General features: G+C 34.9%; 7 protein-coding genes and 1 long non-coding RNA gene across 18 annotated transcripts in view; 2 read left to right on the top strand and 6 right to left on the bottom strand.

Moving 5' to 3' along the window:
- Positions 1-29,886: 29,886 nt before the first annotated feature.
- Positions 29,887-44,911, bottom strand: LOC138328039 (heat shock 70 kDa protein 12A-like). 2 transcript variants are annotated; one of them, XM_069274627.1, is made up of 5 exons: positions 43,758-44,911; positions 41,697-42,078; positions 38,613-38,837; positions 36,225-36,348; positions 29,887-35,139 (listed from the first exon to the last, which is right to left on the bottom strand). In XM_069274627.1, the coding sequence occupies exons 2-5, from the start codon at positions 42,039-42,041 to the stop codon at positions 34,034-34,036; spliced, it is 1,800 nt and encodes a 599-aa protein (XP_069130728.1). In that variant the 5' UTR covers positions 42,042-42,078; positions 43,758-44,911; the 3' UTR covers positions 29,887-34,033. The 2 variants fall into 2 exon arrangements, with proteins under 2 accessions (XP_069130728.1, XP_069130726.1); XM_069274625.1 differs by having other exon boundaries at positions 43,764-44,911.
- Positions 44,912-53,443: 8,532 nt separating this feature from the next.
- Positions 53,444-58,716, bottom strand: LOC138328040 (heat shock 70 kDa protein 12B-like). The gene is made up of 6 exons (XM_069274628.1): positions 58,400-58,716; positions 57,237-57,558; positions 56,623-56,841; positions 55,857-56,007; positions 54,585-55,632; positions 53,444-53,639 (listed from the first exon to the last, which is right to left on the bottom strand). Exons 2-6 carry the CDS (start codon positions 57,543-57,545, stop codon positions 53,630-53,632), a joined length of 1,737 nt encoding a protein of 578 aa, XP_069130729.1. The 5' UTR covers positions 57,546-57,558; positions 58,400-58,716; the 3' UTR covers positions 53,444-53,629.
- A 1,186-nt stretch (positions 58,717-59,902) lies between these two features.
- Positions 59,903-77,717, bottom strand: LOC138328038 (heat shock 70 kDa protein 12A-like). 2 transcript variants are annotated; one of them, XM_069274624.1, is made up of 7 exons: positions 77,610-77,696; positions 76,950-77,064; positions 74,101-74,482; positions 73,159-73,377; positions 71,064-71,220; positions 65,148-66,213; positions 59,903-63,884 (listed from the first exon to the last, which is right to left on the bottom strand). In XM_069274624.1, exons 3-7 carry the CDS (start codon positions 74,458-74,460, stop codon positions 63,869-63,871), a joined length of 1,818 nt encoding a protein of 605 aa, XP_069130725.1. In that variant the 5' UTR covers positions 74,461-74,482; positions 76,950-77,064; positions 77,610-77,696; the 3' UTR covers positions 59,903-63,868. The 2 variants fall into 2 exon arrangements, with proteins under 2 accessions (XP_069130725.1, XP_069130724.1); XM_069274623.1 differs by lacking the exon at positions 76,950-77,064 and having other exon boundaries at positions 77,610-77,717.
- Positions 77,718-80,360: 2,643 nt separating this feature from the next.
- On the bottom strand, positions 80,361-86,165 carry LOC138328035 (heat shock 70 kDa protein 12B-like). Of its 2 annotated transcripts, none has more exons than XM_069274621.1 (6): positions 86,025-86,165; positions 84,104-84,404; positions 83,230-83,448; positions 82,702-82,849; positions 81,161-82,211; positions 80,361-80,852 (listed from the first exon to the last, which is right to left on the bottom strand). In XM_069274621.1, the coding sequence occupies exons 2-6, from the start codon at positions 84,398-84,400 to the stop codon at positions 80,837-80,839; spliced, it is 1,731 nt and encodes a 576-aa protein (XP_069130722.1). In that variant the 5' UTR covers positions 84,401-84,404; positions 86,025-86,165; the 3' UTR covers positions 80,361-80,836. The 2 variants fall into 2 exon arrangements, with proteins under 2 accessions (XP_069130722.1, XP_069130721.1); XM_069274620.1 differs by lacking the exon at positions 86,025-86,165 and adding an exon at positions 85,443-85,727.
- A 32-nt stretch (positions 86,166-86,197) lies between these two features.
- Positions 86,198-97,396, bottom strand: LOC138328036 (heat shock 70 kDa protein 12A-like). 2 transcript variants are annotated; one of them, XR_011209153.1, is made up of 7 exons: positions 97,249-97,396; positions 95,230-95,585; positions 94,502-94,726; positions 92,866-93,022; positions 89,767-90,817; positions 87,643-89,286; positions 86,198-86,840 (listed from the first exon to the last, which is right to left on the bottom strand). XR_011209153.1 is itself a non-coding variant. In XM_069274622.1 (6 exons), the coding sequence occupies exons 2-6, from the start codon at positions 95,548-95,550 to the stop codon at positions 89,271-89,273; spliced, it is 1,770 nt and encodes a 589-aa protein (XP_069130723.1). In that variant the 5' UTR covers positions 95,551-95,585; positions 97,249-97,396; the 3' UTR covers positions 86,198-89,270. The 2 variants fall into 2 exon arrangements, 1 of the variants encoding a protein (XP_069130723.1); XM_069274622.1 differs by having other exon boundaries at positions 86,198-89,286.
- Positions 97,397-101,025: 3,629 nt separating this feature from the next.
- LOC138328034 (uncharacterized) lies at positions 101,026-105,394 on the top strand. The gene has a single exon (XM_069274619.1). The coding sequence runs from the start codon at positions 101,100-101,102 to the stop codon at positions 102,600-102,602; it is 1,503 nt and encodes a 500-aa protein (XP_069130720.1). The 5' UTR covers positions 101,026-101,099; the 3' UTR covers positions 102,603-105,394.
- A 3,978-nt stretch (positions 105,395-109,372) lies between these two features.
- On the bottom strand, positions 109,373-128,118 carry LOC138328033 (ceramide phosphoethanolamine synthase-like). Of its 7 annotated transcripts, none has more exons than XM_069274611.1 (5): positions 127,754-128,118; positions 119,865-120,876; positions 112,991-113,113; positions 112,526-112,606; positions 109,373-109,482 (listed from the first exon to the last, which is right to left on the bottom strand). In XM_069274611.1, exons 2-5 carry the CDS (start codon positions 120,681-120,683, stop codon positions 109,450-109,452), a joined length of 1,056 nt encoding a protein of 351 aa, XP_069130712.1. In that variant the 5' UTR covers positions 120,684-120,876; positions 127,754-128,118; the 3' UTR covers positions 109,373-109,449. The 7 variants fall into 7 exon arrangements, with proteins under 7 accessions (XP_069130712.1, XP_069130717.1, XP_069130715.1 ...); XM_069274616.1 differs by lacking the exon at positions 127,754-128,118 and adding an exon at positions 121,320-121,627; XM_069274614.1 differs by lacking the exon at positions 127,754-128,118 and adding an exon at positions 121,199-121,343.
- A 5,983-nt stretch (positions 128,119-134,101) lies between these two features.
- LOC138326904 (uncharacterized) overlaps positions 134,102-136,380 on the top strand; it is a 19,929-nt gene continuing 17,650 nt past the window's right edge. Inside the window, exons 1-2 of the long non-coding RNA XR_011208972.1 lie at positions 134,102-134,174; positions 134,498-134,727. This is a non-coding gene — a long non-coding RNA (uncharacterized lncRNA). The remainder of the gene's footprint in view (positions 134,175-134,497; positions 134,728-136,380) is intronic.

Genomic DNA, 136,380 nt, shown 5'->3' with positions numbered 1-136,380 from the left:
ACAATTTTTATCTTTCTGATATTAAGTTCTAATTTCCATGTTATGCAATATTGTTAAAATTCAGGTAACATTTGTTGTAGTAGACCATCAAATATTTCTGATATCATAACAGTGTTATTGGCAAATAATATGATAAAAAGTTTGGGATACATTCCAATATCATATACCGTAAAAACTTGTATAATTTGCGCAGGTACTTTTTAGGGCTGAAAATGCTTAAAAAATCTACTATCAGTATATTTTGCGCATCACATAATGGGAAAATACAATGTCCAGGGAGTCCCAAAACCGATGTATGAAGGTGACAATTTCAATGCAAAATATTCCCCATAAATGCTTGACAACTTGCACAAAAAGTGTTGTATTTAGAAGATATAACATATGAAAACCGCATTGTGTTTGTTTTCTTTTATTGGCCACCGTAAACGTCTTGCATTGCAAACGACGTCATCAATGTATGTGTGTTGTTACTTCACCGACATGAGGCAAGCTGGAAATTGCATATGTAATAATAGATTTAAAGTCACCTTACTCCGAAACCATTCAACTTATCTCCACGAAACTTTGTGTATATGTTATGCTAGGGTCATAGTTGTACCTTTTGCTGTCCGGAACCTTCTATTTTTGTTTTTTTTATCTGTTACTATGAAAACAAAAATAAAAAAAACTAGAAATTGCCATAGACAATTTGGCGGGCTTTTCACTATATTTAGTTTACAATACCGTCATTGCCAGGTAAGTTAAGAACTAGGTAATGCATGGGTTTTGAAGTTGTAACCAATAAATGACCTTGACTTTCAGCCCTGAATAAAAGTGTTTTAGTGAAGATCTGCATGAAGTTTGATCAGCCGAAGAGAACTCTCTGCAAAAAAATATTATTGGATGAAATCTGTGAAAAGAACTGTTAGTGATTTATAAGCATTTTTAAATTTGGCGGGAATTTAGCAAAGATCAAAGGATTGTTTTTCAAAATGGCATACAGCATTAACCGGAAGTGCTACCGAAAAATAAAAGACACCAAATTCATCAGAATGACATTCTGCATCGATATGTAAAAAGAAATTTCGCAAAATCAAAAAAAATAATAATTCGCGAACGTTGACCCCATAGCGAACTTTTTTGTTTGACCTCTGACCTAATTGCTGTAATTGAATAAAAGTTAGTCTTTTATACGATCTACATAAAACATCAAAAATATTTGCTGTATCTTAAACGGTTTTTGAGTTATGGCTGTTTTAAAACTTTTTAGGTATGACGTCATGGCGGCCATCTTGGATTTTTGACCTACTTAAAAATGTTGCGGTCACCCCTTCAACTCATGCCATACAATATAACAATAAGGCCATTGGCATACCTCTTACCATTTTGAAGATCTTTAGGACACAAAAAAAGTGTAGAAGAATAATAATAACAAGAGGCCCAAAGGGCCTGTATCGCTCACCTGTTTTTTAGGGCTTAAAAGACCTATTGTTTTTGTTCTGTTTTTTATTATTATTATTATTATTATTCTACACTTTTTTTTGCCTATAAGGATGCTACCATTGTATTTTGGGTGCTATCCCATGCTTAGTTTCAGAGAAGAAGTCGTTTAAATGGAAATAGCCAAATTGACCCCTTTTGGCCCCGCCCAATCATTTGTACAATTTTCAGTAAGTAGCCCAAAAGGATGCTACCAGTCAAATTTTGTCGAAATCCGACCAGCGATTATAGAGAAGAAGTCGATTGTTGACGGACGGACGGACGACGGACGCCGGACGCCGGACGCCACGGTATGGCATAAGATCACCTTGGTCCTTCGGACCAGGTGAGCTAAAAACAGAACAAAAACAATAGGTCTTTTCACCACATGGTGAAAAGCCCTGTGGTGAAAAGCCCTAATTATGACTCGAGATATCAAAATATGACCAAAAAAGCTGTAACAAACCAATTGTGCTGAAATTCCCACCGGGAATCGAACCCGGGTCTCCTGCCACATAGTGACAATTGTGATAACCACTTCACCATAGAAATTGCTTTCAACACTACATGGTCTTTCACAGTGTTTGTTCGCTTTTTTTAAATGAAAAGAAAAAATGATGCAAATTTCACATAAAATTACGCAATTTAATTTGCAAAATGACCCCAAAATGAAAATATCATATACAATTACACAATTTAATTCGCAACATGAACCAAGAATTTTATCTTTGAATGATCCTTCATATAATTATGACTCGAGATATCAAAATATGACCAAAAAAGCTGTAACAAACCAATTGTGCTGAAATTCCCACCAGGAATCGAACCCGGGTCTCCTGCCACTTAGTGACAATTGTGATAGCCACTTCACCATAGGAATTGCTATCGACACTACACGATTTATCACAGTGTTTGTTGGGTTTTTTTCAGTGAATACAAATATTTCCCCTCTGCTTTTTCAAGGGCTTGGGACCTTCTAGCAATGTTGCTAGGCAGCATTAAAAATATTTATATCCCCCCTCGTGCCTTGTTGTTCAGCACTTGGTATATGTAAACGGAGATCAGGGATCCCTAAATCTTGGGATTTCTCTGATGGTGTAGCTTCTAGCCTTCATCGTCTCTGTTCATTCTTCAAATGATAATATTGCAGTCCTCACAACCCTGCCTTTCTCGACCTCTTCGTTTTGACGTTTGTAGTACGAGTTGCTGCTTCGCGATGGGCCAGGGCTGGTTGGTGACGGACGAAGTGGTGATGGTAGACGCGACATCGTGGATTCCTGTGGTACAATCGAGACAAACTGCTGAGATGGAGTGGTGCTTTGAGGAACCACTTGGACAGGACTTGGTAGAGGAGGGGATGGCAGTATCTGTATAGGGACGAACTGCTGAGTCGGAATGGCATTTTGAGGAACCACCTGGACAGGACTTTGTTGAGGCGGGATGGCTGTATTGGTATCGGAACAAAATGCTGACCTGGACTAGGCATCTGTAACAGAAGAGGAACAGTCATCGAAGGGGCAGACCCAAAGTATATCTGGTATGGCCCTTGAGGAATCGTGGCAAAGGGAGCCGGAACAGAAGTAACAGAAACCGGCGCAGAGACAACGGTCGTGGTATTTTGATATTTAAAGTTGATTCAAGATCAATAAGTTGAATAACATATTTTCCTGAAATAATTTCTTATTTCTGAAATAACAATTTCAATACTAATAAATCCAGTATAAATCAAAGTGCCGTTTCTTAATCAAATTAATCATTTCTATATTCATATATTAATTACTAAAATTACCAATGTCTCTTCAAAGAAAAAATTAAATAAAAAAATATATCCATATCTTAATGTTTACTTAATTTCAGAATATTTTCGAAAAAAAATAACATTAGAAGTATTACCATTTCCTTTTTAGAAAACCAACATGGCTGCTTACATGTGTATCACTTTGATTTGCCGTTTTTTGACTTATAAATCATGGCCAGATACTTTTGCCAAATAAAAAGTACATAAATTGGTTACTTATAACACTTTTTGTGAAATGAAACATTTCTGCAAGTAATACACTGTGTATTTTTGTTTAAACCCAGCTTGAACAAGTCGAACAACAAGTGCTATGCACTGTTACTAAATATTGGAGTATTACAGAAATAACACAAAACGTTCATTCTCAAAAACATATTATACATGGGAAAGTACCAATTTTAATTTTAGTCACTATCCAGGAATGTCTGCCATCTGATGGTCGTCACTATCTTGATGGTTGTCATTATCCTGATGGTCGTCTGATTGGCTATGAATGCCAACTGAAAGGTATTCATTACAATGATTCCAACATCAATGACTTCTGTTACATCATCTATGACTTTTTCGTGTATTGAATCATTTTGTAACTGAAGAATGTGTCTGATAATTGGACTTAAACTTTTCATCAAACATGTTCATTTCCACAAGTTTCATGTTCCCTCCATTTTCATCAGTACCTTGTTTCTCTGACATTCCTTCATTATCGTAATTTCCATATTTCCTAACCCATTCCTCATCGTTGTAGCAGATCTGGCTTACCTCAGTATGGTATCAAAGGCTTCGTGTTTGTTATTTTTTCTTCCCTCGAGTCTTCATGTCTTCTCCATTGTTACAGGCTACATGCAGATGCTTGTCTTCTCCGCCATCAGATAACCATACCGTCCTTGTGGAGGTAGCCATATCTTTGCCAAACAGTTAATTGAGAGCTATGAGAAGGTCTCCTCACAAGATATAGGTCCAGATAATTTCCTGTAACTTTTGGATATCATTGCAAGACTTATAAAATGTTTTATAAATTCAAGTAATTATATCATAGAATAAACAGATATTTTTTATAAATACGACCAATTTGTGAATGGCACACTCGTCGGTCCAATCGGTCAGAATAGCTTTGAAGGAAGGCGCGGCCCAAGTCCCAAAATATCACGTCTGCCGTGGAAATTTACTGGGAACCTGTGAAATACCACTCATTTCCAAGACCGTCTGTTCTTTATAACATTTTCCAATACCGTTTTGTTCAGAATTACTTTTAATGTGTAAAATCTCAATTTGTCAACTATGAGTGTTTGTTTGCTAGAACTAATTAAACAGAAACTAGCGATGAAAATGTCGACTTTTGCCTGTTTGACCCAAAATTTCTCCCTCAAATGAATTTTCGCAGAGTCAACATCTATCTCAGTCGATAGATCACGCCAGGATTTACTTAACTTTAAAATATCGTTACAAAGAATCTGTCAGTTTCCTTATTAATTAACTTGCGGTTATAAGCGTGTTGGTAGGTAAACGTTGTCGTGTTAACATGATAACTCTGTTATCGCACCTTACGTCTCTCATTTCATACTAGTGGGGCGACACCTGAAGGAGTGTCGCAGATTAAATGAAGAGACTTGCGAAAGGGAGATAACTCTTGGAGCATTTTCATTATGTTAGGAAATCATATCCCAGTTTCAAGAAAAATTAAAGTAAAGGAATGTCACAGATGAAATGAAGGGAAACGAGCTATAATGTACAGGTCCGAGTAAAAAAAAAATTCATTTTATGGAAAATTGAAGAAGATTATTTTATGGAGATTAGCCACTTGACAAAAAACGCGCTACAGACAATCTGTATCGGTCTAAATGTCCAGTGTTTCCAGGTGCGCCACGTGGAGGCCCTCCAATTGCACCCTATGTTTATGTGTGTTTGTTGCATGATTGTACAGGTTAAAATGTGCCAGAATATAAAACGGTATAGTAGTATTTAAGTCAAAAGATACACTAATGAGTGTCGTGTGTAGGGTGATATAAAGGTACTTGACTGACAGAAGCCAGCAAACCTCAATTAAGATCTTTTCCATCAAAACACAAATATTATATCGGAGATAAGCAATTAATATCTACACAGCAGGGGAGGCACTCATGAAATGGCCCTCGGCAGTCAGGGACAAGGATTGGGTACGAACATCAAGTCTAATTTAGCATGTCATCATGTCATTTGGTCATTAACAGGACATATGGTATTGTTATGTCTGTTAGTAAGTAGGAAATAAAGGACAGTTCTTAACAGATAATTCCTTATATATTGAATGGCAAAAAATAAATAGAAAAATCGAATAATTTGAATCCATTATCTTGCAATGTTATTGTTACAGGCTTACAGAAAATGGGCTCCCCCCCCCCTCGTAGTTACAAAGACAAAATATGTTAAAGCGTTTGTGTGGTAGCTGCATGTACTTATATTTAGGTATGTAAAAGTGAGAAGAGTGTTGGTGCAATGTTGCAGCTGTTAGTAGGAGTTGGGGAAAACTGTCTCCATCATTTATAAAAATGAACAAAAACGTGTCACTGCTATTGAGTTCAGTCTGTTGATTTTTTTTCAATCCAACAATAGCAATATTTATTAAGAGACGACAATTTTAATGGAAATGAAAACAATATTCAATTGAAAAGATGAAAAATGAACATATTACGTTAAACTGACACATATTCAACCTGTTATTTTTGGTGTTACAAATGTAGTGTACTGTCTATTGTATGCGTGCAGAAACTGTTAGACATCAGTCTATCTCGTAAATGATATACATGTACATGAATTTTGTAGTAGAGTATGCCTGTATATATTGGCCATATTGCAAAATGACATCAGCAATTAAGCGCATATCAAGATTCAATAAACAATGTATGGTTATGTCAGCCCTCCACTGGTCCAAAACCATTTTTATTTATATACTCATCATATTTTATATTCCAAGTGTTTATTACGTATCCAATCATAACTTTGCGATGGTTATGTCAGCCCTCCACTGGTCCATAACCATTTTTATTTATGTACTCCTCATATGTTATATTCCATGTGTTTATTACGTATCCAATCATAACTTCGCGATGGTTATGTCAGCCCTCCACTGGTCCATAACCATTTTTATTTATGTACTCCTCATATGTTATATTCCATGTGTTTATTACGTATCCAATCATAACTTCGCGATGGTTATGTCAGCCCTCCACTGGTCCATAACCATTTTTATTTATATAATCATCATATGTTATATTCCATGTGTTTATTACGTATCCAATCATAACTTCGCGATGGTTATGTCAGCCCTCCACTGGTCCATAACCATTTTTATTTATGTACTCCTCATATGTTATATTCCAAGTGTTTATTACGTATCCAATCATAACTTCGCGATGGTTATGTCAGCCCTCCACTGGCCCATAACCATTTTTATTTATGTACTCCTCATATGTTATATTCCAAGTGTTTATTACGTATCCAATCATAACTTCGCGATGGTTATGTCAGCCCTCCACTGGTCCATAACCATTTTTATCTACATACTTCGCAGTAGGTCATTCAATTTGTTTCAAGAGCAACTCAATTCATCACCCCATGAAATCGACCAAAGCAAGATTCAATCCTTAAATGCAGTTGGTAGTTTTTCACGACTCCAGTTTACCATTCATGGAGGTTAACCATGAGTCCACATCAAAGTGTGCTTACCATGTTGCCCTTCCTGTCGTCACTCGGGTCTCAGAAACTGAAACATATAGTCTCTAAAAACAGCCACCGTACGTGGTTACCATTTGCGAGAGAAAGAAGTATATAATTAGTGTGATAGCAGTGTATATGATGTGCTTATTTCGAAACGTCAATGAATACGACAATGAGTCATACGACAGTGCGCCAATATGTCATGTGACAGTGAGACAAATTCAATATTTATAACAGTGTCTTTACAATTAATGAGCAGATATTCTGGATATATGTTTGTCACGTTTTTATACTTACCTAAATGCACTTTGTAGTACGTGACGATTTCATTTTACCATTCATGGAGGTGAACCATCCGTCGTCATCTAAGGATGCTTACCATGTTGCCTTTCCTGTCGTCACTCGGGTCTCGGAAAACTAAAACATATGGTACGGCCACCTCCCGTCGTTACCATTTTGAGAGAAAGCAGTATATAATTAGTGTGATAGCAGTATGTATGATGTGCTTATTTCGAGACATCAATCAATACTACAATGCGCCATGCGACAGTGCGACATTATGCCATGCAACAGTCCGACAATGCGCTATGCGACAAACACATTGTCACATGGCGCATTGTCGAGTTGTCGCATGCCAAATTGATAAAAATTCATCATTTAGAATAGTTTGTTTACAAAAACGTAAGTTAAAGTATACTTACCTATATGCAGTTGGTAGTTTTTCACGACTCTTTTTTTACCATTCATGGAGGCGAACCATCCGTCATCATTAAAGGATGTTTACCATGTTGCCCTTCCTGTCGTCACTCGGGGCTCGGAAAACTGAAACATAGTCTCCAACAATGGCCACGACTCGTTGTTACCATTTGCGAGAGAAAGAAGTATATAATTAGCGTGATAGCAGTATATATCACGTGCTTATTTCGAAACGTCAATGAATACGACAATGGTTCATGCAACAGTGCGCCAATATGCCATGCGATTGTGCGACAATATGTCATTTGACAAGTACGACAATGCGCTATGCAACAAACACACTTTCGCATGGCGCATGTCGAGATGTCGCATGACGTATAGTTGCACAAAATGATAAACATTCATTATTTAGAATAATTTCTTTACAATTATGTAAGTTAAAGTATACTTACCTATATGCAGTTGGTTGTTTTTTCACGACTCTTTTTTACCATTCGTGAAGGAGAACCATCCGTCGTCATCCAAGGATGCTTACCATGTTACATTCCTGTCGTCACTCGGGTCTCGGAAAACTGAAACATGGTTTCCAAAAACGGCCACCTCACGTGGTTACCATTTGTGAAAGAAAGAAGTGTATAATTAATGTGAAAGGAGTATATATGATGTTCTTGTTTCGAGACATCAATCAATACGACAATGCGCCATGCGACAGTGCAACAATATGCCATGCAACAGTCCGACAATGCGCTATGCGACAAAAACATTGTCACATGGCGCATTGTCGAGTTATCGCATGGCGTAAAGTCGATAAAATTGATAAACTTTCATTATTTAGAATAGTTTCTTAACAAATACGTAAATCAAAGTATACCTACCTAAATGCAGTTGGTAGTTTTTCACGACTCCAATTTACTATTCATGGAGGTTAACCATGAGTCGACATCTAAGGATGCTTACCATGTTGCCCTTCCTGTCGTCACTCGGGTCTCAGAAAACTGAAACATATAGTCTCTAAAACGGCAACCGTACGTGGTAACTATTTGCGAGAGAAAGAAGTATATTATTAGTGTGATAGTAGTTTATATTGATATGGTCAATGAATACGACAATGGGTCATGCGACAGTGCGTCAATATGCCATGCGATAGTGCAGCAAAATGTCGTGCGACAATACGTCAATGCGCTAAGCAACAAACACACTGTCGCATGGCGCATTGTCGAGTTTTCGCATGACGTATAGTCGCACAAATTGATACAAATTCATTATTTAGAACAGTGTCTTTACAATTAAACTGAGCATGTATTCTGGATATACGTTTGTTAACGTTTTTATACTTACCTAAATGCAGTTTGTAGTTTGTGACGATTCATGGAGGTGAACCATCCGTCGTCTCCAAGAATGCTTACCATGTTGCCATTCCTGTCGTCACTCGGGTCTCGGGAAAACTGAAACATATGGTCTCCAAAAACGGCCACCTCACGTGGTTACCATTTGTGAAAGAAAGAAGTGTATAATTAATGTAATAGCAGTATATATGATGTGCTTATCTCGAGATATCAATCAATTCGACAATGCGCCATGCGACAGTGCAACATTATGCCATGCAACAGTCCGACAATGCGCTATGCGACAAAAACATTGTCACATGGCGCATTGTCGAGTTATCGCATGGCGTAAAGTCGATAAAATTGATAAACATCATTATTTAGAATAGTTTTTCTTAACAAATACGTAAATCAAAGTATACCTACCTAAATGCAGTTGGTAGTTTTTTCATGACTCCAGTTTACCATTCATGGAGGTTAACCATGAGTCGACATCTAAGGATGCTTACCATGTTGCCCTCTCTGTCGTCACTCGGGTCTGAGAAAACTAAAACATATAGTTTCTAAAAACGGCCACCGTACGTGGTTACCATTTGCGAGAGAAAGAAGTATATAATTAGTGTGATAGCAGTGTATATGACGTGCTTATTTCGAAACGTCAATGAATACGACAATGTGTCATGCGACAGTGGGTCATGCAATAGTGCGACAATATGCTATGCGAAAATACGACAATGCGTTATGCAACAAACTGTCGCATGGCGCATTGTCAAGTTGTCGCATGGCGTATAGGTGCACAAATTGATAAACATTCATTATTTAGAATAATTTCTTTACAATTACGTAAGTTAAAGTATACTTACCTAAATGCAGTTGGTAGTTTTTCATGACTCCAGTTTTACCATTCATGGAGGTTAACCATGAGTCGACATCTAAGGATGCTTACCATGTTCCCCTTTCTGTCGTCACTCGGTCTCGGAAAACTGAAACATATAGTCTTCAAAAATGGCCACCCCACGTGGTTACCAATTTGTAGAGAAAGAAGTATATAATTATTGTAATAACAGTATATATGACTTGCTTATTTCGAAAACATCAATGAATACGACAATGAGTCATGCGATAGTGCGAAAATATGTCATGCGGACAGTGAGACAAATTCAATATTTATAACAGTGTCTTTACAATTAATATGAGCAGATAATTCTGGATATATGTTTGTCACGTTTTTTATACTTACCTAAATGCCAGTTTGTAGTTCGTGACGATTTCAGTTTACCATTCATGGAGGTGAACCATCTGTCGTCATCCAAGGATGCTTACCATGTTGCCTTTCCTGTCGTCACTCGGGTCTCAAAAAACTAAAACATATGGTACGGCCACCTCCCGTGGTTACCATTCGCAAGAGGGAAAAGCAGTATATAATTAGTGTGATATAGCAGTATGTATGATGTGCTTATTTCGAGACCATCAATCAATACTTACAATGCGCCATGCGACAAGTGCGACATTATGCCATGCGATAACGATAGTGCGACAATGTGTCATTTGACAAGTACGACAAATGCGCTTTGTCAAACAAACATACTGTCCGCATGCGCATGTCGAGTCTCGAATGACGTATAGTTGCAAAAATGATAAACATTTATTATTTAGAATAATTTCTTTACAATTATATGTAAGTTAAAGTATACTTACCTATATGCAGTTGGTAGTTTTTTTCACGACTCTTTTTTTACCCATTCGTGAAGGAGAACCATCCGTCGTCATCAAGGATGCTTACCATGTTGCCCTCCCTGTCGTCACTCGGGTCTCGGAAAACCCTGTAACATATAGTGTCCAAAACATCGTTGGCCATGTTCGTGGTTACCATTTGCGTGAGAAGCAAAATATTTTTTCAAAACTGAAAACGTGCATTTTCGAAACGTTGCCTAATAAAATGAATTCAATGCAAGAAAACGGTCATATTTGAACGACAGTTACCATTTTATGAGAGCTGAAATATGTCATTTGCGCAGTTAGACAGTGCTTCATTTGAGACAGTCAATCAATATTCAATGTGCAATGTTTATCGTCGTCACAGAAACATTGTCATGGCAGTTACCATTTATATAAATTGTATGAATTCATAATGGGGTGTTTTTATTCGTTTTAAAGTATTCAATGCGTAGATTTTCGGTGACGATTCTACAGTTTTACCATTCATTGGAGGTGAACCATGATACATTTGCCCAAGGATCATTACCATGTTGACCCCTTATCTGTCGTCACTCGGGTCTCGGAAAACTGAAACATAGTCTCGACAACACGGCCACTTTACAGCCATTTGTTACCATTTGCGAGAGAAAGCATATAATTGACTTGTGATAGCAGTATGTATCTATATGACGTGCTTATTTTCGAAATCAATCAATACGACGTGATCTCACAATGCGAAGTGCGACATTTGCCAATGCGACAGTGCGACAATGTCGTCATTTGACAAGTACACAATGCGCTATGCAACAAACACACACTGTCGCATGGCGCATTTGTCGAGTTCTCTAAATGACGTATAGTTGTCAAAAAATGATAAAACATTCTCATTATTTATAATAATTTCTTTACAAATATGTAAGTTAAAGTATACTTACCTATATGCAGTTGGTAGTTTTTCACGACTCTTATCAGTTTCCCATTCATGGAAGGAGGAACCTCCGTCGTCATCAAGGATGCTTTACACATGGTTGCCCTTCCTGTCAGTCACTTCGGGTTACTCGGTAAACGAAAAGATATACGTCTCCGACACAGGGCCCACTTTTTCGTGGGTTACCATTTGCATGAGCAAGACAAATATGATTCAGTGTAAATGGTAATATATATTGTGCACAAGTGCCTTATGTTTTCGAAAACGTCAAGCCAACATGGCTGACTTTACCCTTGCAGTTTTATGTGAAGTCGGAAATTAGATATGTCTATGATATTCTATGGTGATTGATTTAGGCTTTGCTCGCACTGTCGCATTGCACATTATAGCACTGGTCGACATTGGGAAACATTTGAGCCCAAATTAATGAACATGCATTAACCTTGTAGAATACAAGGGTTATTTGTCACAGTAAGATCTATACGTACCCTAACATGCACTATGGCTGTATTTTGTCACGGACTCATCAGTAAACAATTCCTGCAGAGTGAACCATCCGTCGGCATTCCAATGAGTGCATTACCATGTTGACGCCGTCCTGTCGTCAACTCGGGCGTCCTCGGATATGACCATTCTTGGGGAGAGAAAATTGAAGAATTCATCGTCACTCAAGATTTTATTACCATGAGCTAAGACCACCCTATTCTGACGACATTCGGGTCTCGCAAACTGAAACATCATAGTCTCACACCAACAAGGGCCCCTTTTCCGTGGATACCCATTTGCGAGAGAAGATAAATAATATCAGTACTGTAACTGGCATATAAAGAATTGACAGTGCTTATTATCGAAACGTCATTCAAAATGGCTGACTTTCCCGCATGCAGTTGATAAGTCCGAAATTAGATATTACAGATTTCTAAGGTGATTGATTACGCTTTGGTCGCACTGACGCATTGGCGACTAATGCGACAAATAGAAATAAGAGCGTTGCTGCGACAAACACACTGTCGCAATGGCACATTATCGCACTGCCGCATGGCACATTTGCGTACATAATTGAAGAAAATACATTAAACCAGGCGTTATACCGGGTGTTGTCACAGTCAAAGTATACTTACCTAAATGCACTTTGTAGATATTCAACACTCTCAAGTATAGCAATTCTGGAGGTGAAGCAATCCGTCTCCAGTCAAGTATTCTTACCGGTGTTGCCTTCCTGTCCGTCACTAAGTCTCGCGGAAAACCGATCATATATCTCCACAACGCCACGTTTCGTGGTTCCATTTGCATGAGAAGAAATTATGATTATTGTAATCGGCAATATATATATCAAAGTGCTTATCTCTTTAACACATCAATTTCAACCATGGCCGACTTTCCCTTCCTCTTTGATAAGAAGAAACATGTAGATATTTCTGATTTCAAGGTGTATTGAGTTTAGGCTTTGTTCGCACAGTCGCCATATAGCACATTTGCGCCTCACAATGAATGAAATATGCCATTAACCTGGTAGATTACATTCGGGGTGTAGGGTCATTTTCTCCTGGACAGGTAAGCAGGAAGTGATATATACTACATTTATGCAACTGGGCAGTTTTTCAAAGACTATCAAGTTAATTCCATTCATGAGAGGTGAACCATTCGCGTCGTCCATATCCCATGGCATGCTTAAAACATGTATCGCCTCCTTTCCTGAGCGTCTACTACGCGTGGGGGGGGGGATGGCGTGGCATGGAGGGTGGGGGGGGCGTCGACTCACTCAAGGTCTTCGGATAACAACCATGTTGCACTTGGAGGTATGAACTTTTCGGGTATCCAGGTATACCTTCCATGGGGTGCGTGACCACATCCGTCCGTCTATCACTAGACCATTCAAGGACCCATGCTTACCAATGTGCTGGCCCCTTTCTCGTCGTCAATTCGGGGTGTACCGGAAACACTGAGAAAGACCTTGTCCTCTAACAACATCCACGTTTCGTGGTTTACCCATTTTGCGAGAGACGAAAATATAGTATTCTATTGTGAATGGTTAATTATAAATATGAAGTGTTTATCTTACACGTCAATAACAATGGCAACTGTCACTTTCATTAGTAAGTTCGTACACTTAGATATCTTCTGAAATCTTGTGCGATTGATTTTTGCTTTGTCGCACTGTCGCATGGGTGACAATGCCGACATTGTAACAATGAGCCATGCGACAAACACACTGTCGCATGGCACATTATCGCACTGTCGCATGGCACATTTGCGTACAAATTGATGAAAATATATTAACCTGGCAGATATACCGGGTATTGTCACAGTGAGAGTATACTTACCTAAATGCACTTGGTAGTTTTTCAAGACTCTCAGTATACCATTCATGGAGGTGAACCATCCGTCGTCATCCAAGGATGCTTACCATGTTGCCCTTCCTGTCGTCACTCGGGTCTCGGAAAACTGAAAGATATAGTCTCCAACAAGGGCCACGTTTCGTGGTTACCATTTGCGAAAAAAGAAAATATATCATTACTGTAATGGCGATATATATATTTGAAGTGTTTATTTCGAAACGTCATTCAATATGGCTGACTTTCCCTTGCAGTTGATAAGTCGAAAATCAGATATTTCTGATTTCTTTGGGTGATTGATTTAGGCTTTGTCGCATGTCGCATTGAAACAATGAGCAATGCATGCGACAAAACACACTGTCGCATGGTACATTATCGGCAATGCGCATGTCACATTTGCGTACAAATTGAAGAACATACATTAACCTGGCAGATATAATGGGTGTTGTCACAGTGAGAGTATACTTACCTAAATGCACTTGGTAGTTTTTCAAGACTCTCAGTATACCATTCATGGAGGTGAACCATCCGTCGTCATCCAAGGATGCTTACCATGTTGCCCTTCCTGTCGTCACTCGGGTCTCCAGTATACCATTCATGGAATTGAACAATCCATCGTCATCCAAGGATGTTTACCATGTTGCCCTTCCTGTCGTCACTCGGGTCTCGGAAAACTGAAACATATAGTCTCCAACACGGCCACGTTTCGTGGTTACCATTTGCGAGAGAAGAAAATCTATCATTACTGTAAATAGCAATATATACCATGAATGTGCTTATTTTAACACGTCAATCAACATGGCCGACTTTCCCCTTCTATTTGATAAGTCGAAAAAAGTTACTAGATATTTCTGATTTCTATGGTGATTGATTTAGGCTTTGTCGCAATGTCGCATGATGTTGTGACAATGCGACATTTGAACAATGAGCCATGCGACAAACATAATGTCGCATGGCACATTATCGCACTGTCGCATGGCACATTTTAATGTTGTCATATGTTGTCACAGTGTAGTATACTTACCTAAATGCACTTGGTAGTTTTTCACGACTCCAGTATACCATTCATGGAGGTGAACCCTCCGTCGTCATCTAAGGATGATTACCATGTTGCCCTTCCTGTCGTCACTCGAGGTCCACTCACTTATAGGTAGTTTATACCATTCATGGAGGTGAACCATCCGTCGTCATCCAATGATGCTTACCATGTTGCCCTTCCTGTCGATTTACTCGGGTCTCGGGTATATACCATTCATGGAGTTGAACCCTCCGTCGTCATCCAAAGATTGCTTACCATGTTGCCCTTCCTGTCGTCAACTCGGCGTCACTCGTTCATAACAGTTTTTTTTTTCATGATACCAGATTGAACCCTCCGTCGTCCATCCAAGGCTTACCAATGTTGCCCTTACTGTGTCCGTAGGGAGAAATCACCCGGTTACCATTGCGACTCAGAAGAAAATACATAATTATTTAATGGCCAATATATATATCAAATTGCTTAATTTCGAATTGACTACGTCAATCAATATGGTCGACTTTCCCGCAAAACCCAACTGATAAGTCGAAAACTATAATTATTGGATTAAACATTTGATTTAGGCTTTGTTTTTTAACAAAGGAAACCGACTTTAAAAATATTTGCGATTTGTTCGCATACCACAATTGATCTTACGACTTTAACAACAGTTCAGCAGCCAGTGCGAACACACTGTTGTTTTATGGCGACATTATCGCAATGTCGAATAAGGCACATTTGCGCTAAATAGTTAATTGATGAAAATGATATAACCTGGAATTTTACCTGGGTGTATGTCATTAAAAAGTAAAGTATACTATACCTAGAATGCTACTTGGTAGTCTATGACGTTTCACGAAAAAATCATTCATGCTGGTGAACCAGTTGTGCTCATAAACGATTCTTTACAAAAATCTGCCATTTTCAGTGTTTCCATGGTTACAGGAAAAAGTAAAATAAGTGAAAACCTTAAAATAGCAAAAATTATAATAATAATATCAAATGTGCCTATGGAGTTCCGTGCATTATCTCAACCGGTTTTCCAGTTATGCTGCGGAAACGAACCTGGTACAAAATGATACTTTTCAGCAATGTCAATTCCAGCGTTACGGAAAAAGTGCAAAAAATTAAATTAGCAAAACTTTTACTTAAGAAATAATTGATCTATGAAGTTTCATGGAAATGATCTCCTGCTAGGGTTTTAGAGTTGTGCTCCGGAAACGACATCTTTGCAAAAATCTGCCATTTTCAGCAATGTTTCCATGAAGGGGAGAAAAAAGTACAAAAAGTGAAAACCTTAAAATAGCAAAAGGGCACTACTTGAATTATGGATACCAATGTGTGTCATGAAGTTTCGTGGAAATATCTCTTCTGGGTTTTGGTTATGCTCCGGAACGAACCAATTACAAAAATATGCATTAAATTTTTCAGCAATGCTTCCATGGTTAGGGAAAAAATGACCCAAAAAATGAAAATATAACAAAAAAATTTAATTTTTTTAACAAAGTGCACTACCGACCATAAGACCAATAGTGTATGAAGTTTCGTGGAATATCTCTAACTGGTTTTAGAGTTTTATGCTCCGGAAAACACATTCGTACGGACGGACGGACGGAACCCATTTGTATATACCCCGCCAACTTCGTTGGGCGGGGTATAAAAACACTTAATTCTAAATTCACAAAAATTATTATAGTGTAAAGCAAATTAAAAAGTTACAGTGACAATATACTAAAGAATTATAACTGAAAAAAATCATAACGAAATGTTCTTATGAGTTTGCCATTATTATTCTTTCACGCAAAAATTTCTGAAAAAATCTTAATTTTCAGCAATGGTTACAGGAAAAAGTACAAAATATGGTGAACCACAGATTTAAAGATATATAACTATACTAATAGAAATTAGAAGATTCCTAACATATATCTCAATGATGCATGAGAAACGAACCTGGTGAAAAAATATATGGGGTCTTCATGTTTTCAGCAAGTTTTGAGTTTACGGAAAAAGTGGATCTAAGGATAGCATAATAAAATTATGTCTATGAGTTTCATGGAAATATCTCTGCTGGTTTTAGAACCTGCAAAACTGCTCGGAAACGATTCTTAACAATCTGTTTATTTTGGAAAGATACACAAAAATATCAGGTTACAGAAAAATTTTACAAAAAGTGAAAACCTTAAATAGCAAAGGGCACTACTTGAATGACATTAAGACCAATGTGTGTATGAAGTTTCGTGGAAATATTGTGGTGGTTTTTAATATGCTCCGGAACGAACCTGGTACAAAAATAATAATAAGTAATGCAAAAGTTATAACAAATGTATTTGGAATAAGAACTGTGGAACATGAGTAATAAATAATTCTCTACTGGTTTTTAGATATGCTCCGGAAACCATTATACGGACGGACGGACGGACGGAACCCATTTGTATATCCCCGCCAAGATGTGGGGCGGGGTATGGAAAAACTCTGGATAATTGGGACATTAAAGTACAAAAAGTTTACAGTGACAATATACTAACAATTACTAACTAAAAGCATAACGAAATGTTTCTTATGTTTTTTTATATTGAAAACCATGATGACCATGAGATGGAGAATGAAAGCAAATGAAGTGTGGAATATATTGATCTGAAAATATAATAAAGATTATGATTATTTATAAGAAAAAAGAAGGAATGAGCTAACAAAAGTAATGGAAAGATGGATATATACCTTTATATAAATCAAGAAATTTACATGGGGGTGTGTGAAAGTTGAGTAAAAAAGTTGTATGTATAGGGGGAGTATACTGTTTAATATATTATATGTTTTTCTATATAACTGTGTAAAGATGAAATTTTGATTAAATTTGGGAAAAAGGAATAAAAGAAAATAATTAAATAAAAAAAGGGCACTTAAATCTATTTAATAGGGGGAAGGGTAAAATGGTGTTATAAAGGAATTGGGATTGTCTTCCCCTAGAATAATTGTTTTATAGGAAGTGGGGGTATAATACAGGGAATTAATCTCCCTATAATGTATTTTCACACACATAAAAAAAAAAATAAAAAAAACTTAACATTGTACTTGTTATAAAAATCTCTGGGGGTTCAATTTTCTGTAAAATTTAAAAATTTTTTCCTTCAAAACTCACAGGTAATATTAAAAATCCAACACCAAATATAATCAAAAGTACAAAAAGAATGGGCAAGGTGGGCCCTTTTAAAAACTCTGTTTTAAATCAATCGGGGGAAAAAACCTTTTCGGCAACTTTTCACCGTTTAAAACGAGAAAAAAAAAAAATATTCTTTTTTTAATTTGTAATTCTGTACGAGGAAATTTGGCCCGCCCGATGGGGAGTTCCGGGATTGGCTCAGTACAAAAAAATATGGAACCTAAAATCTGAATTAAAGTTTACAAAGGATACAATTAATCTAATCCCAACTATTTGCACGTTTGATTTTAATGGAGAGGAGTCTGAAATACTCTTTCCATGGCAGCGGGGTTCATCGTCTTTTTCTGGGTTTGACCTTGTGAAAAAAAAAATATGGCCTTTGCTTGCACCAAGGGGGGGGGGGGGGGGAATTGTATTGGGACGAAAATACAGTTTTTTAAAAAATATAAAAAAAAACCAGTCAGGAATTATTTTAATGTGTACATAGGTTCAATCTCGCCCAAAGAGCAGCAAACAAAAGCTAAGTGTATATTTCTTTACTGGGACCGTAAATGGCGTTTTTCAATTGATGTAGCTAGGTGGAGTAGAAAAAAATGCTTTTTGATTTGATGTTTACAGGGTGGTATATAAAGGTCCATGGCGAACATGACCTCTTATGGGATGGTTGTCAATATTCTCTTTTGACTAATTGGAAGTGGTTATAAGTATTTTAATCAGTTAATGTCTATTTACCATGTTCCACAGGGACCTGGGGCCACGAAAATGTTTTAAAACCACACAGTATAACATATATATATTTTTTATTTACAGTAATATTTTATTCAAAACCTACAGCTTTGCCTATGTCTAGGAACTTAGAATATCGATAATTTCAGTATGCGTAAAAAAAAAAAAAAAAAAACATCGCCCATACGACGACTTTGTGTTCTGGTATTAACATATGGTATATAAAAGGGAACACCAGTATCATCATAAGGGTTGATATAGATATAAAAGTATATCGGTTTAAAACATTAGCTTTTCGTTCATTATCTACCATAAATAGTATTATTAACATGATATAAAAATTAATGGGGATATTAGAAACTGTATTCACAACCCTTTATTAAATTACGCAGAAGTTTCCAGGGGGAATAAATCTTTTTGGTTGTTTTTTGGCAAAAATTGTCTAATAGTCCATTTACAATTAGCGAAAAAATAATTCCCTTGGTTCTGCGTTTTTAAAAAATTATTGCTTTTTCAAATTTATCTAAATTTTTGCAATGGATAGCTACGTTTAAGTTTTTTATGTAACCTATTTCTCACTCTTATTTCATGTCGTAATTCATAAGGTAAAAAATAACCACGGCTTATCATTAGGTCTTATAATAATATTTTTAGTGGGGGAATACACAAACATGGGGGCATTAGTCCTGAGTATTTTTTTTTTTTTTCAGAAAATTTTTTTTACACATATCATTTTACATGATTGAGCGCCTCTAAATAACAACCATAGGGACCTGGCATATTTTGTATAAGATCGGTAATTAGCATTTTTTTATATCATGGTCACCAGATCGAACGTAAAACAATTATTAGTACATTCAAGGACGTATATCTCACTTATTAAATCCTTGGTACATTTCATATCATAGTGGCAGCGATATCATGATCAGAACATATATCGTGATCTACATACATCGATAACACCGGCAAGCTCTATTTCGCACGCATCGCTGACCACAGCACGCGTACGGGATTCTAGTGACAAAGCGCGGGCGTTTGACCTACAACGTGCAGGTTAGTGTATGACATTGGAAAAAAGGAATATGGACGTATACTATCAACTAAGTATATGTGACGGGTTTCTGGAGAGTCAAATGTTCAAAGTCTTCAACTATTATTACATGCCGATTTTCATCAAGTGCGGTTTTCAAGTGGAGTTTTTCAAATTGTTCCCAAAAGAGGATTTTATACTATCATTGGGTCTGTAACTGTGTAAAGGAGGTATAGGAATTATTATAAGAATATTCTACCCATACCCAACGACTTCACCTGATGGAAATTCTAAGTCAAGACAACGTTTGGCATAAAATATAATAAAATATATTATACGACAACACCTCCAACATAGGAATGTTACACCGGTCTGTATAACTGTCATCAGAAATCACGTTTGTGCTGTCTAAAATGAGATTCGGTGATGCATACTATACGTGGGAAAATTCACCTGCCAATGTTTTTTGGAGGTGAGTTATTTTTATTTCTTAAGCTGCGAATATTTATGTGGAAATATATAGTCAAATATAACATATCAGTGTTTGTGCCTTGACAGGTTTTACATGTATATCCCATACAAATTAATTAGTAAAATATGTAGGACTAGAATAAAGTTTGTATTACTGAAATAACCGTGTATAACCTGAAATAGAAGAGTGTAAAATGAGATCTTGAATGGGCAAATTAAAGGTTTTAAGACCCTGGTTTAATATATCATGTCTAAGCTGTTAGTTGAAAGAAAACCTAAATAATGTCAAAATTTTTCCAAACAATGTATATGTGTATGCCTTTATAAAGTCGAATCCCGGTCAAAACCCAGCGTTCCACTACTACATGCTATAAAACACTAGTAAACATAATAATGACATGGTTGTTTTTGGTGACAGAAAATTATGTACTGAACCCCTGTGGACATGCAAAAAAACTGAAAATTTACATTTTTTTGCATAATTTGCCAAATTTACAAACAAAAAAACACATCAGCCTATACAGAGTCAATAGTATTATATCTAGTAAAGTTAGTACGGATGCATTGACACTTTTTAGTAACCATCCTCGATACTCCCAGGGGTTCCGATCACTTACTATCTCTACTCGTATAGAGATCGTAAGTGATCGGAACCCCTGGAATATCGAGGATGTTTAGTAAACTAAGGTACATGTATGGGTATAATGTATGTTATGCAAATACAAAACCTAAGAAGTGAATACAGTGATATACAATTGTATAGGCATACAAAAACATCACTAGTTTAAACAGGGGGTCTTTAAACCTTAAAATAAGATATTGGAGAAGTTCATGGTTTTCATAAAAAAAATACATGTAATTGTAATTTTGTGCGATAACTCAAAAATGATTGTGATGTGTGGCACATGTAGAAATTTGCATTGTAGAAAAAAAAACTGAGATATGTTCATGGGAGTATGTTCAATGTTTGGTGGCTCACATTATTTATATCAAACAAAGAGAAAAACAATACAAAAAACGTACATGTGGTTTTAGGTTTTTTTTGAGAGGCGAGAGATAAATACCGTTGCCGTTGGTTATAAAAATTCTTGCCAGGTCCCTGTGATTTATGCCAGTATTACTTCACATACGGGAATGTAAGACTTTGTTAATAAGTCTTTTAAAATCTAAACAATACTGTATTGTATATTCATATATATATAATACATATAAATGAAATGTTCAGAACGGGACTTGCCCCTTTTGCCTTTATAAAGTGTTGCAATTCGGGGAAGCTTTTCAAAATTGGGTTGTCAGTTCGCCCGACGGACTTCTCATTGAAAAAAAAACAATGGATTAGGCGGGAATATTCCGACAGGGGGGAACGGTCAGATCGAGTCTTTTGAAGTAATGTGACTAAAATAACACGGTCGCTTTAATGATTGAGCAAATAATATATCTATATCGATACGTGGAACGCATTAAAATACATATTACACATAGCCGTGAAGAAATTACGAAACGTTATTTGTAATTCTACGAAGTTATCCCTGAATTTTATTTTGATCATTCTTATGCATTATACTGATTATTATTCGCTCACATCAGTTAAATTTATTGTTTACACCATTTTCCAAAAATTATAAATGTATAACCCATGCCGGTTTTTAGCTAACAGAAACAGACGGTTGTACATTGATCCGCCTAAAACCTGCCTATATTATTAGGCGTTTTAATTTTTTTTTTTTGGCAATTAATATATATATATTAGAAAAAATATGCCGCTGACGTTAGCGTTAGCGTAGCCAAATCTGGCCTACGATTTCACATTTTTAAAAAGAGGTACCGCGAGGGTGGACTATATATTAAGGGGGGGGTCAAAAAAATTAAAAATTAAAAAAACCCCTAATAATATAGGCAGGTTTTAGCGGGGGACTAGTTAAAACTATCTAATCTCGTTCCAGAGTTTATGAGTTTGACCTTGTATTAGCTATTCTTGTACTATGTTATACTATCTCTCTCTTTTTAATGGCTGTATAGTGATATAAAATAGTCACTAATACAAATTAGCAAATAATGCCTATATTATATCAATAGATCAAAATTAATTTGAGTATTTAAAAAAAAAGAAAAATAGCAAGACTTGGCTTTTACATATTGTATTTTTAGTGTTTTTCTGGCTCATAAATTTTTACCTAAATACTTATCACTAGATAATTTAAAAAAAAACAGGACAAATGTGTTGTTGCTAATTACAATGTAGGCTTCAATCAAACTACTCTAGCTACCTCTATTTTATTTTTATTGGTTTGTTCTCCCTCTGACTGTATCCAAAAACTCAAATTTATTGCCAATTACAAGCTATACATTATTTATGGGTTGTCTCCCTTTTTGATTGTATTCAAAATAGTTGTTTTGTGCTGGTAACAAGCTCCATACTATTTCTAGCTACTCTATTTTTATTTATTTTTTATTTGTCCCCCCTTTGACTGTATCCCAAACTGGCTGTTTGTATATATATAATTTTATATGTAACCACAGGATCTATATTTAGACCAAATATTACTTAATTAATTACACTTTTGTGAAAGTCGGCAACTAAATAACATCTTGTCTATGTTAACATAAATACTCTTTCTTTCAGAGTAATTAACTTATATTAATTGAAACTGCTACTTACTTAAGTTAGCAGTATTATTCTTATTTAAAAATGTATATTTAATCTCTACTTTTTGGTATGAAAATGTGTGTGTTGGAAGTGCTTATTTGTGTTGTTTACCCTATACAATGTTAAATCATTCAAATTATTGCTATGCAAATCAAAAATGGTTTTGTTTGGCCAATCTGAGTCTTTTTCCTTATTGGAGCTACTGGGTGACATCCATCCTAATCCAGGGCCAATAGACTAACACTTTTTCTACTAAGCCCCAAACGGTTCCATAAATGTTATATGTATACATTAATAAAATACTTTTTTCTTTTAATTTTCTATTTGTCAAAACATTTTATTAATACTTTCTTAGTGGTGATGTTCATCCCCAATTTCCTGGTCCAAACCCCCCCTGACGGGGTGAGAGGGACCATTACCTATCTAACTTGTCAGTTATTCCTTCTAATGTGCGAGATCATTTAGAAACAAATCAGATAATTATTGAAAACTGAATTTTCGGAATATGATATAGTCTGCTTCTAACTGAAAAAAACACACTTAAAACAACACTATAACTGATGATAAAGCGCTTGGCACTAAATTCACACCCAGTTATGTTTTCAGGACGAGATAGAGAAAAAAAGATAATGGAGGTGGTTGGTATACTGATTTTTTTACCAAAGAAAACTTAATATCTACCAGACGAAACTGATCTGGAAAACCCCAATATTGAAAAATTTTAGTTATTAGAAGTGCAAAACTCTAATAAAAAAAAAATAAATCTTTTGTGTTGCTGCAATCTATCGTCCCACTAAAAACTCCAAGTTATCTCTAGTATATTTTAACTATTTCTGCAACATTTTGATGATCTTATAGAAAACTTGATTAACTTGAACACTTAAATGTAATCATTACTGGGTGACATCAATTCAAGGGACATGATGAGACTCCCCAAAACACTTCACATGTACACACTATTTTTAAACAAAAATACCAACTAGACAGCCTAATCCAAACACCAACATGCATAACTGACACATCTGCTAAAAAAGTATTTGATATAATTTTTAACAAAAAACAACAATCCTAACATTGTTAGTAACACTGAGGTACTACCCTCCCACTTGTAGTGACCATTGTACTATTCTTTTTAAATCTTGTTTTTCAAAACACTGCGTGAAAAATCTTACAAAAAAAAACTTTTTTTATCAATTTGAAATGTGCCCAACTGGGATTTCATTAATAAACGAATTTACAATCAATAGACTGGAGAGATTACTCTAATTGGCCATTCAAATGATGTTAATGAACATATATGAAAAATATTTCTTCAAAATTCTTAATGATGTTATTGACAAATACAGGGGGTGCGTAGGTGGAAAATAACCAGGGGGGGGCTTAGGGAAATATAGCGTGGGGGGGGGGGGGGGGGGGGGGGGGGGGGGGGGGGGGGGGGGGGGGGGGGGGGGGGGGGGGGGGGCGGGGGCAGGGGGTCTTTTTGGGCCCCCCCCCCCCCATTTTCGCCGAGGTGAAATGTTCTAAAAAAATGCACATTTGAAAGAAAAAAAAAAAAAAAAAAAAATAGGGTCCTCATGCACATTTTTGTACTTAAAATTTTAGAAAAACTTTTCCGTGTTTGCGCGGGAGCTGGCGTTTCCTCAAAAACGTTCAAAGCATCGTAAATGTTTTAATAATGAAAGTTCAATACACACGAAATAAAACCTAGACTAAAAATGTACATCAAGGGATTTATACTATTTAAAAAATGCTTATTAAAAAGATTAATTTGTTTATATTGTCCATTATTACTTTGGAGTTACACAACAATGTGCCCGATGGTTGTGGGAATCCGGTATGTTCAGGAAATCGAGCAGGGTTGCATTAATGATTATGACGAACAAACTTTTCTCCACTATTTATCATTTCTAAAGCAGGTTAAACTTTAAATCGATAAAACAAAATTAAAATTTAACGTGTTAAGAAAGAACGGCTTTAAAATCAGCAATAATACATTGTAAAACATCATCTCAGCCATTCCAAATAATCGTAATATTTTTTCTCGGGGGAGACCACCAGGGGCCCCCCAAACAACCAACAAAACTCTCGCGCCATCCCCTGAAAGCTCGCAGATTTCATCAAAAAAATTTAACATTTCATAAAAAAAAAAAAAACTTCTCTTCCAGCTATTTAAAAATTTTTACTTTAAATTTTTTGTTCCCCGGGGGAGGAAAAAAAAAAACCCCCAGGACCCCCAAAAAAAAACAAAAAACAAAAAAAATTCCTCAGGCCTTCCGTTACTTCAACAAAAATTTCATCAAAAATTTTACCTTCATAAAAAAAACTCAACCTCAAGCCATTCCTAAATCTTAATTTTTTTTCCCCGCGGGGGAGGGGGGACCGCCGAAAACCCCCATAAAAACACAAAAAATTTCACGCGCCCTTCTGGCCCTCACAAAATTCATAACAAAAAAAAATAATACGTTCGTAATTTAAAAATAAAAAAAAAATAAAAAAAATAAAAAAAAAATATAATAAAAAAAAATAAACTTCATCTGTTTGGCCGTTACTAAAAATTGTAATTATTTTTCCCCGGGGGGAGACCACCCGTAAAACCCCCCCACAAAAAAACAACCAAAAAATATTCCCGCCGGCCTTCGGGCGGCTCGGCAAAAATTTTCCTCAAAATTCTACGTTAAAAATCAAAAATCAATTCCTCCAGTCCCGTTCTTTTATCATTTAATTATTTCCCAGGGGCAAATTATCCATTTATTTGGGGGCGTATCATTTAAAAAATAAAAAATTTTTTTTTTTTTTTTTCCTGATTAGCGACTCCCACTGTTTAATAGAAAAAAATGTACAAAGGGATATAATTGTAATTGGATTTATTGAAAAAAATTAAAAGGGTATAATCAATTTTTTAAACCTTCCTGTGGGGTGCGCGGGGGGGCGGGGGGCCCCGAGGGGGGGCGCGGCGGGGGCGGGGCTGTTACGAAATTATTGAGGGAAACCCTTTTTTGCCCCCCCCACCCCCCCCCCATTTACGTTTCATTCAAATCCTTTCCTACGGCAACTGAAAAAATTATGAATTTTGGTTTCCTTGGAAAAACCAAATAGGAAAAAACGGATTAAAAAAAGGTTGTGGCGAGTGTTGGATGTTTTTGAGTTACTTTAAAAATTGTGACAAAAAAAAAAAAAAAAAAAAAAACACCATTTTTCATCTGAGGCCCCATAGTATCTCACAAAACCTTCGTGGTGATGGAGGGGGACCTTTTTTAAGGCAAAGGACAGGAACGCCTCCACTGGGGGGGGGAAGTTACTCTTTTCTGGAATCACAGAGCACAAAAAGTAGAGTGTATTTGCTGGGTAAAAGGGATTTCCACTGATTTGATTTACCTTCTTATTTTTTCCGTTGCCGCAACCAATCGTTTTGCTCCTAAATACAGGGATATAACAAGCTAAACCGGACGCCAACAAGTAAGGAAAATGGTAATAATTTTAAAAAATGTTAAAAATAAACAAAAACAAAAAAATAATAATAAATAATAGTTTTACAAAATTTACAGTCATTTGCCAGGGGTAAAAGTTAAAGAAAAAAAAAAACTTATGTTTTAATATTTGGCATTTGGGGGTTATTTTGGACAAAGCTCTGTATACAAAAATAAAATGGACTTGGACTTTTTCAGCCCTGAATTAAAAAAAAAATGGGTGTTTTGATGTGAAAGATTTTTCTCGCAATGTGAAAAAGGTTTTTGAATTTTTTATCACAGGGGCCGAATGAAAGAACTCATCTCTGCCAAAAAAAAAAAAAAAAAAAAATAATTATTTGGAATTGAAAATCTGTGAAAAAAAAAAACGGGAAAAAAAACTCAGTTAGTTGAGTTATTAAAGATTTTTTAAAAATTTTAAAAAAATATGACGTTTCTTCATAAGCGGCCCATTTGGTTTTTTTTTGATTGAAGGATTAAAAATGCAAAAATTAATATTTCCCAAAAAAAAAAAAAAAACGGTAGGAAAAGGAAAAAAAACATTAGGAGGGGGTTCTTTTTCTTATAGGCAATTTACCAGGGGATCTATAAATTATAAGTCATTTTTCATGTTCGGAAAAAAACCCAAAATAATAATTAAATGTTAAAACACTTTTTGGCGGGAATTTTTAGCGAATGAATCACAAAGGGATTTGTTTTTCAAAAAAAAATTTGGCATTTAAAACCAAGCATTATAAAAAACCTCAGGAAAGTGCTACGGGGACAAAAAATCAAAAAAGGGGGGGGGACACATAATTTCAATCAGGAATGAATTTCTTTTTGGCAATCGGATATGTTAAAAAAAGGAAAAAATAAAATAATTTTTCGCAAAAATCAAAAAAAAAAATTAAAAAAATTCGCGAAAAACTTTGGACCCTACTAGCGGAACTTTTTTTGTTTGGGACCGCTATGGAACCTAAATTTGCTGGTAATTTTGGAAAAATAATAAAAAGTTAGTTCTTTTTTATACGAATCTTACATAAATAATATACATCAAAAAAAATATGTGCTTAATAATAACAGAACAAAAAAAACAATAGGTCTAGAGAAATCACCACATGGTGAAAAGCCCTAATAAAAAAAGGACAAAAACAATAGGTCTTTTCACCACATGGTTGAAAAGCCCTAATAATAAAAAACAGAACAAAAACAATAGGTCTTTTCACCACATGGTGAAAAGCCCTAATAAACAGAACAAAAACAATAGGTACAGGGAGTCCCAAAACCGATGTATGAAGGTGACAATTTCAATGCAAAATATTCCCCATAAATGTCTTGACAACTTGCACAAAAAGTGTTGTATTTAGAAGAAATAACATATGAAAACCGCATTGTGTTTGTTTTCTTTTATTGGCCACCGTAACCTGAAACTGAAATATCTAGCAGATGTCCAAAACATCGGCTGTCTGGTCCGCCGTACTCCGTGCACATGTCAATGTTTTGAGATATTACACATGAATAGTAATCAGGAATATTTGAAAAGAGTAGAATATATTTACATTGGCACAATAAGTAATTAGTGTGTTTGATATCATTAACAATCAACAGCAATCAGCTAGCGGATACGTAGTTTAGCTTGCAACAATCACAGTGTGCATAATTTGTCGAGATTTATAAGACAAAATATTCTTTTCCACCAGATAAGATTCTAAGTCATAAAGGTAGATTGAAAATAGGAAGGGAGATAAAATAACCAGATAAATATTTGTAGCGGGATCAGACTGGGTTGATTATCGGTGATCAGGTAGCTCAGTCGGAAGAGCTACATTTTCTTCTCTCCTGTTACAGAATTGGCACCCAACTAAATAACCAACGGTTGTGGTGTTTGAAAGGGTCTCGTATGTATTCAAAAAAGGAGGGAGGAGTGTAGCGGGACTGGACTGGGTCGATTATCGATGACAAGGTAGAGCACGGTAGAGCACTTAGCTAGTGTTCGGAGAGTCCCGGGATCGAATCCCGGTCTTGCCGCTACATTTTCTCCTCTCCTGTTACATATGGTACCATACTGTGCATGTAGATATTCAAGGTAAATCAACAATGTTCGCTGATCTTGCAGAATTGCCTTACAGTGTTATAATGAATGCAGTAAATGTATGTCTCATTGGTGTGATTGATTTAAAGGCAGTTCATGTGGTGACCGAAAAAAAGGTAAAATTAATACATTGATAGCCAAGGCGGGGAAAACATAAGACGACCTGTGTTATACAAATTAATGTTTAATTGATTTTCATTAAATTGTCTCGAAGGTGATGATTAGTGTGTTATGAACGATAAGCTTAAAATGTTTTTGACAAAAAATATACCAGCTAATGTCATATTGTGTTTTAAATTTAAATTATCTTTTATTTATTCATTTCATTTCATTTCAAGCATGTACATGTCATAGAATATAAACAAATGTCAGGTATATGCTTAAATCATATTACAGTTAAATTCACAATAAGGAATTTGAAGATGATGATAGTAATTTTTTCGGATTGATAATTATTACAATATTAAGCTTCCACAGTTGAAAATTACTTCTTTTTGTTCACACAATTCTTCTCCTAGACTGTTTCCAGTTGAAATGATACATGCATGCTGACATTCTGTAAAACATAAGGAAACAATAAATGTGTTAACAGAGTAATTACTGAAAGGCTAATATCATATAATTAAACATTTTAATCATAAATACCAATACCAGCATAGAGGAAATATTATTGAAGTTTAATTCCCGCTGTTCTTCAGTCCTCCTGTTCTTACATGTAAGAGTTTTGTCCTTCATAATTTGTTTGTAATATAGCAGTTGTTATATAATGTGCACAAAGAAGTATAAATATACACACGTATGCATGGGTACAGTGGTAAATTAATAAGTTATACAGAAAATGATGGTGCTGATCATGAAAAGCGTAAAGTCTATTTTGTTGAGTGAAAAGTTAAAAAAAAAAACTAACATTGTTCACACCCTAAGATGTAATCGCACTAAAAACAGTGATCATGTGGGCTTTTGTGCGATTGCATTTCTAAGACTGTGCCAGGTGGTAGAGATTAGTTCCGTTCGAGTGATCACACAATGCAAGTGAGAGTCGGGAATATGTTTATGTAAGTTTTGATTGCTAATTTCTGATGCTTGTTGGTAAAATATAACTCAGGATAATTGCTAAACAATTAACAATTAATTTCTCTACATTTGTTACAGATTGAAACAGCTTTTTAAGTGCCGTATTACGGAAGAATTATGAAAAAGAAATCGGCATTTTCGTCGATCTAGTAGCCTAGTCCAAAAAATATCACTTCGAGTTATATGAACATTCCATATATGATTTATGTCATTCGGCCAAAAATTTACTTCGTATTACCTAGTTTAATGAATATGCTGTATGTATATGATCAGAACGTCAAGCTCCTGTGGTGAAAATAACTAAAATGTTTTAAAAGTATGGTTTAGTGGTAATCTCTGAACGTACTTTAGTATATGGATATAATCTGATATTTATACATGTGCTTATAAAATTATCGATAATTATGGATGTGGTAAATATTCATACCTTATTAACTGCCGTTAGTTTTAAGATTACGCCACCTTGGACATTTACAAAATGTTCACCGTCTGTCACGTACTATTTTATCAGTAGACCAAATTTGTCCAAAATTTTGTTAGAGTTGTCTTTCTTCCATTGTAGTTCCGGATGAACGCCATGTGCCATAACACAGCCGTGATAAATGCATTTCCATTTCGCCATGAAATGTATTTGCTCCGAGACAAATTTGATTCAAATTACAAAATTCATTAAGGTATCAATTTTGATGTTCGAGGTGAAATATTGATTTCATTTTTTTTCCATTGCGGGATAACTGTCACTAATAGGGAGTAAACGACTGGGGGGAACCAGCTTCGAAGCGAAGCATTTTTGGGACGAAACGTCTTCATTCATTGTAAACACCATTTTGGGAACGAAAAGTCTAGATACTTTGTAAATAATTCAGGTGAAAATTTTCAAACAGAAGATCTTTTGGATAGTGTATATAGTAAGGATATAAAAGCCGTAATATACTATTCCTATTTCAACGTTACAGATACGCTTATATCAGTAACTTTCATATTCAAAATTTGCTATTTAAAATTCCCGGTAAAATCAAAGTTGTTGAATACACTGCCGCTAGGAGCGCTAGTATCTGCGAGCAATTTCTAAGCCAATCATATTGAGGAAATTGACTGTAAGAGAATTTTGCAACCAGGATCACAATGGCGAGGTGATCCTCGCCAAAAAAATCGTATATCGTTAGCATTAGGAAAAGACCCATTGCACCTTCTGAACAACTTTATTAAACAAAACGTTCATTTTCATAACGCAGGTCGTTTTATGTTTCTCGACGTCGTCATAATTATAACGCAACAGTTAACTATTTCTGCGCCAGACGGCAAAACTTGTAACTTCATCTTTGGCCATGTGATGTTATAATTGTTTTAAAGAAACTTTCTTTTTTTTATTTTTTGTTTCGGAAAGGTAGCCTAGTGGCCCTTTCATGAATATCATGAAGTTGACAATCTTTTACATTTAATGCGAAAGCATTTAAATTATTATTCTTCAAAAATGAATTGTCCTAAGAACTATGACAGCTAACTGTGAACAGAACAATGCGTCAAGCTTTCCTATCATTGCATCCTAATAAATAATGCTGTATTGTAGCCTTCTTATCTTTTTGGGAAGCTAATAACTGTAACTTGTAGGACTATAAGACTTAGATAGCAAGATCATTAACAGAGATTATATATGTAAGGTAAAATGGGCTATACATGTATAGTCTGTACTAATCGTGACTTAGTCATACCGTATATCCGATTATTTTTTACTTGAAATTCACCATAGGTAATTGGTCAATTGGAATGGAATATTTTAAGGACGTTGAGAATATTTCTATGCATACAGTTTTTTTTGACGATTGCCAGCATACGCTACGGAAATCCTGAGACGCTGATGAAAGTTTCACATATAAAAGGTATTTCTACATATTAAAGCGTTTTATAATTACCACATTAAAATGGTAATAATTACAAAGATGTGAAAAAAGTTATTGGATGCACACCTTATGTGTTTTGGAACTTAAATCGTGAAATGACACGATCGCATAATTAATGTAAGTATAGTGTCTTTCAAATTATTCCCATCCATAACAAATAATATAGGAAACAGATATCCGGTGGGTTTTTTTTTTTTTTTTTTTTTTTTTTTTTATACATAGTATCACCTATCTAATGCAATACATCCATTTTGTTTGAGGCTTATATCATTGCCACTCATTCAATACAACCTCATGAGTTCCTCAAATGACGGGATATATTAATTGTAAAATGTAATAATATGTTCAAGCATGAGAATACCCTCTCCGATTTTGATTTGAAGGATATGGATATTCTACATGTAAAATCCTCGGCAAACCTCGGGTTTTACTATATTTTGTGGCCCTATCATTCATATCCACATGTGGAAGAGTCGCATATTTATCACATAAACACTAGTGTTATATAACCTGGAGTGTTTTCAATGGATAGAAATTCATTGTGACATCATGACTTAACGTCAGGGTTCGAGGACGTCGTGACATAATTGTATTTTTCAACACATTTTGTCGTTTTTTCGAAATGTGGGTCGTTGTAGTTATGAGATGAAGTATCTTAAATAAGCGTTCATTTTATATTATATTTTATGAGATGCTCGCCATAGCTCGTAAACTAAAAACGTTTCATAGACTCATTTAGGATCTTGTGTTTAAATTGTATTTTAACGACTCATCGTAATCATTTTGGAAGCAAGATTTATTTTACAAAAATAATGAGTATACTCTGTGAATTGTGTGTTGTAAGTGATATTAAACAAATAGCCATGAACAAAATTGACTGTTAAACTGTACACTGGGTTCAATACTTGACAATGCAATTATTGATCTAAGTGTTATGGTTTGAAATGAAAACTCAAATACATGAAGTTTATTATCTCATTCATTTTAGCACATACTATTTCATTGTACATACTTATACAAGTTATCACCTGATATATTTCAAAAAGTGTTGCAAAAATCGTCTATCTAAAAGGGGTTCAAAATAGCAAAACTCTTCATAATTAATATGTTCTTTATTCCATACATTGTATCTTTAATATTGTTTTGTTTTGTGGAATGTACTTTTTAACAAGAGGCCAATGGCCTCGTAGCACGTTGGTCCAGTTAATTAATGTTCAATGATTGGTTTTGACTAATATTCTTGATTATCACTCATATGCACTGTTAAAACTAATAATTAATTAGGACAATTCAAATTACCACTGGTATTTTTTTTATCAATGTTGGTATTAAAACAATCATACAATTCTTTCAAGACAGATGTCTTTTATCAAATGATAATTGATAATCAACAGTTTTATAAAAAAAATGATTTGTGGAGAACAGTTTTTTCTGAGCAGGATTTTAGTGTGAGCGTATGCAGAAGCAGCATCTTCTTAGTGTGAATATTGTTGGGACCAATTCAAATAGCATCAACTTAACTTTAGTATTAGAAAATTTAATAAAATTCAGACATTTAACATTGCTGTTAATTCATATTTATTAGAATATTGTAAAAAATAATTGGGGAAACATTTTCCTGTATGATTGCTTATCGGTATCACACAATAGTCATGTACAACTATGTATAATCAAAGTGTTAAGTTGGCTAGACTTTTAAAAGATACCTGCTGGAGGAGGGCTTAATTAAAAATGTTTGGCTGTACTGGTTATAAGAGGTAAACTGTATTAGCTTCAATACGTTGAAATTAATTACTTATCTTTTATCTCATTTTTGAGTTAAGATAACAATGCACAAGTTATATTGGCTGGGTCTCGGCACAACGGAATGTGTACTACAGGTCAACAAATTGACATTGGCGGCTACAGGCGAGCCTTTCCCAGGGCCTTGATAACAAAATACATTAATTAACTCTCAACCATTGTTTTTCCCTTTAACAGTAAAGGGTATATGTAACACATTTACACACACATATAGTCCTATAAACAGCATCTAGATGAAACTAGGGCACCTAACTTGTGACACTGTCCAGGGAATATAGATTATTCAACCGAGGTAATTATGATGTCATGACACTTTGATTAACATATTTAAGAATAAAAAAATAATGAATATCTCTTATTTGCCTTAATTTTTTCTTAAATTATATTTCTTTTGTATGAAGTGGTACCGTCTGCCATATAATTTCCCATAATGCATTGTGTTTCTCATTAAATATTACTATAGACAAAGAAGGAATGAAATATATTTTAATTCCTCAAAAATACAGTTTATGTCGGCGCAAAGTTGTATCAGTTCCGTCCTTATCTATAACTATATGTCTCTGCAAAGTTTCATTGCTGTTAATGATACAAAACTTGAGATATCCTGTTCACAAGGTGATTTTCAAAACTAGGGGCCATGCTATAAGCTACGATGGAGCTACGCTGCATCGTGCTAAAAACCAATGAAAAACAAATTTTTGAATATGTACATGTATGTATAAAGATGAATCTAGACCTAAAGAATATCAAACTGTGCCCGGTACTCCTCGCCAGTTTTTATATTCTTGGCTTTAACAAACAGCTCCGTTTCTCCAAATACCAAAGTCTCTTCGATTTCGGCTGGTCCAGGCACAGACGGATCTAGTGGCACAACCAAGGTACCAAGTAGTTGACAACCTGGATCATCCACGTACTTTGGATTTACGTCGTCCGAGATGTAGACAGCACACTGGAGACTGGTCTCATTGGATTTCAGTGCTCGGAAAACCTGTGATTCTGAATGCCCTGGAGTTAGCTGTTGGCCTTTTTCGACATATATCAAAAAAACATCTTTGCATCGTGCAACTCCTTCAACCACCACTCTCTTCTCTCTTTTGAAGTAGTCGTTGTAAGTAGGCCAGCTTTGCACACCGTACGTGTGGCGAGCCACCCTACATCCTATTGTTCCAGGATTGTAACCAAAGAGTACAGCACCCTTTAACACAACAAGACCGGGGTCGTCAGGGATAATGATTCTTTTTAGGGTGAATCTGTTTTGTATGTAGTCTTGTACAAGTTTACACTCAGAAAATCCACCAACCATCACAATAGTATCAACATGTTGAAATTTGCTGTTGTAGAAAATGTTCTCCATATGCTTTATAATACCATCGATGGCCGGTTGAAAGAGTTTAGTGAACGCTGCTTCAGAAATCTGTAATTTGTGGCGGGCAAACGATATCTGCTGGGCGTAGGGGCTTTGTTTGACGGCATTGTCCATTCCCTCAATACTTTTATCTGTTTTAACTAAGCTCTCCAGTACGACAGGAACAGAAAATGATTCTTTTTTTTCCTTTTTTGTTTTTGTACCTTCTACACGCTCTTCCTCGTTTGACTTACTGGCTGCGGCAAAGCTACGCTTTTTGCCCTCAAATTGGCGGCAAATATCAATGTAATCTTCCATACTTTCATCTTTCAGTTTATCCAGATTTGTTTTGCCAACAATGTCACAAAGAAAATGTTCAAATGCGTCGTCAACAGATTTCCCTCCATAGGCACCACCTGTTGCTTGATGTAGTTCTTTGAGTTCACTTCTGCCCCCGAGACAATTTCTCTGATGGACGGTGATATCGGCTGTGCCTCCTGCAAAAAGTATTAGAAAAAACATTCAATGCCCCAATACATTTTAAGCATTTGAATTAACTTTCTGTATATAGAATATACTATTAAACTCCCAAATTTTTCGATGGTGGAAAAGGTATAAAATAAGTAAGCTACTATTATTGTTAGAGGAAAAATACCATTTGTCAACGGTGAAAAAAATTTAAAGTTGTATGGTCTATCACTTTCGCTCTTTTTGTCATAGTGAAAACTCCTTAAGTGTAATACACATTTTTCTCCGTCTTTCCGAGGTTTAAACTTTCTACTTTTACAACTTTTTATAAAGTTGCAGCATTGGAAGCATTTTTAATTAAAGATGCTCCAAAAGTTAAAAAATCATTTAAACGTGTACTCGTTTAAAATAGCTCTGAAGTATCCGAACTTTTCCGATCTTTTCCAATCTGTACTGGTATTGCCGATATTGAGCACGTGATGCAACTCGGTTTTCCGGTATTACACGAAAGTTTGAAACATTGCGTTGACTATGGTGGTTCATTCAAAACGTGTAATACGACAATGCGACATTTACCGCTATGTCAATAGTATATTTGTGTTTTCATGGATCTGAACCATCATATATAAACATTCGTATCCACACATTGTATGTTTTATGAGACTTTGTGATGGTGAAATTTACAAGAAATACAACAGTAAATGATCTTTCGAACAAAAACAAGAGGCCCAGAGGGCCTGTATCGCTCACCTGGTTTGTAATGATCAGATATATTGATTCAGAAGTACAGTATGTATATAAAATCTACTTGCACCGTATATCGAAAGGAATTCTCAATGCAAATTGAAATCAAGTGTACCAAATAGAATTTGAAATATCACAGAATAACAAAAGCAATTGATGATTTTTAGTAACAATAACGTAGATCTTTGGATATGAAAATCAGGTTTAAAATATGTTTTGATTGGTTTTGCGGTGCTCTTTTGAGGTATTTAATACGTTTTACAGAGCTCTCCCCTCATCGTATACAATTAAGTTGAATGTCATCATTCTACCCTGACTACAGGGCCAATTGTCATGATTACATTTTGAAATAGCATTTTTATTAGCTTACCTCCCAAATCTACCACCATATATGTGGCTTCCCCTCCATCCTTTCCCATGGGGATATGCTGGCATTGAATTGATGCAGCCTCTGGCTCCAGGGCAATCATGAGTTGTTCTCCTTCTATCCCACCCTGTATTGAAAGTGTAGGCTTTAGAAGTAGTACGATGCATTTATCTTCGTCAACATGGCATAACCTTAATTGAATGTTATAAATCTTGTTAAAACTAGAAATATGTCTGTTAGACATTGAGTGCTCGCCAACTACTTCCTTAATCTACATGTATAAGGCTTCTGCGGTGAGATATTTTGCAGGTACAAAACTGTAACACCTTATTTATAAATAACCCGCAGATATGCATATATATTCACAAGCATATATCATCTTCGGCAACAGGTGTACGTACGCAGCACTATCGCTCATTATCCTTGGGATATGGTTTATGTCCTTGATGTATTGTAATAAATAATTTCCTTAAAATTATGTCATCAGAACTATAAATGTGAAATTACTATGGACTTTGTTAATTGGTTTATTTGTTACATAGAAGTTTATTTGTTATCTAATTGATATTGATACGATAGACTTGTTTCGCTGTTCAAAATAGTCGTCCGCTACGTATACAGCACTGTCCAGTCTCTGTGCACGTGGTGACTTCCTGTGTCATGCTTGAATAACTTTCATGTTACATTAGATCTAGAGTTCTGGCACCCGGACTGATATTGTATGATGTTTTTTTATTCTGTTTCTCTTACGCAAGGCTGTGGCTGTGTGATTTTATAAATATTTATTAGAACCGTAGCAAATATGGTCTATGGTCACTGGGGTTAGTAAGCGATAGCACAACGTATTTGCATACCTAGGACCTAGGATGATGTGAAATTAAATATAATCTGCTGAGTAACACTGTAAATGTCTTTGGCCGGTACTAAAAGTTATCCCTTTCGTCACTTTCTTTTATTGACTACATAAACCTGATTCGCATTGTATTGTTCCGGATGTTTCCAAAGTCGATTGGATGATTAGAATATCGTGACCGATGCAAGAGTTTGTATGATACGCCGCTTGAAGTTTACACAAAATGAAAGTGTTTAGCACTGTTAAATGTCCATTGGTGTCACTTGTTAAAGGTAGGTTTCGCCCAACCAAATAAATATTTTTTGTAAAATCCGAAAAACTGAAGAAAAGATGAATAAACGTATTAAAAATACCCCAATTTAATTTCTTTATGCGTATGAGATTGAATAAATGTGTCTTGGATACAAAATTGAAGGGAATCCTTGATTTATTACGATTGTCAGTCAGACAGAATAGTATGCAAATGAAGCTGCGATAGATTGTGTTGTCGAAGTTTCGCGAATGCGCATTGTAACGCACTAAAAGTAAACAAAATGGCTGAACGAAAGCGTGCTAGGAAAAAAATGTATCTGAATCGGCAACAAAGACGAGGAAATTAGAATGGAATCGGTAGCATCCTATGATATCTCTAGGGAATGAAATTCAGAGATGGCAGGTAGCAATAGAAGAAACAGAAGGCACGTCTCAAGCGGAACTTGCCCGGATTCTGTTGCACGTGGTGAGTTAAATTTCAACACATATGCCAGGGCACATACAGCGACACATTTACTAGATACATATATGTTTGATGTACTAAGCTAGCGAGCGTATGTAAGTAACATAAGTGTTTTAGATGATATGATATGTATAAACAGTCCATCGCACTTTGTTGTTGTTATTTTTTTACTGAACATGCTGTGGCAAGACACTCGATCACTGCTATCTGACTTTTTGTTGCACGCTTCCATTTGTTGATGCGGCCTCGTTTTGGAAAAAAAAATACGTCATGTTCTATGTAAAGCTTGACTTCGCTCTATATTTAGAGGAGTATTTTCCTGGTCAAGCTAGGCAACTGACCACCCATACTGTTCGCTTTATGTATTAAAATGATCTGAAGATTATATCTATGTACAGGATAAATTTCAATTTAGTAGTCTTTATCTTTAATTGGGCGAAACCTACCTTTAATTTACAGAAAAACATCGCTGATAGATATCTCTTATTTTTGAAACGTTGGTGTCACTAAATCACGGCGAAATCTATTAAACGGTATACGTATAAGACAGTGACTTCTGGTATCACGTGCGCAAATGGAATCTGCGCATAGCGAATGTACACAGACTCCACACCCGACAAGGAAAACAATAGGGCGAGAGTACGCTCGCCCTAAAAACTATGTTGTGAATTTAAATTTATGACTGATTGATGTAGGTTGGTTTTGTATAAGTTCAAATGTTGATGAAATCTTGATAAGTATGATGAAAATACATGTAAATTTCAATATCAAATTTATGTAAAAGGATACAGTTTTAACAACAAACGAAATTGAGATTACTTACTAGTCTGGCTGCCTCTCGCATGAACTGCTTGGCTTTATCATCCCAGATCGCTGGTACGGTCAGAACATACTGAATATCTGCTTTCTTAAGCTCCCCGCCGATTTGGTTGTTTATTGTATCAAACAAATCTCCTGTAAGGAACCTAATGGCATGGGCAAACACTTCAATGGCAGGAAGAGATTTCTTTCCAGTAACATCCGATACTAACGTTGTCTTTCGAAGGTTCTGCAAATTAAAAACATATATGAACAGTACTGTCGCTGAAATAGCGAATTCGAAGATAACGTAAGAGTCGGAAATTCTACGAAGGATAGCTTTATATTTATATCACAACAAATGAGTCGGTTCAACTTACATGTACAATAAATTTGGAGACACAAACAGTTTGAAAAATCAGTCAGAATTATTTTTATGTACGTAGTCATCTCACCTTAAGAACACAACAAAGCTAAATGTAAATGTATACCGGGACGAAATGCCGTTTTCAATTAATGTAGCATGGTGTAGAAATGCATTTGATCGGAAGTAGAGTTAGTATAAAGTTGATCTGAACATGGACCCTTATAATTATGGAATGCTGTCAGATCCTCTACTGAACGGAGTTGCTATAAGGATGTGTATTTTAATCAGATCGAGAAGATTGCATTTTTAATACAGGCGTTTTGAAGAAAATCAATCAACGACGGCCATGTAACACATTACTTCGTTTTCTCCGATTAATTTACATAATAATTTGTAAATAGCTTAGATTCCGAGTGTTTTAGTATTGATTAGCTACCAACAAAATCAACTTTACTAGCATCTTTCGGTGCCAAGGTACTGTATTTCAAATCAATGCGGTAGACATGTGCGTTTTATTTCCATAGATATATATTAGCAGTGGCATTCAAAAGTTAATCTCCATAACATGCTTAAAAGAGAATTTCCAACTCTTTGTAGCAAGTACTATATATGTATTTTCAATATTAAGTTATCTTAATCAAATTATAACGCATATCCCGTTCGTAGTTTTAATATTTGTCCTTTTTCTATCAAAGAGGTATTGCCCATATCGGTCCATTTCGACCTAAAGGTGACCGTTTTTTAAAATCCAAAAATAAATACCAAAATATCAAGTTTCTGAATACACATACCTCATGTTTGATATATAAATGATCTTATATTGGAAAAAGCAGTTTGTTAATTACAGGTGATAATTCATTAAATGATGACAAAGAGGTATCATCATGGGATTTATGACTTTTACTTGGGGGTTTCCCGTCTTAAAATCCATTTTTACATACAGCGCAACAGAGGACAAACTTTTACTATAGCTCCTGTCAAGGACGTACAATTTATAAATCCTTTCATGTGTAGTAAAATACAACTTTAATTCTATTCTCAAAAAGTGGTCCTCCTACGCGCTCATGCCGAAAAAAAAATGAAAAAAAACGTGGTTGCTTAAATAGTTTATTTCAATAGCATCAAAAATTAATGCCAGAACGATTCGAAGTATCAAGTCAGTGTAGCTCAGATGATTGAAACTTTCAGAAGGTTCAGAGTTCGAATCACTACCAGGACTAACTGTTATTTTTATCTTGACAAGCAACAAAAATCCTTTTATTTGTCATATCAAACAGATATTTCGAATTGATGTGATATCAAATAAATATCAAAATAGAAAATAATGATGATAAAAAATGATAAAAAAATCTTTAAACTTTAAACCTAATAAACGAAAGACTTTTTCCTACAATGTATCTCGTATGAATTGTATACATTGTGTCACGTCAACCCTGGTACATGTAGGGAAGAAATTTCGCAGCGATTACATGCACTATTGATGAAAAAATTGCCGTCTATTATGCGAACAATGATATGGATTACTAGTAGCAATCTATTTTGGACAAGAGAGACCCATAATATGTCACATGGCATTTCACCTGTGGTGTATTTTTATCTCGAGCAAGAGCTGTGCGCGCCCAGGTCGTGGCAGGCGGAAATGGACCATCGCTGAATCGCTGTGGTCGGATCGGTGTAAGCTAGTTCTAGCTTGTGAAGATCCATCGTGGTCATTTAATTACTGGTTACAGTTTCAACTGTCACTTCACTTCCGGTTGCGCATAGCATTAAAAACACAAACTGTACAGTCTATTTACACAAGTACTGGTAGCATTTATATATTTTGACTTGCATGATTCCATGCCAAACGTAATTTAATTGTCATTCTCCTCAATCTTAAGAACATATTCACAGTTCTCATTCACTATAAAAAAATTGTAGTTTTAGACGGCTTTCAGTCGCCCCTGTAGTTCATATATACAACATTACACATAGTTCGTGTTTGGTTTAGATAATGTCACTTAACACATTAAAAGGGGAGGCAGTAATCCCCAGTTTATTCGTGCTGAATCAATTGTTGCAGAGCTGTGACGGGACAAATTACCCCAGACAGCAGATACAACCAGTTCGTCATATTCAGCGTGGTATCACGTATAGTGGACCATACCTCTTCCTTTTGAAATTCGTTTTCTTTTTACGGATTTTACGGCTATTTAACAATTCATGAAGAGTCATGCTATTAACTCAACCTACTTTACATATTCACTTGATAATAATGATCCATGCTTTGGTAAATACAATGAGTTTTTAATGAACTTGAAAAAGTCATGATCCAAACGAAAAGACATAACATGTACGTCTTATCAATTGAATTTAAAAAGGGCATACTACATGTACTTCCAACGAATACCTATATCAATTAGTAGGCACCGGGATCATGAACCTTAAGAGTTAAGTCTTTGTACAGCTAATAACGCGCTAATAACTTTTGTATACCCACATACTGTATGTGACTGATAGGTCTATACATACAGTGAAACTGCAGCTTTAACGTGCTTTCAAGATATGTGGGATGTCAAACATCAAATGATACTAAATAGCAATACATTGAAATAAGAAACAAAAATATGGAAGAATGCATTTTTCTGCTTCATCCACGCGATCAGACTATACATTGCTGGTCAACTTTTGAGTTCAGTATTACACAACATGCTAAACAAATAAACTAAGCATAGCATGCACTAAAATCATACATGTATTTACCGCATTGTCGTGAAGAACCATCTTAAATCTGTGGAAGTAGTAGTAATCCTTGTACGAGCGGCCTTCGTCGTCTTCTTCCTCACTAACCAGATAAGAATAATCATTTTCAGCTTTGTATCCGAAAGATTGAAATGTTTTATCTGGTTTTAGCAGCAGTGCAGTTGGAGCCTTACTGGACAACAGCTCCCTTCCTCCCGCATTCCACACATTAGTTTTAATTGGAACAGGACCATTATCATTTGTTTTCTTCAAATCTGCTGTAGCAGCAAAGGCATAGCCAGAATACGTAGTTCCAAAATCTACAGCGGCTACGAACAGGTACTTCGATACTCCACCGGTCGCCATCTTTTAGGCAGTTACTGTAGTCCATACAAAAATGATCCTACAAATAGCCATATATCACGTATATTTATTTATAAATATCGAATTAAAGTCATGATCAAATTATTAGAAAAAGTTGTGGTAAAACAAGAACAATTGATACAAACAACTTACTCCATAACAAGTCGATGCATAACATACATGTACATTTCAGTAGCATTGGATATACTCCCGTGTCCCCATAGGGATGCATAATCATTTCTCAGTTAAAAACGTTTCTGTTGTAATAAGTGCAGTAAAAATACAATGCATTCGGAATTCAATATTGTACATGATCATTAATGTAGTACAGTATTTTATTGTTCTTACTGAAAAATGTAACAGGAATATGAATAACCCTAATAAGCAAATACAATGAAAACTGAATGTAGGAAGATTCTTCAATATTGGACACGTGCAAATAGCAACATTATCTATTATTAATATTATTAATAATAATCAATGCTGATGTTTCTTAAAAAAAACAAAAACATTTTTAATTAGTAAAACTTTTTTTTTATTATTTTGAAAGCAAATTAATTTATATCAATTTAACATAGTCATTTTATATTCCAATCCACATATTAAAAGAAATGCTAACTACTTTATCACTCCTGGATGAAGGCATTTTTGTCAGCAACGGATTCATTCACCAAAATAAAAACATCATCAGTTTGTTTTTTTATTACAAGTTACTACTTATAAAACGTTTCATGATATTGCCTGGTTAAGCATATGTTAATCGACTATGAGATATCATCAATACACGGATTGACAAAGACAAACCTGTAAAAATATCTTTAAATCAGTTGATCTTTTTATCATTTTACAGGCATTATACAGTGCATTGATATAGTTACGTTCAATGACAAGTCAAAGCATGTTTTAACCGTGTTAGTGTATGAGCATTGACTATCAGGTATACCGGAAATAGGCTTTAACTGTGTACACACAGTCATTACACACGTGAAACTAATATCGGATGACCGACTTTTATATATAGTTCAAATCTATTTACCAATACTTTAATATTATATCATTAGAGAACAACTTAATATACAGTAGGTCAATGCATATGTATATTTAGAGAGTGTAAATGAATCAGTAGTGTTGGTTCAGGTTCACCGGTTAAGACGATACGTCTATTTTACTTCCTTGATATTTGCTGGTCATCTTAGCATTATCGATATGGTACACAATGTGTTACTCAATCTGTAATACCGTACATATATAAAAGGAACGTGATTTCACGTAGTGGGGTCGCCTATATATGCACAGTTTTGTTATCCTATGCAAACCGCTGCAATATTGATACATATGCATGTATATATTAGTAGATCTAATATGAAATATCACCATACTGCTTCTCAACTAATCTCCTAAATAGACCACCCATCACCCAAGTCTATTTATAACTCCATGAAGACGACTAGAAATAAACAAATATTTTCGACAGTACACCAAAATAGAATTATAATGGGCACTAACTTATTTCGTAAATGCAATAATGTTAATGAAGTTTGTCCTGAACGACAAGGGTATATGAGGAATGTGAAAGCTTAACAATTAATATGGAGTCTAAAGATAGCGATTAGGTACATCAGTGTATTTGAATTGTTCCTAATAATAGAAGCTTGTAGTACAGCACTTTAATGTAGTCATTAGGATAATCAAAGCAATATTCAAAAATAAAGTACATACCCTTACCTGTATCACGACATATTGAAAAGCTAAACCGAAAGTTAAGGCTGCGCATGTCCGATGTTTATAAATTACGGATCGGAATGTGGAACGAAGTTTATGAAACGGACTCAATCGTTTATCATTCTTTTGCATATTATGGGTCGTAATGCACTTACCTTTCACAATGACGACCGATTGGGTATAACTGAATAAAACATCTTTATAAAATGTTATTACATTTTATTTTGTATTGTATGATGATATACAATATAAAGCAAGCTCTGATGTACAAATATCCTTACAGGATCAACTATATACTGTGACTGTCACTCTTATACTAGCTTGGACCATATATATCAATATATATATAGGTTTTCGATTTATCATGTATATGATTAATACTTTTTCATATAGTTAAACAAGTCTACAAAAGGCGTGTTAAACCATGCAATTAAATGAGCACCTCAGCGTAAAGATATAGCCTGTGCAGATATTTGTTATTGTGACCTGTCTGTGAATATCAACAAAAGTTCCTTTGACTTGGGTGGTGGATGACAATATCATAATATTAATTGTCATTTTGACGGATATTCCGCTCACCTTTGCATATTTACTTTTATGTAAAATTGTTTTTATGTCTGATGAAAGATTGTAAAATGATAATTTTGATGTATATGTTTAAAAAAATTAATAAATGCGTCCACTTCTATAAAGAAGTGAGCCAATGATCGCCACTCAATTCACTGTTTGTTTGCTCTATGGTATACCAATCCGAGTATTCGATATGCAAACAGATTTTCACAGCATGGAGAGTGTTTGCGATTGCAACCAGTTTAAACAGAATATAAATGTACAATGTAGGCCTATATCATGATCGAGTGAGGTCGACTTATATTATAATATTTGTCGAATTATACAGACATTTTGTAAGAGGGATAGAACATGATTATTGGGAAAGCAATTTCTATAATTTTGCAGGATGACAAAAAGAAAAGTTTCTTTGATTAAAACCAAATGAATCTAAAGCAGAGAAGATCCACGGAAACGTGTTCAGTATACATGTTCTTGGGAATTATTTTGATATATAATTAAAATTTTCGTTATGAAATTCAAAGTGTGAGGCTAGCTGCACTTGTAATATATCAAATGGATTTTCTGTTTTAATATGCATGTATTATTACGGTAAAACTTGGTTTTACCAGTATTGGGATCGCAATTCCGGAACTAGCTTTTTACCCCCCCCCCCCCCCCCCCCCCCGGCTGGTGTCGTGAAGAATAAACTGAATAACCACACATTTGTGGTATATATGTAGTTGTAATTTGCACCCAGATACAATATAAACTAGTTTAGAATCATTCTGTAAACTTATTCAGCAGCATCAATATCATTTTAAGTGGATTGCGAAGAAAATAAGAAAATATAGTGAATTGCATTTGATTATAAAGAAAATAATATTACCACGCCAATCAATAGATACAAGTGGTGTCGTGGTAAGTCCTGAGCTTTCTATGCTGACGGCCCGGGTTCAACCTTTATCGGAGGCAGATTGTTCTTATTTTTTTTTATTTCATATTTTTATTTGTTGTTAATTCACCATGCTTGAAAATATTCTTTTATTTTGTCTTTATATTTATTTTTGTTTTATTTTATTTTTATTTTCCAAAAGTTTATTCCAAACATAGACATGTACTGTATAGCATATACACTAAATTACGAACATCCCACTATTACGGCCACTTATTTTCATTTCCGATTTTTTTTCTCTTCAGAAATACAATCACACCGCTATTCCGTTTTACGACCGATTTTCATAGTCCCAACGACCACTAAATTAACACTAATTGACCCTTTGATTATGACAACAGGCACATGTGACTTCACACCTCGCTGTGCCTCACCTTCCCGCACGCAGCAACCCGTGAACAACTACCCGCAGGTACATCAGTCAGTCTTTTGTTTCCGTCGACCTAATTATCAGATTATCTACCTGTGCTAGGAGAGTGTTAATCGCCATCATTTGCATACTTGTGACTGGCAGTTGACGTGATCGAAACCACAAGTAATGCAACGTTCTTTCGATAGCCCTGGTGGCGAAATCGAACGATTTAGGCAGTTCTTTCTCATACGTGTAACGCCAATGGAATTAAAATTCTTTAATGTATGAGATATATTGATCTTATTTCAGATATTTATGAAGTACCGTACGTCAATCATCTCATTTCAATAGATGTGTCATCTATTTTGTTGCGGTAAACAATCGGTGTTTTGCATTAGTTAAAAGTACGCTTGACTATTGCACAGTAGTCTTTCAAACACTTTACCGATTGTGATCGTAAGTTATTATTTGACCAATCATTGCACATGGCGGGATAATTAAAATCGATTTACGTAAATATTAATAATAATTTACACAGATCAATACCAATTTTAAAACACATAGATTCTCATTTACCTCAGGTGATACTATGTGATAATTAAACCAGAGACATAGATAATTTAATAACTATCTAAATCTCTGATTAAACTAACGATATGTATTTGAATTATAATTAAAACATAATAGAAAGTAATGTCTAGAAAAAGTATTTTCATTTAGATTGTCAACAATTACTTCAGTGAAATTCAGTTTAAGATTTAAATAAGCACACACCATTAACTTTATTTAATTTAAAAAAAATATGTCTATGCTCTAGAAATAAATGGTATAGTCATTATATGTCCCTAATTTATCAAACTTTAAAAAAATATTTGTAAATTATTGGTTTTGATTAGATACGCATGCATTAAAATATGATATGATTAAGATTCTAATGGCCGACAAAACTAATTGATCAAATATAGTAATTTGCAAATTTATCTTAACCAAAATATATCAAACTGGTTTTTTCCCCACACGTACATGTACATACTCAGCATGCTATGTTATGTTTCTTATGTTTTTTTTATATAAATGTAATGTATATGTCATGTCAAGTTTATGTTGATGTCCCATGTATTTGTAAATGTGTTAAATGCAAAAAATTGAACAAAAAAAATAAAAAAAAAAAATATATATATATATAATATACATTTATATATACATGTATATTGCATTTTTCATAAAATTTCAATTTTGAAACAAAAATACAGTACATATATTATGTACCGGTAAAGCTAGGATACAGAGTTTCTGTTCTTGATCGTCATGATCATAGAAGAAACCTGGTCCACCTCAGAATTAAGACCACCTCGCTATTAAGACCACTTTTACTCAGACCACTGGGTGGTTTTAATAGAGGGGTTTTAATGTAAATACTGTTATACATATTCTCAACACATGTTATATAATGTTTCTGACGTCCCTTGCTCATACACATTTTCATTTACAGCGGTTCGGAGCGGTAGGGAGCGCTGGGTTTTCGAGAAAAATATTTCAAAGATTAAAGGATAGATAACCACCCCATATATACATCTCTTCGTATCTGTAGCAGTGTGCAGCCAAGCGTGAAGGTGTGATACATTGATCATGACCACATCAAAACAATAAGCAGTGATCTAGAGTTGGCTGTTCTATTGTTTAGAGGATTAAGTGTTTTTTATGCAGAGTTTTTTCTTTTCTCTGTTGCACGAAACAAAAAGTTACCCAACATATTCAAAATTTTAACATCTTTACTAGAGAATAATTCTATAAACTTATGCACGCTTGGTCTATGATAAAAATATCTGTTAATGTATTTTTCTCTTAATTCAGAATATGCCGGACAGAGAAGAACAAAATGTACTTCAAATCTTTGCGACGTAATTTTTATCACATAATGAACAAGTCCTTTGATTTCTAGGAATATTATTATAAACTTCCGGATTCGATATTAAGTACTATGACATTGCATACAGGAATCTGGCTTAAAAACTTCTTGAATTTTATGTATTTACAGGCTTTTTTAAATAGATCTGTGTAACAATAAATTATCATATATATATTGTTTATACATATAATCATTTAGGAGAGTACATCAAACGAACTAATATTCATGAAACAAAAACATCATTAATACGTTGGTGGTATATTTGCAAAAATACCATGTATTTTCATTTTAAAAACACATTGATTTTTCCAAACATATCCAAATCCATAACTCACCAAAGCTCGTGCATATTAATGTACTATATACGACCCTATTCTGTCTTCTACAACTTAGACGTTCTTCTCGAGAACACTATTCTATATCGACATAGTGACAATATCCTCTCTTACAGCAATTTAGAATGATCCAATTGTGTTGTTTTCAATGTTTATCAACACAATTAATCTTTCTCTCAACTAACAGCTGTCTTACGTTAGATCTTTGACAATGAATACTCATAACCACGTCTTCGAAAAACACCTATAAGAATGTATTGAAACTGTTTTCTAACCTTATAGTATGATCTAGGTAACAAGGAGGTGAATTTTTATCCAACTTGGGGCGAACAAATACTTTGACCCACCACACACTTCACAACCATATTTAATATCGCATAGCTATAACATATGAATGTACTCAAATATAAGATATTTTTGATTTCTGTGTTATGACTAAAGTGTTTTCTATTTTTTCTCTTATAATTGAAAAAGTAATGCTTTCCCTGACCCTCCATGAGACGTCAACTTAAATGTGTTATCTTGTGTCCCTACCAGCATCACCAAATATTCCTATCTAAGACAATTAAAAAACCAAACTAACCCAGCGCCTAACATAAACTTATCCACTGATTTATCTACTAAGATTTATATCATTAAAATGCATCCATCGTTCTCGCCCTATGCGTATCTATTTCTTACTCTTCATATTCACTAATATACTCGCAATTCTGTTGTTTTATACCTGAGTTTCCTACTCTTTCAAGTGCTCCATTATAACTGTTGAATAGCTCATGTCGAACACGATTGAGACACATATGCACTGCGAGGGTCCAGAAAATATAGCAGCTTCTCAGCGCAAAAAATACGACTGCTCCCCTATATTCATCTGCTGATAACCAATTTAGCCATACCAACGAGATTAACGCCTAAACTGTAAGAGGGTAAACTTTGAAAAAATTCGCGTTCTATATATAATTCTACATATCGCCAAAATTCGTCTTTCAAATAATATAGAATACAGCATGGGAAGACACCAACGATTCCCCTTGTATAAGATAAAAACCGACATGCAAAAACGACCATGGGGCGGATAGTGTTATACAAAGTTATTCGAACGCCAGTAATTGACCGTAACTTCTTATTAATAGAATTGCCATTAACAAAATTTCTACCATTTAAGAATATCAGCCACCTTGCTAAATCACTATATTTCCCAAGCTTACCTATGGCACACTCAACTATCCGCATGTCATCTAAATAACTATCTAAAAGACCCCTTAATTGTTAATCAATGTTAACACGCCCAACAATTATTAGTCGTTTTGATTTTGCGTCACATATGCAGACAGTAAATAATAAACCTTTGCCACGCTATAAGATAGCCTAACACATGGCTACTCAAACACACAAGGCTTTAACAAAACAAAGTTGATGCAACGGTAACAATGTCTTCTAACGGAGCTCATACAACTTTTCACAACACGCATTATTTTGTCAAACAACGACAGCTAACATAATTTAGCCCTCAATGACTAAATTAATGTTATACTCAATAATTGAATTAATTCTTATCTAAATATCTCCCACCTTTTTATGCCCAAGATGAAATTATTGACACATTCCTGGCCATATGGCTCCAAATCTCGGAACTCAACCAATTTCGTATATACTATCAGTCATTTAACATAATTTTAACAAAAATTACTGCCGTTACGAACAACATATTCAATATCTTCATGGAGAGTATTCGTTAAAGCAATACACATTTTATCCGATGCCAGCAGCCTTATTAAATCCCTCAGGGCTAGAAGCGCTTACATTACTTCTGCACTACTACCTTCCATAATCTAAAATACTACATCTGACTGCGTAGCGATACTACAACACTCACAAGGTTAAGTGTCATTTTATAACGAAATCTTATCGTTTGGTTGTTTATGCAAATTAAATGAAAAAATTCGGAGGTGTTTAAAATATAAATGAAATTGTAATACATGTACGTACTATTCTGTACTAGGCAAATGTACTAATATAATTTGTAACACAATGTTTTTTTTTCAGAGTAGATTATCATGTCAAAGTAAAATTGCTGAGTGAATCTGCTATAATATATATTGAAACCACTGAAGCTTATAATTTTCGTTACTGTAAAGGAAATTTTAGAAATATCAACCCATTTCAAATGATTCGACTGAACTAATTAAGTCTTCCCATCTTCTCCTCCCGGTAGGAGTATGTTATTTTTTCATTACATTGTACAGATCAATATGAAATATTTATTGTAAGTAGGAAACAAATTTGACATATTTCAGAGTCAGTCGAATTCAGGTATTCTCTGATAGCAGATAATAAAACCGTGATATTCCACAAAATTAGTACTAATCTGATAGATTTGTATCAATTCATCAAAACAGTAAAAAGTAAGCGTGTCACTATCCTTCATTAAATCATATACTACAATTATGTTTTTTTTCTTGAACCAAGCCTTTATAAGAACTGTTTTTCTACCAATATTCATATTTCAAAGTAAATTATCATGTTCAAGTCCCTTATGAAAACAGTTTTGGAACCAATAGTCAAATTTCAAAGTAAATTATCATGTCAAAGTAAAATTTCTGAGTGAATTTGCGATCCGAATTTTGGACCTATCCTTGCTCCAAATTTTGCTGAACAACTTTCCATAATGTTTAATAAGAAGATATTTACAAATTGTAGTTAGAAAAGGACACTGATGACAATATCTGTCATTTAGGTAACTCGTGCCGTTACCGTTTGTTAGAATATATGTTGTAATGTACTACAAACTTGATAGACATAGAGAAAAATATTAACATGTTTTGACAAAAAACATCCTTCGTGCCATTTACATGTCGTTTAGTTAATTAACTCAGGTTATTTAGTTTTATAGTTAATATAAATACATTCATGTACTTGAAACTTGATAAAGTCATATACCGGTAAACAGCTGATACGCTGACAGAGAATTTTTTCTCTCTTTCCTCTCTTTCCCCTCTTTCAATCCCGATCATGTTGCCAAAGTAGTATAAGTGAAGTTATGAAGCAAGAAAAGATCCATCCTTATGACAATATACGTTAGGTATATATATGTTACAACATAAACGGTCTGACAACCATTAATTATTTTGAAGTATTAAAGATAGTATGGTGTTCTTAAACTTGCTAGATACATTTTAGTTTAAAAAGGAAATCCTTGATTGTCATTCATAATTAGTCAGTTAAATGACAAAGTAATGTTTAAACGAGTATTTGGGATTAATACTATATATAGATATTTTAATATAATTATAACAAGCTAAGGTTGTTCTTGATATCTGAAGAAATGACTATTATAGATTTTTACACCAATAGAAGATATCAAATTTAAATATAGACAGTACATAGGTACAATTAAAGCTTGAATACTTTTCTTGTTATAAAAAACTTTATAACTAAAAAGACTTACTCTTGAATTGAAGGTGCTGATATGAAATGCATTAGATGTTATTTAGAATAACTGGACCTGTAAAAGAATGTGAAGAAAATATAATCAATTTTATAAATACATTACGACCAAATAAAACAACCAATTTATTTCGTATTAGTTTTTTCAGCCTAGTTTAATTCTGTTTTCCTTTGGATCGTTTTCCAATTTTGCAGTATTATACTGAAACTTTATAACCATTTTGATTTCTCAATCTTTAACACTCGAATCAACTCCTAACATCCAAGAAGTTTTGTATCCTTTGGCCTGAACATCAAAATCTGTCTCCCCAAATATGTAAGTTTCTTTCAACACCAATTGTCGTCATCTTTGCCAGGATTCCCTAGAGGAACTTTCCAATGTGACAATCACTAGCAATTTGATGCAGTAACTTTTTCAGATAATATAAATCTGGAGGATTAATCGGTGACTTTTTTGAGGCAATTTACAAAGCATCTTCCAGGTTTTATGTATCTTCAATGACAAAATGTGTTGAGGCGCTGATGAATATGTGATTCTCATGATTGCATTTACTGGCAACTGTAGGAAACATGATCTAAGGTTATCTCGATGACTTTCAAATTTCACAAAAAATGCAAATGTTTCCTGCAATGTGTTACTCCTCATAATTGACGACGACCTTTTTCAGCTTTCCCGATCTAAATTGGGTTAAAGGACCAGGCCAACCTTTGAGTACCATAATGTATCTGGGCGTCTCTTCCACTAATCGTTTCGTTAATGATGTGCTACAGTGTACAATACCGGCTTCTTCGAGGTCTTAACAAGGACCAGCCATTGTAAAAGGGACCAAAAAATGATTATCTCTTTCTAGGTGTAAGTTAAAAACCGTTGATCATGCTGTTTTGTAAAAGTTGAACAATCTGTATTCAATGTCAATTTCACTCATTGAAGTATGTGCGAAATTCGAGTCGCAGTTTGAACTTGGGTTTATTAAAGGAACTTAAGGATTTCCACTGATGGGATACAGAGCCGTCACAGGTAAGTAGGCATTATGTAAACTGCATTGCGGGCAATAATAGTGCCGATAATTTAACAGTCCATAAATCAGCTGTATTCTTTCTTAAAATTCATAATCTGTTCGGCAATTGACTGCAATTTGAACAGATTTATCAGAAAGTTGCATACTGTTAAGTACTTTGACTAAACTTATCTTTTTGACCAATGTCAGACAAAGTATCATGTCTAATTAGATCAATACTGGTATTGAAAGGTAACTGTAACATCTAATACGTAACTAGAAAAATTCCTTCAACCAGGTAATTTTACTAAGCTCACGTATCAAAGTTTCAATGTTAGCTCCTACAATAAGTTAAGCTCGTTATTGATTTCCTCCATGCTTTAATCTTTTCACAAGGGAGGTAGTTTAAATTCGTCTCACGAAAACAATTTGACGCCCACATGTTACATCGGACAGACAAAACATTTTCGCAGAAGCTCGTCGTCTAAGACTCTTCCCGCCAAAAGACAGTAGGGTCACCATGGGCTATAAGTCGCGCCATGAACCTTAGTAATGTCTACGTGCCACTGAAATCTGAGATGTCAAACATGTACTGTAATTTTAGTCAGCATGTTTCCCTTGTAAACGGATTTTAACTGCATTGTGTATTATCTGTCAAACCAGTGCCTTATAATACTTACATCATCTGATTTATCAAATAACCATATCCGACAATTTTCTGGCTTTATTGAGTTTACCTTGCAGCGTTATCTCAATTAGATAATCTCATGTTACATTTAGATAATCAAGGTGAAATAAGATGAACTACGCTGTAAATCAAGTGTTGAAAATAGCTTGAAGTTCACAGAGATTCACGTGAACTGAAAGTAATGATACTACTTAAAAGAAATTTTCTAGCAATTTCCTAAAAATCTTCTCATAATTTTTAGATTTCATCTTTTGATAATTAGTGATATGTTTACCAACCGAAACTAGATGTCAGTCAGTGTCAGTTGATTTTAAAAGGACTATGTATGTTTTGTAGCCTCTTTTAGGCCTCCCAACATCGCAAATTTACAAACTGGTTTATTTTGTTTTAAATATGGTGTATTTTACATATCGTAGTAATACCTAATTTAATTGTGTTATAATTTTCATGAATGTATTATATTATATATCACTTTCTTGGTCATCCTCTTCGCAAGTTGTAATACATTTTCTATTTAACAATTAATGTTAGTAGACATTGTATCATTTCCAATATCGTCTTTTCAATTACATTTCCCGTTGCTTCCAGAATGTAATGATGTCCCTAGGATTGGCTCTCTGGTCATCCATCACATAATGTTCAATCTTTCCTGTTAACCAAGAAAAACATCAATCAATTACAAATCATTATAAAAGAAGTATGTTGTAAACTGTGATATCTTAATGTGTTTTACCAAGCTTGTCACCAGCTTAACTCCAGAAGCTTACCACTGGTGATATTGTACGTAAAACTATATGTCTACTGATTTTTTTTTCAACTGTGTTTGATTATCAAAGCATCTGATAGAATGCCTTGATAATAAAATTCTAAATCGTAATTTTATTTATTAAACATCAATACAATAAAACAAGACGTCATAGGTCATAAATACTATTAACCAATAATGAGTTCCGGGAAAGGGATTTGTATATTAATAAGATTTAAGCTTGTTTTCCAGTTACCATATATTCTATACTTTGTATGTATACATATTAATATAAGGATAGATACTGTTTAAACTTATTACATTGTTAAAGATGCTCCACCGCTGACAAATGGTATTTTTTCACTATCAAAAACAGCAGCAGACGATTTTGTATTTTTCTTCTGTTGCAAAAGTTACTTACTTTACACCATTACCACCAAAGAAAAGTTTGACCTTCTAATTATACATCAAGTTAAAAATATAAAAAATAATTAATTGCATCCCGAAAAAATTCCGTGGCACTATATTCTATATGGAATGAAGTACTGATTGCGCATGCACCAAAGGCGTAATAAATTATTTTATTTTATGTTTTGTGTTTATTAAGCATATATATACACGATTAAGAACACATTATTGTTAGAATGATGAATATCATTTATGGACTGTCGGCGGTGGAGCATCTTTAAATAGACCTTTATACCACGGCTGATTATTCTAAATCAGCTGGAATTTGACTGAAGGGAATTTCAACAATTCTCAATAATAATAAATAACATTTTAACATAACACGGAAGACAGCAATCTACCACAGTGGTTAAAATATATATAATCTATCTTTTTACTTACAAGAGATTGAACTGCGTTTCATAGAGTTCTCCCGTTTCAATATCCTTTGCCTGAACAGCAAGTTCTGTCTCCCCAAATATTAAAGTTTCTTCAATTTTCACGTTCTTCTTTGCCGGATTTAGAGGAACTTTAAGGACTCCTAGCATGATGCAATCTGTTTCATCTATAAACACGGGATCGGGATTCGGTGAGGCATACACAGCACATTCCAGGCATTTTTCTCCTGTGATGAGCGCTTTGAATACCTGTGATTCTCTGTGCCCCGGAACAAGATCTTGGTTGATCTCGATGAATTTAAAAAATGCGTCCTTGCAATGTGGTACTCCGTTGACGACGACCTTTTTGCTTTCCGGATGAATGTTTGGGTTGAAGACCGGCCAACTTTGAGTGCCATAAGTGTATCTGGCGACTCTTCCACTGATAGTTTTCGGCATGTGTCCAAACAATACCGCGCCTTTGAGGACAACAAGACCAGCATCAATAGGAACGATGATCTTCTTCTGGGTAAGTCGTTCTCGGATTGCTTTTTGTAAAAGTTGACAATCTGAGAAACCACCAACCATAAGTATGTGTTGAATGTGTTTGAACTTTGGTTTATAAAGTATGTTTTCCATGTGGGATAAGATGCCGTCCACGGTTTTTGTAAACAGCTTGCGGAATTGCCCACTTCTAATGCATAACTTATTCTTCTTCAATTCAACTGTGTCGGCAAATGGACTTATTTGAACAGATTTCGTCAAATTTTGTCTCCGCTTGTCCTTTTTGAGTATGTCTATTAGAGTCACTGGTATTGTAAACCCAACGTTCTTTTCTCCTTCACCAGTTACCTCACGTTTCTTAGTTTCAAAGTCCCTACATAAGTCAAGGTAATCCTCCATGCTTTCTCTTTTCAATAAGTTTAGATTTGTCTCTCCGACAATTTGTCCGAACATTTTCCAGAACTCGTCGTCTACGCTCTTCCCGCCAAAAGCTCCACCCGTGGCTGGCAACAGCTCCTTTAGTGTTCTATCACCCTGGCGCTGATGAACTGTAATATCAGCTGTTCCCCCTGTAAGGAATTAATTGTACAATCAAACCTGCCTTAGAGACTATCTCTGTATAAAAAAAACCCTGCTCATTAAGATCACTTTGCAGCGGCAGTCTTAGAAATCTCATGTTCTTTATATAATCAAGGAAATTAAATGGAACTACGCGAAATCAAAATAGAAATCAGAAGTTCACCAGTCATAGATAAAGTAATGATACTTTATAAAGTTTGAAACTGAGCCCTACCTCCCAAATCTACAACCATGTAGGTGGACCCAGATTTAGCTGATTCCATGAAAGTCCGATTAGCTGCCGTCTCCACCGGAAGACTTTGACAAAAGATGGATGCTGCTTCAGGTTCCAGTGCTATCATCAACTGGGTTCCTTTAATATCAGCCTATGGTAACGTATATATATGTATATAAAGATTAGTTTGATTCGAATTGTCATATTATATTTAATCAGTACACAAGTTTTCAAATTATCTTAAAACAATACATAATCTGTCAAATTATCTTACGTTAGTACACACCTTTCCAAATCATCTTAAATCAGTGTGCATGTTTTAGAAAATTATCTCAAATGAACACAAAAGTTGTCAAATTATCTTAAATCAGTTCAAAAGTTGTCAAATTATCTTAAATCAGTTCATATTAACTGAAATCAAAATTTATTTTCAAACTATCTGAACACAGTATAACAATTATAAATAATAAAAAATAAAACCATCAATACCATGCCATGTTATGATTTAAACATTGATTCAATTTGGAAAAGAAATGCAATATGCTATTAAAAAACATAAACGTACATATAATGTATAAAGTAGCATTCCCACTGCATACTAACAACTAAAATAAAATGAACAAATATTACAGATTTCAATGAAATAATGTCATTGATAGCGCAAACTTATAATGCTGACATTTTGAGCACATGTGTGTGATCGTCGATGAAAAGATATACATAAGGTATCTAACAGGAACCTAACATTTCGGTCAACTTAAATCACCTTCTCTGCCGCTTCTCTCATAAACTGTTTGGCGTTGTCATCCCAAATGGCAGGAACGGTAAGAACATACTTCATATCCTTCTGTAAGAGATCTGTAAAACCCTTCTTGACGGTTTCAAACACGTGGTCTTTGAGATACCGTATCGAATGTACAAATACATCGAAGGCTGGGAACGACTTGCCCGTTTCATCTTTAATCATCGTCTTTTTTCCTAGATTCTGAACGCAACAAAAGAGAAAAATAATACACCAATGAAAACTAACCATGTAAAACCTAGTCTCAACATGTATATGAATTAGATTAAAATTGCAATATCTGTTATATTTAGACTGTGTCAGTGCAGTAAATAACTACTATTTCCTTAAATAGATAAATGATACATATATAGATAAATAAATAAGAAATAAATAAAAAGCAAAACTTTATCACTACAAAAAAGTGTGTACGGTTGTACACAACTTAACGATATGATAAATTATGCAAACGTGGAAATATATGGCTCGTTTCAAAAGGTCTAATTATAGTCTGAATAAAAACTATATAAGGTCCAACATTAAATTAATAGTACATGTGTAACATTCACAAGACCTTTCATTTATATTAATCAACTTACCTTGTTGTTGTGTAGCAGCATTTTGAAGCGATGAAAGTAATAGTATCTGCTGGGATCGTCGTCATCATCCTCCGCTATCTGCGTGTAGTCTGTTTCGGCAGTATAGCCAAACGAGCGGAAAGTTTTATTTGGGTTAAGCAGCAAAGCTGTTGGAGCTTTTTGTGACATCATGGTCCCAGAGTTCCAAACATTTGCATGTATTTCCATCGGATCCTTTGCGTAGTCATCCTTACTGGAAAAAGCATATCCGGAGTAAGTAGTGCCAAAGTCTATTGCTGCCACGAAGAGGTAGTTATCATTCGATGCCATTTTATGTGCAGATCTGAAATTATTATGGAAGATATGCATAAGCAAATAGCAGTATTTCGTGTACAATTATTGTAAAATTATTTTCGAAACGAAACTTATTATATTTATAATAAAACAGAATATGAGTAATGATAGTATAATGCATAGACTGTAATTCTTAAGTATTGAATATGCATGCTTCCTATGAATGATTAATTGTATATGAATAATATATCTAAACATAAAACTTCACTTTAACAAATTTAAGATGACGCCTTAATTTCTATTTCCTGAATCATATATCTATACATTGTCAAATGATTAAATGTGAACTATAGGTTAGTGTACGTATATAGCTCGCTGATTTATTTTGACTCGTGGCAGAACAGAACAGAGGATGGACTGATGAGTATATATGACAGTCATGTAATTTTTTTCAAAAAAATACGAGATTTGAAAAATTATTAAAAAATCGGGATATTACCTCTCTGTTTTATAGTAAAATATCCCGATTTTTTAATAATTTTTCAAATCTCGTATTTTTTGAAAAAAATCACATGACTGTCATATATACTCATCAGTCCATCCTCCAAATACAAAAAAATGTATGACAACATCCATTTTCATTGAGTTGGCCCCCTGTGGTATTTATCACAAAAAGTCTGGTATAGGGTCAAAGCAAACACGGGTGTCTCAACCTTTATATCTTATTGGATATAGCAACTGTATCAGCTACAGTGAAACTGGTCATTCAACATACATTGTGCAGTTTGGCTTATAAAACAATCTTAGATAACTACATATATATATAACTATCAACTATTACTAACATTTCCAAAAGTTCAAAAGATAATTGAAATTGAAATATTACTTACAATCACTTGCACATCAGCTGGTACACCATACAATCAAATGTCACATCTTAGAATATATTGTTGCTTTCGGTTTCAATCTGCCTCAACTATCATGATTCCAAGCACAAGATGGATAGAAAATATAGGTATAAAATGAAATCTACTCGCAGATATACTGTTTGATAATCGTCTGGTAACCAGACTACCTGTCAAGATAATAGACACATTATATGTGCATAATGTAACAAATAAGAAATAGGTATACCTTACATTGTTGTTATTGTTAAAACGAAAGTAGGAAGTAGGCATGTCACAGTAAGCCAAGGGACACAACTCATGTTGTGTATTCATAATGCATATTTTTAAAGAAATTTAATTTCTTTTTTTTTTTTAAATATTTTTTAAACAAATAATTACTTAGTTGCATTGACGATATATTCATATATGTATATAGTGAGAAGACATTTCTAAGCGCATGAATAATTATTTATTAATAATTCCCCCAGCTATATGTTGGAATTTCATCCGTAACAATAGTTCAGCGAATTGACAAATAAAATATCCATACGGCAATGAAATTTTCCCATGGCAAAACACATTCGTGTACAATAATATCATATGTATAGCTTGGGTAGGTTTTTCACAATTAGGTGTTATATTGTGACGGTTTGAGGAACCGATTTTCGTTTTTTACTTTTACACACAAAAAAATAATAATCAACTTTTACCTTGCAAGTTGAATCCCAAAAACATCCTTAAATGTAAATGTACCAGAACCGGTAGCACATTATGACCTGTTTTTTTATATTCATATACAAATGTATGATGCTTTATAAATATTAATAAAACACATTTTTACAGTGAAAACTTCTTGTTCCTGACGTTTGATATGGGTTAAGATAGAAATATTCCCGAGATATCGCATAAATATCTACTGATAAATGAGGTTGTATATCGATCACACCTTGGTGTTATGTTTGGCCATATATACTCAGTTTACTTCACACTAGACGTAAATATAATGATTATTACCAATACTGCCAAAACTAATTTTGTGTTCTTATCTGTTTTGTAACAGAAAACCCATCAGTTGTCTTCTTTACAAAGTAATGTGCTGAAAAACAATTATTTTTGGGACATCAATTTAGCTCAGAATTAGTTTTGAACAGGTGAGATCAACGATGAATTAACGCATTCAATACATGTATTTTGTTACAATATAAACCATTAAGAAAAAGAACTTTGAGCAAACAAATATTAGCGTGAAATGTGTGTCGTGAAACACGATTTTATCACCTCTAATATACATTATACGTATGATCTCCATACGACACTTTATATGATTAGAGGCGTACATGAAAATACACCAATGGTAGTTTGCACCGTTGTAGTTTCTTTCTGGAAGTAAACTTTAACGTTGACACAACCCTTTTTACTTTTGACGTGGCGTCCCTAGGTACAGTGCACTTTGTTTATTTAGGTCTGTATTCAGAAAGCAGTGCAAAATAATAAAAGAAACAAAAGTTGTAAGATCACAGTTTAATCTAGGGAATGATGTCGACAATGTGTTAATTAAAAACGCTCACACTCGCGTATTTGCTTATACAACTGTACAACAATTCATGGTCTGTTTCATTCCATGAAAATCAGGTGTTTGTAAAATTGTGATATAAATCCCTTCCAAGCTTAAAATTATATGTGCCGTATTTTTCATACTAACGAATCAAGATAAGCTTTTAATATGTTATTCATCACCAAAAGTTACCAACATTTTGAAAATAACAGTACTTTCAATACATTTGTTTGAATTTTACAAATACAAATCAGAGCAGATAATGATTTTTAGCAGCACTGCAAAAAATCATTTTATGTACATTTATAGTGGAGCGAAATGAGTACCCACGGCCAGACCATGAAGCCAAATTGTGGTCTACAACTTCATTTCACATTTTACAGTGTTATTAGTATTTGTAAAATTATTTCTACATAAAATTTCCACCTAAACATACATAAGGCATAAAAAACAACAGTTTTACAGTACATAATTTTTTGTGTTGTAACTAACGTTTATGAGGCATCTGAATCCATTTGAATAATTTTCACGGCTTAATTTATCAAACCTTAAGGTTTTCAATAGATTAATGAAGAAAAATTAACATGCCAAAACTTTCAACTAGTTATGGCACATATAACTTTAAAAGCCAGAAATCGACGAAAACATTGCGGTGTATTACGTTTTTAGTTTGATTTGCATGATAGACATTATCATAATATATACAATACACACACTCAGTCTATGTTCATACAAAATACAATATTCATAATCATATGTCTGCAAAAAAAAATTTCGGCGAAGAAATCAAACCGTATTATTAGTTTTCTCATATTTCAATGCAACATTTAATTACTGGTCAAAATCAACTCGTTTAGCTTTTTGATTTGTCTCTTCACAGGATAAGATGTTGCTATATTTCATTAATTTTTTGGAATTTTTTATTTGAAGTATTTTCGTGTGATTATGATTTTTTTGAATTGCAGAATGCTAAAGTATGTGTATAAATTGCAGTATTATCATCACCGTGACACATGCATCTTGAACAGTAAGTAAACAACATGTGTCACAATAACCATGATTCAATGCGTGTCATGTCGTCATCTGGTGAAATGCATAGTTTACAACCAGCTCTAGGGTAAAACACTATGAAGAAAATAATATTAACAAATAATTCTGACCATCACAAGTTTGATTAACAGAGCTACAAAATGTAACGTCCTTCTTCTTGATTTAACAACACCAGTACACTTCAAAGTTGACATATCCAATGTAATATGGCCACTCCATGTACATGTAATAATACTCATTAGACAAATGATATGATAATTTATCACAGGAAACAGTAACATTTTCTGACTTCTCAATTCATTTGATTTAAAGATATTCATTCTAGAAATAACAAATAACAAGGGATTAGGCACAATGTATTACAACTCTTTTACACTATATACCACTCAATGTATATACATTGTATTTGATAGCATCAATTCATACTCTGTACGAAAAACATTTCTATGGCAAAAGGTAGCTTTGAATGTTAAATTGGAGTTATTTCTACTAAAACATAATAAGGGACTAATTTATAAAGCATAGTTATAAAAAAAGGAAATAACACTCTTTAAAAGAAACATGTACTTAAAGTTTTCGTTTGAATGTTCTCAAACCAAATACATAATTATGAAATATAAACAAAACTTCATTCACTAAAATATTAAATAAAATATCAATATAATAATCATATATAAAAACAAATTAAAATGATAATCAACAAGAATTTCACGGAAGTGGATGTGTCGCCTGCAAAGCATCACAAAAAATAGTTATTTACTGTTGAAAATACATGTATTGTTAATAATTAGGGGAAGTTATTAAGTCTAGTAACTTTTGCAAATATCGATGGATTTTGACCAGTATCAATCCCATCTAAGAACTCATTGAAATAAAGCAATACGCCAAATTTGGTTGAAATCGGACAATAACTACTAAAGTTATCGAGCAGCAACCATGTTTTGACGATTTTAAAGTCCCATAACTCTAAAAAATATTGAAGGATTTTGACCAGTATCGCACCCATCTAAGATCTCATTAATATAAAGCTATTTATAACATTTGGTTGAAATTGGACAATAAATATTAAAGATGCTCCACCGCTGACAAATGGTATTTTTTCGCTATCAAAAACAGGAGCAGATGATTTTGTATTTTTCTTCAGTTGCAAAAGTTACTTACTTTACACATTGCCACCATTGAAAAGTTTGAGCTTCTAATTTTACTTCAAGTTAAAAATATGAAAAATAATTAATTGCATCCCGAAAAAATTCCGTATCACTATATCCTATATGGAATGAAGTACTAATTGCGCATGTACCAATGGCGAAATAAATTATTTTATATTATTTTTTGTGTTAATTAGACATATATAAACAGGATTAAACACCAATTATTGTTCAAATGATGAATATCATTTATGCTCTGTCGGCGGTGGAGCATCTTTAAAGTTATGGAGCGGAAACCATGGATACATCTGTTTTGACGATTTTAAAGTCCAGACAGATTTTGACCATTATCGAACTCATCTGAGATCTCATTGATATTAAGCAATTAACAAAATTTGGTTGAAATCGGACAATAAATAATTAAGTTATCGCACGGAAACCGTTTTCCGGACGCCGATGACTCTGACACCGACATATAGTGATACCTAAGTGTAAGTACTAGTACTAGTGTCGCCCTTGCGTTGCAGGCGACACAAAAACTGTAGACAAACAGATCTTCCGGCAACTTCATTTGCTATTGTCGTTGTCATGCCTAATGAATTTTTCATCGAGATTTGACTCGTACAGATTTTTGTATTTCACTCATATGAAATTCAAATTTATATTTGACTCATATGGATTTTATATTGGACTCTCATCGAAATTAAATTTGGCTCAAATATATTTTACATTTGACTTCCATGGATTTTATATTTGAGTCAAATATATCTTATAAAGGTAGCAGTGATTGATCCATTCAAATTCACCATGAAATCCATTAAATCTAATCTCAGTATTAGTATAAAAGTATTTTATTTCATAGTAATTTGTAACTACACTCAGTAACTTGAATTTATCCTCTAAATTTGGAAATCAAGTGGAATACAAATGTGTGAAAATAACTTCACATAACAAAAAGTTGAAAGACTTTTAGGTCACCACATGAGTTAAATATATACATATGCATTTCATGCTTTAATAACTTAAATGATCCCTACTATTATGACATTCATAAACCTTCATTTGTTGATTGTGTGCATCATATAACACTATCACTACTGACTGTATATGATAGCCAACGTGTTGACAAGAGGAAGTCTTTTGAAGAATATACAACAGTTGAACATTCTTGACTTTTAAGCATTCATTTGGACCTTTTAAGTATATCTAAACCATTTAAAAAATTGCAACACATCATTCAAGATTCAATGTACTTGTAGTCCAATACCACGACCCTTGTTCTCGTGGTGGACACCATATTTACCAGACATTCAAACCATCCTTGAACTTAAAAGTTTGTAAAGGTTGTAAATAAAATTGCTGACCTTGCTCTTTTATTACTTCAGCTAAAATGTCATGACCATAAAACATGTCTATGGCACATTCTGTATGAAGACTTCAATCATATAGTTTTTAAAGAAAGGTTATAACATCATATACATGTACATGAACAAATGGTGAAGACATTCGATCACCAATACACAGAACATTAGCATTAAAGATACTGTTCATTTTGTATGTAAAATGTATATATAACCAATGAAAACATCCAAATCTTCCTCAATGTGTATATAATATGTATCCGGCAGGAAGAGCTCCTTAATGTTAATCTTCGAAAGGCCCCAAATGAATCCTGTCGACAGTTTTAGCCAGTGGAAGTCACTTTATTTCAGTCTGTCGTCAGATTTGGTTCCCGCTTCAATTGAAAACAGAAAACAAATAAGTATAATAGAATACATATATATATAAACATTTTCCTTTTTTCTCAATACTGTTTTAAAAGTAATACATTATTACCAGTATTTAATACTAGTGATTACTTTAAACAAAAATAACCAACATTAGTTTTATCTAAAAAAATATGAGAGAATTTTTTTTTTTATTGTATTCCGTCTTTGCATATTACAGATTTAGCTCCCTTGCGGGTAGGTATCAATTGTTCTTTTATACCTACGGGTGTAATACTGGCTGGTCCAGGGCAATACACTCATGCCGCCTGAGGCTGTATTGCATGGCTACCCATGCAATAATGCCTGGTGACCTCACGGTGTCAACGAAATTTCTATTTCTTCGGTAAAATTTTATCATTTTTTTTACCAACTTGACTGGTTTTACTATAATAGATGCAAACAACGGAATTTTTGTTGAAAATGTCACGTAATTTTTCATGTAAGAAAAATTTGCTTTCAGTCGAAGATTTATTTCAAAATGACGGGATATTATACATGTAGTTGTAAAATAGCAATAAAACGATGAATGAGTCTTATATTACGTGATTATTTTGTGAGCGCAATTTACGCTGTTTTTCTTCGAAATGTATGACGTTACGCTAGCAAATACATGAGGTCACAATCGATACCTATCCGCAAGGGTAGATAACTCTGTAATATGCAAATACAGAATATTCAATGTAGGACATCTTTTTACATCGTGAATATTGATTAGAACTCAAAACTAAGGCTCATTGATTATGAGAGGTTTAAGAAAACATTCAGAGTATTACATTTCATGAAAATTCTTAATGGTCAATGATCTAAAAAAAACTAACAATTTGTTAGTCAATTTGCTACCTTAACTTACATGTAGAATGAGCCTATACTATCATATCCACATAGACACTCTAATATAGATGTTTCAAATTGAATCACACTAAGAAACCTGGTAATTATAGAAATAGATAGAGAATTGATACAAGGTGAACTTTGAAATTGGGCTAATAGAATGTTTATCTGGGCTAGTAAAACATGTTTCTAATAAACCTTTGCTAGTGCAAAATGTTCAGAATTGTACACCCATGTGGTTAATATTGTCAATGCATACTAAAGTCTGATTAACAAAAATTGTTCTATTAGACTCTACATGATGTTACATCGGATTTAAGAAGTCGGTAATATACATGTATAAGAAATATAATTATACGCTGAAACTAACAAATGCTGCCACAGCTTTAGATACTTACAGAAGGTTGAGGGTAGCTTCAAATTCTTGACCAGTAGATAAGTCCTTGGCTTTGACCCTTAATTCTGTCTCTCCAAAGATCAGCGTCTCTTCAATCTCTACAGCTTGTGTACTGTTGGTAGGTCTTGTGAATGGCACGGTTAGGATCCCAAGCTGACTACAGCTGGCATCATCTACAAACTGGGGGTCACGTTCTGTAGAGGCAAACACAGTACACTCCAGAGTATTGTCAGAGGGGTTCAGCACTTGAAAGACTTGTGACTCTCTATGACCTGGTGTCACCTGTTGTCCAATCTCAATGAATTTGAAAAACACATCCCGGCAGCGAACTGATGTTCCTACCGTCACTCTCTTAGATGCTGGATGAAACCTGTCATTAAACATTGGCCAGCTCTGTATTCCATATGTGTATCTGGCAACACGACCAGATATCGCTCGTGGAATGTGACCACAAAGCACAGCGCCTTTAAGTACCGCCAGACCAGCTTCTTCAGGTATGATGATCCGTTTTTGAGTTAGTCTGTTTTTAATTTTTTCTTGTAGGATTTCACATTCTGAGAATCCACCAACCATCAAAATGTTTTTCACATGTGAAAAGTTGCTTTGGTACAAGATACTTTCCATATGTTTGATAATACCGTCAATGGCGGGGTCGAAAAACTTGACAAAGCATGAGTGAGAAATATGCAGCTTTTGTTTGGCAAAGTTGACATCATTGCCGTATACTGAATTTTCTACCACATCTTTGAAAGTCGACTTCTGTCCTTTAACTGATGACGTCTTCACCAAATTTGTCAAGGAAACTGGCATAGTCATGACTACTTTGTTTGTTTTCCCATTGCTTACAGCCCTTTTCTTTGTTTCAAATTCCCTGAAAATGTCAATGTAGTCATCCATACACTTGAGTTTGAAAGTTTGCATTGCTTCTTTACCAATAATGTCTTCCAAAAATGACTTGAAAGCATCGTCCACATTTTTGCCCCCGAATGCACCTCCTGTGGCGGCAAGCAGCTCTTTTAGAGAGCCATCCATTTGTTTCTCATGGACTGTAATGTCAGCAGTTCCGCCTGTTGAAAGTGTAGTAAAGTAAAAGTTACGGATAGAACATTAAACTCCATTCAAAAAGGTAACTTAAATTCCAAACACTCAAACTGCAATAATAAGTTATTTTATATTGCAAAATAATGCTAAAAAATAATTTAGACAAGGACATAGTCATTCAGATCCCCCGCCAATGGAGATATCAAAGCTGAAGTAAGTTTGATTGTGGAGACTTATATATGTGTATGAAAAAAACCAGGAAAAAGGAAATTGAGCTAAAGAAAGATGGAGTATAATTCAAGTAGAGTGGGGCTGCAATTGTTGAATCAGGTATACAGCCTTGACATTTATACACAAAGATGGGTTGAGTTTTGCAAAATAACAATTACTATTTACCATGATATTTTCAGCAATGTTTCCATGGTAACGGAAAAAGTGCAAAAAATGAAAACCTAAAAATAGCAAAAGGTACTACTAGACCATAAAAAGAATGTGTCTATGAAGTTTCATGGAAATATCTCTGCTGGTTTTTGAGTTCTGCTCCGGAAATGAACCTGCTACAAAAATATGATATTTTCAGCAATGTTTCTATGGTTACAGAAAAAAGCACAAAAAGTGAAAACCTAAAAATAGCAAAAGGCACTACTAGACCATAAGAACAATGTGTCTATGAAGTTTCATGGAAATATCTCTGTTGGTTTTAGAGTTGTGCTCCAGAAACGATTCTTACACAAAAATCTGTCATTTTCAGCAATGTTTCCATGGTTACAGAAAAAAGTACAAAAAGTGAAAACCTTAAAATAGCAAAAAGCACTACTAGACCATAAGACTAATGTGCCTATGGAGTTCCGTGCATATATCTCAACTGGTTTTCCAGTTATGCTGCGGAAACGAACCTGGTACAAAAATATGATACTTTCAGCAATGTTCCATGGTTACGGAAAAAGTGCAAAAATTGAAAACCTAAAAAATAGCAAAAAGCACTACTAGACTATAAGAACAATGTGTCTATGAAGTTTCATGGAAATATCTCTGCTGGTTTTAGAGTTGTGCTCCAGAAACGATTCTTACACAAAAATCTGCCATTTTCAGCAATGTTTCCATGGTTACAGAAAAAAGTACAAAAAGTGAAAACCTTAAAATAGCAAAAGGCACTACTAGACCATAAGACTAATGTGCCTATGTAGTTCCGTGCATATATCTCAACTGGTTTTCCAGTTATGCTGCGGAAACGAACCTGGTACAAAAATATGATATTTTCAGCAATGTTTCCATGGTTACGGAAAAAGTGCAAAAAATTAAAACCTAAAAATAGCAAAAGGCACTACTAGACCATAAGAACAATGTGTCTATGAAGTTTCATGGAAATATCTCTGCTGGTTTTAGAGTTATGCTCCGGAAACGATTCTTACACAAAAATATGCCATTTTCAGCAATGTTTCCATGGTTACAGAAAAAAGTACAAAAAGTGAAAACCTTAAAATAGCAATAGGCACAACTAGACCATAAGACCAATGTGTCTATGAAGTTTCGTGGAAATATCTCTTCTGGTTTTAGAGTTATGCTCCGGAAACGAACCTGGTACAAAAATATGATATTTTCAGCAATGTTTCCATGGTTACGGAAAAAATGCAAAAAATGAAAACCTAAAAATAGCAAAAGGCACTACTAGACCATAAGACCAATGTGTGTATGAAGTTTCGTGGAAATATCTCTACTGGATTTAGAGTTATGCTCCGAAAACCATTTGTCGGACAGACGGACAGACAGAACCCATTTGTATATCCCCCGCCAACTTCGTTGGGCGGGGGATAATAAGATACATTATATTAAGTAAGTACAGTTATTCTCAGACCATATCTATTTCAATTCTGACATTTGTATCGTCTTCTGCTGTGTAAAAGCTAGTATCACAGATATGTTCATTTGTGTGTTCAAATGTTCATAATCTTGGTCAGATAAGATTCAAACTAGAACTATATGACCCATTGACTAACTAATACAATGATATAATCTCTAATATAATTATAATTTTCAAATTAGTAAGTTACCTACCGTATTCGCTGTAATTAGCACCCAGGACACTTAAATAATTGTAGTAAAGGGGGGCCCTTACACAGGTGTTCGTTTCTAATATAAGTATACGTATAATACTGGGTCAAGGTCTATAACTCGGCCGGCCATATGACACTACCCAATTTCAGAAAAAGTATGATTATTAACTAACCGTATAGGATATGACAATAGGAATACTCTCAATCGACAGCCAGATAATTTATCTTTAATTTGGTATATGACACATTAGTACATCACATGACAGAATACTGGATTCTGATTGGCTACGCACATGGGTACTATTTGCAATAGTGCCCGGGCAAGCGGGCACTATTGAAGTGGCGCGAAATTGAACGTGAATGTATTGTGACGTCACCATTACCTGACGTCATTATAACGTTGCGCTTCGACCAAGACGTCAAGATGGCGGACAGGCTGTTGTGTACGGGGATGGAAGCAAATGATGCTTTTCTACAGAAGACAGTTCAGTCATGTTCTATATTGATCTACTTTTAATCTTCGTGAAGCTGAATCGCGTTCACAGATTTCTGCGACAATTCATATGTTGTACTTTTAATGTGGTGTGGAAATGGAGATAGCGTTGCGAGGTGTTGCTTGACGTGCTTCTGTTACGATGACATGAAACGGTCTCATGATAGATGATGTACTAAACCCATTATGGCCTGGTTGAGAGGGCACTATTGCCTCATAGTATTGTCTCGTGATGACACTATTCCATCCCTCGACAATACTATGAAGCAATAGTGCCCTCTCAACCAGGCCATAATAGATAAATATAAATCATGCCTTATAAATGTCACTAGGTATCCAGAAACATCGGAAAACAGCCAGATTTCAACTGGTCGGACACTGTGGTGTCCTCAGATAAACACGCCAGGGCTCTAATGGGTAGCTCAAAAACCATTGCATGTCAACACTTCAGCGTCATAGGAGTTATAGACATTGACCCAGTCTTATACTTATATTAGAAACGAACACCTGTGCCCTTATTAGTGAACCAAGGTATAAGTTGTGGACGAAAATATCAGCAATATTTTAATTCCTTTATATAATGCATGTTAATGACAATATATACTAGTTAAAGATGCTCCACCGCCGACAGAGCATAAACGATACTTATCATTTGAATAATAATTGGTGTTAAATCGTGTATATATATGTTTAATTAATACAAAAAATAACATGAAATAGTTTATTTTGCTTTCGGTGTATGCGCAATCAGTACATCTTTTCATATAGGACAGATTTTTTCGTGATGCAATTAATTATTTTTGATATTTTGATTTTGAATTAAAATTAGAAGGTCAAACTTTTCAATGGTGGTAATGGTGTAAAGTAAGTAAATTTTGTAACTGAAGAAAAATACTAAATTGTCTGATCCTACTTTTGATAGTGAAAAAATACTGTTTGTCAGCCATTGAACATCTTTAAGTTATTATGTTCACAATATAATAATATTGCAAAGGGCAATAACTCTTCTAGATACAAGCAAATTCGTGGAATTTCCATCCCCCACTTTCAGGACATATTGTAGGTAAACATTATTGAGGTTAGGTTTAACCTTGGTTGAAACAGAAAAAGGGAACTGAAGTCTTATTCGGAAGTAAGATGTGTAAAATAATGTCCGCTGAAAGTGACTATTAAACTTGGCTGAGCTCTTAAGGCATTTAACTTTGATACTACCTTTTAAGAAAATCAGTTTACATTTGTTACAGTTATTGCACAGGAAAATGACAGAAAATGATGTTTTAAATACATCAAAAGGCCATAACTCCACTACATAATGTTAGCCAAAATTGGCAATCGAACTTGGCCAAGCCCTTAAGACATTTGACCTTGTTACCAAGTTTGAAGAAAATTGGTTAATATTTATTAAAGTTATTGCAGGGAAATGGCAGAAAATGACTTTTTTTTATTAAATCAAAGGGCAATAACTCTGCTAAAACAAGGCATTTAATTTTGTTACCAAGTTTTAACAATATTAGTTTTTACATTTGTTAGTTAATACACAGAAACTGCAGAAAAATGACATTTGTAGTAAATTAAAGGGCAATAACTCTGATAAATAACATCCGTTGAAAAAGTTGATCGAATCTGGCCAGGCACTTAATGCATTTAGCCTTGTTACCAAGTTTGAAGGAAATCGATTAATATTTATTACAGTTATTGTACAGAAGTGGCAGAAACTGACATTTTTTTAATTAAACAAAGGGCCATAACTCCGCTAAATAAGGTCCGTTGAAAGTCGCTATTGAACTTGGCGGCATCCTTAAGGCATTTTACCTTGTCACCAAGTTTGAGGAAAATTGGTTTATATTTGTTACAGTTATTGCACGGAAAGGAAGTGTGACAGACAGGCGGACAGACAGACAGACAAACTCAAATATCGCCCGTTTTGGTTAAAGCAGGGGATAAAATGAGCCTTTAATCCTATTGGTTTGTTACATGTAATGCTACATGAAGATACTATCAAAAACAAGACTATATTTGACAGAATTGAACCATAACAGTGTATTTGAGTTATTTGATAGCTACATGTAGGGTAAAAATTGCATAAAGCCCAAGTCATTTTAGTTTATTTTATGAAGTTTTTTTTTAATGTATATCTTTAAATGGGTATTAAAAAGCTAGGGTAAAATTCTTATCTACAATATGCTACAGATCTAACACAGAAAAATGTTGGGTTTAAAAGAAAGTTGTATCAGGCAAGTGAAAGGTGATCCTTATCGATATATAAAGATATTTACATGCGAAGAAAGATAACTGTGTAATATGCAAAGAAGGAATAGATAGTACTTACCTCCAAGATCCACAACCATATAAGCATCCCCCGATCTGGCTGTCTTCTTGAAGAGCTCCTTCTCCCCATTTTCAGTGTCCACAGAATGATGTTGACAATACAGAGAGGCAGCCTCTGGCTCCAGGGCAATAGAGAAATTGTCAGGGGATATCCCTGCCTAGAATTGGTATATTAAAAAATTTAAATTATCCTTTAATATATATGTTATTATCTCACAATAGTTTTCACATAATTATCAATCTATGTTCATAGAATCCTTAAAAATAATACAATTGATTCATAAGTTCTCTTTATAAATCTCATAATCAATTACCCGGTAGCATAATTTTTGCTTTTACCAACACAATGAAGCTATATTGTTAAAAAATTAATGAACATTTTACAAATGAAGCTATATTGTTAAAAAATTAATGAACATTTTAATTCTAGAAAGTATTAGTATATATTAAATGACATGTTACATTTATCATTTCAAAGTTCCTAATTTAAAAATCTGCATATTAATTCAATTTATTTAATGGCATTTATGTATAATTTTTCAAGATATTTCACAGAACATTTTAATAATTATGTTGATTTAATTAATCCAATGTCAAGATTAATCATGCATAAAATTATCATAAAGATGCTTATGTTCAATATTATAGTCACAATATATGTCTCAGCTATAGAGAGAACTTCTCCATATATCTTGATTAATTTTGGTTGAGCATCACGCTAGTAAGCCAAATGCCAAAGCTCACCTAACGATGGCAGTGATTACATGTATGTTTATGTCAAAGTCTGCACTCTGTTACAATTGATTTACACAAAAATACCCTATCAAAAGTGAAGGTTTTTTATCACATCTAAATACAGCTGGAGACTTTAAGTTGTACTTCTTGTAATTTTCACCATCACAAACTCTCATAAAACATACAATGTGTGAATAGAGATGCTTATATATGATGGTAGATCCATGAAAGCACCAATATAATATTGACATATAGTGGTAAATGTTGCATGAAATATCACACGTTTTGAAAGAACCACCACAGTCAACGACATGTTTCAAACTTTCGGGTAATATCGGGAAACCAAGTTGCATCACATGGTCAATATCAGCATTACCCGTACAGATCAGAATAGATCGGACCACTTCCGAGCTATTTTAACCATGTACTTGCTAAAATCAATATTTTATTTTAATTGTTTAATAACTTTGCGAATATGAACTTCACAAAAGTCGGTAAATATCGAAAGTTTAAAACAAGAGGCGGAGCAAAATATGTAGAACACTTTAAATACTTTTTCTATGTCAAAAATACAAAAAGCCACAGACCATACATCTTTAAGTGTGATTGTTTATACCATAGAATAATCGCTATGCACATGATCACCCATATGAATTTTCTGCATGGTTACAGAATAAATGCAGTATAATTACAGCATGAAAATGCAGTATATATGTTAGTTTGCCCTATATAGGTATTTCACAACTTTTGAAACTTTACTACACCATACATAATATATTATATACTGTTTATATACTGAGTATACATGAATATGAATGAATATTGTGGGGATTCATGGGGATGTGGATGTGGCGCAGTGGTAGAAGGCCCAGCTATGTTTGGCTAGGCAACTGGGTGCCGTAGATCGTGAGTTCGAGGCCCAGATAGGGCACGAGTCAATAAATTGTCATGCATTGTTAAATTGTGTTTCTTTGATATTGAATATGAATGAATATAAACTCATGTGAACATTAATGATCGATATATGAAGTGACTGGTAGGGCTACTACATGATCCCAACTTCCCAATCTAGTCATGCGAGCGCCTTTAGCTCTTCCAGTCTTGACACTATCGTGCCAACATATGACTCAAGGACGTGATCATGTATGCCTTCATAGCCAGGTCGTTGATACTTGGCCCTTCCTCCTCAACATGTATCATAAGAGGTAGGGAATACAACTGGATACACCAGTTGCATACATCAGATCGTGTCGGGATCAATGCCTCCAGATAAAACTGGGATTCCCAGTCATTTTATTTAATTTGAACATTAATGATCGGTATAAATAATGTTTCGTAGCTGCAAACACAAAATACTGTACCCGTGTAGCTGCCAGGCGCATGAACTGTTTAGCGTTGTCATTCCAAATAGCTGGGACAGTCAGCACATACTTGATGTCTCTATGTGTAATACCACTGAAGGAATCTTTTAATGACGAGAAAAGGTGGTCCTTCAGGTACTGTATGGCATGTGTGAATACTTCTATTGCAGGTAAAGACTTGCCCATCTCATCCACAACTTCTGTGGTTCTGCTCAAGTCCTTCAAAATAAAAGTCTATTAATGAAAGTCCCTTTTTGAATGGAATTAAGAGTATACAACATATAACTCAAAATCAAAGTAAACAAGAGGCCTAGAGAGCCTGCATCACTCACCTGGTTTGTTATGCCAAGAAATAAGTTCTGAATATTTACCTCCCATTGTTGTTCGTTTCTAATGTAAGTATAAGTTTTATACTTATACTTATATTAGAAACGAATACCTGTGATTGGACCCCACACTTTTTTCTCCAGGAGATCAGAGCCAAGATTTATGCAAATTATTTCCCTTTTCTTCCCCCAGAGGATGTTTCTGGTCAAGTTTGGTTACAGTTACAATCCATATACAACTGTATTATTTATAACAATTTAAAGGATTTACATGAATCTCTAAATTTATACACATTTTTGTAATAATAAAACATTTACTGCTCTCGTTAGAGGGACCAGACATGAAGATTTGTTTCCCCTTTAATTTATAATTCATGTTTCCCTCTGACTACACCTTCGGAAAACATGATTTATCTTGGGGAAACAAATCTTCATGTCTCCCTCACATCAGGGCTATAAATATCTCCCTCAAATCAGGGCAGTAATTGTATAATGTAGTCTTCAATAGTTAAACTATCAAAATAGTGTTTTTATCCGAGAGCAATTGTATTGCAATGGTTCAAATATTGTAGTTGATAGTCACCTATAATAGCTCCATGTATGAGGATAGGCATACCTTATTGTTGTGAAGAACCATCTTGAAGCGATGGAAGTAGTAATACTTATTAAAATCTGGCTTTTCCTTCTCATCATCACTGTCATCATCGTCATCCTCCTGTGCCATGTTGGTGAAGTCATTTTCTGCCTCATAACCAAATGACATGAAGGTCTTATCGGGCTTCAGCAGTAGACATGTTGGTGCTTTATGTGAAATGAGAGATCTTGCACCAGCATTCCAATGATTGGCACTGATTTTTAGGGGGTCCTTCTCAAAGTCATCTTTACCAGAAAATGCATATCCTGAATATGTTGTACCGAAGTCAATGGCGGCAACAAACAGGTTCGGACAGGCGCTTTTCTTCGTCGCTTGTGCCATTTTTATGGTTTCACTGGGTCATCTGCAGGATATCAAAATACACCAAAATATATAAAACAAAACTTCATTGTATTGTGACTTTATTATTTAATGATGCAAAATATATAGCATCAATTGATGTTAGTAAAGCCGGTGTTTGACCAGCTACATTCAGAAAAGTATGGCCACCTCTCTTATATCAGGGTTGTACATGTACATTGATAATACAATAGTGTTAAAACATAAGTAGTATTTCACTATTTTGGTGAGAGTTAAGAAAGATGAAAGTGGCAAGCCTCTGGCATGCCACTTTTGTCTTTATAATCCAAAAAAAAAAAAAAATATAAACAGCTTAAATTTTATGACACTGACCATCCATTCTTTTTATCCTGCAACATTTAAAAAATGCAAAATATAATTTTTGTATTTATCAGTGAAACATTTATTAACATATTCCTATAACAAATCAATATTCAACAACAGGCATAGCCTATATAATATGAGTTCTGTCACTTAAATTACATATCAATGGCCCTTTCCAGAGGGAGCTGTTCTCCTATAGTGTTGTCTGGCGAGACAAATCCCTGAATAGAAAACAAGGCCGGGCCGTATACCTCGCCAGACAACACTTTAGGAGAACTGTTCCCGAGGGAAAGGATCATAATAGATTTAGGACGTCACATGACATTCATTATGACGTCATATATTTGGTCGCGTGCTCATTCTCGGAGGAATATAACTTTGGTATACCGGTAGTTCCCATAGTCAGGTATACTCTTTTGTAGTCAACAAGGACAGGGAACTGTTTAAAAATAGACCATGGCTGTTATCTTATCCCATCCCTAGTAATTATCATGTGATGAACTAAATTTGTTTGAAACTAAAGTGAATGGTCAAAGCTATATATATATACATACCAGACTGGATGTATAGCTGTATAAATGCCGTGCCAGTAGTATAAACTTAATTAGTACAGTTACCTGTGTCTTGCAGTGCTCTAAGCCTATGGTGTTTAATTCTGATCATACAAGTGTAATATGAAATGAAAAGATGCAGCCAGACAGGCTGACTGGGATTCATACCCTAGGACCTCCGAACTCTAGGTTGATGCTCTACTGATTGAGCTACATTGAGATCAGTGATAGTCAACCAAGCCCAGTCTCTGATATATTTAATCAACACATACATGTAACTTTGTAATTTACATTATAAATACATTTACGATGAATGCCACCCCATACAAATGTAAAAAGTTCTACTTGGCCCTCAAATCTATAAAAGGACCTGTTACAGCTACCACTGAATTTTGCAAACAAACCAATTTAGGTGCATTTTATAGTACTATGACAGATAAACCTGTGTAATACCTTCATAAAATTCAAAAAGCCCCAGGGGCCTGTGCTATGAATGACTTAATGTTGCCCTCCTGAGGTGTACACTAGGGTTCCCTAGTGGTAACAAACACCCACATCAGGCAACCTTTCAGCCATCTTGTTGATCTTTGTTGACAAGTAAGTTAAATAGGTCTGTGGAACCTGTACCTGGTAAAATTCAATATGATAAGTTAAAAATAGGACCCAACTTAATTATCAAAATCCAAGATGCTGCCTGTCGGCCATCTTGTTGACCGATCAGTACAAAATAAAGTATGCAAAACTATGGCCCAGAGGGAACCTACATTTTTAATGTGAAATTTGAAACCTACCCCTTCATTACTTTCTGAAAAATATCAAAATCCAAGATGGCGGCATATCGGCCATCTTGTTATATATATGGGTCAAAGAAGTAATATCAACAGGATTTTCCAGATGACACGGGATCCAATCAAACGTTAGTCTGTTGGATACGAATTATCTAATTACTATTATTAATCCGGCCTTCGGCTGCCACTGCCGAAGGGTAACTTGTGATCCATTGTGCTGTATAGTTTAATATTTGTCTACTTTAATTTGTCCCAGATTACTGTTCGTATCCTATTATGTAATTGTGTTCGTTTGGTTTGTCTTGATAAAGAGGCAGATTGCCTCGAAAATTTGACAATTTTGTTTTGTCCACACGGTTGGAAATACTTCCTTGTCCCATATATATACACTGTGTGTGTATATATATATAGCCAATCGATCGGTTCCAAAATGAAACATACACAACTTGGGTCATGTACACAATGTGGCCACAGGCGTCTGCATCTGGTTTTGGAAAAAACAAAATAAACTCTACTATTATATTTTTATCAAGCCAGAAGCAGACGCTACTCCAACAATGTTAGAGGTATAGCACGACGAGACACTTTTGATCATTACGTCGTGTCTAACGATCTCGGTATTGCACATCAGAAGTTTCTCAATATCGAGATCTAATAGTATTGGATTAAAGCTGACGCCTGCGATGTGGCTTACATTTTTAGTCTAGCATTCCTTCTCCTGCTTACATGTAGTCAAGGACGTATATGAGAAGGATAAGTCACACTGGGTTTTGGGGGAGTACAGGAGCTTTTGTGTTTATGCACTGACCGTGACATTGGGCGACCACCTTTTTCCTTTGATATCCGCCGGCGCAGCCTTTGATGTAGCTTGCGGGTGCAAGGGTTACCGTCTTACTTTCTGAAGCGGGCCGTCATTTCATGAGCTGTCGTATTTTTTTTAAAGAAAGTTTAAGACATAGCTTCTAAATCTTCCGTCCTTAAAATAAGTTATAAACGTTGTGAAATTTAATAAACTTTACATTGGTGTTTCGTTTGACTCGATAAGACAAGTATTTGTTGAGAAAAACGGTTTGTATTCCCGGTTCATAGGCGTCTCGCGTGGTGTTTAGTAGGACTAATGTAAAGAGACAGACACGAATCCTTCTCACTTATAAATCCTTGCATGTAGCATTAGGCAGTGGGACACCTGGTTTGACATAGAATGGAATAGGGAGTCGTTCCTATAAATGTGATCACTTGCATCTTACTAACAGAATTTGTAGAAATATTTTTCGACTGGGATTAGGAAAACCTTGAAATATACTTTGTACTTTCCATATCTCTTGCCATTGAATATGATAAATAACTTCCTGCTTGCTACTTTTGGAAGTTTTGTCACTAGTCAAACTGTATATTTTCTTTTAAATTGTAATATCTTAAATACGTGTAGCTCTAAATGTCACAAAATAAATACTTGTATCAAGCTCACCTGCACATTTCCACCTGTACGTACTGACATAACTAGACGATATGTGTAGATACGTACTGCACCACCGGATACGTATTTGTAAGGTCTATGCGCATGCGCTTATGTAGGTAGTCTTTCTCAAGTCCGTATATATAATAGCAGTTGCACACAGCTACATGTACCTATATTGTACATACAAATGTACATGTAATGTACATGTGTATGTGTAATATATATCTAGGTTATTTCCATTGTGTGTTATTTCATTTAAGGTGATTTTTTTATTTTCGTTATATGCAGTCCAACCTATGATGTATGGCATGGTGTGAGTTTATAAATGGTCACAACTCAACATCAGATAATAGCGCAAGACACGGTCCAGTCCATTTTTATTCCTTTTAGGAGGGTGCCATCTGTTCAAATGCAATACGTACTAACATTATGTTCTTCACTTAAGTGAAAACTGTTTTTCCTTAAGTGGTTAAGATAATTAACGTTCATTTCACTTAAGGGACATTGTTTTCCACCAAAGTGAAGCATATATTGCAAAAAAAAAAAAAAAAGTCTTTTAACCTTAAGGTAAAAAGTACGTGTACTTCACTTAGTGAAATAAATTTAGAATATAGTTTGCTTTAAAATGAAGCATTATTTGATGTTAAAATGGCTTGACATAAAGGTCAAAAGTTTTTGCCATTATTTAGAGTTTCGATGTTTTAGCCTTTAAGGCTAAAAATGACCCTAAGTATTGTATTTTAGGACGAAACGGCGTGCCACAAGATAAGACAAGATAGATATACATATACATTTAATTGTACCTTATAAATAAGTTGTCAATTAAAACAAACCTTTCTCTAAACCGGGATATGTTCTGTACATGTAGGAATTCATTACATGCATGTAAGTATATGTACAACGTACATTTCGTACATACAGTGTACTTTGAGTGATATGCGAGTTCCAAAAAATTAAAGCTTTCACTTTTTGATAACTTGAAATATTGGTTATCTTTATTGGAAAAGAAACCGTGTAAAATTATCTATATGAATATAAAAGTAAATGTACTATGTACAAATGCACATATACACATCTACACGTTCTTTTCATAAAAGAACTGAAAATTACAATGCACCAGCCATGATTAACCACCAAAGTTATTGTTAGCCTTGCAACCATTTACCCAGATTTTCGATAAAAAAGTAAAAACTTTGCATGATCTATGCGTGGCCACAAGAAATGAAAGTTGGCTAAGAATGTAGCCCTGGAGAACTCGTATGTCATCACACAATACTGTTATATTAAAATAGAAAAAAACAGTCTGATCAAATTTAAATATGATTTGAATTTCTTTTCACCTGGAACCCAAAATGCATTGTTTTTATGATAATCCGCATATAGCTTCTTATTGATTATTTGCATTTACAATGTATAGAATCATGTATATTAAAGCACTGATATCTTTAAGTAATGATTTCCTGCATTATATTGTAAGTGGTGTCAAATAAAGTTCTTAAGATATATTGAAGTAATTATTTTTCTGAAAACAACCAATTGTGACCTATGTTACTGATTGGAATACAGGTAAATCTCAGGTGACTTTACAGGTGAAAATAAAGACAGTTTATAAAAAACAGTATATAATGGTTGATAAATATGTTGGCGTTCAAAGAACACCCGTATTGAGGGTTGCCAATTTGGACCCTGTTGTGACCATGACCGTAAAATTTTATTTTAGTACCTGAATGTTTCTTGGCCGTCCTATCCTATTTGACATGCTAATTAATTAACAATATTAGGCCACTTACAATTATCATTTGGTTTCATAAAAATTAGGACCAAACTGAAAGTTAACATCCCTTCATGCATGTAACTCAACAGGGACCTGGTCTTAATGTACGTATTAACAAGACTACCTGCTACATGTATACACATACTACATACTACAATAAGCGTAACATTATTCGCGACCGTAGGGCCTAGGTTGAAGTACTCAGTTTTAATTCCGTTGACCTCTATTCAACAAGAAGACACTTTTAATTAAATGGTACATCATGGGATATTTTAATTGATCATTGGCAAATTATCTAACACGAGAAAACATACGCAACAAGTAAAACACATGGTTGATTTGCTCATTACATTTTGTACATTGTATCAAATAGTATCATCTATCTTATCTTCTATAATGATTCATGAAATATGTAGCTCTCAATCTTTTAAGTCTTGGTCAGCTATATTTTGGGTCATTATATTCATAATAGAAAAAAAATATGACCTAAATGAAAACAGTCAAACGATCAAAGATCCAATCTTAGATTTGGCATGCGAAAAGTATTACGAATTGCCATTCGTATTTTGAATTACTTGTTTGACTGATTACTTGTTTTGAGAGGAATCAGGGAGTTGTCAGATACATATTTTAAGGGTCAGATGTATATATAAAAGGATATTTTATGTTGATATATTATACAGAAAAAATCGCTTATTTGTTTGCAAGTTTAACATCATCTTATATATATTACTTGAAAGATTACCAGTAGTAATCAATTTGTGCCAAACATAATAATTCTGTTTTTAACCTGTTTTTTAGGGATGTATCTATAGCGCATAATGGAAAAAAAGGTTCTTGTTTTGTTATATCCGCTGTTTTAAACGGTCGATCGTGAATTTAGATGTGTTTATGAATTAAAAGATTAAATTTTCTTTCAGATATGCTCGATAACCTAAGTAAACAAGCATCTTGAAGACATCTGGATAAAACAAAGCAATACGGTATAGCCTGATAGACTTCGTATATATTTTATTTCAATTTCCACGTCACATACAAATAAAAGGCATGTGACTTTATTCTGTGTATTACCGATTCATACAAATTGTATATCAATCAAGAGCTCGATAAGCAAGATGTACAACCACAACGTTTTATCTGTTCTACCTCCATCTTTTGAAAGTTCTCTAATTCGAATAGGACAGCGAAGTTCCATATACACATCGACTGTGGTCGTGTATGGATATTTCTATGAGCATCATTAGGATATTTTTATGAGCATCATGAATCAACAACTCCAAGTTGGGGAAAGAATGTTCATAATGTTGATTACAAGCTAGAGGACAAGCAGGAAGGAAAGAATTAAACATCGTCAGCTCAATGTACAGACAAAGACGGTTACTCATCATGTATCACAGTTTCCATGGTGGACTATGTTATTTACTAGTTTGTCTCGGTGCCAACTTAAATTCAATGCTGCACATTAAATGCCATCGCCCCTGAAATAAAAAAAGAAAGAAATATTTTTTTTTGTAGTCCTATAAATTCATTGATAATTTTTTGGACACATAATGCTAGTAACCCTCATAGAACCAGACAATATAATATAACCAGACAATATAATATATTGATAAAGGGAAAATAAAATAAATGTTGTTGTATCTGAATTAAATGAAGTACTTCACATGTCGTTTTGTCTCTGCGTACAACGATTTATAACCACATCATACTCAATCTTGATGTTGGGTACATATTGGTGATTGTTATGTGATTGAATGTTCAATAATATACAGCTTTTTTTACTTACAATAGATCAAAGCTGGCCTCGTACATTTTCCCAGTAGACATATCCCTCGCTCGCACGTGAATCTCAGTCTCCCCAAATACAAGCGTCTCTTGTACCTGAGTAGGTCCGTCCCTATGTGAACCGAGAGGTATTTTCAGTACACCTAGTTCTCGACAACCCTCATCGTCTATAAACATAGGATCACGTTTCGTTGATACAAAAACGGAACATTCCAAACAATCTTCGTCTGGTTTCAAAGCTTGGAAAACTTGAGACTCACTGTGACCAGGCGTCACTTGCTGTCCAACTTCTATATACTTGAAGAAAACGTCAGTGCATCGCGGGACGCCATTGATACTGACCTTCTTGCTCGCTGGGTGAATTTTGGGATCAAAAGCTGGCCAACTCTGGATGCCATAAGTGAAACGCGCCACCCTACTACTGATGGCACGCGGCTGGTGTCCATACAGAACTGCACCTTTCAGGACGGCTAGTCCAGCATCATCAGGAATTACTACCACTTTCTTTGTAAATCTATTGCGGATCGCGTTCTGCACTAGCAGACAGTCCGCAAAACCACCCACCATTAAGATATATTTCACATCCATGAACTTTTCATCATAGAGTATATCCTCCATGTTTTTAATGATACCGTCAATGGTTGGTTGGAAAAACTTCCTAAATTCGGGATTCTGAATTTGTATCTTTTGTCTGGCACTTGTAATATTTGAAGAAAACCTTGAATTTTTAACGGCGTTGTCGATTCCTTTACGCTTTTTGTCCTTTTTCAGAAGTTCCACGAGTGCAAAAGGCACTTGTATCGATATCTTCTCTGGCTTCTCTTCATTGATTTGACGTTTCTTCATCTCGAATTCTCGAATAAGATGAATATAATCCTCCATATTATCCTCCTTCAGGGTTTTGATATTTTCAGACCCAACTATTTCCGAAAGAAAATACTCAAAAGCGTCATCAACAGATTTCCCTCCGAAAGCTCCACCCGTGGCGGCATGGAGTTCCTTGAGTGTCTTATCTGGTTGTCGTTGGTGGACTGTAATGTCTAGAGTGCCACCTATAACAAAGAAGTTTTACTGTGATAAACATTCTTCGCAAGGCTGATGTTTCACTGTTTTTTTTTTGTTTTTTTTTTTTTGTATTCTTGTGTTATAATATTTGCATAAATTATGAAGTCACTATACATGCATACAAAAGAGAGAAACAAAATATGTTTGGAATATTTTTACAGCTTTCAAGCTGCGGTCTAAACATTCGAGCTAGAGAGAGCAGTAGATTTGTTTACGATATCCATGTTCTTTCAAATGACAAAAGGATTTTACATGATAAAGTGTAAGAGCAAAAACCAAACGTGTTTAACAAAAAAAGTTAAATACAAATATGTATCTTTTAAATGGCGACCACCACAAAACAAAAGAAAATCGCAATGTGAACCTAAAACTAAGATATGACTCGCGAAATCGTCCCGCAAACATAACCAGCTATACTGTAAAGCTAGATTTGAAGAAGTATAACACAGACATCTACATGTAACACTGGAAAAGTACCTCCCAAATCTACGACCATGTAGGCGAGACCAGCCATGGCACTCTCTAGGAAATTATTCCTTGATCTTTCTACAGGAACATGTTGGCAGTAGATCGAAGCTGCCTCCGGCTCCAGAGCGATCATAAGGTGGTCTTTCTTTATACCACCCTACAAAGGTCAACATTTTACACAAAATAGACAGAATAAATAATAAAGATTTAGATTATACTAGCAAGAACACTTCTGAACTGCATATAATCTAGGTCGTCAGTTATTATCCTGACAGGTATTCTATTTACAACAAACGAGTTGAATAAGCAACCAATACTCCGTATAAAAAACACATGCTTATAAAATGTAATAAAAAGACTATTCTTTGGGTCCTAAATAATCACTTTGAATGCATTTTGAGTTGAAAACAAAACATTCTTTAATGGTTGGTCTCCATAAGGTCGTTTATTTGAACGGATTTATTTAGGATTTATTTATCAGGATTGACTGTACTTTGACGACATCGTGTCTCGCAAAACGTTTTAATCAGTACTGACCTTCACAGCTGCTTCTCTCATGAATTGTTTGGAGTTATCATCCCAAATTGCTGGAACAGTCAGGACGTACTTGATATCTCCGTCCTTTATATCGGCGAACTGCTTCTTGATGGCGTCAATTAAATGTCCTTTTAAGTAGGCAATGGCGTGTCCAAACACATCAAGAGCTGGCAAAGTTTTCCCCATCTCGTCCTTAATTTTGGTGGTACGTTGTAAGTCCTGGAAAGTTTCAAAGTTAAAAAATGTAAGAGAAAAAGTAAAAAAAATACCTAATATACAGCATCGTTTATTAAGTTTTCAATTATGGGACATCACTGAGGGAAGTCTCAAAAGACTGAAGCTACCAAATGATGCATTTGTCATATTTTGGTTTGAATACTTAAAAGGCAAATGGTGAATGAACGGGTGATGAAGTACTATATTGCCCAACGAATGATAGCAATGCAACTAAAATTAAAAGACAAAATAAACTGAAATTAACATTGATGTTACAGTTTGAAGAATGAGCAATGTATATTTAAAAGAATTTTTAAGAATCCATTATGTAACTCATTTTTCATATATATCCGACTTAATAATGAAGTAATTGCAGATAAACTGCATGCATAACTACCTGGATACACAGTTTTATCATTGATAAGTAACAAGTAGGAAGGTAAAAAGTTACTACCCACGAATATAAACAACTACACAGTAACTTATGTTGTACGTAATTTATAATACCGTGCCAAAAGTATTTGTTATTGTTTTTTCTTTAGAAGTACACCAGTCTATAGTTGAAATTAGTAAAAATCAAATGAAAAAATAACAAATACGTTGAATATGTAGAGAAAAATAGCAATAACGAATAATTTTGTCCATTGATCCCATTTACCTTATTATTGTAGAGTACCATCTTAAACCTGTGGAAGTAGAAATGGTCTTTCAGACTGTCTCCTTCTTCTGCCATCATCGTCTCGGCTTCGTATCCAAACGCGCAGAGGGTCTTGTCGGGTTTCAGGAGAAGTGCTGTTGGAGCCTTATACGACATCAAAGTTCCCGAGTTCCAGATATTGCTCTTGATTTTCAGAGGCTCTGTATCATATTCATCCTTACCAGAGAAAGCGTATCCAGAGTATGTTGTACCAAAGTCAATGGCTGCCACAAATAAGTATTTTCTTGAGGAAGCCATGATGCTGGAAATCAGTTGTAAGATGTTTTAATCACAATTTGATTATTTTTGATATATATTTTTTTTCATTTTTTTTTTTTTTTTTTTTGAAATTATATTGTTCTGTCCTGTTGCATAGAGCAGAGGAGAGGGATGAGGGATGGTGCTTGGTCTAACAATGACTGGTTTTAAAAAACGAATTTTGTACATGTAATAATTTTAGGTAGTACCAAGTAAGTATAGGAAAAGGGATATCATTTATGTTGTGCATTATATATATAGGTCGTTTTTGTTTTATCATTAATTAGTTTATTACATTTTTGATAACATTTAGTTTACTGCTTATTTCACCTTTCATATATTTTAGTATAATTGCTCATATATACGTATATGTATGTATATGTATTATGGCCTGGTGTGTGTTCTATATAGAATAACTAAATATATAAGTTTGTGTACAAGTTTTTTGGTTTGTTTAGTTTAACGTCCTATTAACAACCAGGGTCATGTAAGGACGTGCCAGGTTTGTTGGTGGAGGAAAGCCGGAGTACCAGGAGAAAAACCACCGGCCAGCGGTAAGTACCTGGCAACTGCCCCACATGGGATTCGAACTCGCATCCAGGAGGTGGAGGCCTTGTGGTAATATGTCGGGACATCTTAACCACTCGGCCACCGCGGCCCCTTGTGTACAAGTACTTTCGGTTTGCGCTTAGTTAGCACAAGTATTGCGAACATAAAACAATGTGTCCAGTGACACGATTTACTTACGATATTGTAGAAGTAACAACTTAGTATTTATATCTACCGTTGTATTGCAACATATATCCATCGAATATTGCACACAATAAGGAACAAAGACAAAACCTTCGAGTGGAAATCCCCTGCAAGCAATGGATATAGTAACATGCCCGTTCACCTGGCAATATGGAATCAATGATATACATCGACACGTGTTAAAATGAGAACATGATTTTGTCATGGACTTGAATATTTCCAGAAATACTTAATAAATCATATTTGCTTATTCGCATTATCAAACAATAAATAAGTATACATATATTACCTTCCTTCTTGATCCGAACCGTAATGTTTACAAATACAATGTAATCTTTGCGCATGCCCAGCTCGTATGTTAGATTTTTCTATACACATATGCATACATACATTGTATATATGTGTAACAACCTTATCTGTATGGTCGGCCTTTAAATCAGACGGGTAGAGGGCGTTTTTCTATACGTTTTGTAGGTCAACTCATATTGCACACCCTATTCTATCTCAAATGTTAATTCTTTTCGAATTCCATTCACTGATACTCAATGCAGCAGACAGAGTAGAAAATGTTAGTGATCATTGTCAGTTTCAGAAAAAAAATTTATATAGCAAATAACCGGTTTATTTTAAGACTAAATTGATTCAAGAAATGTTCATTTTGGAATAAATTGTGCTATCATTCTACATGTAATACTCATGCAGTATGCATACATTTTGTACAGTGTATATTGACTTAAAAGATACCAATAATGATAATGGTGATAATTAGCTATCATCACTTTTGCATTTTGCTATTGTTTTATCAAATGCATTGCTAAAGTTAAACATGTGTAGATTCAAACAAGACCAAAGACAGAAAAAGGACAATTACCCATATCTCTAGATTATCCAATATATAAAGTAAATTCTCTTGCTCAATTGTAACTTGTCTGCCATGTTCCATTTCATTTTGTTATCTCTCTCCTTGAAAGACGATCATTTTAGAATAACAATGTGATATAATCAATCGTTTAATCATATAAATTAAAAACAAAATGTGCAAAAAGTGATAAACATAAAATAGATTTATTTTCATTTCATTGTCAAATATAAAATAAAACACGCTTGTATATATCGCAGAAAAGAAGTCATTAAGATATGCATTAACATTAATTTATAATCATTGTAAAAAGGAAATAATCTGTACAATTAGATGATTTGTAGCAGAGTTCTATCAATCAAAGATGACATTCACATGTAAATTATGCAACGATGAATTTTTAATGTAACATGACTGAGAGTACATAATTTTACATGTCTAATAGAATGCATATCAATTCATCCACACGGAACTAAAATCTGGTCTACCTATCAATACGATATCTGATCTGTTTTGTCGAGAAAGCATTTCTATTGATGCCGTTATTTACCAGGGTTACATACAATTAATATAGTTTGAAAAATTCATTGTTATGAAGCTAAATTAGAATTACTGTAATTAAACAAAACTCCAATTAATGACTTTACAATTTCTTTAACTATAGTCTTAAGTATCCACTATCGTTTATTATTTAGAAACTTCCAACAAAATGATAAGTCTTAGAGGATTTTATATATAAAAAATATCACTGTTCCTCTGTTCAACAATATGGGGACTATATTCTTCATCAATACAAAAATATTCTTCAAAGGGATACCACTGACAATACTTTTATCAAAATATGATCTAGATTATTCTAGGGCACAGACAAGACCATATATTTTAAAAACAACAATAAAATCGTTATCACAACATTTGCACCTCTATTTAATTTGCTCTCTCGACGCACGGATGACATATCGGCAACGGAAGCGGATAAGCTATTACATTGAAAACATATAAATGTATACTGCGTGAAACCATGACAAACATTAAATGACTAAAATGAATAATGAAGCGCATGTACATATACATGTAAAATATCTTCCAAATGCATTCATTAATATATATGTACAAACTTAGTGATAAAATGTAACAGGTCACAGTCAAATGCATGTAGTTAGGATATGTATGAAATGTTGGTAGCAGCATGGAGTGAAAAATGGCGGAGAGTCGACCACCGACCAGACAAAAGCGGTATTAGGTAAAAGCAGTGCACTGGTTAGGGTGATAACCGTATTCCATATGAAATATGACCAAGGCATACTGACCTGAAATACACGGGCACCATATTTATAACATAGCTGATGAAACAGTCACATGCGTGTAACATGATGATAAAAAGGAGCTATTGTAAACAATACTAAGCAAAGTAATGGAATACGATGCGTTTAATTTTATTGAAAGAACAATGAAGTAAACTTATCAGAAATACAGCATACTATTCATATGGAAAAATATGTTGATAGACTCAAACTTAACATGCATATTTGTACAAAATTGGCCAAACATGAGTAAACAACATTCAAACAGGTACAGAATATTAATACATTGTATACAAATAATAGGTACAGAGTATACAAAGAATAACGTTAGAATATTCCTGATTGTATGAAGTAAAGGGCTGGCCCAGATGAGTAGTATTTTGATTTTGTGCTAAGTGCGCGGATCTTTTTTTATCATAGACTGTAGCAGTTTGCATTTTTGTTCAGTATACATCATAAAACTGGATATGAATGCTGCTATCGCGTCGCCTAACATAAAATCATATACACACACTGGTGACCGTAAAATATTACGGTCATCAAAGATGGATGTAGCGAAACTTACCGATTTCGCCGGCATCGATCATTTACAAAGTGTATAAATAATAAGTATCCGCTGCATACCTGTACATATAGCTACTTGAATAGTATTCACGGATATATAGGTGTGTGGCATCGTTTGCCCTACAACTTTCATAAAGTTTTTAAAAAAAATCACACCGCGAATCATGTTGATGGTGAAATGGTATTTCATACCAATCATAATTAATATACAGCCAATAACAAAACAACATACATGTAAGCAACTAGTATACGACACATAACAAAAAGCGGTTATAAAATTTGCTTTCAGCAACTCAACAGTTACACATAGAAACATTTTACGTGTTTAAGAAGACGTGACACTTGTAATGCTATAATTCGCAATCACAGGGTACATATATTCAGTACGTAGCAACCCATTAGATCCGCACCTTCCCCGCCTGCATGTATATGACAAACAATACTATTTTTTAAATCAACGACCCCTCCTGTATTTCTATGACAACCAATGCCTATTTTAACACCCCATGTCTTTACATGACAGCCACTGTCTATTTGTGACAACCATTGTCTTTATACGACAAGCATTACATAATATAACAGCCCTTGTATGACAAATATTATACATTTTATCCTCTCCCGGCCTCATATTATGTGTTTGCCTATTACATAGTTAGCTCTCTTGTGGGTAGATATCCATTGTGACTTCACTATTTTGTGGGCGCAATCCACGTCGTTTCGGCGAAAAGTATGACGTTACGCTCGCAAACATATAGCGTCACAATCTACTCTGTAATATGCAAAAACAAAATACTTATACTGTATACCAATCTATGACAAAACTGTATATTTGCAACGTCCCCATATTAATATAACAAATATTACTTATTCTACATCATAGATTATCATATACATATATAAATGAACATACAAAATTGTATATAAATAAAACACCAAATTAGCTGACAAACAAGAACATATATTTGTCTCGTTCACTACACCAGATCGGCCCACCAATTGCATGTCTCCAACAACACCTTTCACTGATATATTGTTATATCATACATTACATTGTATACATATAACTTGATACATTGATGAATTGATTTATGCGCTTAACCGTCCTAGATCCGGTTATAATTGAGCCTAGGACACCGTATTATTACATAATGAAAAAGTTCATGAACAATTTCTCAGACATTTCCTAGAGTCCTATATCTTTGGCCTGCGCTTTTGTGTTGGAATTGTACATGCCATGTATTGGAGGATATCAATGGCACAACAACAAATGGGAGGACTGGGTGGAAGTAAAGATTCCACATATTACAACAAATTATGATTTTCCTTTAGGCGTAGATATTTGATCCATTGTACCACGTTGCCACTCATCACCGTACTGAAATCAGCATCCCTATATTCCTCCACCACTGAAACCAAAGCAAACTTGTGGTTCAGTTGTATCAGAGCAATACATTTTATCCTTAGTAAACAAGTGACGTTGGCTATAATCGGTCGCAGATAAAATCTACATTTCTTAATACATGTATTTTTCTTAATACATGTACCAATATAGAGATGTATAAATATCTAAATCTTCTGATGAATCGATCGGGATAAAATAACTTTCAAGCTTAAGACAGTAGTTATGTTGGTTGAATTTATGAAAGAATTTACAATGCATATATGACTTTGAACCTTATCAAAATCACTACTATCGACGTGCCAACAAGCGTATACATATATGTATGACAAATTATATTCCGAAACACAACGAATATGTAATAAGTTTTGTAATATCATAGAAAGCAGAATTACGATCCCTTTCAAACAAATCGTTCGTTTTCAATTTTTTCATTACCCATTAACATAGTTTATTGAGACTACATTTTGTTAAAGAATGTACTTACAGAAAGTCAAAGCGAGCCTCATACAGGGTTCCAGTAGCCATGTCTTTTGCCTGCACGTGAAGCTCAGTCTCTCCGAATACAAGAGTCTCCTCGACCTCCACTGCTCCTTGTCGGTGTGGATCTAATGGAACAGTAAGAAGACCCAATCGTGTGCACCCCTCTTCATCTACAAAGACAGGGTCCCTTTCATTTGATACGTACACTGTGCACTCGAGGGTGGCCTCGTCAGGCTTCAAGGCTTGGAACACTTGGGATTCCACGTGTCCAGGGGTTACCTGCTGTCCTATCTCTATATACTTGAAGAACGCGTCCTTGCACCTTGCAATTCCGTTGATCATTACTTTCTTTTCGGGAGGATGACGCTGCGGATCAAACGCTGGCCAACTCTGTATTCCGTACGTGTGGCGGGCGACTCTGCTACTGATGGTGCGAGGGACATGACCAAACAGCACAGCTCCCTTAAGTACTGCTAGACCTGCCTCATCTGGTACGATTATCCGTTTATTTTTAAACTTATCACGGATGGCGGCTTGAACAAGTTCACAGTCAGCAAACCCCCCTACCATAAGTACATTTTCCACGTCCTTGAACGATTTTTCATTCAGTATGCCTTCCATGTGTTTGATGATGCCATCTATAGTTGGTGTGAAAAGCTTTTTGAATTGTTTATTAGAAATCTGAAGTTTTTGTTTCCCCCAACTGACGTGCTCTCCAAATGGAGATGACATTACAGCATTTGCCATTGATGTCTTTTCTTTATCCTTCTTGACAATATCTATTAAAGATACAGGCATTGTTATTGATACTTTGGCCGGTTTATCTTGATATATTGCTCTTTTCTTTGTTTCAAATTCACGGAATAGGTCAATAAAATCGTCCATGTGTTCTTTTTCAAGTTTCTTCATATTTTTCTCTCCAGTGATTTCACCCAAAAAAGCACTGAATGCATCGTCAACGGATTTCCCACCAAAGGCACCCCCTGTTGCTGGAAGAAGTTCCCTAAGCGTGCCATCGTAATGTCGCTGGTGAACGGTAATGTCAGCAGTTCCACCTAAGGAAATCGTCATAACCATTTGTCAGAATTAACACAAGGTACATAGAGTTGCATTCAGAATCATGTACTGAACAGTACGAGTCAATCTACAAATAATTTCTTTTTAATTAATTGAGCAATTGAAATATTTCTTAGGATTTAATAACCTCGTATATATCAACATTATAGAATATATACCTATTCATCACGTATGTCTCAAGTACTTGTACGATTTGCAATGAGCGATATAAACAATTATAACAATTATTATTCCGAATTATGATATCCGTCATGAACCTGAAATAAATCACTGATCACTGTAAAGAGCCAATTTATTCAAAGACTGCATTGGTTTTTGTTTTTATTTTTGAAATTATCGCCAATCAGTCCTACAGCAGTATATTGCAATGCATTGTCATGTATGAAAAGTATCTTCATTTACAAAAGAAGCAAGTAGCAACTCACAAGTTCATGTACATAGTAATTATGTATTGTCTTTATGATTCTACCAGGAGTCTAGCACAGTTACGAAATATATTCTATTCTAAATGTAGTCTACACTGATATCAGACTTGCATAATCCTATATCTACCAGATGTGTGATCAGTAATTTTCATGGCATCAATTAAGTGATTTGCAAACAACATGAAATTTAACCATATTTTTTGTTGACTATTTTTCAAACAAGTCATTTAATGAATGTAAAACATAGGTTTATGTAATGAGTTTCTTCATACATGTAGTTATGAGTCAAAAATATTTAAACACACACATATGTCTTTTTCATAACAAAATCTGGTTTGAAAAACCATCAAATTGTTAAAGTTGTGTGTACCATATTTTTTTTACTCATGAATCAAGAGAGCTTTTAATATTTTATTTACCATAAAAAATGACCAATGTTTTCAGGATTGCAATACTTACAATGCATAAGTTTAAATTTTTCAAGTATAAATAAGAGCTGACATTTACATCTACAGGGCAGTGAAATGAGTACATTTACAGCCATGAAGCCAAGTTTTGGTTTTCAGTTTCGCTGTTATGTACAATGTTTTGTATTTTAATAATTTTGCTCAGGGTTTACTTAGGTTGCTGCTAGTGAATGCATGTCCATCATGAATACTCCAGGGGTTACTATCGCTATTGTTATATCCACCCCTGGAATATTTCATGGCAAAACACTAGAAAATACCAGATAACAAAGGTATAGTTTGGTGTTTTGATTATATCAAAAGGAATGAATAACATCAAACTGTGATTGACTGTGAGGCTTTGAAGTTCAGCATCGCTGTAACCTTCAAAGAAAGTCTCTGCAGGCATGTAATTGGTCAGTTTGTTTTTCTAATGAACTGCCTTTAGTTTTGCTATGAAATATTCCAGAGATAGATATAATGACATCATCAATACTCCTAGAGTATCGATGATGCATGCCCAGCATATGTTGCAAAGTAATGAATGAACTTGCTTTACACCAGACTTTAACAGTCAAAAATTGCAGCACGAGAAATACACTTTTCAAAATGCCGGCTCTTAAAGTGAATAGTTGGGCAAAGAAAACCAGTCTAAATGCGTTCATTGGCCTTCCAAAAGTTCTCACATATTAATACGACAGTCAAGTTCTAATTAGTTTCCCAGTTCTGACCATTAAAGTAAAGAAAATTTGAAAGCATTGAAAGCGAGGCTGCATGGAAATGTAACCACGGACATAGAGAGCCGGGAGGACGTTTTAGAATTTCCATACTTTAAATTAATTTCTTCGTACGCAGACAGATTTTGACGAGAGATTTTATTTTTCCATTTCATAAGAAATTATACTGGATACATTCACACCATTTTTACCGACTTAGCTATCCTTGCCCGACTGTTCACTTTAATGTATTGTTGATTTTCAGGTGTGGCAATGTACACATATGTAAATCTTGAAGTTGCTTCATTTGATACCTACATATAATATGCATACTTTAAACATAGAAAATATGAATAAATTTCACAACAATTCTTGTCTGATTACAAAGTTTAAATCAAAGCTAAGATTGTCAAGTTGTAGACATCAAAAGTTGAATTACCTCCTAAATCCACTACCATATATTTTGTCCCAGATTTTGCCACTTTGAGAAAACTTTCATTTCCGGCCCCTGCTCTCTCAACTGGCAGGTGTTGACAAAAGATGGAGGCTGCTTCTGGTTCCAAAGCTATTGATAATTGGGTCTCCTTGATGCCTCCCTTGATTAATGATAAATAAGTTACACTGTAATTAGCTTTTCCTATCAAATCTGAACAACAATAAAAATCAGCATGTGATTTTACAATGCCTGCATCTTGAAAATCATGATTGAAGCTAGTATTCAAGAAATTCCATTCTTTGATGGGCTAATTGGCTTAAAAACCTATTATGTAAGGTCTTTGGCATTTGTTTATTAATTTTGTCAATTAACTAGAACTGATGAAATGAAAACTAATCCAATGGATAATCCCCTCCCTTGCTGTAACCCCTTATTTGAGGCCAATCTAGACCATGGCAACTAAATGTTCTTCCGTTATGCTTTTATGGTAACCATTATTTACAGAGGTGATGTGTCAAATTATAGGCACCCATATGTTACACTTATTGAACAACTTTGAACAAATACTGTGTATAATGACCTTTTATATGCTCATCTTAGTAACTGATCATGGTCTGAAAAACTATTGTGAAGTTTCATTCAAATTTAACTAGAAGTTTAGAAGAATTTTTCAGTATATTTTTTAAACTGTGTATATAGCTACCTGGTTACTATGGGAACCACACTTTTGGCAAAAAAAAACCCCAAAAAACCCACTGCATACCATCTACACAGTAATAATAATCATGGTCCCCAACATTGCTGTAAAGTTTCATTTAAATTGACCTTGGAGATAGGAAGGAGTTGTGGACACGGTTTTCTATAAAAAACATATGTATAGAACATAACATGGTTACAATTCCTTACTAAAAATGTATTTGTGGCAAACATACAGCAAGTTGTTGTTGCAGCAAGTGTTTATTTCTGTAATGTAATGGAGTATGGCAACCAAATATTTAGTAACGTTTGGTGGGGTGTGTATAATAAGCATAGGGTATATTATTATTTATTATATTCATATCCTCACACAAATAATGTAAACAAACAGTGATTTTTCAGGGTATTTTGGGAAAAACATTTTTGACACGAATTGGGAATTTTTAATCACAAAAAGACAGGTTTTAGGAAAAGATACCCATTACTGAACATGGTGATATAGGTAATTAAATATTGTAAAACAGTGTTAATATTTGATGTAACATTATGGACCTGTATTGTATCAACAAAACAATCTTTTATCAGGACAGCTTTTTTTGTCTCAGCAGTTTGATTTGGGAATTTTTCATTGTAATTGGGGGAAAATATAGGGAGGTTTAGCATTGGGAATGGGGTCGTTTACCAACCCCAGTTATATAAGGAGAAAAATCACTGACAAAAGATATATATCAAGATCCCAACACCTTGCCTAGAATGAATAGAAATCTATAAACACGCCCTTAGAAGGAAGATACAATTGTATATACTGGATCTCCAACTCTGAAATGATTTTTAATATGGAGATTATTGAGTGTAACACAACTGGAATATAATCTAATTAAGTTGACAAGCATCATCTATCAAATATAAATGAAACCATGCATGCATATTAAAGCTTGCTTACCATTTTGGCTGCTTCTCGCATGAATTGTTTGGCTTTGTCGTCCCAAATGGCTGGGACAGTAAGAACATACTTGATGTCTCTATCATCAATTCCTGTCACCATTTTTTGTATATTCCCCATCAAGTCATCTTTTAGAAACCTTATGGAAAGAGAGAATACTTCTAACGCTGTTAAGGTTCTATCATCACCACCAACAACTGCGACTGTCGTGTTCCTATTCAGGGTCTGCAAATTAATAATATCTACATGTATACAATCATGAGGACTAACCCTTTTCTTCTTTTATACAGAAAGGTTCCTTTAAGTAATGTAATCCACTAGATATACATTACTTAGCCTGTGTATACAACTTAAAGGCCGGGTTGTCTTATGTTTCCTGCCGTTGTCCTAAATACCGCGCGATAGTCGAATATTACTGCGCCAAACGGCAAAACAGAGAAATGAATCTCCACAGTTATCATATATTACACAGGAAATTTTGCATATGTTTGGCATTGATACCTCATCTTTGGCCATTAGTATATATTTTCTTATGCTATAAATGTTTTTAAAAAACCTTTAAATTTCGTTCCAGAAAGGTAGTGGGCAGGCCTTTTAAGACATATATATTTCTGCAACTGAAAGGGCTAGATATATGATTAATTTATGTAAATGGTCATCATTTTATTGTAAATAGGAATCAACAATATAAATAATCAGAGGTCATTTAATGAAGTAGTTCTGCTGACCTTGTTATTATGAAGAACCATCTTAAAATGATGGAAAAAGTAGTATTCATGATGTTCATCATCCTCTGCTAATTGTGCAAAATTATTCTCAGCATCATATCCAAAAGAGTTGAATGATTTGTCGGGGTTGAGAAGTAGAGCTGTCGGTGCTTTGTGAGACATTAAAGACCTGGCTCCTGCATTCCATACATTTGCATTTATTTTAAGTGGCTCCTTTTGGAAGTCATCTCTAGCAGAAAAGGCATATCCAGAATACGTAGTACCAAAGTCTATGGCAGCGACAAAGAGATGTGTGGAAATCCCTCCTCCTGCAGCCGCCATCTTGTTTGTTCCAGTGCAAGATCAAAGCAACTGCCCTGAAAATGAAAAATATTGTATTGTAGTTAGGTTATTAAGATTTTTTTGAGCATAAAAACCACAGCCAACAGAAGTAATGAAGTAAGACAGGGAGATGTGCATTTTTTGTATTTCTGTTACCCAACACCGTGTAATTTGTCAAAAACAAATCACCGAACCAGCATATTTGGCCGTTATAGCCAGGTTTACAAATTATACTGATAATAATTACTATAAATTGCGAAAGAAAATACCATAGAATACAAAATCATCTGGATTATTTATGTATCTTTTGAAATAGTTAATTTCATATGTTACACTCATTTCTATTGGTTAGATCTTTTAGATTATTTTTCCATAGACCAAAGGAATTGTATGTAAAGTTATATGACATCATATATGTACACAAAACAGTTTTGCGGGGAACTTTTTAAAGCGGAACAGTCATTGGCCAAACTGAATTATTGTATAAGATATCACTGCACCACAACTCAATTTGTTTTATTGCAAAGGTAAGTAAAATCATGGAAATTTATGCCTAATTAGTACCTGAGTGAATTATCTGAATTAAATTGTAAGCATTATTCTCAATATCTTTTGGAGTTATGCAGTCATAGACAAAAAACAGACAGACATTCTTTTTCATAGACGTTTCGAGTCTATGAAGAATGTCCTTCCGTTTTTTGTCTATTAATTACTTCATAACCCAAAAAGATATTGAGAATAATGCCTTAAATATTCAATTTTTATTGTTAGATATTGTATGAATATTTGCCGATGTGACAAAATAAATTTCCTTTACTAATTTATTCTATTGTATTCAAAGTATCATTTAATTTTATTATTTAATGACTTACCTGGGGTTAAAAGATACATGTCATTGACTCAATTGGACAAATTACGCAATGCATTTTGGATAAGTTGAAAGTGACGTAAATTTGTGTTTATGTCCTTATATAGTGATCAACTGGAGCTGTGTAGTCTAAATCTTGTGCACCCCGTTAAGTCTAAACATTGTGCACTCTGTGTTTACCTGTAGTCTAAACATTCTGTATCCATGTCTACCTGTAGTCTAAATATTGTGCACTCCTTGTCTACCTGTAGTCAAAATCTTGTGCACTATGTGTCTACCTGTAGTCTAAATCTTGTACACACCGTGCACGTATCTACATGTATAAACGTTTTACATCGATTGAGAAACAAGTTATACTGTATAACAACTTTTGTAAATTACTCTCGATGGCCTGGATGTAAGCGTGGGGCAGGTGACCCCGTGATCTTTCCATGTCCGTGCCGGGGATCGAACCCCGGCCGGCTAGGTGAAAGGCGAGCGGCTTAACCGCTACACCACCCGATCGCCCGATCACCCTGTACATGTATACCTATAGCTAAACCTTGTCCATAATCACACCTTTTACTTCATGTTTCTGGTAATACAAGTACCCATACGTTGTATTGTCATAATTGTAAATAAATCAGACTGTTAAGAATCTACTCACTGTCAATGGCCAGGTTAATATTACATTGATAGAATAGACCTGATCAATGCATCCCGGAAAATGTTTATTTACACATACACTAGGCCTATTTCACCAGTTCACGGTTGCCTACTGTGACACTTTACATCACAAAAACAGCAATGACAGTGCTCAATTACCCTCATTCTTATAATTATTACATTACCTGCCGATCTAATAAGTAGTCCACTACAAATTCCAGGTGGAAAGTCGGTCAGTGTATAACAGGGTATCGTTAACGTTTTGCCATGGCTGATCCGAAACAAAACGAAAGGAGACACTGCGCATGTCAATCGGTTTAGGGAGCAATCCATAATTTGATATAATGAGGCACAAAAGGGTTATAACGTTTGTACACAGTTGGTTAAAAAAAATTCGTGCTAGGTCCCTGTGTACATACATATATACCGTATGTTTCTGGAAATTAATGGTAAAAATTTAAGGGACTTGAATTTAATTGTCACTCAGTAAACGTAAGAAATGAAAGTTTTAACATAATCAGTGACATTGATATTATTTATTTTGAATTATATATAATAGTACAACATTTAGATATATCATGCTAAACAAAAAGAGATATTCTAAAGAAAAATATACATGTACATGTACATGTAAACCCGCAATGTACATGTACAAAAAGTGCCAAATCTCTATAACTGTAGTAAAATGTCAAAAACAAATTAATGTACCGATTTTTAGCGGAAATGACACATTGTATAGTGTTTATTGAGAGAAATATTTGGATCAATATAGAAAAAAAAATATCAGGAAAAAATGTTTTAGCCAAAAGTTTTATTGAAATATAAGTAGCACTAATGTTGAATTTCTTATTTATCTTCTTGATGAAAAATAAATCAATGTAAAAGAATAAAGATATTTTAAAACAATTTATCTAAATTATTTTCTTAAAAGTAAGATATATCCTATTTTTGAAAGTTTGCCATGCCAACAAATTAAATGGTACTGCCGTGTGAAATTTGAGATCATCATTAGATAATTATAGACTAGGATACTCCGGCTACGGGTACTCCGGCTCTCCTCCACCGACAAATCTGACAAGTCCTTCATGATGCGTTAATTCCGCGTTAAACAAATAATATACTTGTTGATTTCACAGAACTCCCCGGGGGAAGCAACACTTATTCTCACAGAACTCCCCGGGGGAAGCAACACGTATTCTCACAGAACTCCTCGGAGGAAACTACACTTTTTCTCACAGAATTCCTCGGAGGAAACTACACTTATTCTCACAGATCTCCTCGGAGGAAACTACACTTATTCTCACAGAACTCCTCGGAGGAAACTACACTTATTCTCACAGAACTCCTCGGAGGAAACTACACTTATTCTCACAGAACTCCTCGGAGGAAACTACACTTTGTTCTCACAGAATTCCTCGGAGGAAACTACACTTATTCTCACAGAACTCCTCGGAGGAAACAACACTTATTCTCACAGAACTCCTCGGAGGAAACTACACTTATTCTCACAGAACTCCTCGGAGGAAACTACACTTATTCTCACAGAACTCCTCGGAGGAAACTACACTTATTCTCACAGAACTCCTCGGAGGAAACTACACTTATTCTCACAGAACTCCTCGGAGGAAACTACACTTATTCTCACAGAACTCCTCGGAGGAAACTACACTTATTCTCACAGAACTCCTCGGAGGAAACTACACTTATTCTCACAGAACTCCTCGGAGGAAACTACACTTATTCTCACAGAACTCCTCGGAGGAAACTACACTTCTTATTCTCACAGAATTCCTCGAAGGAAACTACACTTATTCTCACAGAACTCCTCAGAAGAAACTACACTTATTCTTACAGAACTCCTCTGAGGAAACTACACTTATTCTCACAGAACTCCTCGGAGAAAACTGCCGATATCTAAAAACAGGGTCTAATTAAAATTAGACCCTGTTTTTATATATCGGCAGTGTATTTTCCTCCGAGGAGATCTTGAAATAGTGTAGTTCCTCGAAGTTCTGTGAATAAGTGTAGTTTCCTCCGAGGAGTTCTGTGAGAATAAGTGTAGTTTCCTCCGAGGAGTTCTGTGAGAATAAGTGTAGTTTCCTCCGAGGAATTCTGTTAGAATAAGTGTAGTTTCCTCCGAGGAGTTCTGTGAGAATAAGTGTAGTTTCCTCCGAGGAGTTCTGTTAGAATAAGTGTAGTTTCTTCTGAGGAGTTCTGTGAGAATAAGTGTAGTTTTCCTTCGAAGAATTCTGTGAGAAAAAGAAGTGTAGTTTCCTCCGAGGAGTTCTGTGAGAATAAGCGTAGTTTCCTCCGAGGAATTATGTGAGAACAAGTAGTGTCGTTTCCTCCAAGGAGTTCTGTGAGAATAAGTGTCGTTTCCTCCGAGGAGGCTTTGAATGGAAAGAAAAGTCCAAAACTAAAGCAAAAATTCAGTTAAAGTGTATATTTTGTGGCATTTCTAATGACAAACCTCAATTTAGTTCTCATTTTAACAAAGTCACGTATCTGTTCTTTACCAAATTATGATGGTTGACTGTAACAATTATAACTTTTCTTTGAGTAAAGATAGGAGCCAGCCCTTTTGGATTTAAAAAGTAGAGATATTTGCCAAACAAATGACAATACATAAAAACTTTGTTTTCAATTTTCAAATTTTATGTTTTCATTTCTGAAAATATGCAAATTAGTGGAGAATGAACGTAATACATGTAATTACGTGTATGTATAACCCAGGGCGTATCACGTGATCAGTGTTATACAATAATGAACTATGGTGAATATGAGTAATTTCCACGGCTCGACTGAGGACATATTTGTTACATTTTTTTCTTTCCAACTAAGGTGACCGTTTTTATGAAGACGTCCTAGAAATGGGACTATTTAGACACTTTGAAAGTTAGACGGGGTAGATGTTTTCCATCCTTTGTGTGTGTATAAGTACAATGTAGAAGATGATTTTTACCAATTTTTTATCTAGACCCTTAAAACGTCTAAAATGGTCTATGGGCAGTCTGGTGGATCCATAATTGTATAATTATATAAACTGTAACTAATTCTCAGATCCCTGTAAACTGTGTGAAAAGAGAAGAAGAAGAAGACGAAGCGCTGGCCGCCGTCGTCGATCGTGTATGAATAATTCCACGGCTCGGCTGAGGACATTTGTACGCATGTATCGCCGTCATCTTGACGGATCGCGTTCCAGGTTATGACATCATGACGTTCGTTTTGGGGGGATTTCCATTCCCGCTATATTTTGAAATCGATACTCACCGGAAAACATGGTCAGTCTAAATGGGATTTTGAGAACTGGTCACGATGGCCATAGGACGGCACGTGCACCCTAAAGAACTCAACGTATGGGCAATGGAACTCGCAAAAGGAATATTTACTCAAAAATACAAATGAAAACACCGAGTTGATATGCTATTCAGGGTACATTATGGTACATGTATATAGCTTATCTATATATTAGTATCTGCCATGTCGCACTTTCGCAACATAGTATATTGACTATCGTGTGATTATAATATATCATAGGGGGCCAGTTCAATGAAGATGGATGTTGTCATACATTTTTTTTGTATTTGGTGGATGGACTGACGAATATACCTAACAGCTAGTCATGTGATTTTTTCAGAGACTGTTTTATAGTAAATATCCTGATGTTTTTAATAAAATTTCAAATCTGATATTTATTATTTATTTATATGATTAGAATCTTTTAGGTATATTAATCAGACTATCCATAAAATAAAAGAAATATACGACAACATCCATTTTCATTGAACTGGCTTCCTGTGAATTATGTGTAAGTCATTAAGAACACTGAGGATTCAGAGCAAACATTGTACATACATAATGTAATAATAGCGGAATACGGAAATGGCATATTAACAGTGCGATGTTTTCCTGGTAATACGTCGTAGTCAAATCCCAATCACCTCACTATGAATGTAGCCTGTATACCGAGTGGTAATCATTGACTAGTATAGTTGTGATTATTGTCTACAACCACAGGTTTTCGACCATTGATAAAATGGCCGCCCAGGTTCCAGTCGAGGGGTGTGTCTATCATTCTAGAAATAGCTTTGTCTATGTCTGTGAAACGTGCAATAATGAACTCATTTGTATTGACTGTGTGATTGATCGGCATTACAAACATGACCTAGGCAAATTAAAGGATTACATGACAGAACAGACAAAGCAGATAAAACAATACGAAGAACAACTTTCAAAAGTTGACATTCCAAAGTTGGAAAATGATATCAAAGAAAATGAGGAAGACTTCCAACAAAGCAGTAAGGAGTTTGAAGAAATGATCGACGAGATCAAACGCCAAGGTGATCAGATGAAAAAAGAGATCGACAAATTCATAGATAGGTTAGTGAAACTATGTCGCGATTTGGAGAAGATGAATGAAGAGATCACCGAGAAAAACAATGTTCAACTAAGGAAATGTTATGATGAAATGGTGCCGCGACTGGACAGATATCGCCAAGTGCTGACTCAAGGTACACTTGTTGATGTCATCAAGCTCGCCAAGGAAACCCGAGACACTGATTATATTTCACCTGTACTAGGGACCCAAGGAGCCTTCAAAACAGCAGCTTTTGAACCTGGAACTATCGATACTAGAATCCTGGAGGGGATGCTAGGTACGATGATCGTTGACGGATACATGACCCCTCTAAGAGCTACTGCAAAAACATCTACTGTTCAAAAACTCGAAAAAACATTATCTTGCACTGTTTGCCGACCGTGTAGTTCAGGTGTTGGATTTTGGTTATCGTTTTGGAGGGAAGAGAAAGTTAGCAGAGTAGACCAAAAGGGTAATACCGTGGTGACTATCAATTGCAAGGCTGAAGTTCGATCGATCGCCGTCTCGCCGACGACAGGGAGGGTATGGTTCTGCGTAAGGGGAGACAAGAGTATCCGAGAGATAACATCTAATGGTAAAATAGTGACACGATTCAATGCAGAATCTTTCCCGCGGTGTTTGTGTATCACGCGTGATGATATGGCAGTGGTGGGGACAAACGACGGGATACTCTTGTACCCTCCGGACGGTCAGATGGTGACGGATGAAGCGGATCGTGTCTGCAAACAGGAAGCAGTAGTAGCTGCCCATCACATGTCGTACTGCGTCACTTCCGGAGATGTGGTTGCCGCCGATAATGACGGCGTAACGTTTTCTAGTTATATAGATGGTAAAGAACCATCAGCCCAACCCAAAGTTATTGTGATGGATAGAGATCTGAAAATTAAATTTCAATGTCGGCACATTGATGTTACAGGTGGACCAGCCGAAGAAACTCAAAAGGCAAAGTTCTACTCCGATGATGTCTGTTTTGACGAGGCTGGTGATGTCCTTGTATTGGAAAGGGTCAGCAAGTCCGTGCACCTCATTGATGGGAATAATGGTAATTTCCTTCGGACGGTTTATACTTCTGATGGAACACCGTGGTGTATCGGCTTACAGAGTGATGGTACTCTTTGGATAGGAAAAGGTCGTAAAACGGAAATTGTTCAGTGCAAGTAGTTCCGACAGTGTATAGTTTTGTTACATGGTCAAAAAAGACTGTTTTGTGTAAACTAGATTTCACTTGAATGCGCAAAGGTATCGACGTCCTTGAATGCGATATTTGATGGCCTTACCAGAGTTTAGAAATACATCTATGGCCATAATCACGTGACTTGTACAAATGCATTGTAGAAATCTTTGACATGCTCGTTAAGAAGAGACAATTCTTAAATATCTGAGCAATTCATTTTGATCATTAGGACATATTTGGATACTGTAATGCAATGATCGGATAACACTATGCATGTGTGGACTTTTGAAAGTGGGTGACTAAAGTATGGAAACCTTTTCAACTGTTTACTATATGAGCATCACATATTACAGAAAAAATGTTGATCTGTGTAAGATACTTAAGTTCACTATTGAATTGATACAATTAAGTTTAAACTTTCTCTATTTCGATATACGCATATGTTATACAACAAATATAAAATGTTACCAAGTTTGAAGAAAATCGGTTAATATCTATTACAGTTATTGTACGGAGGTGGCAGAAACTGACTTTTTTTTAGGCAAAGGGCCATAACTCCGATGAATAAGGTCCGTTGAAAGTCGCGATCGAACGTGGCCGAGTCCTCAAGGCATATATTCTTGTTACCAAGTTTGAAGAAAATCTGTTACATTTGTTACAGTTATTGCACGGAAACGAAGTGTTACAGACAGACGGACAGACAGACAGACGGACAAACTCAAATTAATAACCCCTGTTTCTGAGAAAGCGGGGAATAAATATAACGAGTGAAGGTTGCGTCGTCTTATTTCATCAAATCGACCACATTCAAGTAAAACATGTTTGTTGGTTTCGACCACACCACATATACATAACGGAGATGGTACAACATTTTTGGCAAATTAATAACTATTTAGAGCACAGCACTCCATTTTTAGTCTTGCATGATATATTTGACCCTTGCGAGTACCAGTACTGAAATAGGCAGTTGTATTCTGTAAATGCTGATGATTAAGATAAGTTTTTAAGGCAGTAGTAGAAGGGTTTGAGCGAACACTTTGTGGTAGATTATTCCATTGGTTTATAACAGAAGGAAAAAATGATTTTTGATAGAATGAGGTTTTACATAATATAGGTGTAATAAATGTATGGTCCGAATATCTAATTTCTCTAGTTCATGAGGTATGTTTCCCCAAATTATATCAATGAAAGGTATATATTGTTCGGAGAGTGTTCCTTTCACGTTTGAATTTTAAAGATAGCAAACGGTTTAGTATTGGAGAGACTTTAGAAGTTATATAATTGACATGATCTGGTCAACTTCCATTAGCGGAAAATAGACACCGAGATGCTGATGAGAGTCGACACTGATAATAGGTACTTGGTTCATATGAAGGATGGGGGTGATTTTGGCGGTTTCGTTTCCTACTTATTAAAACAGTTTCGGATTTATTTGGATTGAAAGTAACAAGCCACTGCCTTGCCCAAGTGTTAATTTTCCCAGGTCTGATTTTAGTATGGCATGTGTTGTTAAAGGATTTTCTACAACCATATACAAGGGAGTTTCGCTCAAATGCTTTGATTGTGGTCGATTTTAATGTAAGTACTCACTTCCTTTAAAAAATTTCATAGTGATCTTGTATATTTCATATGAACTATTTTTTAAAATTAACAATTGTGTATGTGGAATTTGTGATTTGACGTGTATGTGCCGATAATTACAGTAATGAGCTCGAGTTTATACAGTTATATAGCTCACTATATGAAAGTGGTAATAATAAATTAAATAACACCACATGAAAAGAAATAAGAAGGTACTTATAATGCTGGCAACGTCAGTCCAACAGTTAATGTGTTTAAAATTCTTCACTTTCCATCTTTGACACTCCGGGGGTTAGTATCATTCTGTTATATTCACCCCTTAACTCTATCATAGAAAAACTGAAGGCTCTATATGGGAAAACAGATGAAATAGGAAGTTAGGTCCTTTAATGTATATACACACCGAATGGTGCTCTTCAATGTGTAAGTGTAGGTCAATACTATCACTTATGTTCAATTTTGTTGACACATCAAAACTGCGTTTTTTTGGTCGCCTAAACCTAGCCGAATCAAATTAGAATTTGAAAGCGGGAACTTTTATTTTGACACGGCACCTGCCAAGGGTTGCAGGTAGAGTATCGGACTGAATACTCTTGGCTGGCAAAGTTGACTACACATGTACATATACATTTGGCTTCTCGGAATTTCGTGTTTCCTCAAAATGAGACACGTTATATGAAAAAAATAAAGGACGTATAAAGAAAGAACAATATATTCGTTCATTCGGTGGTTTAGCATATATATGAAGTTTTGCTACTGTAAAAGCAATTTAGATTCCTTTTCCTTTCCTCTATTATTTTTGATATCAGTTATATGTTTACGGATCTTGATAAGATTACAAGGATCTTTATGTTCAGGTTTCAGTCTCGTTGAAATCTCGTTTCAACACTGATCAAAGAGTATTTCTGATATTTTCAATAGAATAATTGTCTATTTGTAGCAAGTTGTCATGGATACAAAATTCATTTGGCATAACATTAAAGTTCCATGTTTTGCAGAATCATTTATAAACAATTTTCAAGAAATGACCAATGTGGAGGCAAGTTTGACATAGTGAACTTCTTCGCTTTGTAGAGAGGCAAATTTTCTCGTTTTTTTACCTAAAATCACTCTAATCGCCACTTCCTGAACAGTTTCAGTTACACCAAGCTGATTTTTGCTATAAATCTTTTCAATGTTCACTGTGATGGAAGTATTAATAAACATTTAAATTTGAAAGTATCACCTATTGTTGTTTTATGTTCATTGTACTATAAAGAAACATGATTTAAGAAACAGAAACCTTTTCTTGGAAATATATATTCAAAACAAGGTAGCCATTATAATTTTTTCTGTAAAGCGTTGATTCTGTCAAATATTGTGAAAACAGGGTGGTTTTATCTTCAAAGGCGTTATGGACTGTAGATTCTATAACAACGAGATAAACAAACTGGTTGATTGTGTGTTATTATTAATTTCTTATGCAAAACACTGGTTTTGTCAATTCTGCAAACATTCAAACTTATCATACAACTAACTTGGAAAATGGGGCTTCAACTTGTTGTGTGTATGGTTAAAACAGTGAAATTCCCGATAGAATCACACATTGCGTCATTGACAAATAGCTATCTGTGATTCACAATAACATTAATCACCCCATATGATTTTCATTCTATTTTTAACTTTGATATGAACTCCTATTCCTCAAATTCTATGCAGATCCTTAAAAATAAAATTTTGTAAATATTTATTAAATGTAAATTTTTATATTACGGCGATAAAACACATTATGAGATTATGCTCTAAATAAATCTATTTATATAATAATTTTAATTATTTTTACTAATTTTTATATCCTAAGCTAGATTGCACCGCTTGCTAAAAATTTAGACATTCTTTTCAAAACTTTGAAGAATAATGCAAAATATAAATCACCGTTATATCGCCACCCGTTACACCTAGAAACCCGCGTATCGATCGCCATGAATTTATTCAGCCTCGGATTTACTTATCTAAATACATGTAACGTTACACCCATTATACAGCCAAACTCGCCTTCAGCAATCCACCATCACATTCCCAGAACAAACCATTAAAATAGCACTATAGAATACCTTACCATTAGCCAAAAATAAGACTGACTTGTTATGGGCAATTATAAAAGTATAAGCGGGGTTTGATGAAGTGTTTCAGTCTACAATATTCCAACAGTATGATAATCGATCGATATTATCAGTTTGACAGCACAAAATTTATGTCATTAATGGAATGTTTTACTGAAAAAAAAAGTTTGTCAATCTTTTTAAAAAAAAATGTGAATTTGGTTGCAAAGTCGGCTCTTGCAGGTTAAGCATCAGCTAAATTAAGTGTAGAAGTGTGAAATGAATAAAACAAATATTAAGAAAATCGAGTTTGTTTAATAATTCTTTAAAATTTGTGCATTTGAGATTTTGTTCCATAGTCGGCTCATGCATGTTCAGCATCAGCTAAATTATGTGTAGACGCGTGAAATGAATAACGAAAAACGTCATGGATGTTTGTTTTTTTTTCGTTTATTTAAAATATGACATAGTAAAACATCCATCCAACGTATTAAAATTTAGCATTTTTTTAACTTTAAAAGTGTTTTATAAAACATTTTGATTACATTAATTGGAAAAAAAAGAATTTTATGCAAAGACCTCCCCCTAAACATATGTTAGCTTGAATAATCGTTTTCCCTGATTAAACTGCACTGCCACTTAATGACAAACACAAGTTAGTATTGTAAACAATATTATAACTAACAATAGTTGGCTACTGATCAACAAACAATCACTTGGTGTTTAAACACAGTTTTTAGTTTTTGTTTGTTTGTTTGATTAATTTACATCATATTAACAGCTATGGTCATGTAAGGACGGCCTCCCATGTATGCGGTGCGTTGCATGTATGTTGTGCGGGGTGCGTGTTTTTGGGAGACTGCGGTATATTCATGTTGTGTCTTCTTGTATAGTGGAACTGTTGCCCTTTTGATAGTACTTCATATCTACCGCATTGATGTACAGTGTACAATATAATAATGTATACACGAGACGATGTGCATAAATGATAAAATGTAATTGTTCGGGGAAAACGTAAAAGTACTTTTGAACATCCTTTGTTCGATAATGCTACGTAGAAGATGACAGGAAATGTGCCCACCCCCTGTATATCCGTGTTTACAATCATCATCAACTGTCACATGAACCAAACGGATGATGGTATACACTGTACCGTTAAACAGCTCTTTTCACGTGCATCAAAGGACTAAATTACCTGTTCTGCTCTATTGTCTCCAGATAGTCCAGGGGTGTAGAGGTCGTAAGTGATAGGAACCCCTGGAGTATCGAGGATGTGTTCATGTAACTTAAATTTATATGACATGGAACGCAATTTATAGAGTCGATAAATAGAACAATGCGGAAAGTTGAAATCTGAAACCGTCACGGTAGTTGTTAAGAACAATCATTTTCGACACAATAAAATTGTGACTTGTAGATCAATACAACCGCGGACAGATGGCACGGTAGTGTTAAAATATTAAAATGCTAAAGGGTCCTTCCAACGTGTATTATCGTGTTTAGGTACAAACCATTAGGACGTAAATCAGTCTACCTTTTAAAAGTTGAAACTACTTTGGCAGCTACATGTACCGACTATTCTGTAGTTCTATGTCCCCGACTATTCTGTAGTTCTATGTCCCCGACTATTCTGTAGTTCTATGTCCCCGACTATTCTGTAGTTATGTCCCCGACTATTCTGTAGTTCTATGTCCCCGACTATTCTGTAGGTCTATGTCCCCGACTATTCTGTAGTTCTATGTCCTCGACTATTCTGTAGTTCTATGTCCCTGACTATTCTGTAGTTCTATGTCCCCGACTATTCTGTAGTTCTATGTCCCCGACTATTCTGTAGTTCTATGTCCCCGACTATTCTGTAGTTCTATGTCCCTGACTATTCTGTAGTTCTATGTCCCCGACTATTCTGTAGTTCTATGTCCCCGACTATTCTGTAGTTCTATGTCCCTGACTATTCTGTAGTTCTATGTCCCCGACTATTCTGTAGTTCTATGTCCCCGACTATTCTGTAGTTCTATGTCCCCGACTATTCTGTAGTTCTATGTCCCCGACTATTCTGTAGTTCTATGTCCCCGACTATTCTGTAGGTCTATGTTCCCGACTATTCTGTAGTTCTATGTCCTGTAGTTAGATTACAAGGGTTCCTTCTCATATTTTGTTAGTGTTCATAATGAGATGAATTATTTATCAGGGTCGATGTAAATTGACTTGGGTATAATGGGCCGTATTACATGTATATGTGTACAAGTGTATTGTGATACATCAAGATCGCAGAATTGACGAAAGAGTATTTAAAAATGAATATGTACGATTTACTGCGTAAAAGCAATGTTTTCGTTACGGAGTTATCTGCACTTGTTAGCATGTAGATTGCTACCTCATGTAATATTTGTAACGTGAAACGAAAAGAAAACAATTTTTTCCATTGCAACTTTCCTTTGCAATATCATTGTTGCAAGGATCTGTTACAACTTCGTAAGTTTCGCATGCGGATACTGTTCGGCCAGACGTAATAATAGAAATACACCTGAAAAGGACGAAAGGCGGTCATATGGTTTCAACTTTCATAGAATGGTGTTTTTGTGCTATAGAATCAAGCTTTAGTATCCATTCTACATAATACGAACCCTCATTATGTGTAGGGACCTTTACATGTTCTAGCATAGTATTGTATATGTAGAATTATACGCGACAATGAATACTTTGCTTATTTTGCTTTCACTATAAATGTCCATGAAATGAAACTGTTTGTAAGACTACAGAGCACAACGCCAAATATGTCACATTCCCACCTGTTTGAAAACCGAGTCAGCGAAATATCCATATTCACAGCTTTACTTGCATAGACTGGAGGTTTGTATGAAGTGAGTAGTGTAAATAGCATAAGATAAAAAGAAATACCGACATAGGACGGCGTTACCTGTAATTAATATGTTTTGCTGATAAATGTCTAGTTGTCAACAGGTGTAACTCTGACTTTCTTTACCAGTAATGAAACCATACAAAGGTATGATGAGTCAGTGCCCAAACAAACACACGTTTTTGTGTACCATTGTACAGTAATAAAGGAGCCTGAAATAAGCATCACAAACAAAAGATGAATATTGAAACAATTATATATTTATTTGATTATTTAAAGTTGTATAATGCTTTCTGTGGATGAAATTGTTTTCTGTCATGAGTCGTACATTCCAAGCATCGCTCGTATCTGTAAAGAAAGCAATGACAATTGAATTATCTTTCAAAACATTTAAGTGTACTATGTAATAATCAGCTAAGAAAATCTAACCTGATTTATCCCTATCTCATCATTGTATTGACTTAGAAGTAAATTGTCCTCAGTGACCTCGATCACAGACAGATCCGAATCGCTAACAAACAAAACAGGGGCCACTAGTTCTATATAAATATAACAGCTCCGGTATATAGCATAAATTTACCTACATCAACATTAAACGTATTCAAAATGAATGGGGGCGTATAGCGCATTTAAAATGCAAATGTAAGTGTCAACATAAGATAAACTGTATTATAGGTATACGTAGACGATGCGTAGATATGAGCCGTTCATTACGTTAGTGTAACATATGACATAAACTTAAATAGATAAGTTGGTACATCTGAACCAATCCCATTCGGCAATGTTTTTACTATCTGTACATTCTGTACTGTTGTATGGCAAGCCCTTTGGGTTTTTACATATTGAAATGAAGATATCTCTATTTAATTAAAGATACATGTAATCTAAATAAAGATATCTCTATTTCTACTGAAAATATAGATATCTTCTTTTTAATTACAGATATCTCTATTTAAAATTTCTAGTAGCGATATCATTAATCATTGTCCAATTAAATATATCTTTATTTGAAATAGAGATATCTCTATTTTGATTAAAGATATCCCTATTTTAAATAAAACTATCTTTAATTTTGTTTAAATAGTGATGTCTTCATTTCAAATACAGATATCTTTAATTCAAATAAAGATATCCCTAATTCAAATACAGATATCTCTATTTAGAATAAGAGATATATTTAATTGAATTAGAGATATCTGTAATTACTTTCCAATACAGATATCTCTAATTCAAATAGATATCTTTATTTGCTCAGTGCAAAGATTAATATTGAAACATAAAGAAAATAATGATAACTCCCTATTCCTGATCAATGTTAACGAAACGCTTTTAATTAAATTGGACTATCAAGAATCCATATGTATGAATGATAAATGCAGGTCTAAACCAATAAACTTTGAGGGAATTTCTTAACAACAGAACAGGGTAACTGCTTTACAGAAAACAGAGCGAACTGTTGCAGCTATAATTAAATAATATTGAAAGCGGATACGTTGTAACACAGTCTGCATTTCCCGCCATTTTAGGTCACTACTTTACTTCCGTCATGCGCAGAACGGAGAGTCAAGGGAGCTTTTCCCTTTTTGATGGTTAAATACAGATATCTCTATTTCAATATTTCAATATTTCGTAACAACCCCCCCCCCCTCGGGTGCCCCGCACCCACAGGAGGTAATTGATATACTTTTTTCATATATCATTGCATATAATCCTTGTACACTTCTATAAACAGTGATGTCGTTAACAGGAAATTAATGAATACGCAAATAAAGGGTATCCCCTGGGAAATATGATAAAGAACGACTGAGATGAGTTTTACGATGGAATTTGAGGATTTTGCGAGCGCCACAGGCGCGAGATTTCGGTGTTTGGGGGGTCCGAGGTTCACCCCCGGAAAAAAAATACGATTTAGAATGACAGAGATGAGTTTTACAACGCATTTGAATTTGCGAGCGCCAAAGGCGCGGGATTTTGATGTTTGGGGGGTCCGGGGGTCTCCCCCGGGGGAAAAACTAAGATTTAGAATGGCTGAGATGAGTTTTATGATGTATTTGATGAATTTGTGACTACCGAAGGCATGATATTTTGTTGTTTTGGGGGTCCTGGGTTCTCCCCCGGTGACAAAAAATAAGATTTAGAATAGCTGAGATGAGTTTTACGATGTATTCTGATGAATCTGCTAGCTCCGAAGGCACGAGATTTTGTTGTTAGAGGAGTCCGGGGGTCTCCCCCGAGAAAGAGTTTTACGATTTGGAATGGCTGAAATGAGTTTACAATGTATTTTGCTGATTTTAAAGCGTTCTTAACACGGTAATTTTTCGATTTAAAATTACCTGCATTTAGAAATGATAATTGTGAGTTCGTCATATCATTATGCAACCCTGCTCGATCTGAACATACCGGATTAACACCACCGGCACATTGTTGTGTAACTCAAAGTAATAATGAATTGAAGACATATAAACAAATTAATCTTTTAAGAAGCATTTTTTTTTATATAGTATAATCCCTTGATGGACATTTTTTTCTAGTTTGTGTGTATTGAATTTTCATTATTAAAGGTTTAGACATTACGTGCTTGAACGTTTTAGGAAACGCGCCGCGCAGCGGAAAATTTTCTAAAATTAAGTACAAAAATGTGCATGAGGACCCTTTTTTCTTTCAAATGTGCATTTTTAGAACATTTCACTCGGCGAAAATGGGGGGGGCAAAAAGACATGATTGCCCCCCCCCGTCCTGGGGAACGGGGGGGGGGGGGGGGCAAATTGCCCCCCCTGCCCCCTGAGATATCTTTAATTGAAATAGAGATATCTGTATTTAGAATAAAGATATGCGTATTCTACAATAATTAGAGATATCTGTATTTGAAATAGAGATATCTTTAATTGAATTAGAGATATCTGTATTTAAATTTAAGATATCTTTATTCAAAATATAGATATCTTTATTTACATTGAAATTCAGATATCTTTAATTGAAATTAAGACAGTATTAATTGAATTACAAATACCTTTATTTAAATCATAGATATCTTTAATTGAATTACAGATATCTGTATTTATATTAGAGATATCTCTATTTCGTGTTTAATTAGATATATCTCTATTTTAAATAGAGATATCTCTAATTCAAATACAAATATCTCTAATTCAATTACATATATCACTAATTCAATTAAAGATATATCTAATTTAAATACAGATATCTCTAATTGTTGTAGAAATATAGATATCCTTATTTTGAATACAGATATCTTCATTTCAATATGTAAAAACCCAAACGGCTTGCCATACTGTTAAGGTATTGACCGGGCAGGCTACTCATTCAAATAACTTTAGATATTAAAGTTTATTGATACTTGTTACTGGTAATTCGTATATCTGATACTTACGTGTCGAACTTGAATGTAGCTGAATAAATTCAAAATTGCCAGAGCGACAAAGCCAGCAAATTGAATAATGTTGAGGAATTCCTGAAACACGAAAAGGACAAATGGAATGTACATTTTGTTTTTAAATTGAACAAAATTGCCAATTGATGGCAAATAATCTATGTACACGTCGCTTTCAAACCTAATCTTTATTTATAAAAGCATGTTTGCACACGGAATTCTCTGTAGCCTAATCTTATGACAGAAAAAAAGTTAAATCCAGTTCAATCAAATCAAATCATACTTCATACAAAACTGTATTTTTAAAACTTTTTTCCTTAATATTAAATAAGCTTCAGACTTTTCCATAATTGCTACAGCTCAGAGGCAGTCAGGCAATAGTTGCCAGACACTCTCAGAGATATAGTGACTGACTTTTTCAGTGATAACCCAATAAAGACACAGATTTCCACCAAGGGAGCTTACCCAGATCTTATCGGTGACGATAGCGAATTGGAGTAAATGAAGTAGTGTTTGAGCCTCACAGAACCGCCACAACCACATACTCAACCAGGTAACTCCGGAATGCAACGCCTCCCACTGTTTTTCCTGGAACCAGAAATTGAAAATTGAGGACATGCAATATAAAAAAATCCCTTTTGATAACATAGTTCAAAGTTCAAGATGAAATGACTTTTCTTTTCGTGCATGGCAAACTGTCCCGCCCAGGTCGACTTCAGCCCTCAGCATAATGCTATATCACAGTGTTTTAACGTTAAATACAAAGTCCTTTAGGAAAAGGCCTAAAACACAATGATACAATGTACTTATGCATTTTATCTATGTGACATGATGTGACGTCATTGTGATTTATTTCTACATGATGACATATTATACAGTCAAAAAGCCTCTGTATAAAGACCACTTGCTTAATAACACCACTTTCTCAATGTCCCAAATGGTCAGTTTCAACACAATTTCACCTGAATATAAAGACCACTTGACTTGGCTTTAAAGATGCTCCACCGCCGACAAAGCATAAATGATATTCATCATTTGAACAATAATTAGTGTTTAATCGTGTGTATGTATGTATAATTAACACAAAAAATAATATAAAATAATTTACTTCGCCTTTGGTAATTGCGCAATCAGTACTTCATTCCATATAGGATATAGTAGCACGGAATTTTTTCGGAATGCAATTAATTATTTTTTATATTTTGAACTTGAAGTAAAATTAGAAGCTCAAACTTTTCAATGGTGGTAATGGTGTAAATAATACTAAATCGTCTGCTCCTGTTTTTGATAGTGAAATCTTTAAAGATCATATTTCTTGGTGGCTTGGGTGGGCTTTATAGACCGGTTTTAATGTAGTTCATTGAATGCGTTGCTATTTTACATAAATAGAAAATAACAGTGCTTGTAAGAAGCCGAATTTCCCCCAAGTAGACATATACATTATACATGTACACGAAGATGTTATATTTACACTAGATAGTGAAAGTTCGGTGTCTGGTGCAGACGACACTCGGGTTATAGTTGTTGTCATTGTTGCTAAGTAACAGGTCTTTAATTATGTATAAGCCTAATACCGTATATTTACAACGTCCTGTTCTAATTTCACAAACGTACGTGGAAATGTTAATGGGCCTAACAAATGCGCTATCTCAAATCCGGACATAAAATTCAATTTAGTTGCTCAACGTATTGTCGCGCACATGCTCCATCGATCGCCCTGTCCTGTCGTCTAATATCCTATGATAAATCAGTTTCTGTTTGATTATATCCAAATCGCTGTAATATAGTATGATATATGTTGCTATACTTGTCTCACCTCGCACAGAGAACTCCACATATGGGGATATCGATTAAAATGTTTGACAAACGATCGTGTATATTTACAAAACTTATATATTCATAGATAAGACCAGTGAGTGAAAGCATGGATCCAAACCGGTTCTAGTGAAAATTACAAGTATTCCATTTAGGCATGAAAGTAATTCGAGTGCATAATCAATTCTTTGTCTGGTTTGAACACAACTTGTATGCGGTATGTAGCGGATATGTAGCGTATAATGCATGTTTTGGGAGGTTGCGGTATATTCGTGTTGTGTCTTCGTGTATAGTGGGACTCTTGCTCTTTGTATAGTGCTATGACTGAAGCATGCCACCGGTGACATTATGCTGACAACAACTCCCTCTAATAAAAGGCCCCTGAGGACTACTCTTGTGTAGTATGGATAGTTTTCATTAACCGATAGTCTAACGAACAGGAGACAGAGAGAAAACAAACGTGCACTTTTCAATTGTCATTATCAAGTTCCTAAATGTTTGCAAATTTGATAATTTGGAAAGAATGGCGTTTTCGTTTGACAGACCATGATTGCTGTCATTTCTGTTATTGTCAGGGCTATTATATTTGACCTTTGTTTTAAAACATCCTACATGTAATAATATGCAGCATCGGTCAACAACTTACTTATCTCATTTACATACTTTACATACCACCGTAGAGGTAAAAAACCGACACAAAAATTGATGTCCGTCAGAAAGTATTTTTTGGTTGGTTGATTTAATTCCCTGTCTGCTGTGAAATGTGTTGTGAATGTATGTTTTGAGAGGCTGTGATGTATTCGATGGTATTTTACTCTATCAAAAACAGGAGCAGACGAATTAGTATTTTTCTTCATTTACAAAAGTATATTACTTTACACCATTATCACCACTGAAAAATTTAGCTTCTTATTTTACGTCAAGATAAAAATATTAATTGCATATTGAAAAAAATCCATGGCACTATGTCCTATACGAAATGAAATACTGATTGCGCATACACAAAAAGCAAAATATATTGTTTTATATGTAGTTTTCGTTTATGCTCTGTCGGCGGTGGAGCTTCTTTAATGTATCAATATAATTTTTCTTTTTGTAACAATTCGTATCTCACTGAAACATGCTGCCAAACACACCAAGCACATCCCATCCGGTCACATTTTACTGATATCCGGCAAACCACAGCTGCCACTTTATGCACTAGTTCAATGCCCATGACTATTACTTTTACAGCCGGACTAGAGCAAATATTGCAATGAACAAGTCCGATTGGACTAGTGGCTCCCCACCGGATTGAAATATGTAAATTTTCTCTATTTACAAGAGCGGTGGTCAATTACATTTTTCCTCACATTTAGAGCGCATTCTGTATGCGATTTATTTCTATCCGGATGCATTATTTTGTGAGAATTTGTGTTCGCAAACGCATCCAGACTATAATTTGGGTCAAAAATCTGATCATGACTGAAGTGCTAAAGCAAAACGGCTGTATATTTCATTTGGACTAGTGATTAAAAAGTCGGCTAGTAATTTTTTGGGTTTTCTAGTCCAAATGACTGGCAGCAAAAAAACATTAATGTAACAGACTGGCAAACCAGTCGTCCCACTGTCGAGCGCAATAGCATTATGGCCTAACCTTAAGCCTTCACTTGGCTGTGACTGTGCGGTCATGGTCCCGCCACAGGTTGTCGTTTCTAATATAAGTACATGTACATACTTATGCTGAAGTACCATGTACATACTTATGCTGAAGTACCAGAGATACTTTACACTTTTAGATCATTTAAAGCTACTAAAGAGAATAGGACGCTTTAAATAAAGAAGAGCTAGGACACATCAATTAAATACTACATGGACATTCACCCTGAGGTCAATATTTTGTCTGGTCAGTGTCTCTGATAGCCAGGTCAACAAGGATGAATAACCACACTTATATATGTAAATACTCAGACCGTGTGACCAGAGGTCATAGGGTACAAAATCTAAAGATACTTGACCTATCACCTTTCGACTAAATTTTACGGGTTGCGAATTGTGACGGCCAGTCTGGTTGTTAAGACTTTCCACGGTCCATTCTGTATTGGCTATATGTATTGACAACATCCTTATTTCTTACTTTCGTATTGTTCATGCTATGATTTCACCAGAAGAACCTATTTACGAAAAGTATACAAAAAAACATATCCAAAGACAAATCTAATCATCTGTCGCTTAAAATGAACTACTTTCCTTTTTGTTGTACGCTCATCTCAATTTAAGAGACAGGTAATTCGACCACATACAGAGTGAGCATCACCACCTCAAAAATGATCTCTAATCCGCGACTTCCAAACCTGAAATGCCTAGAATCAAATTAAAGTCACTCTCAGGCAAAACACTCCTAAAATTAACTGGCAGTTCATCATGAGGGACCTTATCTCACCAAGTAGCTTTTCGACACTATTATTTCGCTGGCAATATGGAGGCGAGCTTGGCTAGTCGCATATATTACCAGGTAAATTAATATACAGTTTTTATCTATTAATTTCTAATAGTTTTGCAATATAGACAGTCACTCTCATATGTGGTATATTCATTCCAAAAAGAGTTTTACAAAAATATAGACGTACGCCTACATAATAATTATATTGTAAAACTCCAAAGTTACTGACCAGTACATTCCAAACGTCCCTCGAATTTCTCGACTTTAACATACTTACTTAGGAAAATGATGTACATGCACAGGCTTATGTGTTTACATGGCACGCGCCTCACAACACAAGAATCGGTCCTATTAGATAACTATTACAGGCTTGAACATCAAAAATTCATGTACGTATTAACAAACCTGTCATTATGATTTTTTTTCTGGATATTTCATAAATAATGTACTTAATGCTATGCTCTAGTTGCTCTTTGATTTTGAAGCAGCCATTTATATTTTTTACAACTACAAAATGCTCAAGGACACCCCGCTGTAGAATAAGGATGGCTGTTCAAGGGTCGATAAACTACAACACTATTGACCCACACCCAGGCAGTTATATGATATGGTATTTGACTAGGAGTCTGACAGAGTCATGCTAAATGTACCGTATCCAGGTATGAAATTTCATCCAAATGAATGTTTAATGCTACCACGGTCTACTACGTAAGTTTTATCCTAACCCATAGCACATTCTACTGAAAAAACAGTACACAGGCAGTTAGGCCTAGATATATCAAATAGATTTATAGAGATTTGAAGAGTGGGGTATCTAGTATGCTAAAATGATACAAGGGCCAGCGGGGAAAAAGAAAAGAAATTTGCCGAATTTTAATGAACTCGTTACGTTCATTGTATGTAGCGCAATATGTTTAATTGTGATCTTTCAGAGTTACCGATTCACCTGTCAGTATGCATGATTATTTAATATTTACCTGTACCATAGCAGACATCTCGGTCTAACATGAGATATTTTAGCAGGTATGCCGTTCCGGATTAGTGGAACAGGTAGCACCAGATTATCGTGTTAATTAGTGGAACAGGTAGCACCAGATTATCGTGTTAATTAGTGGAACAGGTAGCACCAGATTATCGTGTTAATTAGTGGAACAGGTAGCACCAGATTATCGTGTTAATTAGTGGAACAGGTAGCACCAGATTATCGTGTTAATTAGTGGAACAGGTAGCACCAGATTATCGTGTTTAATTAGTGGAACAGGTAGCACAATAGGTGACAGGTCACCAGATTATCGTGTTAATTAGTGGAACAGGTACACCAATATCGTGTTAAAGTGGACAGACTTATCACATTATGACAGGTACCCAGATTATCGTGTAGCAGGTACACCAGATTATCGTGTAATTAGTGGACAGGTAGCACATTATCGTGTTAATTAGTGGAACAGGTAGCACCAGATTATCGTGTTAATTAGTGGAAGTAGCACCAGATGGAATTAGTGGAACAGGTAGCACCAGATTATCGTGTTAATTAGTGGAAACAGGTACTAGCACATTATCGTGTTACTGTTAAGCGACCTAATGCGGGCTGAAAACTTTGTTTAGTCTGGACATCAACAAGAAACTCTAGCTCATTGTTCGGGAGACATAGAGTTGATTGTTCGGCCCGGACCACTTGTCGGACCGGTATAACACTGACTGATCGGAATACAAAGTTCCACGTTTTGTCTACCGGACTTTAACTTATTGTTGATACAAACTGTAGTCTGGCAGCTATCTGGTAAATCTAGTTACAGTTAAAAGTGCTACACCTTCAACGGATGGTAATTCGTCATCTATTGAAAAACAGGAGCAGACGAATTTTGTGTTCAGTAACAGTTAAAACTACTATCACAGTTTACAAGATTGTAATTATAGTATGTACACGAGATCTTTGCCAATGCACCTACACAGGTAAAATGTCTTTAATTCAGGCCAATTTCGGGTCGAGCTTTTTCAGGTGTACCCAAAGATATTTTCTCTGTGTAACGTAAATATACGAACAATTAATGTTTATATTCACGTATGTTGTGATTGTGTGTACGTTATTCGTTAAATGAAACTTATTATTAGGCCCATGTCCCTTTTCAACCACTCGGTTCGTTTCTGCATATCTCTTCAACAAGTCATAGTAGATAATCCTTTTTCTAGATATTAAACCAGATCTGGTTTTAAGACGATTTATGTGACAAGTCGGACACTTCACTATTAGAATCATGTCTAATACTGAATCACTAAACCTATGCACGTACATCAGGCATTATTACTTCTGGGAAAGCAAATAAACTTTTATACAAATCCACAGACGTCTATAAACAAAGTCCGTGTGGCGATGTATCTCAAAAGCATGGGCAAATCAAAGGCGTGCATGCTATCAAACAGCAATAACTGTGAGTGGTAACTAAAATGTACTCTAAAAGTCCTGGCACCAGACATGGACATTCTAACAGATATCTTTGAAGAAGTGCCGGAAAACATCCACGTTTTTATTTATTAGTACACTTCATCTTTACACCATGCTGCGTTATGTCAAAAGAATTTTTGTCAATATGTCTTATTTTGGTGTTAGGGACAAAAGAAAATCTGACGAGAATATCTGACTACGTTAGGAACCTATCGAAAATCAGCGAAAATATCTGTTAAGCCTGGTGTCTGGAACAAAGGAAACTTGAGCTAAAATTTTGATTGACACGTGGACCATCAGCTCCTACAGCTGATTCTGCTACATGATCAACAGAAGTACACTGGCACTATTAAATGCAACTACATAATGTATGCATTATTTCCACTTCTCCCACCTATCAAAGTTTGTAGAGGAAATAGTAGGGTTATTTTCCCCATGACCACCGGGATCTTCTCCGTTAGATATTAATTGAAAATCGCTTATCGAGTTCAGCATTAAAACTTCTTTTAGCGTTAAATGGGGCTATTTTGTTTTGAAACCTATTTCAACATGATCCCGCCATCAACTTTAAACTGGTGATTTAGTCTTACCTAAGTTATCAGTCATCACGCTACAGTCTACGATACTACTATGACGTCAGAGTCACGTGATATACCTACCCTCTGGAGCGAGGTCTCCATCGGAGTTTGTAGGACGTCCGAGTAGGTCTGTAACATATTATCCCACGTCGTTGTCGCCAACATGATGACGCCACCAAAAATAAGGCACTTTAGGAATACATAGTTTTTAGTGGCTTTGTTGTGGGTTCCATTAGCCTTTCCCGGAGAATCGCCGCTGTGTCCGTTCACATTTGCATTCAAAAATGGTTTTGAAATTGGTAATAGTAGATCACGTGGTTGAATTACTGGCGGGTATTTCCATAAATAGAATAAACATCCAAAGGCGAGTGCTATACCGCTTATGATGTCACAATCCACGTCTATGAAAAATCCTAAAGTGGTTCTATGTGATTTGTAAACAGGGTTACCGGAAGTGTGACGAAACACTACACCATCAAGTACATCTAACCACATCCGGTATTCAAAAATCAATACCCCGATACGTCTATGATATAGTGATTCCATTGTCACAAACTTTCCGGCCACGAAGCCTAGAAACAGACCCGTGAAACTAATCACATTTGGTGTTAGGATGAAATAAATACCAGTAGGTTCAAAGATGGCGAATACAAGCTCTGCTAAAGGTATATACACGTAATGATCCATGTGGTCTAACATGAGGAGTTTTACAGAGAGTGGACGGAATGGCGAGTACCCTCCGACATGGTCCTGGTGGACGAAATCCATGGTTTGGAGGGACTGATACACTAGGATGTCCATGACGATGAAATACGATAATAACAACACTATAAACCCGGCAAACACTTTCCCGGTCTTTGTCTTTGGTGCAGAGAAGGACGCCATTGTAAATGATGGCATGATGACGCAGTGATGACGTATTCGTAATTGAGGTAGAATGCGCGATGACGTAGATAAAAGTTGTGTATTTCAAGCATGCATTTTGAATTTTGAACCACAGATTTTCATGGCGTTCGTTTTCCTGTTATCTCGCAGTTATTTCCTCAGGCGACCTTGCTTATCTGTAGGGTATTGATATTGTAGGCCGGGAAGCCTGAAAAATAAACAAAGGAGTTATCAATATTGAACATATACCATAATATATTATCGATCAGCTAGACATTTTACAGTTCGCGAGGTACATTATCAACTGTTTCAATATCCAAATGTTTATACTTTGACAAACTTAAAGCTCACTATAAACAACCACAAATTAGATATATCCACTAAGTTTCTGGACGACTGTTATTGCGTATTACATGTTTTATATAACCCTTTCGTCCCAACATGTGGGTACATGTATTGAGTAATACCAAAGCTTTATTTCACGGAATCCGATTACCACGTCCACTATATCCAAACAAACCTGATTGTACCTGTACTGACATTCGATTAACAAATAACAAAACACTCTATATTGTTGTTGCACTGATATTAGTCCGAGTATCGTCTGGCCCCGGTCCCAGTGCTCATATGTAGAAGTCTACACATGCTTGCCTTCAGGTAGGACAGACGCAATTCAGTTGTATGTAGAGTAGATGAAACCTGAGTTCCTTTCAGTTTCAGACTAACTACAGACTAAGGTACCAAGCATTGTGTATTTTAGAATGTCGATAAACCGATATGAAATCCCTTTGTCTTCGTGGAAAGTTCGCTGTCCGTTTTCCAGGTGAATGAAAAGGTCTAAGTGTCTGTCGATATATAATTATCCATTAATAGGGTGTATGTATGATTATTTAAATGTCTGCGTGGATTACGCAATAACAGATTAGTGTCAGCTAAACGTTTCCCGTGTTATACAATAAATGAGTAGGTAACTGTAGTCTAATTAGACAAAGCATTACTTAAACAGCACCATGGTGATGCATACAAGGTTAAACTTTGAAGTATAATGCTTCAAATACATTTCAGTACAGGTAACCGAATACACAATACATGTACGATTGTCAATTGTATATGAATGTGGTTCGTCATTAATTCAAGATTACACGGGTAATGTAATGCAAAACTGAAATAATCAATAGCCTAAATAACGAGAACTATATATGAAGTAAAGCATTTATATTCCGCCTATTGACAAGACAATAACACTCACTGGCTCCATGTGAATACATTGTACACATACAAAGGTATTGGGTGTTGAATGTCGATATCGACTGGGCTATCCTGATCGTGTAAGCTTTGTTATCCTGTAATAATTTGAAGTTTTGAACTTTGCGAAATAAAACTCAGAACTGAACCTTTTGATGTAGAACTCATGGAGACAACGTTTAATTCGAAGAATACTTTAAAAACTGTAAAAAAATTTCCAGCTTAAATATACGCCTCGGAACCTAACGAGGTTTAACTGTATAAATTATTATCATGTAAAGTTTTGTTAATAAATCCGGTAAATGTGAAACATGATTCTGAATTTATCGGGTATTACATATGTATTATAATATGTTTCCATCGATGTGTACCGGATGAGTAAAACGTTACTTGAAATGATATCTTTTATAATTTTAATTATTCTGGAAAAGTTGTATCATGTCAATGCCTCGAAGGAGTTTTCACGGTTGGGCGCAAGATAATTATACATTAAATATATACAGGCGGTTACCTACGCGTTAACATACCATTCTATCGAGAAAAATGATAACCTTTTACTGACGTGGAGTTTTATATATCTAACTGATAAAGGAGTGCATTGTGTGTATATCTAAAAGTGTAACACGTTACAAGGCGAGCCAGTAAACTGTCGAATAAAAAACAAAACCTTTTCAATGTTTTCGAACGAATTTTCCGCTATATGTTTGGTTTGGGGGTTGGGAGAGGATTGAGACTGACGGAGGGAAGGTAATGGTAGCATGCAATCAAATCCTTTGCTCAAGAACAGTATGACTATATGTATAAAAGTTTGGGATATTATTCGAGGATTAGGAGGGAATGTGGGCGGTAGAATGACGGATGTTAAGGGTACTTCAGTCGTCGGAAAATGTATAAGGGTTGGAAAAGTTGTATTTACATATTACAAAGTTATCTGCCCTTGTGGTTAGGTATTGTATTTCGAGCATAACGTCATAAGTTTCAGTGGAAATGACGTGAATTTCTCTCACAAAATATTGACGTTAAAATATGGATACCTTCTCGCAAGAAGCTAACTCCGTAATATGCAAAAATGGAATATGAAACGTCATAGTTGTGGAAATGACGTTTTCCTCACAAAGACATGACGTATAACCAATACCTACCCTCAAAAGCAAATAACTATAAATACAGAATATCAATCGTTTCCAGAGGTACTTCCACTGGATTTAGATTTGTCAATTTGGGTTTTAAAATACAAATACACGGAGTTCTCCATTAAGTAAGATTTCGTCCAGTCAACCGAAAAAAGGTAAAGTGATCAATCGGTAATCGTTAGTTCGTAATAACAAACAATAAATACAATTGTAAGCAATCAATCCCACTTCAATAAGGGATTGTCCTTTATCTGAAGTTGTTTGTCAATATTGTAAGTGTTTCTGTACTAGTTTACTAACAGGGGACTTTTAAAAATATATTTAAATACGTGTTCACAATGATACGTACGCCTTATTCGTAAAATGGCTTAAAATACAGTCTTGTTTTCTACACAATTAGGTCTACTTGTACTTAATTTTATCTTGATCAAACTCAGTACAACATTTATACATCATGTAAACTATATTTTATTAGTAACCAAGGTTTTCTCTCACTTATAGGACCCAGATTCAGGACCAGTCTGATTAAAATGCAGATTATCACTATATAGTACGTTAATATATTTACATTTACTTGTCACTTCTACTATATAAACTAACCAAGGGAAAATGAAGAATATGACGGTATAACCGACACCCAAAACGTCACAAATGTTGACTTGGTGACGTCAACTGATCACCGTCAAAATGGCTGCTCCATCTTGAGGATTAAATCGTTGTTGATAAAACGGGTTACTGGTCTAGTTTAAACAACGTTAATGCAGAGATCCTAAAATGAGTTGATAATGTAAATATAAGCATTAAACTATCTTCCTATGGCATCTATGGTCTATATAGATGCCAGAGCTTTGCATAGATGCTCTATGGTCTATATAGATGCCAGAGCTTTGCAGTACAATCATCTCATAATGCGCTAGCGCGCGCGCATTATGAAGATTGTCTGCACAGCTCTGGCATCTATATAGACCATAGATGCCATAGGAAGATAGTTTAATGCTTAAATAGATTAAGATAGGTATTTTAATTCATAATGGACTCATGATAATACATGTAGTGTATTATATCTTAAGCTTAGCGGTAATCATGGGTAAATCCATAGGTGGACATGATAGAGCTTTGCCACACATTGTGATTCCTGTAGCTACAGGCTATATGACATTTATGCCACGATAAACGGAAATGCCATGACGTGATCAGAAAAAAAATGCATACAGTAGACTATGCCAAAACAGTACATGTAGGTTACCATAACATAATTAACATAAAAAGTATTAAAGAGATCACCATTAAAGTGCAAACGAACACTGCAGTATGTATTTTCAATTTCATCATAAATATCTACCTGTAGCCTAGTGTACGCACGTTGCAGCACAACTTGTTTTTCAATGTATCGCGTCCATCAGAGTTACTCCCCCTTGAATCACTCTTCTACGGGGTAGACTTTTTAAAGTTGGATGGTCGCGAAAATTAAGGCTTGGAAAATTTAGTGATGGCTAACGTTTTAGTGTGCTAAATAATCAGAAATGATTAACGCCATACGTTTTTGCCGACTTAGATCCTCGAAACTGATGTAAAGTAATAATTTATCATGAAATGAAACAGCATGCGGTAATCTATTTAAAACAGAATTTACACAAACCATTTCTGACGCTTTAAAGGGACATGAACCTAAACCATGTAAATTTGAGTAAAATACATATTTAAGACGTGTCAGTTACCTTACTAAGTAATATACATCAGTTATTGTGCAAATGTGTCAAATAAAATAGTTATATTGGAAATTCCATCTTTCTGTATTTTGAACCGGCCCGGTCGAATTTTATAACGATAGTATAGTAGTGTTGAACTTTAGTGACCTCCCACAATGCACTGCACAAATGTAAACAAAATGGTGGGTCAAAAACGTGGGTGAAGCAAACACAAACGAATTCTGATAGAAAACAGTGTACGTTAAGAGTCAGTTACGTGCACGATTTGGAAAGTAGGTAAATATAAATGGATCGCTGAAATGCAAGAGACGGGAGCAACTCCCCACTTTATACTTGCGTGATGTACATATGTGCAATAAGTCAGGAACCTCACTTCGCGGTGCCCTGTGGAATGAAAAGTCTCGTTTGACTTTTGACTTATAATTCTTACGCTGAATACAAATTGTTTTATAACAAATATGACTTAAACTTCATTTGTCAATCGTCTTAAATTAGAAAATAATCTTAAAATGTGGAAAACAAATATTCCTTGTCATTTCAGCAAGTTTGTTGTTCATTATAACCTCGCTTTCGGCCAGCTTTCGGTTTGTGTTCCAAAAATAGAATATGACTGTCTATTTTTATCATTTTTGAGGTAGGTATTCCCCACGTTTTCCTGTCGTTTTAGATAACCAATCATTGTAATAAAATATCCAATAAACATCTGAAAACCATATCTAAGCATACAGAACAACTTATTTAAGGTTCATGTCCCTTTAATCATTTCAAATAGAATTTTTTTATAGTAGGCCTATAGTCACCCTCTAAATTCCGAATACAAACATAAAAGGACAAACTTCAGTCTTCTTGTTCTATTCTGTATTAAATCTAAAGGTTACAAGTAAACGTGCCTAGTTAGGAGGCATTCACTGGACTGAATTACAATCAAAGTTAATCACTATACATTTACAATACAAAGCATGCAGTAATCCCTAAACAATTATAAAACTAAAATAAGCGTGAAGGAAGGTGACGCATCTCTTCATCTGAACTTTATTATTTAGCCTTATCTGACATACAGTGCCGGTCACAAAGCATCTATAAAATTTATGTCCTACTGGCTGCACTTAATAGCCGACATCCCCTAATTGAAGGAAAACTACACAACATTATTACTGCTTGACCTTTAGGGTCAGCTGTTCACTCTTAACATCTTATGATTTAAACGTATTTATTTGCATAGAAAACAATGTATTTATATACTAATGGGATAAGACACAAGTTATATACGTAATTAGACACGTACAACGACTATTTACGAGATATGCACAACTGTTTTGTAACAATTAACATAGTTATAATAACACGTAGGTTCCCATTACGCCAGGCCTACCAAGCTGGTCCTTCCGTACTGTAATGATATTGTTAAGGGTTTAACACATTCTGCTAGGGAAGGTCAAAGGCGTCATCGTCACTTGGGAACACAGCCAATCTTAATATCTACCACTTAGACCAAGGAACGCTCTGTCTGTTTGTACTACAAGTTTGACAAAAATGAACGACCTAAATGCTAAGGGGAAATACTTACGATAGCAATACTGATATCGTAAGATAAGTAATAAATAAATACGATAAGGTTTAGTAAAATCCACCAAGGGCAATGTTTCATGTGTGGGTGAAAGATCTCGACACACAGAATTACAAATATGAGGGCAATGAAATTCAAAAAGAAAAATATTCTCTTATTCATTTGGTGATTTTTATTGGTCAGTTGTGCAATGCTATATAACATGTACGATATATACAATATAGGCCAATTTACTCTATTCTATCACCAACCATATTAATGTTTATGACGTATGGTCTGGAATAAGTGCCATATACCTGTATATATATACATGTATTGTGTATATCATTAACAATGCCAGTCCACCTGTATGTCAAAGTTGAGTAAAATCTATAATAATGCATTGTGTATTGGATACGTATGGATCGAGGGAATCTCGGTTCATTCTCAAGAATTTTCACTTATCTTAAGAGGGTAGATCTCGACTCATTCAATCAATACACTCTAACCTTGTTTGTATTTCTGATCATCAGTTCACGTCAAGTCCCTATGTTCTTTGGTTACTATTAGGAATATCATTATATTTGACGACCACTAATTAATAAGTGATTGTTGTACATGTATATGATTTGCATGTAATGGATCGACACAAAACGTTTTACTTGTTTGGGTATTTTGGTTGTCGGTTCTATAGTGACCCGGCAGCTAGACCATCAAATATAAATAATATATAGCACAATATAGAGCAATATTATACAGTAATTGTACATAAGTACTGACAGATTAGGCGGCCAATGTAAGTCTTACCCAGCTATTGCAACGCAACTCGTACAACAAATAGACATAACTAATTATTAAACGATGAATTAATTGTTTGTTTTTATGTAATGAGTGCTACGTGTATATACCGACACAGGGACCCGATGGCTGTGTTGTCATTTCTTATCCAATTTATTGTTATATTGAATATCAACGGAGGAGATTCTTTCATATCAACAACACATAATGCATAAAATACTTGTGTATAGTAATTAGATAATTGAAAAATAAGTGACAATGGATGGTAATTTGATAAATTAGATAACGAATCTAAAGACATCATTATTTGTCAAAAACTTTTGAGTAACAATATTGAAGCTACAATGTACATTATAGAAACCTAATTTGACTTTTCGGCTATAATTAGCTGTTTTTAGGAGCTTTGGGCTGTAAAGCAAATTTTTAAAACATATCCAAATGTTTTATGTTTCTATGGTACTGCACGAATGAAAACATTTTGGGATATCCCCACACATACATAAATTGTACACACGCTAGGAGCTGGTTATACTAGTGTGTATAGTAGAAGTACGCGGCCCTTCTAGATCTATAGAAGACACAGATATACACTAAAGTACAAATTGCTTCTTAGTACTTTATCGTCTCGAAGTTACAGGTTAATGAGATTCTCACCTGTCCGTTTTCTTGGTGTATCCGTGTATATATATCCACAGCTGATCCATACTCTGGCCCGCCGGTGCGGCCCACGTGTTCGCTCCGATCCTTTCTAGTCCGGGTATTGTGTATCAACAACGTTACTACCACAGGTACACAGCTAGTTATATCTCCCACACACGTCCGCCCCGTGGAGAATGTGCCGTCATCTAAATGGTATCTACTCTAGACATATAGTATCTTTAGGTAGGAGTGACACGAAAGATAAGACTACACAAACTACAAAAATGAACACATCTTATTCCGGTGGTAGGACACACGTGCATTAGAACAGGTGTAGTGTGTAACACACAGGTAAACATATGTGTGGCATTATTGAGTCCGCATTGTGCGCGGGAACTGGAGCGTCATACGAAAACGCCCTCTGGTGCAAGCAGCAAATTTGTTCGTAATCAGTCCATTTGTTAGTGGCTACAGAATAAAGGAACCCACAAAAGAACAGCTCTTACATACATACAATGTAGAGTATGTATGTGTAGATATAGTGTGTTTTAGGAACGGGGTTCTCGATCGAGTGGCTTATAGTTACAAAGGCCATGACATTCCGCGCGCGTTACGTATACGCTACCGTAAGGCCACCAACCCTACGAACGTATACGCTACCGTAAGGCCACCAACCCTGGGTCCCGAGTTCGAAAGCCATGCGTCAGATACTGACTGTAGGTTGATGGTTTACCCCCCCCCCCCCCCCCCCCCCGTACTGTAGGTTGATGGTTTACCCCCCCCCCCCGTACTGAAATTATTCATGCCTCTAAAACCTAGTTGTCCCTAGTAAATGACTTTTTTATAACACGACTTGTGATGTACATGTATATGTATATTATTTGGTATGATGTTGCAGTTCAACATCGTATATTGAGTACATGTATATCCAAGAAAATGTACAAGTCAGATATAAAAATATGCAGATTGTTTTTCACAGTTGTATTTTTTTAAAGTGAACAATGGCATTGGCAATCTCTCTTCTTCTCTTCCCCTTTTCATCTCTTCATTTCCTAATACCTAAATTTTATATTCATTCTCCCACTTAATTACCGTGCAGAACTGATGAGTCAAAAATGGAGACGGATTAATATAAATGTAAACACTTGTTTCTGAATCCATTTCATGTTATATCTATTTAATTGTTTTTGTATTGTATGACTTATAATGAATGAATAAAATAAAGTTTACATTAATGATTCTTTTTGGCATATGAGCATCGGTCGTCAGCAGTTTGATATACATAATGTACCTGTACATTTACAGTTGTCGCCCTTTCTCTCCGAAATATTGTTATCATTGTCAATTGTGGTCTTAATAACACAATACCAGATTTGGTAAAATGACAATCTAAGTTAAAAAAAAAACCCAGACATTTGAGATAAAAAAAATAATGAAGAAACAAAATGGTTGTCCTCGACAGGGGAGTGCCAGTTACAATTCATATAACGAATCTTAAAAATAGTGTTTTAATCTCAATTGAATTACTTTAAACTTGTATTGTCAGCTTAACAAATGTACATAGATTGAATGAAGAATGGTTTAATACGGTATCCGTTACAACCAACGACTTCCAAAAGATACATTACTTTACGTCCCTACACAATAACCAATACCGCTACTGTTGTAAGTTTATGTGGCATGAACAAACATAAAAACAAACAACAACAAATATTTGTCGTGAGCAGTGAAGCTTTTTAACACGACGCTATAAATACCGTAACAGGGTAAATATATACAAAAATGTATGTAGGGAGGTTAACTGAGATCACGGGAGACTGGACAAGATAAACAAGACTCGCATCTAAAATACACATGTGTGGTAGACCTACTCATCCCTGATACTCTAGGGGTTCCGATCACTTACGGACTCTACACCCCTGGACTATCCCATAGTGAAATTGAAGGCAATTACGGACGCTTACTTTGTAACATTAAATCATAATAGCAAATATAACTAGCTAAAAAAATAAGATATATACCTATGTGTTGCACAAAGTCGCCTGTGGCATTCGTTGTGCGATTTCAGGTTCCTTACGGATACGTCCATGTATCTGTAAATTATAAAATGATAATATTATTGCTAATTCTATACCCTAAATGTAGCGTACAAAATTCATAAAAATCAATCCTATCACAGTTATGCATATTCATGCAATCTAATTTAAATAGGACTTATAGTTCCGCTCCACTACGATGCTCTACATTGTACATATGTGTACATTACGTTCCAATACAATTAGCGCAACGTAGAGAATCGTATAGCGGAGCGGAATTACAAGTCTAATTTTAATTAGATTGACATTCCTATATGATTACTAAAAATAATATATTTTTAACAATTTTAAGTTGTTCTTTTTTTTATTTATTTGCTTTCATGACTTATAAGTTCTTAATGATTAAACATGCTTACATAATCTTAAGACATTTGTATTGGTAAGAAATCTTCCAATCAAGGTATTCAAAGCTTGTTTAGAAAAGAACACTTATATCCATCAGAGTAACTTCCCTTTCACCTCCTCACTCAGCTCATGGTACGGACATTAACACATGTAAAAATGTAAAAAAGATCTATCGAGTTATACCTCGTCAGAATTTGCTGTAAATTATTTGAATAACATTTTATGCCACTGATCCTTACGTAAACAAAACCCTAGTTACCGTATCTGATGCTATTTACGGAGTTATTGCCTAATTTTACACGTATACATATTACACGAAGAGCCAAATGCTTGTGCTATTCCAAGCCATTTCTTTACATAAAGCTCCAAAATTTCATGTTTTGGTTTATATAGCAAAGTATTACTGATAAGATAACATTAGTTTTAGGACATGCTGTCCATAGTACCATTTGGATTGTCTATCCAAAATAAATAATACTTCTTCATAAACAACACATATTTACAATGTATATATATAATAATTCAAAATAAATAATGCGCCAATACCTCATTAAACTACACATATTTACAAATGTATATATATAATAATTCAAAATAAATAATGCGCCAATACCTCTTCATAAACTACACATATTTACAAATGAATATATATACTAAATCAAAATAAATAATGCGCCAATTCCTCTTCATAAACTACACATATTTACAAATGTATATATATAATAATTCAAAATAAATAATGCGCCAATACCTCTTCACAACTACACATTTTTACAAATGTATATATATACTACGTAAAATAAATAATCAATTCCTCTTTGTAAACATATTTACAAATGTATATATATAATTAAAATAAATAAGCGCCATTTTCATTAGACATTAACGTACTGTAGTCAATCTTTTTGTAAACATTTACCAATCTTATTAAAATAGTTTTCATTAGATTGAACATTTACGGTGGAAAATTGTGCTTGTGTTACGTTGAATCCAATATGATAAGTCAAGTAGTCTCAGGTCTTTACTAGGAATAAACTAGAACGAATATACGTACCCGGCCTACTATACCTTTCGGCAGGGTACGAATTGGTCCCTATGTGTCGTAGTGGAGCACTGCCTCAGAAAATCACTCGGGCACAATTTTCTATACTATTTTTGTGGGTTTCCAATTAATTTGTGCGTATACAAGCATTTATATATCATTTTTGTCGAAAACAAACATACCTACTATTCTTAATATCTACCGTACCGCTCACAAAACGTCAAATTCATACTTTGTAGACTTGCTGTATAAATTTTCATCAAAAGGTCTTCATATGTGCACATGTAAAACCAAATGTCTCGCTGAGAATTTGATATTTTATATGGTTCAGTTTTATTGCCTAGTAGGTAAGCGATATAAAACAAGTACGATAAAATACATGCAAACGTTTAAATAATTGCCTAGTAGGTAAGCGATATAAAACAAGTACGATAAAATACATGCAAACGTTTAAATAATGGTTTGTATAACCATTACCTTGCTCCATTAGAAGTAATAGGCACCAATTGTAGCTCTCAAGACCACAACATTTTCTGTTTAAAAGTCTTTTGAGCTACAATATTGCAGCTAGGAATAAACATGCATGTTTATTAATATTTGCAGCAATCTTTTGACATGTAAATGCTGGGTCACCTGAGGTTAATACAACAGCTGTTAATCGCTGTATTACAATTACAATGCAAAATATGTATATCAAATTTCATTTGAAACGCTTTATCACAGGAAACAAGAAAGGCGACACTTTTCTCCTTGACCTACCACTCAGTGACCTTAAAATAGAGATTAATAATAGAAGGTTTTCGAAGGTCTACATTTACATAATTGTAGTTTGATGTAGGCTTAAGGACATACATCGTAATGTGTGACGCATTGTCATCCAATCGCAAAGCGAATTACCTAAGGTAATTAGGCGGACATGTTTGAATACAAACTTCATATATCAGTAGGAAAGTTTCATATAAATTGTTGGGATGTAGGCTAACTACGCATTGTCACCCCAAAGGTACTTTATTCATATAAAACGACAAGGGGGGTAACTCTCATTAGCCCCACACACGCTCTTATTATTAAAGATGCTACACCGCTGGCGAATGTTTTTTCTCTATCAAAACAGGAGCAGACGAGTTAGTATTTTTTTTTTTCATTTACAAAAGATACTTTTTACCCAACTGATTTTTTAAATATGGCTTCCGTTTTATAAAATATGGCGGATCGGCACTCCTCTGCATGCTTCAATGACATTGTTGGGTTTGGAGATCCAGTTCGATTTTTGGTCAGGTACCCGACAGGAATGTCATATGCTTTTTGATCCTATAAGCTTATCACTGCACTATGAATATTAATATTTAATCATCAGTTCGGCTAAAACACTTTTCCCGTGATATTTGCTTCTTAAAATGGATATCAGGTAAATTATGTAATGATATGATATGGGTTACTACGGTTACAGTTTCCAAACAAAGATTTATGATTTGATAAAACACATACACGTAAAAACAATCAATTATTCATAATGTATTCAAGATACGTTTGAGATCATATGTATATAAATACTTCTAGGAAATAAGTGTATTTAGATCATATAATATGAAAAAACAGGACCCGTCCGTGCTGTTAACTTCAGTCTAATTTAACTACTTGCGCGTGGAGAAGCTGCATACCAAAATGGATTTTCTTGTACCATTTCTTCTGCTTTGCTTAGAATTCGGCTATGGTAAGACAGTTTTGAATATTATAATCCTCCATATTTTGGGAGGAAACGTGTACGTGATTACAGCGTATCGGAGTTTGAAATAATTACGTCCAATCGTACGACGCTATACACCAGAAACGTTTTCGCCGGAAAGCCGCTCTTTCATTGGTCAAATTAAAATACATCCTCGATATTCCAGGGGTTCCGATCACTTACGATCTCTACATCCCTGGACTATCTAAAAGTAAAACTGGAGGCAACAGAACAGAACAGAACATGTGATTTGGTTCTTTGATGTACATCAAAAGAGCCGTATAACGGTACACTGTGGTTGACTGTGTGACTTTGAAGTTTGGCGTCGCTCTCTCTGTAGTCTTCAAATTAATTTTTGCTGGCCTGTGATTAGTTCAGATTTGTTCCTTTGAGCTGCTTTAGTTTTACTATGATATAATCCAGTGGTCTAGAGGTCGTAAGTGATCGGAACCCCTGGATTATCGATGATGACTAACATAAAGTGACTTACATAAAGTAAAAATCAATGCGCATCGACTGTGCTCAGATAAATAGATAAAAAAAATCAAAACAAAAAAAAAACAACCAACATTTGTGTTTATCGTAGAAAACGTTAATATTTTTAAAGATCTTTACATGCACGTATAGAAAATTAAAAGTTGGCAGGACTCGGACAATGGAAGTTAGTTCTAAAGAAGAGGTCAAACAGATCAAGAGGCTACATGTATTAATGTTAGCCCTAGTGCATACTTGCATGGTTAAGCATTTTGCTTTCATATTTCTTATTACATGGATATAAGGATCCTCTTTGACTAAAATCGACACATTTGGACAATCGATCACGATTTCGTGCAATTTTTAATTATTGCCTTCTAGATATGAAATTCAATCAGTAAGCAGTCGCTGAAAGTAATAGCAAATATACCGGTGTTATCTTACTGATAATCAAAGTATAAATCGACGATTGGCTTAAAGTTTCTTAATTTTTGCCAGGTTATTCAAAAACATGTTCCGTTGACCCCCTGTCAAGTTTAGTGAGGGAAGCCGCTTTAAAGAAACCAGCCACACAGATCCATACTTATTGGTGTATGGGGTCCGCGGATGGAAACACAAAGACAGAGTCATAGGTCTTGTGTATACACACTGATCACGGATTAAATCCACCGTATCTTTCACTTTGGTGAATGGTCGACCTGGAGAGAGAATACCAAATACAAACAGTCTCCGTCATTAATAGGCTTAGACATGGTAACTTTGACATAGTATTTATGCTATCATTGTATTTTATCTGACTATTGTTTTAGTTGATATCATTTATATATTTACATTCTTAACGAAATTATGTTTGCAGTCAGGTGCCAGTTTTACAAGAGACGATACTTAAGTACAATGTAAACTGTCAAAACAAGCCTTTGCCTGATCCTAATCCGGACCTCTGTCTATTCTTGTATGGAGTTTCCGTCTTCATTATCTTGGTTAAGATCTATATAAATGCAAATCTCTCAATACCGGCCAAAATGCTCATGACCTTCTGTTTAGTCAAATAATACTGTATTTGCTTTTATTTTCAGCGCATCGCCTTCGTGACTTTGATATATATTTGTGTTACTCAACAAGACATTTGACGACACAGATCACATGACCAATGCCATCCTATGTTATCACGTGACGGGTCAGATGAGATCCGGAGAAACGCGGACTTTTTCCTGTCAGAATCCTCCATCTTTCGGACAGTTTGTTCAGGTCTACATGGCAACACCTGATGGACGACCAAGGAACTTTTGCGAACTCTCTGTTGAAGGTAAGTTTACGGTTAGGCAAAACCTTATTTCATTTTCACATTTTCGTCTCCCTACTTCTCTGAAGATGTATTGCAAATAAATGTTTCTACATTGTTGGAGTCATTAACATTTAGAAATAGAAGATATCTTGATAGTTTTTGTATTATATTTACATAATCTACTGCAATGCCATAGGATAAACCTAGCATATCAGAAGATTATTGATCAATAGAGTGACCATTTAATGTTGTCCCCTTTTTGATAATAGGTTGGGGCCGCGGTTGTCAAGTGGTTAAGATGTACCGACATATAATTAATTTTTCTTTGTTTTCATACCAAATCTGGCTTTCTGATTGGCCAATATTTTTTTGCATACCACTATTTCGAAAAAAAAATCGGGCAGAATGCGGATGGTTTTTCTCCGGTATTCGGCTTTCCTCCACCAAAACCTGACACGTCCTAATAGTAAGACGGTAAACTAATAAAACCAATTTCGATATTAGCTATCCAGCTTCTAGAACGGAATAATCATACCCTGCCTCCACTCCGTTCCCGGCAGGGTATATATGAATTCCACCCCGTTACCGCTAGTGTTGCAAGCCCCGATGTGATCCACATCGGGCACTTTCAGACTGATAAAAATATATTTTCGGGTATTATCCTTATGTAACTGTATTGTTCTGACAACTATGATCAATATTCAATTCACAAACCTTTCGATTATAATCTTTCATCAACTACTAGTGGTAAAATCCAAGGCAAACACAACACATGTATAATTCTGTTCAAATACGCCGCCATGTTTGATTTACCGGATACCGTGACGAAATGAAACACTCAACAGGTAAAATATGTTTAAAAGTTTTAAAAGGCCAGCAAACTAAGAATAAATATGGTGAAACTGAACAAATGTAAGTATTATTAAGAATTAAGCAAAAAAGAATTTTTAAAGTTCATGTTAAAAACTTTGTAACATTTATTTCCTTCGTAGTGAAAATTTGTAGGTCATTCCATATATGGTACTAGGTGCCATATCTGGAGCGCGAGACTTTCTAACGAGAAGCATCATGGCGGCCAAGTGAGCCGTGTCGGAGATGTGAGCCATTCAAAAGTGCTTCAAAACATAATTTAGACATGGAGGTGGGTAAAAAAGTAATCAGGAGATGCTAAATTGTACAAAAAATTATTTGCGGACGACACCAAATTATCATCAGTTAATACAACGCCTGACAGCAAAGAGAGGAACTCCAACAAAGTATAGACTACATGGCATGCAGGTGGACCGAGTCATGGCTCATGGCCCTTAACATCGACAAATGTAAGCACATCGAGATTAGCACCAAAGAAAAAAACATCACAGTACACTCTACACCAAGATGGAACTCGGTCAGTGATAGTTAAAACAAACCAAAAAAAGGACCTAGGAGTCTTTGTGGACGATATACTGAACTTTTTCAACGCATGTCCAAAAACCCGCCAGTAAAGCCAACCAAATCACTGGCATCTATATATCGAAGTTTCACATATATGAGTCCAGCAATTTTTACAACCCTGTACAGGCCCCTTATATCGACCCCCCCCACCTGGAGTATGCCTCAACAACCACCGTTATATGTAAAAGATAAAATCTCAATAGAAGGTGTACAAAGACGGGCAACAAAACGTATCCCACA

The sequence above is a fragment of the Argopecten irradians genome, chromosome 7, assembly GCF_041381155.1.
Source record: "Argopecten irradians isolate NY chromosome 7, Ai_NY, whole genome shotgun sequence".
In the NCBI taxonomy this organism is placed as follows: Eukaryota; Metazoa; Mollusca; class Bivalvia; order Pectinida; family Pectinidae; genus Argopecten; species Argopecten irradians.
Note: the sequence above shows the minus strand (reverse complement) of the source record. Positions and strands in the feature narration are given on the sequence as shown.

Coding starts and splice junctions, on each gene's coding strand:
- LOC138328039 (XM_069274627.1), bottom strand. CDS start 42,041: ATGGCGACCGGTGGAGTATCGAAGTACCTGTTCGTAGCCGCTGTAGAT. Junction 36,349..38,612: donor TGCGAGAGGCAGCCAGACTA/GTAAGTAATCTC, acceptor CTTTCAATACAG/GGTGGGATAGAAGGAGAACA. Junction 35,140..36,224: donor TATGGTGGTAGATTTGGGAG/GTAAGCTAATAA, acceptor TACTTTTTGCAG/GAGGCACAGCCGATATCACC.
- LOC138328040 (XM_069274628.1), bottom strand. CDS start 57,545: ATGGCATCGAATGATAACTACCTCTTCGTGGCAGCAATAGACTTTGGC. Junction 56,842..57,236: donor TGCTGCTACACAACAACAAG/GTAAGTTGATTA, acceptor TGTTGCGTTCAG/AATCTAGGAAAAAAGACGAT. Junction 56,008..56,622: donor TGAGAGAAGCGGCAGAGAAG/GTGATTTAAGTT, acceptor ACGTTACCATAG/GCTGATATTAAAGGAACCCA.
- LOC138328038 (XM_069274623.1), bottom strand. CDS start 74,460: ATGGCACAAGCGACGAAGAAAAGCGCCTGTCCGAACCTGTTTGTTGCC. Junction 73,378..74,100: donor TGGTTCTTCACAACAATAAG/GTATGCCTATCC, acceptor TTTATTTTGAAG/GACTTGAGCAGAACCACAGA. Junction 66,214..71,063: donor TATGGTTGTGGATCTTGGAG/GTAAGTACTATC, acceptor CACTTTCAACAG/GCGGAACTGCTGACATTACA.
- LOC138328035 (XM_069274620.1), bottom strand. CDS start 85,537: ATGCATATGTGTATAGAAAAATCTAACATACGAGCTGGGCATGCGCAA. Junction 83,449..84,103: donor TGGTACTCTACAATAATAAG/GTAAATGGGATC, acceptor GAAACTTTCCAG/GACTTACAACGTACCACCAA. Junction 82,850..83,229: donor TGAGAGAAGCAGCTGTGAAG/GTCAGTACTGAT, acceptor TGACCTTTGTAG/GGTGGTATAAAGAAAGACCA.
- LOC138328036 (XM_069274622.1), bottom strand. CDS start 95,550: ATGGCGGCTGCAGGAGGAGGGATTTCCACACATCTCTTTGTCGCTGCC. Junction 93,023..94,501: donor TGCGAGAAGCAGCCAAAATG/GTAAGCAAGCTT, acceptor TCATTAATCAAG/GGAGGCATCAAGGAGACCCA. Junction 90,818..92,865: donor TATGGTAGTGGATTTAGGAG/GTAATTCAACTT, acceptor CGATTTCCTTAG/GTGGAACTGCTGACATTACC.
- LOC138328034 (XM_069274619.1), top strand. CDS start 101,100: ATGGCCGCCCAGGTTCCAGTCGAGGGGTGTGTCTATCATTCTAGAAAT.
- LOC138328033 (XM_069274611.1), bottom strand. CDS start 120,683: ATGCCATCATTTACAATGGCGTCCTTCTCTGCACCAAAGACAAAGACC. Junction 113,114..119,864: donor TGGAGACCTCGCTCCAGAGG/GTAGGTATATCA, acceptor TTCTGGTTCCAG/GAAAAACAGTGGGAGGCGTT. Junction 109,483..112,525: donor GCTACATTCAAGTTCGACAC/GTAAGTATCAGA, acceptor CTTTCTTTACAG/ATACGAGCGATGCTTGGAAT.